The 140,984-nt window shown below is 34.8% G+C and overlaps 15 protein-coding genes, 1 long non-coding RNA gene and 1 other non-coding gene across 34 annotated transcripts; 10 read left to right on the forward strand and 7 right to left on the reverse strand.

Moving 5' to 3' along the window:
* Positions 1-1,868: 1,868 nt before the first annotated feature.
* On the forward strand, positions 1,869-8,678 carry LOC131674082 (carbohydrate sulfotransferase 4). 8 transcript variants are annotated; one of them, XM_058952579.1, is made up of 12 exons: positions 1,916-2,005; positions 2,383-2,481; positions 2,570-2,628; positions 2,733-2,947; positions 3,240-3,284; positions 3,354-3,479; positions 4,445-4,522; positions 5,631-5,770; positions 6,104-6,339; positions 6,414-6,615; positions 6,686-6,865; positions 7,076-8,678. In XM_058952579.1, the coding sequence occupies exons 5-12, from the start codon at positions 3,279-3,281 to the stop codon at positions 7,404-7,406; spliced, it is 1,299 nt and encodes a 432-aa protein (XP_058808562.1). In that variant the 5' UTR covers positions 1,916-2,005; positions 2,383-2,481; positions 2,570-2,628; positions 2,733-2,947; positions 3,240-3,278; the 3' UTR covers positions 7,407-8,678. The 8 variants fall into 8 exon arrangements, with proteins under 8 accessions (XP_058808556.1, XP_058808563.1, XP_058808564.1 ...); XM_058952577.1 differs by lacking the exon at positions 2,570-2,628; XM_058952578.1 differs by lacking the exons at positions 1,916-2,005; positions 2,570-2,628 and adding an exon at positions 2,082-2,295.
* Positions 8,679-9,998: 1,320 nt separating this feature from the next.
* Positions 9,999-11,282, forward strand: LOC131674097 (carbohydrate sulfotransferase 1-like). The gene is made up of 5 exons (XM_058952606.1): positions 9,999-10,042; positions 10,110-10,345; positions 10,410-10,611; positions 10,672-10,851; positions 10,911-11,282. Exons 1-5 carry the CDS (start codon positions 9,999-10,001, stop codon positions 11,245-11,247), a joined length of 999 nt encoding a protein of 332 aa, XP_058808589.1. The 3' UTR covers positions 11,248-11,282.
* An 854-nt stretch (positions 11,283-12,136) lies between these two features.
* LOC131674096 (uncharacterized) lies at positions 12,137-14,618 on the reverse strand. Its single transcript, XR_009302781.1, has 7 exons — positions 14,347-14,618; positions 13,667-13,767; positions 13,291-13,365; positions 13,044-13,099; positions 12,770-12,865; positions 12,482-12,577; positions 12,137-12,286 (listed from the first exon to the last, which is right to left on the reverse strand). It is a non-coding gene; the product is annotated as an uncharacterized LOC131674096 (long non-coding RNA).
* Positions 13,432-13,497, reverse strand: LOC131674102 (small nucleolar RNA SNORD31). The gene has a single exon (XR_009302782.1). It is a non-coding gene; the product is annotated as a small nucleolar RNA SNORD31 (small nucleolar RNA).
* Positions 14,619-16,163: 1,545 nt separating the features above from the next.
* Positions 16,164-26,766, forward strand: LOC131674084 (5'-3' exoribonuclease 1-like). The gene is made up of 18 exons (XM_058952586.1): positions 16,164-16,446; positions 17,017-17,457; positions 17,523-17,970; positions 18,045-18,289; positions 18,353-18,471; positions 18,551-18,933; positions 19,009-19,301; positions 19,383-19,678; positions 19,761-20,037; positions 20,297-20,575; positions 20,646-20,815; positions 20,892-21,280; positions 21,365-22,017; positions 22,234-22,320; positions 22,984-23,220; positions 23,590-23,814; positions 24,143-24,679; positions 24,759-26,766. The coding sequence occupies exons 1-18, from the start codon at positions 16,372-16,374 to the stop codon at positions 24,924-24,926; spliced, it is 5,322 nt and encodes a 1,773-aa protein (XP_058808569.1). The 5' UTR covers positions 16,164-16,371; the 3' UTR covers positions 24,927-26,766.
* A 250-nt stretch (positions 26,767-27,016) lies between these two features.
* Positions 27,017-32,950, reverse strand: LOC131674085 (importin-13). The gene is made up of 11 exons (XM_058952587.1): positions 32,716-32,950; positions 32,370-32,573; positions 32,140-32,304; positions 31,898-32,071; positions 31,575-31,828; positions 30,975-31,505; positions 30,665-30,905; positions 30,101-30,601; positions 29,626-30,034; positions 28,015-28,161; positions 27,017-27,908 (listed from the first exon to the last, which is right to left on the reverse strand). The coding sequence occupies exons 2-11, from the start codon at positions 32,508-32,510 to the stop codon at positions 27,667-27,669; spliced, it is 2,805 nt and encodes a 934-aa protein (XP_058808570.1). The 5' UTR covers positions 32,511-32,573; positions 32,716-32,950; the 3' UTR covers positions 27,017-27,666.
* Positions 28,206-29,100, reverse strand: LOC131674086 (dynein regulatory complex subunit 4). The gene has a single exon (XM_058952588.1). The coding sequence runs from the start codon at positions 29,089-29,091 to the stop codon at positions 28,342-28,344; it is 750 nt and encodes a 249-aa protein (XP_058808571.1). The 5' UTR covers positions 29,092-29,100; the 3' UTR covers positions 28,206-28,341.
* A 110-nt stretch (positions 32,951-33,060) lies between the features above and the next one.
* Positions 33,061-34,576, forward strand: LOC131674092 (uncharacterized protein C1orf50 homolog). The gene is made up of 4 exons (XM_058952598.1): positions 33,061-33,397; positions 33,587-33,699; positions 33,790-34,008; positions 34,113-34,576. The coding sequence occupies exons 1-4, from the start codon at positions 33,325-33,327 to the stop codon at positions 34,305-34,307; spliced, it is 600 nt and encodes a 199-aa protein (XP_058808581.1). The 5' UTR covers positions 33,061-33,324; the 3' UTR covers positions 34,308-34,576.
* A 110-nt stretch (positions 34,577-34,686) lies between these two features.
* LOC131674089 (dnaJ homolog subfamily C member 11) lies at positions 34,687-39,040 on the reverse strand. Of its 3 annotated transcripts, XR_009302780.1 has the most exons (10): positions 38,686-39,040; positions 37,670-37,799; positions 37,343-37,601; positions 37,096-37,113; positions 36,703-37,016; positions 36,422-36,629; positions 35,776-36,343; positions 35,577-35,706; positions 35,141-35,504; positions 34,687-35,055 (listed from the first exon to the last, which is right to left on the reverse strand). XR_009302780.1 is itself a non-coding variant. In XM_058952593.1 (9 exons), the coding sequence occupies exons 1-9, from the start codon at positions 38,770-38,772 to the stop codon at positions 35,482-35,484; spliced, it is 1,737 nt and encodes a 578-aa protein (XP_058808576.1). In that variant the 5' UTR covers positions 38,773-39,040; the 3' UTR covers positions 34,687-35,481. The 3 variants fall into 3 exon arrangements, 2 of the variants coding, with proteins under 2 accessions (XP_058808576.1, XP_058808577.1); XM_058952593.1 differs by having other exon boundaries at positions 34,687-35,504; XM_058952594.1 differs by lacking the exon at positions 37,096-37,113 and having other exon boundaries at positions 34,689-35,504.
* Positions 39,041-47,278: 8,238 nt separating this feature from the next.
* On the forward strand, positions 47,279-68,616 carry LOC131674090 (forkhead box protein unc-130-like). Of its 3 annotated transcripts, none has more exons than XM_058952595.1 (10): positions 47,279-47,542; positions 50,738-51,176; positions 55,428-55,557; positions 64,608-64,834; positions 64,893-65,379; positions 65,452-65,662; positions 65,744-65,792; positions 66,187-66,262; positions 66,338-66,517; positions 66,696-68,616. In XM_058952595.1, the coding sequence occupies exons 2-10, from the start codon at positions 51,033-51,035 to the stop codon at positions 66,848-66,850; spliced, it is 1,659 nt and encodes a 552-aa protein (XP_058808578.1). In that variant the 5' UTR covers positions 47,279-47,542; positions 50,738-51,032; the 3' UTR covers positions 66,851-68,616. The 3 variants fall into 3 exon arrangements, with proteins under 3 accessions (XP_058808578.1, XP_058808579.1, XP_058808580.1); XM_058952596.1 differs by having other exon boundaries at positions 66,347-66,517; XM_058952597.1 differs by having other exon boundaries at positions 66,368-66,517.
* Positions 68,617-70,791: 2,175 nt separating this feature from the next.
* LOC131674098 (speckle-type POZ protein-like) lies at positions 70,792-71,844 on the forward strand. The gene has a single exon (XM_058952607.1). The coding sequence runs from the start codon at positions 70,792-70,794 to the stop codon at positions 71,842-71,844; it is 1,053 nt and encodes a 350-aa protein (XP_058808590.1).
* A 9,537-nt stretch (positions 71,845-81,381) lies between these two features.
* On the forward strand, positions 81,382-85,781 carry LOC131674088 (sentrin-specific protease 6-like). 3 transcript variants are annotated; one of them, XM_058952590.1, is made up of 12 exons: positions 81,382-81,505; positions 81,580-81,927; positions 82,340-82,387; positions 82,480-82,655; positions 82,825-82,920; positions 82,986-83,058; positions 83,565-83,614; positions 83,686-84,018; positions 84,086-84,163; positions 84,232-84,451; positions 84,514-85,437; positions 85,528-85,781. In XM_058952590.1, exons 2-12 carry the CDS (start codon positions 81,691-81,693, stop codon positions 85,642-85,644), a joined length of 2,352 nt encoding a protein of 783 aa, XP_058808573.1. In that variant the 5' UTR covers positions 81,382-81,505; positions 81,580-81,690; the 3' UTR covers positions 85,645-85,781. The 3 variants fall into 3 exon arrangements, with proteins under 3 accessions (XP_058808573.1, XP_058808575.1, XP_058808574.1); XM_058952592.1 differs by lacking the exon at positions 85,528-85,781 and having other exon boundaries at positions 84,232-84,429; positions 84,514-84,685; XM_058952591.1 differs by lacking the exon at positions 81,382-81,505 and having other exon boundaries at positions 81,562-81,927.
* Positions 85,782-89,341: 3,560 nt separating this feature from the next.
* Positions 89,342-96,930, reverse strand: LOC131674083 (coatomer subunit beta'). Of its 2 annotated transcripts, XM_058952585.1 has the most exons (12): positions 96,805-96,930; positions 95,588-95,849; positions 94,888-95,239; positions 94,163-94,741; positions 93,728-94,087; positions 93,402-93,637; positions 93,001-93,339; positions 92,668-92,929; positions 92,244-92,581; positions 91,685-91,969; positions 91,264-91,286; positions 89,342-90,130 (listed from the first exon to the last, which is right to left on the reverse strand). In XM_058952585.1, the coding sequence occupies exons 2-11, from the start codon at positions 95,588-95,590 to the stop codon at positions 91,266-91,268; spliced, it is 2,775 nt and encodes a 924-aa protein (XP_058808568.1). In that variant the 5' UTR covers positions 95,591-95,849; positions 96,805-96,930; the 3' UTR covers positions 89,342-90,130; positions 91,264-91,265. The 2 variants fall into 2 exon arrangements, with proteins under 2 accessions (XP_058808568.1, XP_058808567.1); XM_058952584.1 differs by lacking the exon at positions 91,264-91,286 and having other exon boundaries at positions 89,343-90,130.
* A 1,315-nt stretch (positions 96,931-98,245) lies between these two features.
* Positions 98,246-103,428, forward strand: LOC131674093 (histone acetyltransferase KAT2A). Of its 3 annotated transcripts, XM_058952600.1 has the most exons (8): positions 98,246-98,346; positions 98,425-98,469; positions 98,553-98,591; positions 98,883-99,852; positions 99,938-100,501; positions 100,575-100,854; positions 100,951-101,395; positions 101,502-103,428. In XM_058952600.1, the coding sequence occupies exons 4-8, from the start codon at positions 98,894-98,896 to the stop codon at positions 101,693-101,695; spliced, it is 2,442 nt and encodes an 813-aa protein (XP_058808583.1). In that variant the 5' UTR covers positions 98,246-98,346; positions 98,425-98,469; positions 98,553-98,591; positions 98,883-98,893; the 3' UTR covers positions 101,696-103,428. The 3 variants fall into 3 exon arrangements, with proteins under 3 accessions (XP_058808583.1, XP_058808582.1, XP_058808585.1); XM_058952599.1 differs by lacking the exon at positions 98,246-98,346 and having other exon boundaries at positions 98,443-98,591; XM_058952602.1 differs by lacking the exon at positions 98,246-98,346 and having other exon boundaries at positions 98,443-98,591; positions 98,894-99,852.
* A 2,981-nt stretch (positions 103,429-106,409) lies between these two features.
* Positions 106,410-116,845, forward strand: LOC131674094 (actin-3-like). Of its 2 annotated transcripts, XM_058952604.1 has the most exons (5): positions 106,410-106,505; positions 106,594-106,733; positions 107,132-107,510; positions 115,897-116,132; positions 116,326-116,845. In XM_058952604.1, the coding sequence occupies exons 2-5, from the start codon at positions 106,608-106,610 to the stop codon at positions 116,713-116,715; spliced, it is 1,131 nt and encodes a 376-aa protein (XP_058808587.1). In that variant the 5' UTR covers positions 106,410-106,505; positions 106,594-106,607; the 3' UTR covers positions 116,716-116,845. The 2 variants fall into 2 exon arrangements, with proteins under 2 accessions (XP_058808587.1, XP_058808586.1); XM_058952603.1 differs by lacking the exons at positions 106,410-106,505; positions 106,594-106,733; positions 107,132-107,510 and adding an exon at positions 112,864-113,769.
* On the reverse strand, positions 108,049-109,691 carry LOC131674095 (pre-mRNA-splicing factor 18). The gene is made up of 4 exons (XM_058952605.1): positions 109,476-109,691; positions 109,129-109,404; positions 108,614-109,039; positions 108,049-108,530 (listed from the first exon to the last, which is right to left on the reverse strand). Exons 1-4 carry the CDS (start codon positions 109,539-109,541, stop codon positions 108,294-108,296), a joined length of 1,005 nt encoding a protein of 334 aa, XP_058808588.1. The 5' UTR covers positions 109,542-109,691; the 3' UTR covers positions 108,049-108,293.
* Positions 116,846-128,250: 11,405 nt separating the features above from the next.
* Positions 128,251-129,359, forward strand: LOC131674099 (uncharacterized). Its single transcript, XM_058952608.1, has 4 exons — positions 128,251-128,303; positions 128,363-128,505; positions 128,577-128,930; positions 129,310-129,359. The coding sequence occupies exons 1-4, from the start codon at positions 128,251-128,253 to the stop codon at positions 129,357-129,359; spliced, it is 600 nt and encodes a 199-aa protein (XP_058808591.1).
* Positions 129,360-140,984: the final 11,625 nt, after the last annotated feature.

Consider the following 140,984-nt stretch of genomic DNA (forward strand, 5'->3'; position numbering starts at 1 on the left):
TCAAATATGTTATTTACATGATGTCATCATAAGCCGGTAGGTAATGTTTACATATTCGGATATCGCTAGTCAGTTGGATGATGATTATATGGCGAAGCAAATCACATGATCACGTATTAATAATATATCGAATATAATATAATCGGCAAATATCAGCAACAACAAAGAAGAATTACTGGAATCGAATTCCGATTGTAACTCGCTGCGAATTTATATAAAAAGTGTTTACCTGCCGTGCGTGCATGCATGGAGGAAGGTCTGATCAGTCCCAGTAGATCGCACCTGCAGATTAAAATACAATCCGATTCTCTCTCCATTGAATAAGAATTATTGTTACGTATTAACGATAAATAAAGAAATGTCGAGGTACAGCCAGGAGACGACAACGATCTTCTTCGTGATTCACCTACAGTAGTAATTACCTTTTTTCCTCAGTTTCTCGTATTTTATTTTTAATTTCTTACGATACCACTACAACCAGCATGGAAAGTCTATTGATTAAAATCTATACCATTTGAGTGTTGTAAGCGGTATTTCCTTGAGTCAAGTCGGTTATCATTTATCGAGTAATTTCTAGAAGAACATTTCTAAGAGTCTTATTTTTAATTTAACGTAACTGCTTGTAAAACTATAAAAATTTGAATTTTCCTTCGTCATTCGAATCCAACAAACACATATCAGAAATTAAACTTACTAGCAGAGGTTGATAAAATAGGGTTCTGCTGCAGTTCAAAATTTGCCGCTAATAAATAAACATTCGAACGTGCAACCGCACCCTCGCGATAGCCTTCAAGTCTAATTACTTCCTCATTAAACTCTTTTACATTCGATCAATATTAATTTTAGCATGGTGGTTTAGCTTCGTAGAATTATCGCATCAATAAGGGCGTTTACCACCGACCCTCCGAATCGACAAAACATACGAATCCACCCGACTTGAAGTTAGACGCGACCTACATGACGACCATTAGAAAAATCACATCCGCAAGTACCGGTTCATAGTCAAGTAAAAATAGGTCTAAAATAATTGTTTCGCGGAAATGGATGCATTTTGGATATTGGTAAATCGAGGTCGAAAAAACCAATTCTAAAATCGGTTGTACTCTGTGTCCGTGAATTTTATGCAAAAATAATATTTGCAAGTTATTTTAGTTCTCGCAAATGACTTGACCGATGCTAAAATAACCTACGCCAATAGAAAGGTGATTACATTTTCATAAGATACTATGTTTTGTACGGTTTTGATAAGTGCAATGTTTCCAGAAAAAAATTAAAAAAGAAAATATTGTGTAACATATATAGTATTGCACCGGGATGGGAAAGTACAATGCGCAAACGGAGTGGCTGACTCTCCAGACTATCTCTCCTCGCTCTCCCCTCTTTGCTCACGAATCGTGGCAGTTGCAGTTGCATTTCATTACAATTCCTTTTTTAATTTTTATCTCGAAATCCCACAAAATATTGTTACTTATGCAAAATGTACTGGTCTTTGTATCGGTGTAGGTTACTTTATCGTCAGTTATTCTCCTTGCGAGATATTAGTAAAAATAATTTTCAAATGTTATTTTCGCGTAAAGCACGTAGACATAGATTGCTGTTAATTTCAGAATTGGTGCTTTCAACCTTGACTTACTTAATATTCAAAATGCATCCACTTCCATAAAATAATTATTTCAAACTTATTTTTACTTTACAGTAAAATAAAAATTTCACGGAAACCGGAAAATCATCAGCTACGAGAAAGCTCCGTTAACCCAGTGACCTTGCGAGAGGCTATAGTATTGCTTCGTCCCTTCTAAAGCTGTTATTTAGTAGTAGTAGTAAAGTGAGGGGGAAAGAGAGAGAGAGAGAGAGAGAGAGAGAGATAGATGCGTCGATGTAGCAATGCGGCGTTGATCGACACATGTGCTGTTAGCCCCAGTCGCCCCAGTGTACCGCTGCCATCGTTCCTATTCGTCGCACTCGTGCGCGAACCAACTCTAACCTCAACAACTCAATATCCAAGGTACGTCCCTGCTCTTTTTCTGTATTGTCCTCTCTCTCTCTCTCTCTCTCTCTCTAACTCTCTCACTCTCACATGTGTGTGCATAGCAGACAACCTTTAATGCAGCAGTTGTGAGAGTGTCAGATAAGAGAGAGGGAGACACATTTTAACAATTTGTGGGATTATACGTGTGGGAACTCATTGATCGCCGTAGAGGGCTAAAGTGTTATTAGTGTCGCAGAGAGTAGCCCCAGTTATTTACACGTTGATCGTTGCAGATGATGATGCATTTGCGTGAAAATATTCCGAGCGTGCGCGCGTGTTTATTATTAGATTTTACAAACACGTTTTTAGAAGTGCTTTTTTTAAAAATGTAGGTTTTCTATCTGCTGTTTCAGATCGAGTGACAACACTTTTGTAGTGCTGCTGACTCTCCCTTCGTATAATACGCAGCGCTCTCGGATTTTCTTATTGATTTTTAAAGCCGCTTTCTGCGCGTATGTATACGTTTTGCAGATGTGCTTATATACACGCTTGAATAACAGCTGTGTGTAAAATTATTATCCGTGGTTTACACTGTTTTAGTTTGCTATGATTTAGTTCTAAATCTCGCGATTACTCTTTACTTGGAAAGAGAATGAACGGTACTTTCTTGCTGCCTTAGCAATTATGAGTAGAGCGTTGCTTTTTCATAGTGCGATGTTGATTATCATTTTTTAAGAGTGAATTTTTTAAAATCGTGTTACAGAAGGGAATGGAGTCTGTAAAAAACCAATGTTGCTTCGAAAAATGTTTTACACCACATAATCCAGCCGAAATGAGTACACCAGGTTATTTGAAAATGTAAAAACTATGAATTATTTTCAAAGAAACTGCAACTAACTACAGATCTCGTAAAATGGATACGATAGGAAAGCTGACGACTATAAGGAAAACTAGAAGAAAAATTAAGTAAATTGTAAGGTAAGTCACGTACGCAATTATCAAGCTATCAAAAAAAGCTCGCGATAGCAACAGATATTTTTTTTTGTTAAACGTCGTTGTCTGTCAAGCTACATCTCGCAAAAAACTTGTTATTTCAAAACAATATTCAAAGATAAGCTGCCCTGAATTAAAAATTACAATATTAAAAAAAAAGACATGTACATAAAAATGTCCTCAAGATAAAATCCGGATGACTGAAAAAAAGTTCCTGCCACATAATGCAGATTTTTAAATAAAAACGCCTCATTTTCCATTTTTTTCCACTTTTCAGATGCCATATCGAGAAGTTAAGCATCAGTATATTTGACAAATGTCCGTGAGTACATTTAATAGTTAATAACCGTGAGAAAAGAATATAAATTGACCCCGTGACAACACGTTATAGGCAAAAATGTCACGACGTACGAGCTTTTACTGTTTAATTCTGCTGGCGACGTTGTGCGTATTTTTCATCGCACTCAATCAGCGTTATAGCAGTTACATCGAGTATCGCCTTCAACCCATTCTTTCGGTAAAATATATATATCCTATATCTAATAAAAACTTTACCGCACAATTCAATGTCGTATCCACACTTAAATGTTTCGCCATTATACATAAAAACGATATTTTACTTTAATTAGTTTACATAAGAGTAAAAAAAATAAGCACGCGTTGCATGGTTCCCGCGGTAATTCATTGTTGCCGCGCTTGAATGGCCATTCCGGAGCAATTCGATTAGGAAAATATATGTTTAATCACTCGCTCGTTTTGTCAGCATATGAGATACAGTGAACACACGTATAACCCTGATTAATATAATTTGGTACACGCAGAGTATATAAGAGTTATTGACCTTATTATACGATGGAAGAGGAAAAAAAACTAAAGGGTGATAAACAGAACCAAAATAGATGTACCGTTTATCGTATAGTATTTTGAAAGTCGGAAATGGGATAGACTCGGATTGGTGAAAGTCCGCGTGACGATGATTATTTTTCCGTTGACTAGGTCCATTATGAAGATTATTTTTCACTGTTACCGACGGCATATGAACTGTAATCACGGAAGTTATTATCAGATCATTATTAAAGCTTCATTAAAGTTGAACATTATTATTCTACCGTTAATTATGCTTTATTGATTGAATAATCGACGAAGCTTTTGATTACTGCAGCGATTATAAGCAATATATCGTAATTGTGCGACTTTAACATTAAACAGACAACAAGGCGTATGATGGAAAAAAGAGTCAAACGATAAAATATTCGCGTGATCGAATGATTCGGGATTTTCACGCGCATACGTTCGAAATAATGTTTATCGTGTTTGAATTATCAATTTGGAAATCTTTAATATTTTAATTATTTGTTCGAGTAATTAAAATCTATATTTTAAATAAAATTCTCATAAAACATCGAATACCTTGACAAGCGAGCTTGGCCTTTAATGTTCCCCTAAATCAATGCACACATCATTTTCTTTGTTCTTCATTAGGAAGCGGAATTAAGGTCTCGATTGAAATATCAAGAGCCGTTTTTGGTACCAACAGTCAAATATGATGATCCATTTTTGGTAAGTCACTGAATATTAAATAAAAAGGTGCTATGAGTATAATATCACAATAGCATGCTTTTAATGAAATGAGACTTTGAAGGGTATAAGCTTGCTTGAAATATTGCAGTCGAGTGTTTTGATTAATGGGTGCGTTGAAAACTCAATCAACGTTTTATCGAAGGTGTGAGGTAATAAAAACTGAAAGGGTTGCACTTTAATGGCTTTGTGTGTTTCGCTTGCTCTATGCACAAACTTCTTTCTTTTTCGTAGATTATTTTTGCGCTTTGTGTTTTTTAACTCACTGATTATATTTTTCGAATCAATCCTTGTTTATTCATCGATTGATTCATATAAAATAGCGCTAAGCGATTGAAAAACGGTTGTAGCGGGAATAAAATGTAAATCCTAGTAATGATTCAATGATTCAATCGATACTATTTTTTTTAGTTAGCCTCGAAATTTCTCGAGACTTTCGAAGGCCTGCAATTATAGGCACTTGGTCAGGTGTCATTGGAATGTAAAGTCCGTATATACTTGGATTCTTTAGGTATGAGCAGTGGTTCAATATTTGATATAATGACTTGCGTTTGAAGTATTTAACTCGTGTACTATAAGAGGCAGTTTAGAGCCTCGAAATTATTCGAAAACGCTTATGGCATTGAATCGATTTTTCTGAAGTGTGATCATAGCATTTATATTAGACTTGTTCGTGACTGGATTAACATGTATAAACAATTGCATTCTTGTGCGCATAATTGATATTCCTATTTAACAATTAAAATAATCGGTGGATGACGATCTTATCAAATTATTTGTTTGAATTTGAAAATTGAACAATGGATGAACACTTTCCGATCGTCATTCGTGCGTTAATCTTATCTCGTGCTTGTCATTTGAAATATACTTCAAGCGGAGTTTTTTTCTATCGCGCGCAGCGTTCGCGCGCGAGGAAGTCGATCACGCGAAGTAAAATGAAAAAAAAAAAAAAAAAAAAAAAAAAAAAAACTACTTGAATATTTGAACGATCGAGCGACGACAGCGTCGGCGGTCGCCAGAAGGCCCGAGCCGACGTTAGCATTATATTTTTCTTCATTCTGATCGATCTGCGCGCTTGGCTTATTTGCAGAGCTACATGAGGGCGAGCTATAGTATCGAGAACATGACGCTTTTGGAGATCGCAGAGGTAGTCGAGCAGCAGCGCCGTGCGATCGAGAAGGAAATGGAGGATTATGTTTATCCGAATGGCAAATACGGCGTTTATGCCAAGTGAGATGTGTCTCCTTTTTCTGTCTTTTTGTTCGCCGCTTGTTTGGCAAGGGTGAAGCTCTTGTGAAGGCTGTCGGCATAATTTTGATGACACTGTTGAATTAATGTATTTAAATTGAGATTCAGAGAAAATTGTGCTAATGTCTGATTTAGTAGGCTAAAGTTTATGTAAATTTCTTAGATTACGGATTATGTTCAATTCCGAACAATAGCTTTGAACGTTTTCTAAAGCCGATTAAATCATAAATTTACGAATTTTTATTAGAATGAGATTTCGCTTATTTGATTTTTGAAAACTCTTTAATTTATTAAAAGCATATATATGACTTACAGTAAGTTGGAGGATTTGGTAATGGAGAAAAATGGAAATCCAGTTCGTAGCGTAATAGTGACAACTTGGCGAAGTGGCAGTACGTTTCTCGGTGATATCCTCAATTCTCATCCAGCGAATTTTTACCATTATGAACCACTTTTGCACTTTGGTATAATACAGATAAGAGAATCGCCGCTATCCGACGAAGCCTTAGACGATTTAGATTCAATGTTTAAATGTGATTATTCAACTCTAGGTAATTGTTCGTTCATCTTGGTTTAACAATTTCGTCGTTGAATAATTTTAATTGATTGTCATTTTTTTTGATAGAACGATACTTGAGCTTTGGCAAGAATTCTCATCCGTGGGTATTCAATCACAATACGCATCTGTGGAAACAGTGCCAACTTCACAAAAGGATTTGTTGGGATCACAGATTTGTATCCAAGTTTTGTAAACTATTTCCATTTCAGTCGATGAAAATTGTTAGAATTAGGCTGAAGCCTATGGAAAGGTTTCTAGAACAGAACGAGTAAGTTAATTTCACAATTGATCCTGAAATATCAAGAAATAAAGTTTTATTAATATTCTACGGTTTGTAGATTAGGTATAAGAATGGTACTTTTAATACGAGATCCGCGAGGAGTTTTGCAATCTCGGAAACACCGACAATGGTGTCCTACTGAACCAGACTGCTTTGACCCTGCGGCGCTTTGCTCCGACATGGTCGCTGATTATCACGCAGCAGTCACTTTTTCGAAATTATATCCGGACTCATTTAGGTCAGTTACATTATGTAATCTATCGCTGTTTTATTTGACTGGTGCTCTTTACGTTTTTCTTTTGTATGTAACTTAGTAAATTAGTTTTTTTTTCGTGCCGTATATTTTTTTATCTAAAAAATGATCAACTTTTCAAATAGATTAGATTACTTTTTTTAAATAAAATATATAAAAAGCCTCGTTAAAATTACACCTTTGTAATATTTTCAGAGTAATTCGCTACGAGGACCTCTCCGTGGAACCGTACGTCAACACTCAGAAGTTGTTTGAATTTTATGGTTTAAATTTCCACGATAACGTGCGTGAATTTCTGGATAGCCACACAAAGATTGATATTGGAGGGCTCTCGTCAACCTTTCGTAATTCGAAAACTGCTCCATTTCATTGGCGCGCTCAATTGGATTACGAGGAAGTCGAGGAGATTCAACAAGAGTGCAATTTGGCGATGCGTTTGTGGGGTTACGCGTTTGCTCACAACGCTAGTCATCAGCGATACTTCGATCCAGTTATCGACTTTAAGCTTCGTAAAAATGATGTATGACCGCCGTTGATGATGATAATTATCAGTCTCCATTTTGGTGATAGTTTGGTACTTAACGTCGCCGAGGATGTTGGCATACCTTTGATGTACAGACTTCATTTTTATTATCTCGCATTCACGTACCTGTAAAATGACACTATTCCGTTAGCACGTACTTATAACATGTAGGTTCAGCATAAAGTACCAAAATATTCATTTCAGCTATCATGATTATACACACTTACTTCATTTGCTCTCTATTTAAGGAATTTGTCTTATATTTCTAACTTTTTGTATGAAAAGTCAATACGTAATTTTGACATGTATAATAAGATATTTAGATAGCACTTTTATCGTTCGATTTGATAATACAAAGAAATGTTTATTTAATGCGAATTTTATAATATATATGATGAATCATATCGCTTCTGTATCAGACGCGTAGATTTTTTAATTGTATTGGTGTAAATTTGTACTTTTATTAAGATGAATTGTAGACAGGATTGTGCCTGATCATCAACTGATAGGTAATACTTATTTATAGGTAAAATATTCGTACGTAATACATGAGAGTATCTATGACAAACGCTTGCTTTAGAAAGATAATACATATATTTTCTTCAAGTATACTTTGTTCGTAATCTATTTTATTAATTAGAATCAAAATGATCTAAGTCAATATTTTAAAACAAATGATCTGCTAATAATACTTTTTTAACATTTTTATTCGTTCATTCTTAATGTCAATAGTAGAATGTTAACTAATGTTTGTGTCATCTTCGATTTATTTTACAATCTTAAGAATTTTAAATATTCCAAACAGTATTTGTATCGTTAAGCATACCAAATTTTATTAAATTCCTTTCTTGCATAATAACGCTTCGTCTCAAAGAATAAAAAAATATCGAATCATATTATTGTAGAAGTCGATTATATGCAAGAGACTGTAAGTATTTATGAAAAATATGTAGTTAGACAATTTTATTTATTAAAATATTTTATCGGAAGAATAAAATCTGATAAAATATACTCTTAGCACAAAGTTAAATTAAGCAAATAATTGATTCCCATTAAATGTTCTTATAAATATTGCCACTGTTTTTTACATATAAAACTGAAAACTTTGTATGCAAGGTGCAACATGAAACGATCAATTCAATTGTAGTATCGTATTTTTAACTATCAAATCATATTTGTACACACATGTGACGATTAATTCGATATAAAATATTGTATAATTTGTTTACATACCTAAAATCAGATGAAATATTTTGTTAAATACAAAACTTTGAATTCTTATTACTGGAAATTTTTTTTTCTGTACTTCCTATATTTATTGCTTGTAAGCATTTACGAAAACTTTTCGAGAGTATTTATTTCCTTCAAATAGAATTCATTCATAGTTGAGAATTATTATTTCACACCTGCAGATCTTTCTTCATGAATAATCATTTTCCTTTACAAATGAGCCATATCGAATCCATACATTGGTCTGAAAGGTTTTGAAATTTAAATTTCGACCTGTAAAATCTACGTTTGTCTTTTTCTCGTTCTCATAATTCTCCACCGAGAATACGAATAAATAATCCATAAGTGCTGTGATAATGATATGAAATCTGATGATCCAATTATCAACGATAGTTTAATATTGTGAAAATAACTATAGTTAAATAATAATTTCAGTATCGCGTTTTATCTACAATCTTGCTACTGGCAATGACATAATTTCTCAATAAACGGTTACGAGTTGAAGAATTATCTTCGTATATACAATAATAGTTTTAGAAGCCAAATAATACGCAATGATAAAATAAATCTTGACATGCTATCTTTACATGTCAAAAAATGGTGAGCTGCACCGTCTCTCTGCGACAAACGCTACAATGTACATTCAAACTAATCTGCGAGTTGCTTAGCTTATTTTATCGCTGGCATTTTTGCATTTTCAAATTGGGTTTCATTATCACATCCAGATGCATTGGAGAGCAGAAAAAACAATGCAACAGACGTCAACATTCGTTCTCTTAGAGATCGCATCAAAGATGCCTCATGCACATTATTCAAAGACCAGATCCAATATTGTCGGCATACCTCATCGATTATTGTCGGAGTTGACGCGAAACATAGCGAAGATGATTGTAAACTTCTTGTAAGTATTGGGCGTTCAAGAAAAGCTTTTTCAATTGATTTTAAAAGAAGCTTGAGTTTAGAATTTTTGTTATTGAACCGGTAACGTATGTCAATCCGAATTATATATCTACTAATTAATTTGTTAATTAGGAAAGTCTCTCGACGACGTAGCCTCTACTGTATGCTGTTTGCAGGAATAGTATGCCTGCTTGTATTTGTGATGAGCGATTACAACGGGTCTTCTGTCCAATACATATCCTCGGTCAGTACTTGCGAATCACGATTATTTCAAATGTATTTAAAGGTGAAATTCTTTACCGAGATATTTGATATTGTGTGGTTGCCACATGGCACACGTGCCACGGGCTAAAACATCCGAAAAACGTAATAAAAAGATGCTAAAAAACATAATGCAAGCTAGGTTGATTTCAGCAGGAGTTGGAGGAGATTTTGCGCGAGCAAAGATTAGAGATAGAGACGGAAATGGACGGCTATCCTTACAGCGATTTATCAGGAAGAAACGTTAGGTACGTGAGTCGAATGCGCACGTATGCTCGGTTGAAAAGAAGTAATTGCTGTATTATTGGCAATCAGAGAACTATCGGATCTAGTTATGGAAAGTGAAGGAAAGCCTTTGAGGAGCGTGATCGTATCCACTTGGCGAAGTGGAAGTTCCTTTCTTGGCGATCTAGTCGACGCTCATCCCGCAAGCTATTATTACTTCGAACCGCTGCTGTATCTTGGTATAGTCCAGTTCAGGCGGCCGTTGCCGTCGCCGGAACCTTTCAATACTCTGAGATCGCTGTTCAATTGCGATTTCTCCAATCTCGGTATTTTGGCACAAGTACTTATTTATAGCTTGCCGTTGGAATTGAGTATTCGTTAATGTTTAAGGTAATTTCTTGAAGTATCGAAGCACCGACAAGTGGCACAGCGACGACTACAATAGGTATTTGAGGAAACAATGTCGTCGGAACAAGAACACCTGCCATGATCCAGTATTTTCCACCAAATTCTGTAGTTTATTTCCCTTTCAAGTGGCCAAAATTGTGGGTCTCGATCTCGCTCTCATGGATAGCTTCCTAGAAGATAACGAGTAAGTTAATGCATTGTTATTAATCAGAGTCCGTCGTTCTTATATTCGTTCCTGCTGCAGTTTAGGCATCAAGATTGTGTTTTTGATCCGTGATCCAAGAGGCGTCTTGCATTCGCGAAAGAGCCTGGACTGGTGCAGGAATACTCCCAATTGTCTGAATCCAGTCTCGCTGTGCACCAACATGCTGCTGGATTACGCCACTGCGATGGACTTCTCGACAAGATTCCCGGAAAGCTTCAAGTAAGCTCGCACACACTTATTTCGCCGATCTGTTAATTAGCCTCTAACTAACTGTCAAGAGTTCTGCGATACGAGGACTTAGTCGGCAACCCCCAGAGGATCAGCCGGGAAATTTACTCCTTTTACGGTATGGCGTTCCACAATGTTGCGAGAGAATTCGTAAATACTCATACCAGAGTATCGCGCGGTGACGAGTACAGTACATTTCGAAACTCCAGCGCAGTGAGCTTTCAATGGAAAGAGAAGCTGGCTTTTGACGAAGTTAACGTCATTCAAGAGAATTGCTACGAAGCTATACAAATTTGGGGCTATAATTTAGCCTTCAACGGCAGCCACCAAAAGAATTTCGATCCGCTGCGACCTTTAACCACAAGGAATTTCAATTACTTCCGATAATATCTTGTAATGATCATGTTATATATATTCGATAAATAAAGAATACACGAAGCATTTGATTGTTAAAGTTAAATAATTTTACAATACCAGTTCTGCGCAAATCTTTCACATTCCAACATATGACCGCGTAAGTTGTCCCTTCTTTGCAAGCGATAGTCCGACGCTTGGCTAGCCTAATCGTTATTACCCACATTTATAATACAGATCAGTTATCCTTGCGTTGCTGCAGCGTGGTAAGAACAAAAATGCAGAATCGTTCATGATGCTACAATGTTTTATTCATAGTAGGTCAATTTTTTCTAAGGACGATTGCAATAATCGCAACGTTTCTATGACTTTCCTACACAACCAGTTGCGAAACCAGTTGACCCAACATCTTTGTCATTTACGTGTTCAAGCTCGGCTATTTTCCGTCTAAGTACTCTTTTTGTCTGCCTCATTTGGTTTAATAAACAAGAAATTGATGAGGTAAGCAGACATATCCTAGTTAAAAATATAAATATTAAAACATAGCTGTTTGATATTTTTAGTAAAACCCTTTGAAGTATATAGGAACAAGAACTATCTCAACTGAGCAAAGAGCACGTAGTAAAATATTCAAATAACTACAAAAGTAATACTGTAAACTAGCAAGAAAGCTAAATAAATTGCGTGTAACTGTAGCATGTGCATCAAGAATTTTAATCTGAGTATTTTGACAGAACATAAATTGAAGTAAAATATTTTAAATATTTATTAAAGAATAAAAAATTTTATTTTAGGAATTGAAAATTTCAAAATTTAATTATTACCAATTATTTATTATACGCAATTTACATAAATATGTAGTAAGATCTTCATGAATTATGGTTTCAAGGTTTGAAAGAAAGTAATCGAAATGTCATTTGCATTATGAAAAATAGTTTATTTGCATAATACCAAACACACAATAGTCACTCAGTGACAATAATTATAAAATGGCATTTTCTATTGGGATTGCTTCTGTTCTTACAGCAGGGCAAAACAACAGTGTAGTAGGACTCATTGCACAAACTGCCATCTGTAATATTAATTTGGTAATAAGAATTTATACAACTGTACCTGTTATTTATAAAAAAAATTATCAATATTTCAGTGAGGGCAAGTACTAATCATAAACATATCATATTAGCGTATATTATGTTTACTCATCATATTCAATAAAATATTTATTTATCAATCTATCAAGAATTTAGAAAGTCATGATGATACTTACATAATATATCTTTCTTTCATTAATACTGATTCACTTGCCTAGTGATGCGCCAATATAATTCCAAAGTCAATTAAACCAATGAAACTATTGCCATTTCTGTAAAAAAATATACTTCTTTCAAAAAACATGTTAAGAAAGACAAAATAAATTTATGTTGATCATATATAATCAGTAAAAGTATGACATCAAAAGTTTTCAGTCATATGCTTGTCAAATAAAATCATCATTTAAAACAAACCTTCTGTTAAGTTTTGTTTATAAAAATAATTTACTGTATAATATGTTTACCTGCATTTCTGTCAGCCTAAAATATCGTGAATTGCAAGATAATAAATATTGATCAGTTGATCACTTTCTTCATGTTTTAGTTAATTCAGCGGATATCTAAAAAATGAAAACAACAAATTAAAATATATTCAATTATTAGATGTAATCAATTATTTTCATTATGGGAAATGTCAGGATGCTTTTATCACCACATTTTTGTAAGACAGGGATAACTATAAATTCATCATTCAATACTTGTACAACAATAATATTAGATCATTGATGCAATACTTACATTACTTTAGATATCTATATCAGTACTTAAAAAAATCTTCAAGATGAATTTGATTCCTGTAATTCAAACAATGTCATAAGTATTGAAATAATAAGAATCTTATACGAAATTAAAAATTTTAAAATTAATCAGGAATCAACATTCGTCACTGATCATTCTGTTTGACTAGGGCGTAAATTTTAATCATCATAAAAGTAACAGAATTTCTATTCAATTACATCATTATGCTAAAAGAAAAGTTATATACCTTATTTCTCTGATTACCGTTGAAGTCATCTTGTATGACTAATAAAGTCCAACGTCAATTGTAATATTGATTCACCTTTAAAAATGAATTTTATTATTAATAATACGAACTTCACATTAAATTCATTCTGAACATTTGCATTATAAATCAGGAATCCGAATCAGTCATAGAACTCAGACTGGGGCGGTAAAGATATCATCATATAAATTATTATTAATAGAATATTTTTATTATTAAGTTTTAATTGTAGCATGTAATAAATAAAATTGAATAACAATCATTCAATTACTTTCTTTTTAAAAGTAATTTCTAGTAATAGAACTCATTATGTATTTAAAATTTCATTGAGAATTAGTATACTTATTAATTTGCTTACATTTTTATTCTGTTAAGATCCAACTCAGCTAACATTAAAACACCTACTATAAGCTTCGACATCCACGTGTTCTGAAAACTGCACTTCGTTGTGACTTGCATCTGCAAACATAACAAATTTATAGTTATTCCTTTTTTTAATTTTACTAAAATTATATTTTGCTAAAAATATATCAGTAATAGATAATGTTATAATCACTAGTATCATACGAACGAGACTATTAGTTTCATCATTTCGTTATTTTGAATTTCTTTTGATATATAAATCTTGTATCTATGATATACAATTTAGTACTTAAAATAAATGAAACATTTAACTTATGTAACATATACTCAATAAATTTGTTTGAAGTAACAATAAGACTAAAAATTAACCACGTGTTTACGCTACTATAAAATATATAGTAACCGAATTTTGACGTATATTAATTAATTTGCTAACAAAGCACAACAATATTTTTAGATAAAAACATAAAAGTCTTTAGAAGCTCTACATACAAAAATATGATAGCTCATTTCAAAGTAAACGTTTTTAAATAGTTACTTAAAAAAAATGAAAAATATCTTGATAAAAATAATTAGTAAGCTATTATAAATAGTAATACTAAGTTGACCGTAAATAAAATATTATTTAAAGATAGATGTCTTCAGATTTAATATTAGTAAAGAAAAAAGAATTACCGCAGCTATCATCCAACATGACTGAAACTTCTTAAAAGAAGCAACCGTACACCTCAAGAGTTAGTAACAAAATGGCAGAGAAGTGGAGCGTCCATCAAAGTTCAATTGTTCCGAGCTCTCGGAATAAGAGTAGGAGTACCACATCCACGAAATTCCTGCAGCGTTGCCGCTGGAAATTTTTTTATCAGGGTCCCTAGAAATTATTCCATTTAACATAATGCAATAATTTCTAAGGACCTTGAGAAAAATTTTTGAAGTGGCAACGCCGATCTCTGCAATAATCAATGCTACCACTATTGAAACTTTCAACGAATAAAATGTTTTTATACTGTGATTTTAAAAAGGAGTATGTGGCTTGTAAAAGTGAGCGTATATAATTTTTTTTACTTATTAAGGCAAGGCTGGTGGTGTATTTTGTTTTAGGAAATAAATATTTTTTCTATCAGTTTCCCACTTTATCATCCGAGTAATCAGCTGTTTTTGCGGATGTAGGAGTTTAAGAACACACGTTAACTTAGGACTTTGTATATTAACATGTCTAATTAAATTTTAGAGTTTAAAAATTACAATAAAACTATTTTCAGTTGGTAAAATTTAAGGTAAAGCTAGAAATATATTTTTTTCTTAAGAAATAAAAGATTGTCCTGTAAAATTTATCAGTATTACAATCGCACAAAAAACATTGTATTATTCAAATTCTACAAGGATACAAATTAGTTTTATGTATTTTTTAGATGGTACAAATTAAGAAGAAGGCATTCATATATATATTTTTTTAAATCGTATATTTTTCTGCTGGAAGATAGATTTTCCGACGCGCACGCGCAGTAATATGTTAATTTGAATTGCTAATCTACCCTACGAAAATCTTTTTTTTTCTCTATTTTTAGAGAGGGTACAAATTTCAAAAAAGCATTTTTCTGATGGTACATATTAAAATGAAACTAGTGGTATTTTTTTCTTTTAAGATATCTATCATTTTTCTGCCAGGAGTATGAGTTTTCCGAAATATCGTTTTTTTCGCTTTTTCTTAACATTTTGGGGGGTTACAAATTCCAAAAAAGCAATTTTCGAGTGGTACAAATTAAGACGAAGCTAATGGTATATTTTTTTTTTTTAATCAATCATTTTTCTGCCAGGGTCGTCTCGATCAGAAGATCGAAGTTTTGTTTCACAGCTGATCACTCAAATGTATGCAGGGTTGCCAATTTAAATTATTGCAATTTTGAACGCACTATAATTCAAATATTATAGTAATTTATAACAGTTTAGTAAAAAAGATGATGTAAATTTTAATAATTTAGTATGAACCTTGTAGATTATAATTAATAATTGCGTATTGCGCTTTTTTTATTTTCTGATTCTAAATTCAATATTTATGGTAATGGCAACATTGAGTGTGGTTCAAACTACACAAAGAAAGAATGGCGGCAAACTCTGCACAATAAAAAATTCCATACCCTAAATGTGATGAATAAACTTTCTTGCATTTCTAATTAAATCACTATGTTTTTAATATTGATAGTTTTGTATTGGGGTTTCAACAACTGTCATTAAATTTCTGTCAACAAACCTTACAATTCAATAAATAACAAATCAAAAAATACCAAACATTCTTGCGAACTACTTCGTTTGATCTGTGAGACAACTACCGAGCACTTCAGGTGGTATGTTGGTTGTTCCCCTTCTCACGACTAGCGAACCGCAAGAACAATATATATGTATGTATATATATATATATATATATGTATATATATATATATATACATATACGAGTAGCTGTAGTATACTTTTTATTTTGTGAGAGAAGTTGAGAACAAGGAGAGGACAGTATTTGCGCGGTGATGCCGCGGAATTTTTATTTTACTAACAAATAGTTCTATTCTCGTTAGTGAAAACGCCGTGTAACAACGTTATTATTTATTTTAACACCACACATTTTATCCGAAAAACAGTCCAGTGCGAGATAGAAAGTCAAAGATAGCATTCAACGGACTTTAGATTTGCAATTGTTGACGCGGAAAAATGGGAGTACCAAAGTTTTTCAGATATATTAGCGAAAGGTATCCTTGCCTTAGCGAGAAACTTAAGGAATATCAGGTAAATTGCTTCGTTTATCGCCTGTTACTCTAATTTTTCTATTCCTTCAAATTTTCTATGTCAATGAAATGCTGATAATTTTGTTGAAAAATGGTAGAACAATGACTTCATTTACTTTCTTTAGTTGATATTACACTGTTACAATTAATCTCTTAAAATAACTTTTACTTCTAGAATATATTTCAAACAAATGTGTTCATTGTATAATTATACTATGTTTATGATATAAACCTTGTAATTAGTTATATCAAGACAGTATCTCATACGTATATGTTTAGTTCTTTGCACATTAATTGTACTGTTTACCATTTAACATACATTATTTTCTTTTGTTATATTTTCCCTTTATGCAAAGGGTTTTTTTTGTATTGCGTGTCTATTTTCATCAATAAAAGGTTGCATATTTCATTTTTGTATGCATCTTTTATAGAATTACATTAAAATCTAAGACCTTATGACATCATATTCTATATTATGCAATTAAAATATCTATAATTTTTTTGGTACATATATTTTATTTAATACAGTTTAATTATTTTGAAATTAAAAATATTATATATTTTGTTTCAGATTCCTGAATTTGATAATTTATATTTAGATATGAATGGCATTATACACAACTGCTCTCATCCAAATGATACAGATGTTTCCTTTCGTATAACAGAAGAAACTATATTTAAGAACATATTTCACTATATAGAAATATTATTTCGTATAATACAGCCACAAAAACTATTTTTTCTGGCTGTAGATGGTGTGGCACCACGTGCCAAGATTAATCAGCAGAGAGGTCGCCGTTTTCGGGCTGCTAAAGATGTTGAAGTACAAGAAGCTAAAGCAAGAGCCAAGGGTCAAGAAATCCCTAAAGAAGCTAGATTTGATTCTAATTGCATTACTCCTGGAACAGTATTTATGTCAAAGCTGAATGAACAATTAAAATATTTTATTACATACAAAATTTCTACTGATAAATTGTGGCAAAAGTGTAAAGTTATTCTTAGTGGATCAGAGGTAATTCTAATTATTTATTTTGAAAATATTTTCAAATAATTTTATTAATTTGAAATATTTTATAGGTACCTGGTGAAGGAGAACATAAAATAATGGATTATATTAGGTACATAAAATCTCAACCGAAATATGAAGGAAATACCCGCCATTGTTTATATGGATTGGATGCAGATCTCATAATGTTAGGTTTATGCTCACATGAACCTCATTTCTCTTTACTTCGTGAAGAAGTAAAATTTGGCAAACAGCAAAAGAAAATTTTAACTCCTGAAGAAACAAACTTTTGTCTTTTACATTTGTCTTTAATGAGAGAATATCTTGAGCATGAATTTTCCCCAGTTAAAGATAAACTTAACTTCAAGTTCGATATAGAAAAAATTATAGATGATTGGATCCTTATGGGATTTTTAGTAGGAAATGATTTTATTCCACATTTACCAAATTTGCATATTGAAAATGGTGCACTGCCAATTTTATATAACGCTTATATGGAAGCACTACCGACTTTAAATGGTAAGTTATTTTTGAAAAATAAATTAAATATTCTTACATTTTTATAGTTATTTAATTAAAACATTTTTTTTTAGGTTACATAAATGAAGCGGGAATCCTGAATTTAGAACGTTTTGAAAAGTTTATGGCAAAACTTAGTAGTTACGATATACAACAATTTGATGAAATATATGCAGATCTAAAGTACTTTGAGGGAAAAACAGGAAGAAGGATGAATGAAAGTGATAGAAATTATAAGTGTTCTGTAGATGAAAATGCCTCTCCGAAAAGAACTAACAATAAGGCTTTAAATGCTTTGATAATGGCTACTGAAGACGAGGTATTTTCCATTAATCATTAATCACTGCTTATTGATTTTATTTTAATCATTTATTTAAAATAGTTGGGAGAGTCTGATGACGATGAGGATGATTCTGAAGAGGACAGAAACATGCAATTAGAATTTACACAGCACAAGCGTGAATACTACATGAATAAGATGGAATATGAAAAAGTTGATGCGTATGTATTTTAAAAGAATGTGAAACTAAACATCTAACAATCATTTTAACTTTTCAATTATAAATAAATTTTTTTGTAGAGAAATAATGCGTTCTCAAGCAGAAGGTTATATTAGAGCGATTCAATGGAACCTTCATTACTATTACAACGGATGTTGTAGTTGGTCGTGGTATTATCCACATCACTATGCCCCATTTATCTCAGACATAAAAAATTTTAAGGATTTGAAATTGGAATTTGATATGGGAACACCATTTTTACCATTTGAGCAATTGTTAGCTGTTCTGCCAGCTGCCAGCAAAACTTTGTTGCCAGATGCTTATCATGGACTCATGACAGAGGAAAATTCTCCAATAATTAAATACTACCCATTGGACTTTAAAACCGATTTGAATGGAAAAAGGCAAGAATGGGAAGCTGTTGTTTTAATTCCACTTATCGACGAAAAAAGCTTACTAGAAGGTTGGCACATTTATAAATATGATATAAATTTATTCAATATATTTTACTCTTTAATAATTATTATTTTCTACGTAGCAATGGAGCCATGTAATGCAAAACTAACAGATGAAGAAAGAAAAAGGAATAGTCATGGACCAATGTGCGTATTTGTATATACTGAAATTGACAAAGGACTGTATGAAGCCCCACAGTATTTCCCAAGCATTCGAAGTCATGCAGATGTGAAATTAATGAGAAGAGAAGAAATTCTGGTACCTCAAGTTAAGCTTGTTAAGGGTTTATGCAAAGGAATTCAACTAAATGTTTATTACCCTGGATTCCCAACATTGCAACACATTCCTCATTCTTCTGCATTAGAAAAAGCAAAGGTACATCTTTATTTTGAAAATGCACATTAAATCTATTTTTAGGAATTTTATTTAATAAAAATGTTTTATTTCTCTCTGTAGGTGAAAGTATTTGAACAGGTTTCTAGAAAAGAAAGTATGATTCTTACTGTACTGCCAAAAGAAGTACCAGATATTGATGAATTAGCTAAGAAATGGTTGGGTAAAACAGTATTTGTCAGCTGGCCTCATCTAATCGAAGCATTCGTTATTGGAATTTGCAATTCGAAAAAAAAAATTAGTATTCCACATCCATCTTCGAAACAATTCTCTGATAATTCTCGCAATTTTGTTACTGAAACAATGACCGATCCCCTCCTGGTTGGGTTGAATATTTACAGAAAAAGTATCACGGAAACGTACATATTTTTCTTATCACCTAAAATCCATTTACCATCAAATTTCTAAATTAATGACTAATATTTCTTACTGAAATTTTAGTTACAAATCACGTTTTGGAATCGATGTTGGCAAGATAGACATAGTGGTACATGCATGCCCAATCGTCGGCAGACAATATGTATACAGCGCTCAAGGTAAAATGACACTCGAAAAACAGTGGAACGACAACCCCGTCGGTTACGCATATCAAGTTATTTTGCGTGACATTACCGTACATAACCCAGAGTTCATTCAATTCACATCCATCACGGAGGTGTTTAAACCTAAATCAATTTGCTTTATGCTTGGTCATCCTTACTATGGCGCCAGAGGCGAGGTTCGTTTAACTTTTTAAAATAATTTATTTCTATACTAGCGTGAGAAAGTGATTTATAAGCCTCATGTGGGCGTTTGCGCCCGAGCGAAACGAGGGTGAAATCACTGTCTCGCATACATCTCCAACTTTATTTGTCGATACGACGTATGCGTGACGAGATTTGAAGCACTCTTGCTTGGGACTGTCGAAAAAAAATCGTTTAGTATTTCGCATCGCTATCATTTTGATGTGCAAATAATTATTTCAAATTCAATTTTAGGTTGTCGAGCCTGCCGTAGATTTGAAAACAAGTCGAATAAAAGTGGCTATGAATGTATCCCTAGAGCCAAACTTTGACAGAGTTCGCCGATTGCAGACGGAAACAAGACTGAGATACATGCCTGGTAATATAGCTGCCCAGCGATTGGGTATAAGTAGTCACCTTCTTAGTAGGATTACTGGAACAATTCTTGTGATAAGCGGCGATGCGTTAGATCCTGTCAATTCCAGCAAGCATAATTTAGGATTAAATCTCAAGTACAATAAAAAGAACGAAGAGGTCATTTATCTTTGTTCTTATATTCTTAAGAAAGTGGACTTTTCTTATCTAACTTGTATATTAATTGTAGGTTGCTGGATTCACTAAGAAAGACCATAACAACGTGTGGTTGTATAGTACAAAAACTATAGACTTCGTACGCTCGTACATGGCTAAATTTCCCGAATTATTCGAACGATTGGAACAGTTTCTTGTAACATCTGATATGTTTCAAAAAGACGATCTGTTTCCAAAAGACACGTAATTTAATTTATTTTTATTAATCTCAAACATACTGCCATCAACGCTATTTACATTTTGGATCTGGTCATTACAGAGCCGACGAAGCAGATGCAGTAGCGACGTGGTTGAAAGAACAGCAAAAAGCGTTGAATACGACGACACGAGCATGCGGTTATGATTCATTGGAGACTGATGTCGTAAAGGGTATCGAGAAAGATATCGATGAGTACCTAAATACTCAAGAACAAAATAGCAAAACTGTTATCATGCATGTGAAGCCTCATTTACTTTACAAACCTGGCTTGAATTCGGGTAATATACCACCAGACCCGAAGGCGCAGCATCGATTGTTCGACAGGATCATCTGCGTGAGAGAGAATTTTACTGTTCCATTGGGGTACAAGGGTACGATCGTTGGAGTTCAGAAAGGAGACAATCCGTTGCTGAACATGTATGAAGTGCTGTTTGACAAAGCTTTCGTAGGTAAGAAAATAAAGACCTACGATGATCATTATTTTGTTGTTATAATTCCGTTTCAATACTATTCATTCGAACCATCGATTGCAGGAGGTATTGTGATACACGAATGTTCGCCAAACCGTAGCTGCCGACTCGCGCCAAGTGACTTTATCAACATAAGCTACGGTATCCAAGCCGAGAACAAAAACAACGTGAACAAGGTGAACGTGCCTTTTCCTACTAATAACTGGCGACAACAGCAACAATTTCAACAAATCCAACAAAATACTAATCGTTTCCCTAACCAAACTGATCAACGAACGTCTCGGAGACAATCTCAACAATCTCAACAACCTCAAACTCAGCCACCAGATCCATCAGCTCTCAATAGTTTCTATCCTGCTTTCGCAAAGAATGGACAGAGACAACATCAAAATCCTGGTAGTAGAAATCAGCAGAACAAGATTGGTTTGAACGAATCGCCGACTCATCAGAGACGTCAACAGAATCAATTCCCTCAGCCACCTGTTGTTTTGCAAAAAGCTTCAGATGCACCTAAAAAGGCTAATCAGTCTTCTCCTCAGCAACAGCAGCAGCAACAACAACTACAATCACAGCCACAGTCACAACCACAACCACAATCACAACCACAACCACAACCACAACCACAACAACAACCACAACAGCAACGGGAAGGGCCGCAGATTGTGCAAGGGATCTCAGAGTTCCAAGCGTTGTGGAATGAACTAAATATGATGCAGGTAGTGTAGTCTTTTCAAATTGTTATCTGATTTAAAAAAAAAAGCCAATTCAGATAAAACAACGATGCAGAGATAGAGCTGTTAAAAGTTATTTTTATAATGAAACTGTCATTATCAGGCTGCTAGCAAACATTTATATAATAGCTTTAATATTGACTTGAACAATAACTACTCCCTATTATCGACTTAAATCTGTATATGTTTTCTTTATCACAGAAGCCAGCAGATTCACCGATAACACAAGTGTCACCTTCTCAAGCAAGTGACAAACCAAACCCACCGTCGAGCGCCGTGAAAGATTCGGTAGGTTTTATGTTTTCCAGTTTTTACCTTTATGTTTGAGTACCTCTGTATCCCCACTACAATACGTTTCTTAACGAACCGATCGTTTTTAGACATTGCCCTGTGGATGAAATGTAGTCATGTAGTAACAAAATTTAATACTCCACTTTACATGTTAATAGTTAATAAAATCTGCATCCAACGTTTGCACTAATAATTCTCTCTCTCTCTCTCACTCTCTCTCTCTCACTCTCTCTCTCTCACTCTCTCTCTCACTCTCTCTCTCTCTCACTCTCTCTCTCTCACTCTCTCTCTCTCTCACTCTCTCTCTCTCTCTCACTCTCTCTCTCTCTCTCTCTCTCTCTCTCATTCTCATACAAAAGCAACCGTGGAAAAATCAAACTTGGGTAAATAAATTCTAGCCATATACTGCGTTATATATCGCAATATGTATATATATTCTTCGCTCATACTTCGTTCCTTTAATTTCACATATCCGGTGCTTGTTCCTTTGAAGATATTGCTTTAATTTTTTTTATCTCTACTCGTAGTTTACCAATTCAGTTTCTTTTATTTTCGAATTTGGTAGAACTGAACATTTGTAGTAGACTTTGCTGCCTGATAATTGTTGCATTTTTAATCAATCGAAAACACAGTGAAATCTCATTGGCCATTGTCTCACAGCCTCAAGACCCGAGTGCTTTTTTGAAAGCAATGTTGAAAATACCGGACGAAAGTGCGCACAGCAGCAGGAGCAAACCGGTGACGACCTTGGCGTCAGCAGCTTCAAATGCTGTTGTCAAGTCGCTACCTGCACATCAGCAGCAATGTGCACCGCTGCCAAGTAAACCCGTTGCCTTCCCATCGCAAACTACTAAAACCACCACCGATACTCCACCTTTGGTACAACAGTTGTTCGCTGTACGTTCTACTCGCTCACTTTCCCATTTGTTACGTTGTTTTTTCTCGAATCATACGTCTGCTAAAGTTTGTTCCTTAAAACGATATGATCTTATCAGAAATTGAATTAGAATTTTCTTTTTTTTTATTTTAAATTTACTCAATTAATAGTGAAATGTATAATTAATATCACTTCTATTTCTGCGGTGTAGTGTGCTAATAGAAAGATGAAAGGGTTTCTAAATCATTGCATCGTGAATTTAATTTTTTCCCTGGAAAATAATCTGGTTTTTCAAAATTTTCAATCACGACGGCTTATTAAAACATTCTTACAAAACATATATTACAAAACATTCTTATGAATCATTTCAAAAACAAAAAATATTGCAGCAAGCACGTCAAGCCGAAAAAAGTGGCAAAAACATTTGGTACTGTTCGCAATTGTTGTCGCACTTTCAATTATTGGAAATTGGATTTCCACGATACGTCTATTGCGCAAGCAAGGATGGCACGGTTTGTGCTCAGATAATACTACCAGACATGCGAACATTTTACGGTGAATTCTGCCGTACGTCCGCTGAAGCTGCCGAAAGTGCCGCTAAAAAAGTCTATGAGGTAATTTCATTCACTCTATGTCATATGTCATTGATAAGTCAACATGCTGATAAACAATAATGGTCTCGTATTTTTTTTTATGGATAGCGAAAATTTGGTATCAGTTCAATCATAGAACCCATACTGAAAATAAATTTACTATAGGCTTACGCGTTTGATACAAGTTTTGATTCATCGTGAATTTATTTACACAAATTAAATAACAAAATTACTGTTCGTCTCAATGAACTAAAATAAAAAAGTATCTGATTAAAATTTTTAATCAAATACTTCTTAAGATTACTTATTATTAACCTATTGCTGATAAAAAATTATTTCTTGAATATAGGAACTAGGATTAGGAAAAGTTCCACCGACGAATGTACGATCAAATCCCTTACGTCCTCCACCACAACAATGGTTCAACCCCCGAATAGGTCCAAATATACGCCAACCGCCACCACCGCAACAAGCCAACATTAAACCAATGTTACCAGCTGCCTTCCCACAAGTTCCCATGCAAGCTCCAATGATGCATGGTCCAATGGTACCACCCATGCCTAAATGGTCACCGATGATTCCTCAAAATCCGAATTTCCCAGTCGGACCTCAACCGCCGGCGATCAATCAGAACATATTACCTCATCAACAGCAGCAACAGCAAATCCAAAACAATCAGCAGCAACACGATAACAGAATAAATAAACCAGAGCTTTTGAAGAACACCAATTTCGTGCCACTGCAGGCACAGAAGAAGACGAGAAATGTGAAAAGGCAACCTGCTGATGAGAAACAGCAGTCATCGCCGCCAAAACACCAGCAGGAAACAAAGGAGGTTGCACAGCAATACAAGGTTGAACAAAAGCCTAAAGACTATACGCTTAAGGTAATTTATTTTTTTCAATTTCGATTGACTATTCGTTTACATTAATCAATAAGAACCTAATGTTACATTTATGTCGTAGGATATAAAGCAAGAAAAAAGCAGTCCCAATAAATCTACCGATGTTGCCAATCCAAACAATCAGGTACAGAATACGCAACAGAAGAGTCAGAAAATTGTTAAGCCGAAGAAATCAAGAGTTGCTGCAAAATTTCTTTCGGAACCAATAGCAAATGGTGATCGCCAGTAAATACATGATTGTTGACCATAAACGGAAAAAAAACTTGTGTTATGTGTGTAACCGTAATGAAAGATGTTTTCCCCTGTTAATAAATATTTCTTAAGGATCTATCCTCAAGGAATATTTACTAGATCACAATCATTTATATAGATGAATACAGTTTGTTTTTACTGCTTTAGTCCGTTAGTGCGATAAATCATTTCTATAAGTAGTGTTTCACTCATTTTCTGTCGAGTGTTGTTTGAGATTAATCGTATTTAGGAAAAGAGTATAATATATGTAACTTAATTTACACATTCTTGGCAATCAAGAGAAGAAAATGAGGATAAAGATAAGATGACTTTTATTTTTGTAAAAATGATCTATTTAACGTACTGTAAATCATTGAGTGCTTTTTATACAGAGAAATGTGAAAGCGATCGTTTGTACAGCAAATAATCAATTATAGTGTTTAATTAACTTTTAATGCTCTGTAACAATTCTTTTTTTTTTTGTTTAAAATCAACGCATCAGACTGGTTTACAATAATAATTTTACAAGGATAAAAAACTATACGTGTTATCACTTTTTAGCAATTGATTTTTTTGTTAAAAACATGCAAGGAAATAACACATTTAATATAATAGAAATTATTGTCTATTGATTTACATGAAGAAATAACTATTACAGATAAAAGTATAAGGCTTTTGAAGTTTTATTCAATTTCCAGATGACCAGAAAATACAGTTCATCTGTGATTGAAAAAATGTAAGTTACATATAGTAATTTAAATATTCGAATTTATAGATTTAATGCAAGCACTACAATTTATACCAATTTTACTTTCCTTTCATTTTTACTATTAGTTTGTAAAGTGGCTTCTAATAATAAAAAGAGAATTAATAAAATCTTATTTTCTACTTGATTCAATCCTACAAAATTTCTTATACCACTTTCAATGGATTGGGTCATTAAAGTTGATAGTTTGCTCCCGTTCACTGTGCAATAACGATAGCTTCACACAATCTATATGTAGATGGCTTCTATAATATTTATTATGCCACTGATTCTCAATCTACTTAAAAATCTACTTGAAAATTGAGAAAAAATGGCCTTGTGCTGGTACCTTTTTTTGAATGTATCATCATTCTTTTATTTGCCCAGTCCTTGTTTTTGTTTCGTTGTGTTCCTTCTAACTATACAAAAATTCAATTACCCTCTATTGTAGTATGCAATGCATCTCATAATTTGATTTAACGGTAATAACATGTAACTTTTAGTTGGCCGACGTTTTCTTCAGTTATGAATTTTATTAAATATCTTTGGAGTTTTGTTTGTAAACTGCATGCTAATAATAAGCGATATAATTCTGTTTAGCCGCTGATAAATGTAGTTCTGCAAGTATGGCGTGAAATTAAATTGGAAACACAATAAATTAATTGTCACATGTAGTTCCACTTTTAAATTTATTAAAAGGAAAGGAAGATAGTTATGACAAAAACGAATTAAAATTTGAATCGTTCAAATAAATAAAATTTATACTTTGAGTGTAGTTGAATTCATATTATTTTAAAAATAACTAATGTACATCTTGAATGAAATTAATCATGTCCTGAAATAATCAAAAAATTATGTCTCCATAGTTACGACAATGCACAATTGGCTATGGTTTATAATTTTGTTTAAATAAATTTTTCAAACAACTATTTTTATAGCTTATTATACCTTAACACAAACGAATTTTAAGACAATTATGAATTCGTAAGATAAAATAAAAGATTTATCGAATTTTCATATTACTTTATCAAATATAATCTACTTGTACCACATGCAGATATATGTTTCTATAATTGTAAGACGCATTGAATGCACTGAAAGTCCGCTAAAAATCTTTCGTCTTTATTAAGTATCAATATGGCGTAGTAAAATTTTATATATAGAAATATTTTTGTTTCTAAATTAAACCCATTACAATAAAAATGATTTTAGTTTTAAAAAAATTTCAAATTTTAAAATACAAGTTCAAATCAGTGTTAGACAACTGAAAGTAAGAAAAAAAAGGACAAATTAACTTTTACTTTTTTTTTAAATGATCTGTTTATCATATTACATATTATTAACTGCATTTTATACAGAAAAATGTGGAAGCGATTGTTTGTACAGCGCATAATAATCAATTATAATGTTTATTTAATTTTTAATGCTCTGTAAAAATTCTTATATTTTTTGATAAAAATCATTGCATCACTCTGGCTTACAATAATACTTTTACAGGAACAAGAAAATATGTTAACTGTTCATGGCTGACTATGTTACAATTCATTAATTAATTTCTTTTATTTCATTATTATACATATTGTGGTCTTTTTGACTCATGGTTACTCGTCTGTTTTCGCTTGCGACATGTAAAAAATCAGAAATCGCGATGACTGAAATGTTGAAATAACAATTGAAATGACTAAAGAATTACAGTGGATTGCTTCTGAGAATTGGCCAAATAAGTGTATTCAATATATAGCATACAGCTAAATTATAACGAAGAGCAAAGCAATCGAAAAAAATTCAGTCTTAGCCAAGAAGAATTGAAATTCGCCGAAAAGGTCATAAAGTTTAAAAACACTTGTTCTAGCACTATAGCTCTAAACGTTAGTAGGTACTACTCATTAATCTATAATATCTGTTGAAACATCCTCGGGAATGTTAGCAAAACCTTTTGCCCACTTGGATTGATTGAATCGAACTTGCTTGCGGATTACTCTGCAACTTGGATTCAGAGCGCTTGACGACAGTGAAGACTAAACTCGCGCAATCTTTCAAAGATCAGCCGCTTATTCGTGCGCTCGCGTAAAATATCTCGGGTGAAACTATCAATTTTTTCCTGTGGCACCAGCGGCGCACTGCTGTCTGCCAGTGCATTTCGCAGCCATTGAGCCGTCCAGTCGAGGCACGTTTTGTTCAGCGCGAGCAACACTTCTGCGTGCGGCTCCAAGTTGTTTCGCGGCACTGCGCCGGCTGCAAAATAAAGTTACTATTCAGCATGAGCACTCCGAGAAATTATCAGCTTTTATTAACAGCATACTGATCGACAGCTGCTGTCATTTTGATTTGCGATGCTTACCCACGCATTGCAGAATTACGCAAACTAAATCCTGCCCGATCGGTTGAATGAACGTCTGCAGATGCGGGCTTTGAGTGATTGCGTGAGTTAAAAAACTGCCGGCTGCTCTTATAGCTCCAGCTTCTGGCAAACACAAACAGGCTATTCCTAGAAACATTAAAAATCAATTTTAAGTTATTGAGATGCGCGAGTTGCACTGGAAGACCATTATTTTTCGCTCATTTACGTTATCCGATTATTCAACAAGTTCGAGTGATCGTGTACCTTATTTACACGTTTTACACCAAGTCTATAAAAAATTGACAATATCCTATTTGTGCGCGACACTTAAGTCTTCAAATCTTTCAACTGGCCAATCATCTTCATTTCATTTTTCTTGACCAAGCTGAATTTTTTTTTCAAATTATCAATAACCGACAGATTGTTAAGAAGAATATTGTTATAGAAAGACTTCAATTCTTCGAAAGCCCTCTCATGTTCTTTTATCAACGTGCTCGCGTGTTCGTTCTTGCGCTCTTCAACCTCCATTATCTCCATGTTATGCCTCAGCGAAAACTGCTCTCGGTACGCCATCAGCTTGTCGTCGTACTTTCTCTGAATGTCGACGACATCCTGCTTGAACTCGTCCTTCATTTTTTCCAGAGTTTTGCGATGCTGCAGCTTGATCGCCTGACACTGATTCAAGCTCGCAAGATTCATTTCGTTTAGCAGCTTGACATTCTCGTTGTTCTGCCTGACGATCTCGGCTTTCTTTTGAAGAAACTGATTTTGAAATTTTTTCAATGACACCATGTTCTCGATATTAATGTTCGCCGTTTCATTTTGATACGTGTGCACCAGGTGCGTCAGCTTTTTCCGCGTTTGCAAGGACTCTTGCTCGAATTTTTTGGAGAAGTCTTGCGCTTCCTTTCTCAAAATTCTGTTGGTCGTTCGTGACTCGTTCAGCTGCTGCTTCGAGATATCCCAAAAGGTTTGAATTTTGTCACGCTCGATCTGGAAAAAGTTTCTCTCCTCTCTCTCACGCTCCATTTCCTCGAGCAATTTTGCCGAGTACACTTCCAGCTGCTCCTTAGTCATTTTCGTTATGTCTATGTTGTTTTGCTTATTCGCAGACGACCCACCCGGTTTGTTTGACATTTTTTATTATTTTTTAGTTTAATTTATTTTAAAATTTAGATTGGCTTCGTAGAGTTCACTGCGCAACGTAGTGTGGCGTACTGACGCTGCTAATTTACCGAATGACTTTGTACGCTTGACGACGCCTACCGCCGTTGCTTAGTTACCGAATCAACAAAATCGAGTGAATCACTCAGTTTCTCATAATTACCATGAAGCCGTAAGAGTCACTGACATTAATAAAATCGGTTTGAAGTTTTTATTTTTAGTAAAGGATAGGATTATTCACGTTTAATTATTTGTCTCTAAAGATTTTTTCTAGGCTTACGGTAGATAAAAAATATTATATTTAACTGCTGCGCATTGTATTACATTTGTTATTTTGGCTTTACATTTCGACTATTCATCGATAACTGCGGACACGTTTTAATATTCCAATAAAGATTTTTATTGTCGGATAATGTCAAAACTATCGATCTTAAAATGCACTCTTACCGCAATTCAACATCTCAGGCACTTGATCAGGCACCTGCAGTAGCAATCTTGCATTCTTTTTGCAAACCTGCGCCAGCAGATTCATATAGGTCTCCAATAGATCTGACAATTCGGACAAGTTACCGCTGATTTGTCGACAGGCAGCAACACCACCGAGTGTCAAAGCACTAATCTCGCTGAAAAGAGGTCCGATGACGTTGTTCGGATCGCGACCATAAACTAAAACTAATTGTTTGAGGAAGCTTAATGCTGCTGGATGTGGTCGAATTTTGTAAGATGCACTGAGAATCGCCAAGAGGGGCAGAGCTTCGCTCTCAGGATTAACAAGAGAGGTAATTGATTTTTGAGCGCAAGTGTGCATCGCTTCCAACGTCATGTCGTTCCTACTCCACTCTGGATGGTTTACAATCTAATGAAAACAAGTCATTTAATGTTATCTAAATTAAAATAATAAGCCACGTACGAAACCACGTACCCCTTCAAAAATCGGCAGCAATGCTTTCAACACGGCGTTACCAATGTTCCCTTCGAGTGTTGTAAAAAACATAGTAATCATTTTCAGTTGATTAGCCACGGCAACTTGCACCTCGTTAACTGGCAACTGTAGCAGATGTCTCAACCTCATCACGCACAATCCCAGTGTAGTCTCCAAATATGACAACTGTTCTTCAGTCGTTCTCAACGAATTCAACAACTTGCCAGCCGCATACATCAATCTCAAACCTTCTCCACCGCCAGGTGTAACGTTGGGTAAAGTTCGACCAATCGTTTCGAGAATTGAAGGTGCTAATGGAGCGAGAAACTGATTACATTCGCGGGCTATATCCTTAAGAGCCATACTAGCTGCCGGTGCCGTTATAGGACCATTTGTTAAACCAATTGCTACCAAACGAAGCGAACGTTCGAGCCATGGATCTGGATGGGCTCCTATCCATTCAGCATAATTGCCTACCGCTGAACATGCGCATGCTAGCACCTATTTGTCAAACAGATGCATGTTAGAATTGCTTGAATAGAATGGATGATGAAATGTACTCACTTCTCTTGGATATATTTCATAGGGTACGTGTGAGAGCATCAAATCCATAATTCCAGCGACGTAATTTGATTGCTGTGGGCCCGCGCTATCGCAAATAGCCTTAAAGGCATGAATCGTCGACTCGACTTCGGTCCACTTGGACACATCGTTATGAGTCTGGCTCAACCTCTGACCAAGTAATATCATCAGATCTTTGTGGAGTACATTGAAGCAGTAGATTAGAGAATCTGCGGCATCTTGCCTACAAAATTATATAATATTATAAGATGAAACACTTTAATTATACCAATTGAGATGACTTTTTCATTACCTGTAACACCTGAGTAACTCGCGCTCATCTGGTGTACCAGCTTCACTTGGCGACGAAGGCAACGTAGCTTTTTTCAACAAAGCTTGCGCTAATCGCATGTAAATAGGCTTCAGAGAAATAACTGCCTGTTTCTCGACCTCCGGCTCGTCCAGAGTTGTAATATCATCCTGCAAAGCATACCAAAAGCCGAAAGGTATGCAACTTGACTTCTCATCGACAGGATATCGTCCATCCTGCTCGGAGCATTGTAATAAGAATTCCGTTAGTTGTTGAGAAGTCCATTTATGCTGTTCTCTCGTAGGATCATTGGAGGCTAATGCTAACAGAATCGTTCGGCTATGAGCTTCGCCCAAAGCGGTTAAAAGTTCGTAGTAATACTTGGCACCGTGCTCCTTAACAATACAGATCAATGTCTTGGTCCATTCCCAGAATAGTTGGGGGCGCTTGTACAGCTCAGTATGGGTAACCACCATCTTCAAACAGTCTTGTACCACTTCCCAGCCACGAGCTGCGTAATCGTCGGTGTCGTCCCTGACAGGCGAAAAATCCTTTTATTAATATTGCTTAGATTAGAATGCAATGTGTATAAGTTTGTTACACCTGTTAGGTAAGTAGCGAGTTGCTGCAATGAGTAAATGGGGAAACAACTGTCCAATTATATCTAAGGGAAATTGTCCAAGTTTCATCCACGAAAGTACACACTCAACACCAGATAGATATAATGCACGACTATTGTCGTCGTTCATTTGACTGCAAGATATAAAGATCTGTTGAAGGATCCAGACTGTCTTTGAAAAATTAACGATGATGCTGTCTCTTATTTTGAATTGTTTGATGTTTTCTCGCTTCGCAATCTGCAAGATGAAAACATATTGCTGTTTATTGTTAAACTTTAGTTAAAAATTATACTATTATTAAATTACCGTTTGAGTCAGAGTATAGTTATTCATTTCTTTTGGAACTGCCTCCAGCACTCGTACAAGTAAGTTTACAGTGGTAGGTATATTGTAAGGTAAAATTTCATTCAGCCCCTCCACTAAATATTTGTCTTTATTTTCACTATGTAACATTATATAATGACACATAAAAGCAGCTAACTGGAAGTTTGAAAAATATTAGTTAAAAAATATGAATTCAAAGTATTTTTTAAAATTAATTTACTCACTGCTTGACACAGCTTTTCTAATACCAATTTAGAAGTCCCAGAATTCTTGAGAACTTCTAATATTTTTGCTTGTAAAGCTAAATACTCTGTTTTTGGCACTTCACTCCATTGTTTTGAAATTTTTAAATGTAGTGTATTAGCAGCGAAAAATTGTATCTCTGCTGACTGTAACAATATATATATGTATAAGTATTTTCATTGTATTGTTCACTTCAAGCTGTATTTCTTGCCTTTGATGAATCCAACAATTGCCATAGAAAAGACCAGGCCTCTGGCGAATTTTGAACCTGTAGTAGCCAAGTGTGAGCTTCATTGTCACCTGAGGCATAAAATCTTTTTACTGCATTTTCTACTGCTGTTGCATTATCCATTACCACGTATTTGTTGAAACTCTTTTTAGTAAATAACAACTCCCTTGCATTAAAATCTAATATCTGAAAAAAGGGTATGTGATTAAAATACCTTTGATTACTTTCTATTGTCAATAGAAGAAAGTAAATTTTATGAACTTTTATTGATTTGAGCAACAATGTATGGTAGTGGTAATATTAAATAATAAATTATGCAAGGACTTACCAGAAATTAGTAAAAGTTTGCACAATTCATGCATAACATAATTCTTTTTACACGTTTAACAAATGGAAAAATATTTATACAAATTAATATTCTTTAATCATTCCTAACACCTTATATGTCACTTTTTTAGTCCCACATGCACACCAATTTGATAGATCAAATATCAAAGCGGAAATCTTGAAAAAGTTCTTAAAAATTCCACAAATATACTTTTCAGAACTACTTTTCCATTGGCGCTTAGAGTGTTCGCTCGATTATCTATGTAGATGGCGCATCCAGATTTTCAGGTTAAGCCGATCATCTGGATTTGGAATGTGATGCATGCTGTATGTATGTAGTACATGCAATACTTTCGGCATTGCAGTACAATGTCAAGTGTTAGTAGATTGTTAAAATCAGCTTTCTTTTGATGATTTTTGCAGACTTTCCAACAATTTAATAGCATCCCTTAGAATATTACATCATTCGCCAACACACGTCATAAATTTTTACATAATTGATCAGAAGTATCGATACAAAGTAATAGGACATTAACGTCTAAAATTTCAGATGTATTCTTATTTTTATTTTCATTTCAATCATACGTCGTTAACATAAGAGATTTTATCAATGGTATTCAACACCTTAAAACGTTCTCTGAACACATCTGCAATGGACCCTATTGAATCTATTCCAAATAAAGGTTTGTTGGTGTTAATGACATTTTATTTAAAATAACATGAAAAATTAATAATTGTGTAATTTTCTTTGTATTCATTAGTGTGATGATTTATTTTATTTAAAATGTAATAATTTAGTAAATTATTGTATTAACCTACATTTTTATTTGATTTACAAGAAAGTAGTAACCATTGACTATATCTTATTCTAGTTGCCCTTGTGGAGAGAAATATTGCACCCCAAGGTATGAAACTTGTTGATGCAAAAGCTGTGGCTAAAAGAGCTCCTAATGATTTAGTAGAATTAGCAATGGAAATTCAAATGGTATATTTTTTATTTATTTATTTTCTTTTATAAATCCATCGTATTATTCCACTTAATCACATTAATTAACATTTTTTATCATTTCTACAGGCTGATAATTATGTAAAAGCAAATGCATGTAGCAAACTACAAATGATTGCAGAACAAATGCGATTTTTGCAACAACAAGCTGAACGAGTTTTACTTGAAGCTAAACAAGAAAAAACACTTCATCATGCAGCTTGCAACTTTGTCAAACACCCAGGAAAAATTTATCACCTTTATCAGCGAGAGTCTGGTCAAATCTATTTTTCTATGCTTAGTCCAGAGGTAATTTTACTAATACTTCTCATGTAGAAAATATGATGATATAAAAACTTGTATATTTTAGATAATTTTATTTGATTATGGTATCATATGTGATATTGTTACAGGAATGGGGTAACTCTGCTCCACAACAGACTTACAAAGGCTCATACAGACTAGAACATGATTATTCATGGACTCCACTTTCTAAAATTGATATTAAAAATAAAGACCTTGAAATACTAAACAAGCTTTACCAAAGTGCTGAGAATTCAACAAATCCAACTTTAATAGAATATATGAGTATAGATTATAGTAGTTGATGCTAAAAAATATTTAGATACTTTTTTAAGAAATGACAAATGACCTTTCGATAAGAAACGTTTATCTGTGAATTACTAAATTAAATTAGTTGAATAGGTACTTAATTGTTAATTATATATTAGACAATAAAAACGATAGATATATTTGGCACTTGATTCAATTTAAAAATGTAAAATATGTATAGACATGATTTTCTTCAATCAAGATTATGTAATATAATGATATCTTATATCTTAGAATAAAATATATCAAAGAGAGAAGTGACAAAGCGTTTTTATGTTTACATTTTGTAGATATAATAACATACTTCATGTGTAATTTGTCAATAAACTTGTCAAATTATTTTTTAAAGAAAATTTATTTTTTTTTCTATTAATAACAAAGCTATAAATCATACTCCAGCATGATATAACAGAGACTATAGTTCACTTGAGTAGTTTGGTCTGCTTTTAACAGCAGAAACAAATTAATGTACATGAGTCTGTATGATATTCTATTCTCTGTACAGTCTAGATTGTGATTTTTACATGTAATAAAGCCAAGTATAGTGAAAATAATGCCATCTTTTTTTATCTATAATCATTTTATAAAATCAAGAATGATTTTTGAAAATATATTATACAGTATTTTCAATGTTTCATTATTTTCTTATTTATGATTGTTATATCTATCTTCATCCTTTTTTTCATTAATTTTGAATGACAGGTAATTTCAGAAAAACAATTATCATCTGTTTAATCAGTCAGGCTGAAAAGTTTGAAATTGTAAGTATATTATATAGGTTTTTCATGCATTTCAAAAATATATTTTGCTCATCAACAGATAAAATAACCTTCTCAACTTTCACAACAATCCAAATTCACTATTATGATCTTTTAACATAACACCAGTCTATTTTTGAAAAAATAATCAGATTAAAAATTATATACAATTATTTTGGCAGTATAGAGGATTATGCTTTAATTCATAAAGTGTCATATATAGTTTTTTTCTGCCATCAAGTATTGTATATACAAATAACGCGTCTAATGAATAACCAACTTTCATTAACAATTGCTTCTTTCGTAAATAAGTCACACTTGGAAAAGGCATCAATTTTCATTAATTCCTTTTCCATGGTATGTAAACCAAGCTGTCAGGGCGGCCTTTGAGTTCTCGAACAGGTCGTCTATGTCATGTGGTATTTACACGATGAGCTAGAAACAAAAACAGTTTTATTTGTAAAACAAAAAATGTTACACCTACAAGAAGATTATTGTAATACTAACATGATTTCGGTATCCTTAGAGGTTCATTGTCTTTCAATAAACATTCATGCGTTTGCATGTGGAATAGATATTGTAATAATAATTGTTTATCTTCACCAGGACATGGGTCGTAAAAGCCAGGTAGCTGACTCTGAAAATATATACAAAATATATTAAAAATGAAATATTATGGTACATTTTTCTCGTGAAAGCTATTAACCTTAGACGCGTTATGCAGAACGAGTTTTGAGTCTTTGACCAGACATTGTAGAGGTATAGTCACATCAATGATTTCATCTTTATGACCATCTACAGTATCTTCACTAACATTTCCCCTATCCTGCGGATAAACGAAACGTCCATACATCGCCTTGGTAATAATCAATCCTCTCTTAGCTTCTTCCTCAGCTCTAATCCTACTAAATGTAGCCTTCATCAACTCTACTGCTGCTTTGGCTTCCTTCTGTTTCTCCTGCTTAATTCTTTTGTTTGCCTCTCTCTGTTTCTCTTTATCGCGTTGCTTACGTTCTCTTTTTATCGGGTCAACAATAAAGTTCTTTAATAAAACCCAACTAATAAGAGGTGCGACTGTCGCGTAAAATACCGGGGCAGGGAAAAGTTCATCGCTCAAACGGATAGGGAAGGTGTATGATTGATAGGCACGCTTCAGTTTCATACGTAAATATACACCGGTCGGAGCTCCCAAATGCACCATCGCAGAAACCGTTGTATGCTGTGAAAGCTTCTTCTCAGCGCCGTACTCTGCGAACCAGCCGAAAGTACTGAACCTGCAATTATGAAACGCAAGAAATTATTATTTATTGTGCTTTATTGAATGGTAGACTTCAAGTTAACATAGTATTTACTTGAGATAGCCCTTAAGCTCCATTTGCCGTTCTTCTAGTCTGTGTGTGTAACTCAAACTAATGTATGATTGCATGAGAGAAAATTCTATTGTGCAGGCAGTGTTTGATTCTGGAGTATTTCTTACAACAGTTGTACTCATTCCACTTTGAATTCCTAATTTGTATGTAAGATGACCAACAGTATGTGTATCCAGTTGCATTGTCAAAGCTAAATCATAGAAATTATTAGTTTTGAACAAATTTAACTTTAATTTAATGAAAATAAAAATGGAATCACTCACTCCCGATCAATCCAGGCCTTATTTCATTAGAGTTGAAATGTAACACAGTGCCACCAGTAAAAAATATCCTTTTAGTTAACGTTCTGTAGCCTCTAAAAGCTAATGTTGGACCACTGCCTGCACCAACTTCAACTTCAAACCAACCTCTAGGTGACACAAGATGTCTAACTGAAAAATTGACTGAACCAGAGCCTACACCATTTTTCAAATTTAATTCTCCTCCAAGCACTGCAGTATCTTTTAGTGTTAAAGGGGCTTCTATAGATTGTGAGAATGCCATTCCACTAACTTCAACAGAACTGAATATGCTAGGCCTATAAATGATTTGATATTAATTATATACATTAGAAAATTTAAATTGTAATCTAATACTAAAAATAATAAGAGTCAAACCTAGCAGTTGCTATCCTACTGTAGGTATGCAACAAGAAACATTTATTATCAACATTTTGAATAATTTTAACCCTTATAAAATATATTAATTAGTATTTATAGTGAATTCAAAATGTAGCATTTAGAAATTTTAAGAAAATTAGTTTTTCTAACAATAACAAAATTTCAAAATAAAATGGAATGACTTGACTTTAAATTCTTTTACTGAATTAATCAGATCTTGAAGTTTAATATTAAAAATACAAACCTAAGGGATCCATAAATTTCATCGTATTCATCTGTGTATCTATTAAATAATTCTGTAGCATCAATTCTAACTGTAAGATTTCCTCTTGGATTAGTACGCATTAAAAGCCTCTTTTCTTCCTCCTCTTTCGCAAGCCTCTCATATTCTTCTCGTAACTCTTGAGGTGTTTTTGTGCGCAATGCAATCTCCCATCCTTCTGTATCCAATCCCTTGACACCCAGGGAATCATATATAGCTCTTTTATGAGGATCATTGAGTACTAAAATAATGAAAGTCATTAATTACTTCATAATTTAATTATTTTATAACATAAAACTTATTAAATACCTTCATAAGCTTTGTTTGTTCGATTAAACAGAATTTCAGCATCCTTTTTTAGTGCAGGGTCACTGTGTTTGTCAGGGTGATACAACTTACTTAGCCTTCTGTATGCATTACTAATTTCTTCAGGTGTTGCCTGTAAAGCCAATATTGTATTGTTAATAAAAATTGTGATGAAAAACGATTAATAAATTAATATTTTTATAACTTAATAAAATTGTTCCAAAATATGTAAGATTTTGAAATATTTACATCATTTATTTAAATAAAATTTGATCACTTTTTATTTAGAGTACTTTGTAATTTATGTAAAAATATATCTAAAAATTTTTTGACTCAAAAAGATTTGTAAAGAAGAGCTACAAGTATAATTTACTTGATTTAAAATAAAATTTTGATCAACTGTTAATTTTAATTATAGTAATTACTACGATTTTATTAATTATACTAAAAAGTAATGTAATAATTAAGAATAAGATTCATGGCGAATTGACAACTGATTGAAGGAAAAATGTTTATCTAACGAAAAATAAGTAAATGACTGAAAAAGAAAATTTTTTATCGGCGATAGGAATAATAGCACTGATATGCGATGTACAGGTCAGATAAACATGGAAGAATAACTAAAAATTATTTTAAAGAACATAACAAATCAAATAGAAAGTTATTGTCGACTAAAAAATTAGAACAACAAAAGTGAAAGAAAAAAATACAAGCCGGCAATGCGGACAGTGAATGAGGATAGGCGTTGTTACGTCAGCAGCTGCCGCCACCACGAAAGGGACATTAGCAAAAACGGATCACTTATATGGAGAGCGTAGTCACGTGGAACTACAGCAAAAGCACAGCAAAGAGATCGATGATGATGGAGAAGATGCCGACGATTGACCTTCTGTCACATATCTTTCAAAAATTAATATAGTCAACGTCAAGATACATCGATCAATTGCGAAAACGATGTACAAATGAACAATTTTCAGTCACGAATAAAAACTCAATAGTCATCAAGCTTTTTCACTCACATTTCTCGGAATGTTGAGGAAAGTGTAGTAATCCTCCTCAAAGCCTCTTTCACTATCCTCTTCGTCCATGGCCTCGTGTTCGGCCATACGTAATCAATCCCCCACAAAAAAACTCGCACACCCGGTGAACACACTCCTGGAGATGACGTTCAAATGAAACTACCTATTTCAACCCTTTTAGTCACTCTCTCGTTTAAGTAGATTACTGAGAACTTTAAAGACGGATAAATCAGAAATGAAAGGCAGCTGGATCTATGACAACCTCTTCCTCGTCGGGAGCAGGACCATGAAGTTCTTCTGCTCCGCGCGCGCTCTACTTGGATCACCAACACTTCACACACATGCATGCGCCGCAGAAAACCGTATCTGTTTCGTTTTTACAGGTTACGTTACGAAAATGAGCAAGACGATTTAGTACTCCTTTTTGCCGAATGATGGCAGTAATTGTATTTACGGAAAGCTTTTTTATGTGGAATTAGAATGAAGGTGAAGCTATGCAGGGGAAATTTCATCCGTTATATTTATAATTTAGAATTAATATTAATAAAATAAACCAATATTAGAATGAAAAATTAAAAGTAATTATCAATAGTCTGAACATGTTTTTATTAAATGTAGCCTAAAGACAATTTTGGATTTAACGGTCTTTTTTTGCACTATGCAGTTCTATAATTTACAATATCATTTTCATCAGTTCTGAGAAAGGGATTGCATTTTCGGCCAGATCGTTCTAGTATTTTAGAAAATCTATTTGAAAGAAAGTTACACGAAATTTGTCGAGGTAAGTTATTCAATATCACAATTACATTATCGCGCAGTAAAAGAAGTTATGCAATGTTACGAACAGAAATAGTAAATAATTATTTTAATATGTATAATCGAAATATCATGGTTAAATAAAATGTTATTACAAAAGAATTACTCGTAGTTGTAATGCAGACTTCATATACTTCAAATTAAGTGCTACTCATTTGCAATTAGATGAAAATGAAAGAGCACATTCAATAATTAACAACATTTCACAAAATTTTCAATATTTTCGAAGATAAATTACAGATTGACAAGTACAATATATATAGTATTTAAAAAATCTTTATTAGCTATAACAAAAATTGTTTTCGGTACAGATGGTTAACATTGATTATCTTCAATTCCGGAAAAATAAAGTCCGACAGCCGATACAATATGCTTGGTGTGCAGCAACAACGAGAAATTTTCTAGGAATTAACACCAACAAAATTTCAAGGACGGAAATCGTAAATCTAGATATTGGTTCATTATGGTATAAGACTTTTTCCACTCTTGATTTGATTGATTTGCACTAATAATGACAAACTTCGATGTCAAATTATTTTTCGATAATGTTAGCGACGATATCATGTCAGCTATGTCGGACTCACAAGAAGGAATGCGATGTACTCTGTATTTATCAAGTATGCTGACTTCCGGTGCTATAAAACTTTTTCAGGATCAAACTACTTTTTTTTTAGGTATCTTCATTTTAGTACCTTGTTTGAGTACCGAATGATGTAATTATTAGTTTTTTTCAATACTACCAATTGTGATTTCTAATATTACAGAGGATTGTGAAAAACTTATGCTAAATTTAATAGGAGGACAAAATCCTACTACACAGAAAAAAAAGAAAAAAACAAAAGAACAGTATATACCTGAGTAAGTCGCAAATGAGCATAACGAATGGCATTCTTCAACTTATTTTGACATTTTTTCAGAGTACCTTTTGAAAAGTATGTCAGTTTGACTCCATTGTCAACGCCAAAGTTTGATCCTATGAAAACATTTGGCAAAAAAAATGTTGAAGATCGTAACCTTTTGTCTGAAATAGATTTTATTGACATTCCAGAGGTAATTTTCAAAGCATTACCTCTTTTTGAGATACTGTAAAGTAGTATTATAACTAATAATTAGGAATTTTTCTATTGTTTTACAAAGCCTGATAAATCTTTTGGCTTCAATCCAAATGAGAGAGAATTGACTGATCGAGACATTGCTGAATTCTACAGAGAAATGATAGGGTAAATGTTAATTAGTACATTACGATACAAGTGCGGAAAAGTAGATTCTAGTCTCGTGTAGCGTTTACGCCCGAGCAAAGCGAAGATGGAAAAGTACACGAGACGAGAAACTCTTTTCTGAACATGTGCCGTACCGTATTTTTTGATACGACGTGTGGAAAGTGCGATTTTCAACGCACGTTTTCTGCCGAGTGTGCGGGAAAAACGCACTTTGCACACGGAATGTTGAAATAGATTTTTCAACACGCTGTGCGGAAAATACCATTTTTCCGCACGCTCGGATTATATGTATATTTATTTATGTTAATAGAGAAGAACCGCAGCCATTACTTACAGAAAACGTGTCACAAAATGACGAAACTTTCAAAAGTAACGACGAGCCGATGCATCAAGGTTGGTCGATATTCGTGTTTTATTTGCTGTTGATATTATTTTAGCATACATTATCACGGTAAATTACAATGTTATTTGCATCTACATTATCGTAGAACCATTGAATTCGATTGTAAATCAACTACCTTCAAATCACGTCCCTCAACTAAAACCGGAAATAATGAAAACTCCAAAGAGACCTACACGCTCTGTAAGTATTCTAACACTGCAGTTAATTAAAAAGCGTTTATAAATCAAATCTAATATTCCATTTTTATTATTATTGTTGCACGGAAAGCTAAAACAAAAGCCTTCGATTTTATCCGAATCTGCAAAGATAGCCTATTCTCCTCCGAAAAAACGTTCAAGAATTGCAACTTATAGGTCTTACGATGACAATAACGATGATATAATGATGGCGGCGGAGCCCACAAGAGAAGCCTCTTTACCAAGCGAAGTACCGCTTGACGCGGATTGTATTGAATCTCCTATATTCGACTTCAGAAAGAAAATTATAAGTCGTGATATTTCTTTGAGGGATCTTCATCACATTAAAAGTAAAGCTAAGGAAGTAGCTGTGATATTTGATGAGCCCATGTTGGACGCGTCTTATGTGCAGCATGAATCACCGCCTCACATTGATCTAGTCAAAGATGCAAACGTCGATTTGCCAGAAGTCTCGTTTCACGGTGTGTCTTTTATTATTATGTGAATTATATTCACTAAAATAGTTTGATGTAATAGTTGAAGTAACGCGTTTTTTTTTTTTTTCATTAAAATAATGTCTTATAGAACTTAAGCATTATATATTTATTATTTGTTATTTATAATTATACCATTTTTTCTTCATTCAGAGTCGTCACCTGCAACTATAGAGCAAAAAGATAATGCACCAACTCATTCTCCAAATGTACCTTTTCATGGCATGTATACTATACTGCAATTTTTATTACATTTGAAAAACTTGTTTACACGACGTATTTTTGCTTAGTATCACCTATGGTAGCAGCACAACCAAATACAAGTGATTCAGCGCGTATATTTCCAAAGTCGTCAAGTAAGTAACCTTACTATTATTTATTTGGTATTTATTAAAATTATTTATTGTAAGTTCAGTTTAAGTACTTTAAATCATTTTTTTCATGTATCTTAGAAATATCTGTTACTGATTTAACCCTGGGATCACTTCACAGTTTTGAGGAAAATTATCGAAAGAAATACATCAAACGAGGTAAAAAAATTTTTGCTGACAGAATCAGACAAATTGAAATTGAAGCTCGTTCACCCGAATTCATGACTTTGGTAAGTATTTCAGGTATTTCTTTATCGACAATTCAGTTTACTGCAAATTTGAATCTTTTATAGACTCGTGATGAGATGCTGTTCACTTATGCATTAACAAAACAATTAGTTGATTCGCTGTTTAATTATCCATCTACTTTGAAACGGGAAATATTCCTTCCTGACTATAGACATTGGTCAGATAAATTATTACGCAGTTATAACAAGGCAATTTGTACGGCTTTGACACTTGCAGTTACACGTTAGTATTTGAGTCATACGAAAAAAATTGTTGTCAGTAATATCATTGTACATGTTAAAAACAATAAGTTGTCATTTTTATTTTTTTCAGCTAAAAAAACAGCTTCAGCACAAAAAAGGAAGAAAAAAAGAGATGGGAATCGTGAAAGTAGCCATAAAAATAGAGATACATCTATTGAAAATATGAAACTCGTTCAAGAGGAAGGTCAGTCCTTATCATCTAAAAATATTGAAATGAATAAACACTCAGTTATCGAGATACCTGAAACTTTTGTAACAACTTTAAATGTAGCTCCTGTTGATATACAAACTGAAAATCCAAACAACCAGATTATGAGTGATATTATTCATGATGCAGTACATGAGTTTGAACCACCACCAATTTTGTATCCAGTCGTTGAAAAGCCTCTATTACAAGAGGTTACCGATCAGGTTGAAAATATGATGTCTCCGAAAAAGAAATTCAAGAATAAGGACGATCGACAATTACAGTATGTATAATTCCTTTGTAATGTTTTATTACTTTTAATATTTTTAGTGGTGTATAAAATTATATTTTTTATTTCTGAAATGGTATTATTTATATTTTGTTCAATATTTGTATCAAATTTTATTTTACTACAATATTCCAAATTTTATTATAACCATATAAAGTTACTTGTAAAGCTATCAACTTATTACTCTTAACAAGCGCGGTCATTGATAAAATTAGTTTTCTAAAATTTCATTTGATTGCAGGAACATGGAAATACATTCAAAAATGAACTTAACGATTAATAAACTGTTCGAAATTATACAGTCCTTTTGGAATAAATGTACAAAGAGGGATATTGAACAACTTGGATTCGTAAGTGTAGAATTTGAAAAAGTTATAAGACCTGGTTATTATAACGTGGTGGAAGTCGGTAGATACTTGTATTATTGTTTCCGTAAGTTTTAATTGCTTTTTCTAAAATAATTTTGCTAACTAAATTTTTCAACCTGAATAGAATTTATTTATTTTAGTTTTGGAAAATAAGAAGAAGTTATACTTACAGCAAAAAATACCTTATGATACCATATACTTGATAAAATGGTAATCAATTTCTTTTAAAGAAGACTAGCGAAGTAAGGAGAAAATGTACTCCAGATAAAATCAATCATCGGTAATCAAATATTGTTTTAATCATTATTTGATTTTCAATTCGCTGATTGCTGTTTTGTAATAAATTAAAATGATTTTTAATTCGTTAATTGTAATTGACTAATATTAAGTTCATAGGATGATAGAGGCAATTAGTTCGTTAAAAAAGTTATATATTAATTGTAACTAAGTATTTTTATCTGTAGCCTTTAAAGATTAAAAGTTCTAAATTTTATGTAAAAATACATTTCCATCCATTAAAAATTGTTTAAAATTTTATCATCAATAGTCTGATTCATATTTGTAAAAAAATATTATTATCGTAATTACATAAAAATACGATATGTCTACGTAAAGTTTCTACAGCTATTTAGATTTATGGCTTTGGTTGACGCGTCCCTTAGATATTTTTATAAGCTCTAATTTTTTACGAGGGACGAGATGATCGAAAATTAAAGTTCAACGCTGGAAACAAGAGGCACAATTCGACTGATATTCGCTGAAGAATTCCGGAAGAAGCATTTTGCTTCTTAATTTAATGCTAAAAACCAAATGCTAAGGATTCAGTACAATTTGAAAGCATCCATATTGTTAAATTAGAATTCATATTGAATCGTAAAAATATTATCTTTCAACACTGTCTTCTCGATCATATTCGATTGCAAAAAATGAAGCATTCTTTAAGAATAGAAAGTAAAAGATTCAATAAACATGAGTTTCAAAACTTTGTCACTTGTAGTCTCTAAGACATTTTTTTATCCGTTATAATTCACATTACAATGAAAGCGCAGCACACGTCATTTAATATCCTGTGTGGACTTCAGGGTCACGAAGTAATTCGAGAATTGGCTACGCCACGTTTTTCTTTTGCTTCAATATCGCACACACTGAAAAAAAAAAATAAAATCGCACTCGGCGATCGGTCAAAACGATAACGTTGTACATACTTGATAAGAAAAAAGGAACTGGAGTCCAGCACGTAGAATTTTGCTAGTGCAAGGGAGCGATTCCAAGAAATTATTTTACGACTCTTTCTCTTCTCAGCTGTGCTGCTTTGCCAAGAGAACTCCGGAAATCGATATATTCGTGCGGCTTGAGTTGGCTTCCAAACGCTTTTTTGAAATTTAATTGCGTATATACAGCTCGCCGCAGTCGACTGCCGCTTAGAGAGAAAGAGAGAGAGAAATTGAATAGAACAGTTATGCGCTGGGATTGTGAATTATTAATATTTTGGATTTGTATTACCCTGCGATATCTGTTTGCGTCATTTTTGTTAATGAGTTTTTTTCATTTATATAGTATGGATCTATTAGTTGGCCATAGTAAATATAAAAATTATTTAGACTATCCATATAATGTTCATAATAATATTTTATGTTAAAAAATGTGTTCAATTTGGAGTGAATCTTAATTGTTCGATACTTTTACAAGTGCGAGAATATATGCGAGAAAAATAATCGAGATAAATGATTAAAAGGCAAATAGAATATCAAACTAAAACAATAATGAATCAAGCCATTTTAAAAAGTTACATTTATTTACCTGCTTCATTTTCAAATCAAATTGTGTTTGTAAATATTTACCAGCCAAATATTGATACGTATTATTTGAAAGTTTTGTAGATATCGAAGCATTATGTGAAATACGCAAATATTGTAGTTGCAATTGGCGTTATTTTTAGTTGCTAATAGCGTTATTGGTAAATTTTTCAATTATCCTTTAAAATATTTAGTTTTTGCTGTGGTAGTATAATGTATTTTGATGATATTCTAAAATATTGTGATGAAATGATAGGTTGATTTAAACGGTATGTATGTCCTTTTTTTTCAATTTTTTTTGTGCTATCTCATGATCGTTTTTAATTAGTGAGATTGTGATCAATAATCAACATCTTATACAGATCCTGCTGTTCGTGCAAAATTCAACACAGTTATTGAAAATTCAGTTTTATTAAAAAATGGCATGAGAACGATAACTATCAAAGAATATATAGATTTCGACCATCTACGGTAATGCATAAAAAATGTATGACTGCTCACGTACTCGGGAGATATCGTTCTTATCGCTTCAAATTAAATTCTTCTAAATTAAACTACATGAAGTCTTTTACTTACAGTGACTTTTAATTTCTCCACGTTTCGATTAACATTGTAAATAGATACAAATTCTGCGTCCACTAATTCGTGGCATTACAATAGTTCAATAAATCGAGAAACATATATCGAAGAGAAAGAAAAATACGCACGGAGATCTGGTTGAAAGGATGAGAGAGATAGGAATAGAGAGTGCAGTCGTTGATTCGAGCGAATCCCTGTACGATAATCCTGGCGCACCAATCCGCTATAGCCAGTAGAGAGAAAGAGGGACCCGATTACGCCCATCATAGTCATGGCGACGAGCAACGTTGTTTCGTTCTCGCTCTTCTGACTCCTTCGCTTATACTGGGTTTGATACTTTGTCGCAAATTAATTATGCAAACAAACACGTTATTTTATACATAACGTGAAGTGCTATAATATGAAAAAAGACGTTCGAAAATTTTTCAATTAAAATGTAGAGTGCATTCAATCAGTAGTCTATCTTGAATTTATACGAAAACAACGTGAAATTTTCAGTCTTATGCATAGTTGTTTACCAAAAGCGACGAAAAAGAGCCGAAAATACTCGCGCATTATCGACCGCTCTTTCTTTCTCTCTCGCCCGCGCACTCGCATATTGTTGTCAAAATAAATCGTCCACTGCGCTACTGCTTCCGAAAGCGGAGTTCTTGTACCCTCTACATATCCTCACGTGTATGTCACAAGGACTTTTCGAGCGAGAGAAAAAGCAAAAAACACACAAGCGTGGCGCATGTATTTCCCTTTGGCGACCTCGATTTCTGATGAATTGCGCATCTTTGCAGAGAAAGAGACCTCGTCCGCGCGGCGGCATGTCATAACGCGCCGACGATGATTACTCAATGCCGCTGGACTCCAGAATGCAATGCAAGCGATCTTTTTCATTCATTCGACATATAGGTGTGTTGCACAAAAAAGACTGGTAGTAGGTTTTCAAGTCACTGTGTTAATAATGTAGATCATTTAAAGTATATTGATGTGTTATTTAGGCAATCGATGATATGAAATGCGTTTGTTACTTTCATAAAATTTGTTTTTTTTAACATCACATAAAATAATAAAATAAAACAATCAAATTAAAAAATAACCTACAAAGATTCAAATTCAAAATTACCTGACAAATATCATCTTGTTCTTATAGTACCGAATATCCAAAAAAATATTCACGTATAAAAAAAATAATCTCAGATAATCCGAATCCACGAATACACGCAGCTACATATAATCTCGATCGAAGGCGTTTCATAGTTGCTCCGCCCCCTTTAGCTTTGCGTCGTCGTTGTGGAGGAGAAGGACAAAGCGTGTGTGCAGTGTGTATGTGTGTGGCGGGCGTGTGAGAGAGAAAGAGAGAGAGAGAGAGAGAGGTGACGAAAGAGAACGCCAGTCGGCACACTCTGCTCGTAGCCAGCAACTCGCGCGCCAACGTACCACCGTCGCTGCAAACAGACAACAATCTCGTCGACTGTTTCGAAGAATCGCGTGAAGTTTTTTCAAAATTCCGGGAAACGATCATTACTCTTATAACCATTTTTTATAATGTGGTTTTTGTGCGAAACAATTTTTTGATTGTTAATAATCGATGCTGTTACATAGGTGAAGAAGATAAAAAGTGTGATGTAAAGAATATATGTGGCACAGTGTGAACTGCAAGTATATTAGACTTCGAGGTGAGTTTTTTTCACTATGGGTTTTGATGTTTTTCTTTGTTGTGCAGAGGAGAGGTTACGTGACAAGGCGTTGAGTCTGTAGGACGCTAGAATTTTTTTGTTTGCGTACTTTTGTGTTCGAAATTTGATATTTTGTTTAACAAAGGTGTGTTTAAAACATTTGTGAAATAGAAAATCAGTATTACTTTCTCAATGACTAGTTGCAGGAAAGCCTAATGTTTTGCTAGATCAATATTTTCACTTTTTCCGCTCAGCGCTAATCGAGATACTCGATAAAGTAACTTTTTGCCTTCTTTGATTTCCGGCGTATTATATATTATTTGAAGTCGATTTGTGACGTTCGTCATGCTGATATAAAGCGATGCTCATAAAAAAGTTGGGTTCGTTATAATAATAAAAATAAACTTAATTCAATAAACGTAACTTTTCAACAAAAATCTTTTCATATTCAAATGTACTTCAAAACGTTTATGTTACCCTTGACACTGATTATTCCATTAACAGATACGTCACCCAAAAAATTCTCATCTCAGCAAAAAAAAATCGAAAAATAGGCTATCCCAAAAATGTGTCCGAGCGTTGTTGCCCCACTTGTCGCGCACAGCAAGTGAATCATCATCCGTCGCATACCATAACGACACGGAAGAGAAAAAACTCGCGCAGCCGTCGCTCAAATTTATAAACTTGTTCGGTGATTCGCCGAACAAAATGCATCGCGATGCATAATAATCGATGATAAATATCTGTTCTTAATGATGAGCACTTAACTCCAAGGGGATCCCTTCCGAAGATACATACGTCAAATGCCAAGCGAACCGTTTTATCGCTTGCCGAGATAAACTGTCCGCGCGCGTCTTATTTGTTTGTGTGTATCTGCTTCGTTCATGGTGTTTGACAGATGTGTCTTATTCTGCTTTTGATTTGATCGGTGGATTCACATCGTTTGTAATTGTCGTTGAATTCACGTGCCACTTTTACGTTTTATTTGTAACAATGATTTTACTGTACGCTGATTCGTTTTTTATTTGCAAGCTGAACTCTAGTAAATACTATTTTTTCTTAAATTCAATTTTACTAGTTTCATTTTTTCTTAAATTCAATTTTACTAGTTTCAATATACTTTCAATATACTTTCTTTCTTTATCATTTAAAAACCGTACACTATACTTGATATTCTTAGTGAATACTTGATGTGTTATGAAAATTTAAATTATTTTCTAAGAATTATTGTGATAAATTAAAGAATTAGTTATATGAAAAATTGGCACATATTTAAATGTTGCATCCGATGAATCTTGAACAAAGAAGACGAAAAAATGTAGTTTGGCTAAAAGCCCTATAATTGCCCCGCAATAATTCAACATCAAACTAGCTAGTTTTTACACCAAGCCTCCTTAGCGACAAAAAGATAGTATGAGAAAAAAAGAAAGGAGGATGAATTAATTGCCGGCGTCCGGACAAATTTACGATTTTCTTACTCAAACGTTCCGCCGGATGTCCTGATGAGTCCCGTGGGGTACACGTTTTTGAAGAGTCCGATGCTCGCCTTAATACGACATATAAAAGTGCGTATGTTAGCGCCGGCTGTTTTGAAAAGATGCGGCCATTTAAATTTAAAAGTGTCTTCGAAAGCAAGGACATGCTAACATAAGGGGGTTTTTGAACTTTCTTCTGGGGTGCAAGTATCACATTCGGCATTATACGAAAGTTTGATTCGAGCTTTAATAACATTAATAAATAGAAGTAATATTCAGCTTAAAAAGTTTTGTTACAGTTACAGAATTTTCAATTTTACGTCAATAATTTAAATTTAGTACCTATAATTTAGTAATTTGGATACTTTTTTGTTCCATCTCCTAATGTTTACTTTTATTTGTTTTCCCTTTAAAACAAATGACGCACTCGTATACGTTAATACGCCCAAACATTCACATATACCCCGTAATTTTTTTTCTCTACGCCCAACGATTCAGAATCCTCAAATAAATTAAAATATGAAGCAAGAATGTGGCGCTTTGTGGCTGCACACAAAAAAAGACTGAAACGAAGGCACGTGGGTCTCTCTCCCTCACGGCATATTAGTGTATAAATCGAGCGCGAATGCATCGCACATTTCACGCCACTTTGCTGGAGTCTTTTCTTTTTTGGGGGACTCTTTAGCAGCCCCAGCTTGAATTAGCTGATTTTTACGAGCGCGACACTTCTTTATTACTCTCTGGCGGAGTCGCTGCTGAGGTAATAAAATCCCGAGTTAAGTTATTGAAAAATGCACTCTTGACGAACGGGGGGTTTAGTTCTTTGATCGTTGTGCCTGGATTTTTTCTTGAGAGTTAATTTTGAGAGTAAATAATTGTGTGTTTTGTTTCCGAATCGTTTTAACAAGCGATTATAGTTCGTTCACTCTTAAATTTTTAAGAAGCACAAGCAGTTCAGTTAGAACTCCTTCGTTTAGATAAACATTGAAAATATTACAGATACTGGTTGTAAACGTTGAAATCCTCGCGAAGCCCATTTTTAATTTCAGGATTTTTTTTCAACGGCACGAGCCATGTTTCACACATGGTACAAATGTTTCGTGCTCGACAGGCATTTAATTCGAGTTTGCAGTATTAATCGACGTGCGAAACGATTCTTCTACACATAACAAATAAAAAAGCGCTGCTGCCACTAGGAATGCGACGGCGATGGCTAAATCCTGAAAAAGTGTAAGTGGCCGATCGCAGCAGCGGCGCAGCTGTCGGGAACTTGTCACAAGGCGTCGCTAGTCGTTTTTTTTCTCATTTCCACTCGTGTCTCGCGTTACTATTCTTTGATTTTTTTCCCATCACCTTCTCAAAATAAACACAGCCGTGTGATTTCGTCGCGACTCGGCGTTCGCAATCAAATGGAAAAAGTATATGGATTGTGAAAGAATTAATGGCTATTTAAAAATTTTCCATGTCCGTCGCATTGTCTATTTTTATTTTTTTCCCCGAAGAGTCTTGTAGTCGCGACTGTTACTTTAACCGTGACTATATGGGCGGTTTGTCGTACAACTCATTCGCTCCTTGTACGACGAAGGAGCCTTCTTCTTTGTTTGTTTTCAACACGCTCGCTGTTGCGGTGCTGTTACTCGATTTCAGAAAGGTCTCCGTCGTTCCGTGCTTCCACTGTTCGCAAAAATATTTTTAACGAGTAATCTCTTTGCAATTACAGACACAGAACAGGCGAAAACGATGTCGACATCGTAAATCTGCCATCATCGCCCCAGCAGCCAGTTTTAGTTTCGCGCAGCGAAAATTACCACGAGAAAGTGCTGCAGTGCAGTGATTAGGACAAACAGTCTTGTCAACCCGGCACGTAGACAAAAGTACGGGTAAAAGTGGAGGGCACGTCGGCCTCGCTACTGGAGGAGCTGATTGCGGGCCAGCACCATCAGCAGCAAGAGCAGCAGTACGAGCAGCAGCAGCAGCAGCAGCATCAGCAACGCGCCAATGCCGTGGCGGCCTTTATGAACAATTATCCGGCAGTCGCTGCAGCTGCTGCTACTGACAGGAACAGCAGAATGGTTTCGCACGTTATCCCTGTGTCAGCTGGAGTTAGCTCCTCCTTCTCGTCGCCGCTCAACATGCACTCCGATCTTTATCACCATTATGTGAGTCGTCCTTTCTTAATCGATTATTTTTTCGATACACGTGGTCTTTCAAACATTTTTCTCTCAAATGCGTTCCGACTGCCGGCTAATGATTTGGTTTGCAGTGGCGATTAACTTATGAATGTGTGTTCTTCCGATTTAATTGTTTGTATAATTTATAATGCCGGCAGAGATAAGATAAAGTCGAAATATTGGTAAACATTGAATTAATTTTTGATTGAGATAATTGTTGTATCGTGCTATGTTTATCAACAATTTGCGTGTTCGGACGTTTAAACAATTGCACAAATTTCATCGTTGATGTCGACGCACTGACGTTATTTATTATTTACTCTTTAGTGTTTGTTGAAGCGTAATGACGGCATTCAATTAATTATCAGTAAGACTAGTGAAGTGTCTGCATCTGTAATATTGCAACATCGAAATGCATACTAATAAGTATCGATAACAAGCGTGCATTTTTTGTTCGTTGAGCTCTAGAAAGACAAATTCTATTCTCTCGGACTATCGAGCGTTAATTGCGTCATTGACAAGTGCTTGCCGCACATCTTTATCGACTATTTTTTTTCGTTTAAATGGGAGATAAGTTCTGCTCGCGCGTGCGCGCGAAAAACCGAGAAATCAGCGAAGATATATATGAAGAAGGCGGCAGTCGCACTGCCGATTTGCCGAGGTCGCGCCCTCCCCGAGAATTTCGCAATTGGTGAACTTATAATACTACGTCGTCGAATTATATATTTTTATATTTGCTCATGTCTCAGACGAGGAGAAAAAATGAATTGCTGATATTATGGTGGTTCTATTATTTTGGTGTTGAGTAGAAAAAAGCTAAGGTATTAATGTAATCTCGAAAGCTGTCATTGTTGGATGCTATTTGTCTGTTAAACAAATAATCTTCATTTATTAAAAGACTTAAAAATGTAAAGTTTTCAAAGGTAGGACATAACAATTTATAGTATTTACAAAGAGATTGTAACAAAATGTTTTAATAATAAATGTTAATTTTTAAAAATAGAAATTAATTGCAAGCAATTCAAAGACTGCGTATAACTTAATTTTTCAAGCGAATGTAGTTATTATTTAATGTGAAAAAAATCTAAATCATGCGTATGCCTAAATTCCAATTAATATTGTATTATACGGCTGAATCTTCCGTAAAGCGTTATAATCTCGTGTTACTTGTATGTGTTGAAACTAATATAAGAGGCTCGACAAAAGATCTGGTTTTGTCAACTGATAATCGAAGAACCATCATTATATAAATAGGTCGAAAACTTGACGATGATAAATTAAGGAACAACAACGGCATCGTTAGCTATATTTTGCTTTTACGTGCGCGCAGCATTAAGAATGTCAAACCAATTCGTGAAACACTATTTTTTTCTTGGTCGTCAGTTGAAGATTATACAATATTGTTTAAAGTTTCTTTGCCATAATCAAGCATTACTTTGCTATTAATTAAAAGTGTCTTGTAACGCGTATGTATCTTTTCAGGTAACTATAATCCTTTTTTCAAACTTGTAGTAAACCAAACTACCAGTCGAATGGAATTCATAAAGTAAATTTGAATGATAAACAAAAATTGTTACAATGGCTTACCGAACGCTCCGAACTCGAACCTCGACTCGAATTATCGATTATTACGCTTGAAAATATACGACGAATTAGCCGCGCAATCCTAGATAAAATATAGCCTCATACGATAGAGAAGTAAAAAGAAGTAGAAGTGTTTTTCAGCGATAAACATGAAATTAAGTTGAGAGTTTCCATTCGCAGAGAAGCATTCGAGCATCAGTCAGTTGTCATTTATCTGATAATGCAAGTCCGTAGGGTTGTGCTTTTTTTTTTCTTTAATGAAAACTGATAAGTGGGTTATCGTTAGCCCAAGGTCACGTGTTAATGAACGCCAACTCGCTTACTTTTTTCTTAACTCTCGTTACGTATAACAACACTCATATAGGTCGATAGGAAATCAATGTCAGGCTCGCATTGCAGCTTTTGATTTCTGAGTATAGAACTGAATCAGCAACTCGATTCTATCTTTAATCATGAATTACATTTATTTTGAAACGACTTTTTTCTCCTAGAAATTATTCAATTTTTACATGAAAAAATCGAAAGTCATCATGTTTTACATAAAATGACACCTAGTTGTATCACAAATATAGATAGAGGAAAATAAATACTATCATTACTACATCATCTACATGGATGAAGATTTATTTTAAAAATTGAATAATTTAATAATTTTATATTTGAGATACTGATCCTGCACAATTTGATTCGAGGTGAATTGTTTTATTTGTTTTATTCAAAGTGATGCATTTTTTATTCAACGCAAAAGATAAAGTCATTTTATTAGAAAATAAAATACCATTGAACATATAAACATTTTACAGAAAAATGAATTGAAAATGAATTGGTACAAGATATTTTATTTAAATAATTGAATATTTTAAAGAATTATATATTTACGATATTCGTTATTATTAAAAATTGCATGCTTTTATCTTATAGAATAGTTCATGCCAATTAATTTTTAATTCAATACGCTGTAAAATTGTAAAATATCTAATAATATTTCGTTGGTTTAACAAAACAATATCTTATTATTAGTTAGGCTTTTGTAAAGGCTCAATTCAGCTCGGAACCGGCTCAAGGTTTTCGGGTTTCGAGCTTTCGAGCTCTGGGGGTATTTCAACCGACCTATAAAAACTTTTTTAATTGTTCGTTTATTTAAATTGTGCGATCTATTTGATTTTGCAAGCTTATTCGACCGTTGTAGATACTCGTTTGTTATTTCCTACAAAAGGTCGAGCTCCAAATGTTCGTGTTCTATAAAGAAAAGCATTGTGTTGAATCAAATAAATTGAGAAGACAGTATCTGTATACAAAAAAAGGGCCCTGCCAATTTCAAAATCCAATGACGTCTAACATTAAAAGAAGCAAATCAAACTTGCATCTTGACACAACGCATGAATTTTTTTTCTTTCGATGCCTCTGCAAGCTTTGATCGTCGCACATTCGCGCTCGCACACAATTCATTCTCTCTACGGATCGCCACTTATCTTCCTCTTTCCCCGCGCAAAATAAAAGACGGAGTTTGTAATTGAACCGCTCGTTAACAAAGTAACACCGGGAGGCATAATATAGAGGCAGAGGAAGCCTCTTTTCTGAAAATACACTATCATCAATATTGTCGTCGAGAGCTAGCCGCCTGCGCTATATACACGCGCCTCGCGCGAAGTCACTAATCGCACGGGCCGATTTCTCAGCGAGCTCATCACTTTCAAAACGGGCGCACGCGGCGAGATACGACGATGACGACCGAGCCTCCGCGCCGCGCATTTCTCAACGTCTCTAAAAACGACTGATGCACACGCCTGCTAAACTCATCTCTAAATCTCTCTTTCCAGTTTATATGTGCGATGTGTGCTTAGCTGTCACGAACTATTTATTTTTTATTTTGTTCGAGGGAGAATGGGATCAGGCGACGACGACACTGTCGCGCTGGCTTTGTCGCTGAAATTTGTTGAGAATGCAAAACTACAACGACGTATAAGTTATACACAATGTACCTAGCTCCCAATTAAATTTGATTGCTCTGTAAGATGTCGATTACCGTAGTCATTATATTCTGTTGATTCGTTCGGTTGAAGACGAACGTTATTATGATGAACAAATTTTACCTTTAGGATTCTTGGTTTATAAATCAATCGGCAAACTTTGGAACGCGATATCTATCTTGTGTCTATACTTTCGTGGCTGTTATTTGAAGATTTCGTTGAAACTCGAATGGATTCACCTACCATTGACAAACAAAAGTCAGCTAGTTATTTTACAGTAAAACTGAAAACATATCTCTTCAACTAAAATATAGATAAAGCTTTGCCAAAATAGGATGAGAGAATGAGAGAGAAAGATCGCAAATTAACGATCTAGCAAGATCGTAAGTTTAGCTGGGCATAATACGGATGTCACAACAGTCGACCTGTGTTTATAAGCTTCCTGCGACGAGACTTCAAACAATCTTTCTCTCTCTTTCTCTTTCGCTCTCTTTCTCTCTCTCTTTCTCTCTCTCTCTCTCTAAAGGTCCTCAGCGCTATTATGTTAGGCTTTTCATGAGCATTTCCCTTTATTTGCTTTCAGCGCGCACAAGTCAAAACTCGATGCTCCTCGCGTATACATTCGTTCTAATTGCCCAGTCGAAGATGAAAATGACGTTTTGTTTCTTTTTTCTTTGTCGCACAGGAACTTCAACAGGGTAATGGCGGACTTGGTAGTACAGGACTCCAGGAGACGGTGCACGGCTTGAAGATCAAGCAAGAGCCGACGAGCTATCAGTTACCCACTACTTCGACCCTTCCATCGATGCATCAAGGTTCGTCGAAATTTATTTGGTTTGCAATGCCGATTGTTTGACAAGGAAAATTATACATGCCATTAGAACGCGTTTCGTCTATTATGAAAGCGATTTTTTTTTTTTTTTTTTTTTTTTTTTTTCGAGAACGAATAATCCCACGCGTGAGTTTTCAACAGCCGCATCACAGATCAACAAACACGCTCGTCGGGCAAATACGAGGGCGAAAAGAACGATCAAACATCAATAATTTTTTTTTTTTTTTTTTTTTTATTTTTCACGAAACAAGAGGTAGACGAACCTGTATCTTTATTTCTCTAATGTGAAAATATCTGATTTTAAGAGCGTACCCGCCCATTTATAAATTTCGATATTTTCAACAGCAAGCATTTGATTTCCAAACTCTCTTTTACTAAAAATGCCAAATTTACGACTGTTTTCCACGACCTCTATAATTTTGCCTCCGTCTCTCGCGTGAAAAAAAAAAAATTGTTTAAAATAGCTTGTTCAAAGTTCAGCGGCGCTCAAAAATGCTCCGTCGTCAATCAAACGGAAAGAAAGAAGGGCTTTCGCAACGAATAGAGAGGATAATCTTCGTCGCCATGCGCGCGCGTTTCTAATAATACGGAAGAGCGACGACGCCGACGACGTGGAGTTTAAAGGCGTTACAAACAAATGAGCGAGGCGTGCATACACACGCACGCTCGAGTCGTGTGATATACCGAGCGACGCCTGTGTCCTCGCGCTCGTTCCCCCCGCATGCTCTTTACTCACCGATTGCCCGCGATGGATCTTCTGTTGCGTGCCTTTACGAGGAAACATGCCGTGTGTACCAGGCAATTAATTTAATCGTCGCACATTGTTTTATCGTTACTTTTTCGAGCGAGTTTCATTGGGGCTCGGCGACGACAGTGCTTTCTCTACGATCATTTTTATTCATTTTTTAAGTGACGTAAAATGAAGCATTCCATTCCTGCGTACAAGAATTTGCGGTTGAACATTGAAAGTCACCCGCGGAAAGAATTTTTAGATTGGCTGAAACTTTCTAGCCTCGGATTTATTTCAAACTAAATTGCCCGCGAATCGTTATAAATTACATCGTGAAACGTCAAAATAAATCCTTCGCACTTTTATTTTTATTCACATTACAACGGTATTTATATAATAATCGTCTAAAAAAAAAAAGAATTTGCCGCGCAATCGGTATAAAATAAATCCGATAGGAGAATAATAAATATTTATTGTTGGTTGAATAATTGGCAAAGCTTTTATTTTAAAAACTTTTATCATCTTATTAGTAAATATTATACACGCGTAGCAAACAATTAGTAGTAGTTGATACGCGCTTGGTGGGGAATCGTGTGATGCCGTCGAAACGAGACTCACGAGACTTTATCATCTGTTTTATTACGAATTTTAAACATTGACACAGCAACCACAACAAACCTCATAAAAGCATGCAAAACAGACACAACGTAAACCGTTAATATTTACTACCTCTTTCATTTAGAAATTTAGATGTCCCTTTGAAATATTAACTTTCGCAAGCTCATTAGTCGGCGTTATCAGAAAATTGTTGTAATTTCTCAGGTACGGATCTTTTATCTGAAATGCCGACTCACGACACGCAACGAGTCTCGCCTTTCTCCACACGCGCGGTTTAATCGCAAAACCTTCCTCGCTACAACTTATACGGAACGCTGATCTCGTATAATCGCGCGTGCAAGTTCAACTATTTTCCTTTTCGCCTCTTCTTTTTCCCTTTTTGCATTGCTCTGCGTCGCGCCGTTTCACTGCTCAACGATTACAAATGCGCGCGCCTTTACCAGCCGACGTTTACGCATAGCTGTACGCGCGTTAAGCTCATTTTCACTTATTAGTGACTTTCTTTATGAGTGATTTTGGGCGTCGTCGAGGATATCACAAGTTCAGTTCGCGACAAAGAATCGAGCAACGATAGGCCATAAATCCAAGTCGAGTTGATGAAATACCATCTGGAATCATAAAAAGCCGCGTTCGAGTGCTCGTGAGCTTTCGATGATTTTCCAAATAGAGCGATTTAGAGGACGTCGTTGCGTCAAAACAGTCTCTCGCAGGCTCTGCGCGACCCTACGACTATTTGAAAAAACAAATTCTTTTCCCCTTCCCGGTACATGCTCAAGGGACGGGAAATTGAATTAAGCTGGAAGACTCGTAAATTTTCGGAGAGCACTTTTCCGATAATTTATCGACGTGCCAAGTCGACACCTGACCGAGCTCAATCATCCAAGCGTGCTCACGCCTGGGAAAATAATCTCCGAGTAAGAGTTTTTCATTTAGTTTGTTTTGCTTCGAAATGACGATTAATCTTCCATTTATTTATACGTGCATTCTGCTTTCCATAAAACGGCGAAGATGTGCGCGTTAATAAAAAGAGAAAAGGCGGAATACGAATAAATTTTGAGTTACGATCGGTTCGTTCGTTTCTCCAAAAAACGAACTTCGCCGACGTTGCTATCAAAGGAAAAGAAACTTTTTACACGATATTCAATGACATTGTATACATAATACGCGCATATATTTATAGTGCTGCTATCATGCCGAGTGATAAATCATTTGACGCGTTAACAATTTTGTGCAAGTATGTTTCGCGGTAAAGTGGTGGTCATCATACACCTTTTCATAGGAGGGAGGAGGGATTTGTGTCGCGCGACAGATGTCTTCGCGCTTTATCTGCGCAGAGGGGGAAAAAGACGATGAGTTTATACAGTTTCGAGTTGCGCTTTTAAAGCCAGAGATGCGATAGTTGACTTTTTAATCTCTACCGTCAAAACGCTCTTTTTCCTTCACTGCTTGATTTAGGATTTCGCTTTGGTCGACAGTATTTTCAAAATGGCACGTGATTTATGCAAATAAAAACTGGTTATTCGAAAAAGCGAAAGATCCTTTATCTTTTCTGTGGTTACTTTTGCCGGAGTACATTCTAAAAATACACCTAAAAATCCCACGAGATCTCGCACATCCACATTCAAAATATCTACGACGACGCGAAGCTTAAGTGCACATCTTGATCCACGCGTAAGCAACAAGTACCAAAAAGAGAGAAAAAAAGAACGTCGACAAAAAGTTACGCGCACTTAACTCATACATAAGAGCGGGACGGGAGGGGGGGGGCTTATATTAGGGTGTTTAGTGCGCGGGTGAGTTACGATTGTCGCTAATCCTGGAATCGCCTCTTGATTTATCGTCGCTCTCGAGCTTTCTTCTCTCTCGGTCAAACTTTCTTTTTTCGTTCTGACTGTCGGGTAAGAGAGGCCGGATAGGCGACGACGATTATAATTATATTGCTTCGTTCTCTCTCTCTCTCTCTCTCTCTCTCTCTCTCTCTCTCTCTCTCTCTCTCTCTCTCTCTCTCTCTCTCTCTCTCTCTCTCTCTGACGCTCCTTAGGTTTATTTCGGAATGAACTTGGAGAAGAGAGGGCCCTCGTCGTTTTTCGTCTGGGCGGCCAACATGCGAAATGACGTTTTACACGCTTCATCGATTTCATCCGCGCGCGGTTGATATGAGATTTGCTAGGCTAAATTATGATTCTCCGGAGCGCCGCGCGACCGGATTACGGCGACATGCTTTCGCCCGTAGAAATAGGACGTCCAGACGCACTGTATTTTCAGCGGATTAATATGAACTATGAATATACATACTGCATTTATAGCGAGATTCGGTTTGGGTTATTTGTATTTCTTAGTTATTGTTAGGTACGCTCGTTTGTTTGATTGATAAAAACGAAAATGCACGCACAATCGAATCGACGTACACAATTATTGCTTCGTTTTCGAAATTGTGCTTTGTTCAAGCTGAAATGTCAAGAATGTATTTTTAAACGACTATTTATCTGCGGCAATTTCCTTTTGTACACTTCATTGAAAGTTCAATAGATCTATTTGGTTCATAAAAATAACTTTTTTTACGTACTTCGACCCGTATTGACGCATAAAATTGTAAATCGAGAAAAAAATGTGCAATGAAAATCGGAAAGGGTTGTACGCGTGCTATCTCGTTTATTTATTTGAAATCGGACTTTCCCTTGTAATCTTTTGCGAGAGAGCATTTTGACGTAGCGCGCATCTTTTATTAATAGACTCGTAGTAAACAAGAGAGGCAACGAGATGCCGTAGCGTAAAGTATATAAGCGGCATGGATCTTCTCTTTCAATTAAGTATTGTCTTGACATTTGCCAAGTGCGTGTAATAAAAGAATATACTCTATAGTGACTGAGTAACAAAAAATGAAAAAAGCTTTTCTGGTCGTTTCCCAGTGTCGCTGCTATTTTAAGAATTATTAATGATGTTTGATAACGGAATTGTTAGTTGAATGTCAATTGTATTGATCGAGTTTTACAATTCAATTTAGGTTTAGAATCAAATACTTATAAGAGAATTTTTGATCGATCATTCTGGTATTTGCGAGATATTGATACTGAAAAATGTCGAAAATTATTCAGATATACCCAGCATCGTAATTTTTCGATAAGATGACGACGGAAAAAAGTAACCATATTGATATTAAAAATACTATATAACTGATATATCTTCGCATCTGCTGTACTTCTAATATTATCAAAAGAATTACGCAATTAATGAAACGATCAAGAGTCTCGTGTTCAGTTGCGTGACTTGTAATCTTTGACAGCGACGCACAACGAATTAACAAAAGAAGAAAAAAAGATATCGAGCATCGACGAGAAATAAAACAGAAAAAATTTATCGAATGCGTCGCAGGAAATCCTACATGGTCAACGAACTTGCAAAAATCGTACGACTATAACACCCAAGTTCTTGTCAAGCGGATATCGTGTGCTTTTGATAGAAATAAGTGCAAACCTATTATTGCTCTCCGTACGAGCAAAATAAAATAAAAATCTTGTAATTGCGGAATGCGCTACGTCGAATTGAAAAAATCCGATTGATAAAACGTCCGACGAGAATCGCGTGCGAACGAAGATGAGAGAGAGAGAGAGAGAGAAACAGCCTCGAGATACGTTATTATCAGCGAGAGGGAAAATCGAGCAAGACGTCGGTGAGAAGCGGCTAACAACAGAATGAATCAAACGAAAGCGCAAAACTCATTGTAGTACACACGCGGGGATGATCGGCAGCAGTTTATTCGCTTTACGCGCGGGTGGCCGTGAATCTTCCCTCGGCGTGATCGCCACGCCTTTTGTTTTGTTTTGTTTTCTCTTTCTGGCAGGAACGACAGAAAACACGAGCGCGTGGCCGAACGAAATTCAGCTGCGCCTTCGAGGAGCATAAAAAAAGTTCAGCATTAATACATGCAGGGCCGAGGCGACTTGGCTCACATTCTCCCGGGCGTGCGGGCGTCGTATTACCGTATAGCGAGGCAGTAAATCACCGGCGAGTTCCGAGAGAGGCCTCTTACTCACCGACCGTATCGGCCGCCGGCCGTCCTCTGCGCGCGCGTGTGCGCCCCGAGGGCGCTAATTGTGCGCGAAGCCCCCCCCCCCCCCCTTTCGCGCCATTTTAACAAATCGCTTCGTTTCTATTGCCGTGCCTCCATTCAATTTCGGCGGAGATGAACGGCGCGCGTATCGCGATCGCGCACGTTTGGCAAATTCGAGCGTAATTTCGTGGAAGCGGCAAGCTCTGCCTCCTTCGAACACGATCCCTCGCAGCTGAGCGCACGCGCCAGAGCGGAAAATCACCGTCGGTGCCGTACGCCTCGTTGGGGCCCGGTTGAGCAACGCCCAGCTAATTATTCCACTTTTAGCGGCTCTCTGTCCTCCCGCGACGATGCGCCGACTGCTCGGCGTAGCAACTATTATTCCCTTGAATGTTGCACGTAAAAAGAAGAAAAATGTCATTCTTATCGAATCGAGCGGGACGCGCGTAAATGTGTCATCGTTCGGCGTCTATGTACTTGGAAACACGCGTCGCGCGCTGAAGATACGAGAAATTGCTCCGAATCTCCAAAGCGCAGAGAGCAGAGTTGTCCGTGTGCACGTGCCCTCGATAATTTCATTAATTGCACGGCACGCGGATCGTTGTCGAACGTGCTTACGATCGAAAACTATAATATACGCGCTCTCGGCACACCTGACTGCCGCTGCAATTGGAGATCGAGAGACGCGACACTTTGAGCCACGTGACGTCTGTATATATAGACAGCGAGAAGGATGGACTCGTTTCTCTTGATGTCGCTTCGGTTTTCACGGCAAGATCGTGAGTCATCTCTGTTTAGGAGCCGCGGAGTCGGCTTTCCAAACCCGGAGATCCGCGCGTTCGACGGCGGTAAACGCGCGCGAACAGCCGAAAAGTCAATTGGTCTTCCAAGGTCGACGCGTTCCGGACGGAAAAGCTCGGCCCGGCGAGAAGTGGATCGCGCGAGCGTTTTCAATGCGCGCGTTGCGACACGGCAATTGCGCGCGCGCGCGCGCGTGCACACAGGCGGGAGAGATTTCCCAACGGATCGCGGACAACCTTGCTGGTCAGCGGAATCGAAGGACGACGGATTTTCGCAACGCTCCTGCCAGGGGCGGGGAGGGGGGGGGGCTATTACGCAAGGCCCGCGCAGCTCTCGCTGCTCGCGTATCATCGCAGGCCAGCAGCGACGCAGACGCGTTTTCGAAGGCGCGCCCGACGTATCGATTCGTCATGGACTGACGACTCGTCGGCTCGTTTTGCCGAAAGAGAGACTTGGCGCGCGCGCGTCTTGGGGCTGCGACTGATGATGATGTCACGTCGGCGGGCGTCGTATTTCGCTTATCAGGCCGCGCTGAAAAATAAGCGAGAGCGAGAGAGAGAGCGAGAGAGAGAGAGAGAGTTGATCCCGCGTTCGTGCTGCAGCTTTTCTGGAATGCGACGGATACGCTTTTTCCTCGGTCGCCCACGCTCACACGTACGACCCAGCGCGCTTCCCGGCTGCTGACCTTTCCTTTATTCTTTTCGACGCCGAGGGAGAAACGGCGTTGGCGTATGATCATGAGAATCACTATTCGGCGCGCCAACGACGTTCCCGTCGAAGTCGATTATCGAGGAAAAGTGCACTCGAACGCGCCGTCATTGTCCGTCGAACAGCAGCGCGAGTGAGCGAGCGATTTCACCGTGAAATGCAACGACAGAGCAAATACGCTCCGCAAATTAAGGGCTGCACGATAGGAAGGCATATACTGTCTTCCGCATCATCGCATTGCCGCGGCCGCAAACATCCGCCGGTCTATTATGACAATGTACGAGCGTCTAATTTGTAAAGCAATTGTGCTGCACTATACGCGCGATATTTTCATAACACACCCGGGCCTCAGCTAGCCGTCGCACTTGTAAACTTCGATTGAAGAAATCGAACACTCGCGCTCGATAATGCTGCGAGCTTCCAATTGCAACTGCTACTTTCATGAATGAATCTATATTTTCTTTTCGAGCGAAGTGTGCCTCGTTCTGTCCGCAGTGGTATTATTATTATCACCTGGATGCTAAAGAGAAAACAGTTTACTATTACAGCTGTGTTGTTTGTAGTTGGTAATTCGATGAGATAAAAAATATATTAGACTCGCGAGCGCTGCGACGCACCGAGGCTTCTCTCTGCCAATTTTCGTAGGATCGATCGAGTCCGCGCGTGTGCTGTTTTCGTCGCTTTGTTGTCGACGAAGCGCGGAAACGAAGGCAGGGTTATCGCGTTCTACGCAAAACTCATCGCGTGCCTGCCGTGTGCGCGGCGAGGCGCGCGTCTTCGTTGCATCGGGTAATTTCGGATATAATTTTTCTTCCACACCGGTGTAACAGTATTGCTCCTTCGACGCACGCACGCCCACGACATTTCACGAATTTCGCTCCCTCCAACGAAGATACTTTTCCCGGCCGCGCTCGAAGGACTAGCTCGCGACTCGCGTACAACGGCGCGTGCACGCGCGAGGGAGCCCGAAGGACAATGACACTATAAAATTGAAGATAAGCGGTAAACGGAATCTGCCAAAGAGAAAAGATACGCTCTTGAAATACGAGAAGATCAATTTGTACAACGTTATCGTCGCCGCTGATAAACGAAAACTTATACCGTTTCAACAGAGCACTGCGATGACGAAAATATGTCCGAAGCGAGACAGAAGGTAGCGAGGCATGCAGCGTTCGAGAAGAAAGCAGGGCAGCAACTTTGCCAAGAGAGAGAGAGAGAGAGAGAGAGAGTGAGTGAGTGAGTGAGTGAGTGAGTGAGTGAGTGTCACGTGTGCACAAGAGCGCGTAATACGCACGATCGCTGCACTCCCCTCCCGCCTCGAGGGCAGTACGTATCGGCGTCGAATTACCGCGCATACACGACAGAGAAAGCTCGCGTTACACGCCCCGCGGGCGTTACTTTTATTTCCGAGTAAAAACGCGTGCTTTTACGCGCGAGCACGCGCGCCGCGTGGCACGGACAGCTTTTTTTCAAACCTCTCGCGCGCGCGCGTCGCCAATGGCTGCGATACTTTGCCGAGAGAGAGCGAAGGAAAAAAACACAGGAGCGCGAGCGAGCGAGCTGGATCAGACGGAAATGTCGCTCCGCGACGACGGCAGGCTCGGCCGCGATAGGCGGCAATCTCAAAGAAGACGAGCGCGAGCGCGCGATTTGCTCTTCCAATGCGCTTTATCGGAGCTCGATGCCGGCGCGTGCTCTTCGCGTGGAAATTCAATCGCCCCCCGCTGGACTCCCCGGGAATCCGTCGGGGCGGAGGGGGAAACGAGCCCGAAGATTCGATGCGTTTTCGCGCTCGCCATCGCCGAAAATCGATCGGGAACGTGACCAGATCGTAAATAGTCATCCTCCCCTCGTCGGCGCGCGACGCGCACAGGAACGCGGAGCAACGGCGGCTGCCACCTATGTCCGCTCCGCGAACGCGTGCAAATATAAAATCGACAGCTTATACGTGCAATCACGTCGATTACGCGGAAAAGTCGGAGCGCCGCCGCGGCGATTCGTTTTTCACGGCGCGCATTGTTCCATTGTTGTACGCTGCGCTTGTTGATCGTTTCGCCGCGTCGCCTGTATCGATCGGAGCCTCGAACAAGACAAATAAAAGGCTTTTCAATTTTCTGATTGGCAGTGAGCAATTTCGTGACGGATCAATTGGCGAGTGGCTGCATGAGCAGTCCAAAGGACCTGAACGTTGGCAGCTTGTCGCACGATTCCTCGGTCGTCGTCTCGTCGAGCTTGCTCGACCATCATCATCATCACACTACGCTACACCACAGTCCCGATTCTGCCGTGTCATTGCCGTCGAGCAGCAATGTACCCTTGCTCAGCTCCGCGCATCCACTTCACACTCGCTCGGTAGGTACAACTTGGCGCAAGCGTTTACTCGTGATTTCACGACGGTCGCTATTAACAGCTGTCGGGGGCGACGAAGCGCAAAGCCGAAATTTCCTTGAGCGACCAAGAGGACGAGGAAAACGACGACGACGGCAGCAACGCCAACACAAGTACGCCAACGCAAAAACACATCAAGCCGCGCTCGTCGCGCGGGACCGTCAGACCATCGTCGTCTAACGACCCGAGCAGCAGCGCTTCGACCAAGACCAAGGCGAATAGCGAGACCAACAGCACCACGCAATCGGCCGATGGAACAAGCGAGTCGAGCGATGCCAAGCCACCGTACAGTTACGTGGCCCTCATCACCATGGCCATCAAGAGCAGCGAGCACGAGAGGTGCACTCTCAGCGAGATATACACATTCATCGAAACCAATTTCTCCTACTACAAGAAGAACAAGAAGGGGTGGCAAAATTCCATCAGGCACAATCTAAGTCTCAATGAGTGCTTTGTCAAGGTGCCGCGCGACGGCGGTGCCGACAGGAAGGGCAATCATTGGACTATACGTGAGTTTTCCTGACGTTTGTAGATCGTCGCGTTACATTGACAAATGTCATTGTCCGATTCTTAATTCGCAGATCCCGATGCCGGCGACATGTTCGAGCACGGCAATTGGCGACGACGCAAGCGTATGAAGCGCAATTACCGTAACACTCCTTACACGAACAATCGTTTGTACGGCGATCCTTTCCAGTCGACTCACATGCATCATTTGGGTGCCACAAGGAATATCTTTGCGCATTCCCCACCTGCATACTCAGCTGCTACTTATCCTCGTTATGACACGAGGTTAATATATGCGCATCGCCTTTTTTCCAGCTTTTGTTAGCGAATTCAACTACTTTTATGATATTACTTGTTTCTTTTCAGTGCGTGGACTTTGCAGCAACAGCCTCTTTCGACTTACGGTCACTGCCAAGTAAGTTTTATGCAATCTCTTATATGTATATATTCCTTTTTGTTAGTTTGAGTCTTAGATATTTTTATTAACAGTACTGAAAACACTCGACACTTAAGTTCAACATGTTAAGAACGATGTAAATCGTACTTTTTGTTTATTTTATATTTTATAAAATATTCAGTGTTGAGCGTAAAAACTACTTTAAAAATTTTGAAAAAAAATTTAAAAAAAGTATTTTGTCTGTATGAGTCTTATTCTCACCAAATAGAACGTAATAAATTGATGAATTTGTAAAATATATTACCGCTTGTAACATGGTAAAAATGGTACCGTTAAAATTTAATTCATGTAGTCTCTAACAGAACTGACTTGAAAATGGTCAAGCAAAAAAAAAGTCGAGTTTCCATTTCAGCTGCAGCAACAGTTGCCGATGCAATCGATGCAGATTCCAACGATGAATGGTTACAGTCAAATCAGTTCGTCATTAGGTGAGTTCTAAAATTCCTGTTCTCCAGTCCAACTTCCAAGTCGTTCCGAGACCTGCGTCGAATTTTCGGCAAAAGCCTTTCCAGGCAATTACCTCGATGTTACAGGCGGTACTAGCGCTGCCACCGCCACAAGTATGAGTAGCAACAGTTTCGCCGGTGGATTTACTGCTGCTTGCACTAGAAGACATGACGTTAGCGCTGCTGCTGCTGCCATGTCTGTCAGCGATGCTGTATCGCGTTGCTACTGGCCTGAAAGTGAGTTTTGCATCTTGTTTTTTCTTCTGTTTCATAATAAACTTTACAAAAGTTTATAATACCAAGAGTCCTTTAATCTTTTAAGAATTTATAATAATTTTAATATTTTTGTTTTACTTCAACATTATCTATCACCTCCAAAAAAATAATTATGTAATTTCGATAATTAATTTTTCAGTGATGAAAGAAGAGCCAGGCAACACGTCAGTCTCGCCAAGTAGCGTAAGCACAGTCGGTGTCGCTTCCAACGTTTACGGCTCGACGACACCGTCAAGTGTTTCATCCATTGGTTACTCGCCCGACTTTCAGACACGCTCTAAGTGTTACATGTGAAAATGATCAATTGACAAATTTTCCTTAGCCATGCCGTTCGATCGATATATAAATAGAAATGCCTTTTCTCTTTGATTTTATTCTTCATTCTCAAAATTTTATTCGTTTTCATTATTTGCGATTTGGGAAAGGAATCTTCAAAATCGTACATTTACTATTGCAATTTTTATAGTATTTTAATCGACGCTTTTTTCGGCGTTCGATAGTACAAGAAACTTATATAATTATTTTAGGAGTTCTATTTTTATGATGGTTTTCTGAGAATTTTAAATTTATTCTCAAGATATTTTAATTCTATGGTGTATAAAAAGTACAATTTTCAGACTTTCTTTATATATGGAATAAGCAATGGAAAGAAAATATTATTTTAAGTTAACTTTGCAAAGATATTTCATTTTAAAAATATAAAATCATTCATGCTTTTTTTGATACGTACTTTTAAGTTCAGATTTTATAGTGTTTTGTTAACCAACACTTCATTTAAATTGACACATTGAATTTGTCATTCATTTTGCGTATCTCTTACGTTTGTAAAGAAAAAACAATTTGACTTCTTTTATTAATTAGATTAAATTAATAATTCTTTGTCTTTTTAAAAGCACTATTAAGTGGTTGTTGGACAGTATTTTACGCGCTCATGACGATATATTTTTATGATATTCTTAATTACGTTGCTACAACTTTTAATGAAATTTTAAAAAATTCATTCCAATGCTTTTATTCTGTTAATAAAATTATTAGTATCATTTTAGCCTTCGAGTAAACAAACGAAACCCAGCGTCAATGGGCGTGTGTTTGTAAATAATTTTATAGAAAGTAATATGTTAAGAATTTGTTATTTGAAAAAGTACATGTAAAAGACGAATTTCACATAACGATGTTTTTAGTTTTGTTATCAGATAAAAAGAAAAATGTTAGTTAATCATTTATTATCAATAATACGACATATTGAGCTATAATATAATGACATAAATTATGATTAAAAGTGATGTATGTTGTGCTTCGATCATTATACGTTGTAAGATCGTGAATACCTGTAAATTTTTTTTATTCAGAAAAAATTTGTACCTTAATATGTACAAGCGCCGTAGGAAGTCTATGACTATCTGTCTGTTAAAGAGAGTATCATGGAAAGTACTTTTTTCGTTGGCAAAACTGAAATTTTCAGAACAAAACAAAAAATGTGCTATTTACGATCAAATTTATCTCTTGAAATGCTTCACTTTGACAGCGACAAACTGATGTTGAAGTCAAGATCTCGCTCTATTGTTAGATATTAAGTAAAAAAAATAAATACTGGGTTGCGTTATATATGTTGATAATCGACAAATTTTATTTTAATCTTTGAGAAGCGAAAGGGAACCAAATAAAACTTACTTATTTATCTTGAAAACACACTGTCTAATCATTGGCTATCTTCCTACAGAAGTATATCTGGTCTGAGTGTAGCACCTATGTAACGCATGCGCGGAAAAGGAGCAAAATCATAGGTAAACGGGAGAAGAGGAGGCGACCGCGAAGCCCCGCCCTGGCTGAAACATAGAGGAAGGGCCACCGCAAAGTCCGCTATTCAACCTGATGGAAGACCAATGGCGCATTTATGTATACGAATTTCACTGGAAGTGGAGGGGCTTTAACTTTGCTGCGGGAATTCATATGAAGGTATAAACGCAGCTGCAGTAATTAGACTAATTTTTACTTCGACGCAAAGTAGACGTAATATCCATGAGTAGATATTTATGGCTATCAGTGCATTTGTTTACGCAATTTTGTTCATCGTACATAGTATATAGAATACGCTGTTAGGAATTTTTGAACTCTTTATTTTTATTTTCATTGTTGAAAAACACTTCTAAATAATTAGTTTCTAAAAGAGAAAAAGGCTTCATAAATTGTGAAAAATTTTCGAACAGCATCAAGTTTTATTTTTATTTTTCCCGATGGTGAACAAGGCGATGCACTCGCGACAAGTCTATAAATCCCGGGATTTTCTTGGTTAAATTTGCTGGAGCACGCCCTAATTTAAGTAGTAAATGACTCAACGTTTATTATTAACTTTCTTTGAACGTTTGTACATTATTTTTATTGTCATGAGTATCAATAAATTGTTAAATAAACGACTGAATCTGTTGTGCAAATTTTGTTATTCTTTTATAGACGTTGTATTTCACTTACAATATTGTTTGTGTCGATTGTCATATCACTCACATAACTTATTTTAGCGGTTATCGAACGTTATGGAAAACTGAATTTGGGGTGACTGCACTATCAGAAAGTCGACGCGTTGATCAACTTCCCCCATAGCAATTTTTTTTCTCAGACGCGGAGGTTTCTTTGACATTCTATTGTAAGCTCCTAGCAATCTATTTGTCAAATTGTGATTTGTGCCAAGCAGCACGAGGAAACTTTGAAACAGAAAACTAAAACTTTGTTGAGTTGAAATTATACGACTTTTCCGAGTAGCACGAATTTCGCCCGTCGTTCGCGCTGACTATATTGAGGTATACAAGTACGGAAGTAGAGTAATTGCTGCGCTAAAACGTGCAAAGTAAGACGAGCCTTTCTCAAAAACACTGTGTATATGCGACTGGCTAAGCTTATTCATCGGTGGGCGATTTACGACTTCCGTTCTGTATATTGCAAAAGGAAAGGAGTTAGCTTCTGGGAAGATTGCTCTACGATTCGGAAGAATGAAAAGCGCGATGATGGATTTCGATAGCGGCGTGCGGGTGAAATGATTCGAGCCTCGGCTCGCACGGGGCTCAAATCACTTTGCTCCCGCTGCTATCTAAACACATCATTCGAAGAGAAAAGGCCTTTGAACGACTCTCAAATGGCTCGCTGCTCATTAATGCAGCAGCGTGACGCTGAAAATTCGTTAATATGTAGCCCACGACGGAAAAATAAAAGAACACGCTCGAATTTCACTTGACACTCGAGACACGCTGCATTTTGTTCTAACGCTGGAATTTACGTCGTGCGAGAGAGAGACTTCGCGGCGCGCAGGCGTTCCCTCGAAGCCTCGTAAAATCGACGTGTAAATAACGCTCGGGACGCCAATGTGGGTCGATGCGTCTTTTGTATTCTCTCACCATTTTTTTTTTGTTTTTGCTCCCTTACGGTTTTTACGACTCGGACCCACTTTTTACGAGAGGAAACAGATTTCGTTGCCTGCGTTCTTGAATTAGGCGCGCGTGCCAGTTCTCTGCTGTCAATACGCGATCGATCAATTTCATGCACATCCGGTGGCTCGCGTTGCCGAAATTACGATTCGAAGGACGAGAATGGCGAGATCGATCGATACGTCGAACGCTAATAGTATTAGGGAATAAAAACAACGACACTTCGTCACTTGTACAGGTCCATGGATATTACGGTTGAAACGTCAAAATCTGTTAAACAAACAATGCGAAATCTTGATCATTATACAGTTACGAAACAAAAGCAGTTCGCCTTTTATCTCTCTTTCTTTCTAAATACGCAGACACTGAACAGACTTCCAGCCTACATTATGCGGTTCAAGCGGCTGTAGGTTTTTAGGTATACGTCGTAAATGGACAAGCCGTATTCTATTTAGTCTTCGAGCGAGGGTGTTCTCGTAAGGACGCATTTTTTTTTCACGCTCTCAGAGTTATACTTGTTTCAGTGTCAATTTACTTCTGCTGTGGGATTTCCCGATATCTGCGCCGTTTCCTACGCTAACAAAGCTGCAATATTTTTCGCTCTCACAAGTATACATATTGGTAAGTGAGGCTGATTCGTGCGTATTTTGTACGGTTGACTATGGAATGTCGAATAGTGTTGTAGAAGCCAAGGGGAAGCTGCTACAGCGTAAAATGCACTTGGGAGGAGGCTGTTGCCCTCAGCGGCCAGGAAAACCCCCCTTGGCTCGCTCGATTAAAATTCGTCGAAATTGACTTTCAGCTGGCGGCACAATCGTTATGTTAATCGAGGCGGGAGACGTACTATTGGCACAAGTGAAGCACCTGTGGACGATCGCAAACTTCTCGAAAGTCTATCGCGAGTCCAAGTATATCTATTTGCCGTCATTTGCAGTGACGCTGAACAGCGCCGAATGGAGGTTTGCATTGCTCATGAGGCAGCACAACAGGGGCAAACAACAGTACGTTAACGTCTTCATCGTTCGTGTGACAGACGGGAACGCGGAACGCGATAACGAATTGAACGTCGACATTGAGTTCGCTGTGCTCGGCGACCGCGATCAAGTGGTTTACGAGCACAAAGTCGCGCAAAACTATTCGGGTAGCAGGGTCCTGGTGGATTTGGCAATCGAGGAGGCGATAATATTCGCGAACGAGCGACGCCTCCGTAAGAACGAGCTGAGGCTCGTTTGGACGATCACGAGCGACGGCTACGCGGCCGCGGCGACTCGAGCGAGAGCCGATTGGAACGGTCGGATCGCGAGGCTGCGCGAGTTCGATCAGTTCGGCCAGCTGTTGAACAGCGAGCAATTCAGCGACGTCACCCTGCGCGTCGACGGCGCAGACATACGCGCGCACAAGAACATCCTGGCCTGCCGAAGTCCTGTGTTCAGAGCGATGTTCACTCACCCGATGAAAGAGGCGCGATCCAATCAAGTTCAAATTACGGACGTCGACTACGGGACCATGCGCGAATTGTTGCGCTACATTTACACGGGCGAGCTTGGCGGCGACAGGGACGACGGCGACGACGCGTTCACCAAGTACTCGAGCGTGCTGATGGCGGCCGTCAAGTATTGCGTGCAGAGCTTGAAAGCAAGGTGCGAACGGAAGCTCTCGCTGGTCTTGAGCGCTGACAACGTGCTCGACTGTCTCGTCTTAGCCGATATGCACGACGCCGTCGATTTGAAGAGAAAAGCTATCGACTTTATCGTTGCAAAGGCCGAGCAAATCGTCGGCTTGCCGTCGTACGAGGATTTCATTGCATTGCACGCTGATGTTTCCATCGACGTCAAGCGTGCCCTAGACGCTAAGAAGCGAAGAATTAATTGACTGGAATTGCCGGTCGATCAACTTGCTATTTTTACACAATTGACGCGCGCGAGATTTTTTCGCAGACGCATCTCTTTATTCCAGTATTTTTGCGATACGCTGCGGATAGTTTTTTTTCCAAAGATGTATTACTCTGAAAGATGTATTACTCTTCCATAAGCTTGAATGAACTCCACAATAGAAATCATGAATTATTCCTTGCATGATACTCATAAGATAAAATAAGTAAGTTATATGCAAGTATTTTTAATTTGTAATAGCATATGTTTTTTTATTGATTAATCGATCTGATTTTATACTGCTGTAGAAGTTTAAATTATTTCATTTAATATCTAAATATTAATTGCTGATACGAGCTTGTATATGACTATTTATCTACGAGGCATTCTTACCAAAAAACACTTCTTTTTCTAATTATTTTTATTATCAACGCATCAAAACTATAATCGAACTTCGTGAATAAAAAATATAAGTTTTAAAAGTAAAATGTTACTGTACAATTTTATTTTTACACTATAATATTGTTCAACGTAAATTTAACTTGAATACTCTCCGAGAGATGTTTTATACTTAGGTTTCATTAATTTTAATATAATTTACGTTCAGAATGTTGTGCACGTGTTATTGTATGCGTGAAAAAAAAACACGCTGCCAACTGCGTTGCATGAGTGCTTCCTTGAAACGTTAAAACTAATTTTTCTCTCTCGATCGCAATCTCTATTATCTGATTTAAAATTTGTTGTAAAATTAATTTAATAAGCGTCTTATTTATTTTTGGAAAGAATGCTCACATCTACGTGGACGTATTATACGTAAGTAAATAAAGTCACACAGCCACGACCAATGTATCATGAAAATTAATTAGTCTTGATATTCTCTTAGAGACGTTAGTGGCAACTGAACATTTTACTTGATAAAATTATAAGCTTTATCCAATTTCGATTACAAAGTAAAACGTTGATATATCAGTGTACAGATCGTTGCGCACAGCGCACTACAATCGTCGAAATGCTCTCTTGGTTTTGCGCGTGACGTGCCGTAAATTTATTGTTTGTACGGAGCAAACTTGTCTGGTACCAATTTGGGAAGCGTTCAAGCATCGCTAACTCAAAATCGCGCGTCTTTTCAATCGCCGTCGATATCGACGATACGAAGAGTCGCGTTCACTTTGCACTGGCAAGTGGACGCATTTAGCATCGCGTATTGCGCTGGCTTAAGCCCATGCGATCTGCATTCGACTCCAGTAATAGCCGAGTGCTATTTGCGGCGATTCGATTTATGCGGTTAAATGTATCGCCACCAACGCTCTCGGCGTCAGCGCTCGATTGTCCTTTACACGCGGATTTTCAATTATTTGGATTTGCAAAGAGAATCGGCATTACATCAAATTTAAACTTTAGCTTTATCTGCGCGTCGACGTAGCGTTGCTGCAAACACACTTGTAGCGCATCTGCCTGCTGATTAAATTATCTATTTTATGAGCAGCGGGTAATTATGGTTAAATTGTTATATATAGTATAACGAATTGAAAGACGAGTCAGATGATCGAATCAGATGATATTTGTAAAAGTGAACTTTTAGGTTGAATCGCACGACTGGATCGCTCGAGTATTTGAACATTTTCGAAGATAAAAGCTGTGGTTTTTAGTCTGCTGCAACTTTTGAGTAGTTGCACGATATAGTTATAACAAAATTGCCTCGGGTCACACATCCTCTTCGCTAGTTAATCTGTAGAATGCGCTCGGCGTAGTTGGACCAAATGTTGGCATTCGTATACATCGAAACTCCTATTGCTTCCAAGTGGTTGGGAGGAGCTTTTGTACGTTCAAAAAAATTTCTATTAGTACGACCATAATCGGATTCGACCAAATAACATGACCAATCCCATATTGCTATATTTTGCTGCCAAATGTGTAGCATTGACATTTCATCACTATCGATTTAGTTTTATTTTGTTCCTATCTGCTACGAGCTTTACTGTCACAAGTTACTTCGGCGCTATTTGAATCAGTCTGCTAGATATGCTTGATACACGGGCGTCCTTATAATAGCGCTTGCTTTGAGCTTTATTCAACGAAATGTCATAAAGCAAAATCTGCAGGTATTTTTGAAATATCCTGTAAACGAATTTGTAATGTGTGTCGTTTGCGTTCAACTCAAAATGCTAAGTATATGTACGAAATATGGTACGTATAAAATTACAGGACATCGTTCTGGCAAATTAGCAAATTTTATTCATAAAAATTCTGGGTGAAATTGATTTACGGCATCTCGTCGAAGTAAAATATTTAATAAACAAAAGCATAAACAAAAGCATACACAAAAAAGCGCAAAAAGGAAAATCTTTTTGAAAAACCAATATTGGCATAAAAAAATGTCAAAGCGCACTTCGCGGTCTCATCTCTCATTAGTAATCAGTAATATTTAGTTTCATCAAATTAATCAAATTCAAATTATTATAGGCGAAATACAAAAAAAAACTAAAACATACTACATACCTAAAACAATTCTATAGGTACGCTTACTATAGGTCGATATTAATTGGTAAATAAAAATCCAATCACGTTGATATTTGTCGATTTAGCAATAATTTCAAATTTCATAAAGTAACAAATTTTTAGGTGTTTAGTAACATAGGTATAATTGGTAACGCACCGAATTAGTTTCTGTTTGTCTTTTTTAAATAAATAGAACCATCTGCTACGTTTATCGATTTAATTTTCTTTATTTTTTAACATATTGGTCTATGATTTAAAGCTTTTCATAGGATATGTCTATATTCACATCAAGACATGTTATTTTAATTGTTTTTCAACTGTTAATCCATGACCATTTGGAAAGAACTTTCTTTGTTGTTAATGATATTTATTCAAAGTTAAACTTTACAATAAAGATATTTAACGAATTTAATATACTATAAATAAATTTAATTGCAGTGCATTAAAATTAGTTTATCGTATTATTTTAAGGTTAGACAGATGGGAGAATGTAGGCGTTATTATCTTTTCAATTTCGACAAATTGTCTTACTTATTTCAATTCATTTAATTAATTTAGTATAAATTGATGTAGAATGCCTCGGTCTGTTATTAGCGCCGATTTGATTATAACAGTGACTCATGCGATTACATTCGGTCAATCAGATCACAAATATAATGACTTCACTCAGCAGGCCATTAATTTTTTGTAAAGGAAAAAACAATAATTTAAAATCGTACATAAACATACACGCTTATTTTTCACCACATAACAGTATATCACCTGACCATAACTCAGCCAATCAGATCACACATAAAATGCCTCAACATAGCATCCATCCCTTTTTTATAAAGAGAAAAGGGATACAGAGATAGCCTCCTATAGCAAGAGTGTCAGCTGAAAAGAACAAGTCTTTGTATAGTTGCTGGGGTGGAAAAATAACACATTAATACTCTTCTTCATAAACATTTTAGAATTACGGAAAATGTCCTCTAATTTTAGCCAACCTATCAGCAATGAATTGAACTAAAAGTACTCGTGCAATATAGTGTCACTGAAATCCTACACATCCTCAATACTACCTTTTTTCACTATCTTTGTCGCTCGATTTCACTTGAGAATTCGCAGGTGAATATCAATAATTAACCAGAAACGTTGTGCAGAAATAATACAGGATGGACACTGTCGGGAATAACATTAATAATCCTAGCAAGAAATTGATAACCAAAATGAATAACAAATGAAAATATCAATAAGGTAAGAATCAATCATACAATAATTTATTATAGTCGTACCACTTCCCTATAGTAGCAAGACATCATCCGCCACGTAAGTTAATTAAACTATTTCTTTATTTTTTTGTTCAATTCCGAATGTGACAAACATTTCGTGAGTCACTGTCAACTTTTTAGAACGAAAGTAACGAACTGATAAAGAGTTAGGTTAAGTGAGGATATTTTACTTATGATTGCACCGTTATAAAAATTTGCAGTTACAGCTATATATGAATTATCACCAAATTTATAATAATTTTTTTATTTTCATATTACCATTGAGATTCTATACGTCCATGTATGCGTATTTCAAGAAGTCTTAGCAAAAACTTTATTTACTCAATAACAAATATTCATTTGTCATGAAATAAATTTTCCCTGAATTTCTTTTTTTTTTACATATGCACTTACATATTTCTGGACTGATTCAATCAGAGATTAGTTTCTGGAATGTTTCGATCAGTGATAAGTTGCGGTAGAGGGAGATTTGCTCCTATTAGAGGGTGGACCGTTTCATCATCATTTTCATTGAAGCATAAGTTTGCGAGTAATTCCTAGTACTAGCATGCCAAGTAGTTATATACAATTTCTAAAAACAATAATTTTAATTTATTTTCTATTCAAAGTTGAAAAATGCGCTTTTATTCCACAATAAATGTCAAAGTTGAATATTTCAATTTCAAGTGTTACATTTGTAAATGATTTCATTAGATAAATATATTTATTATTTCAAAAATAGGCGTTGACTGTAATTTTTTTAATGCATGGAATGCTGAAGAACGATGCTAGATGTAGACTCGTAAGCATACTGCATTGATCTATGTGATACATTCCGTATTGTAGTAATTCTGTTTATATCATTCTTGAGTCGGAATTCTTGACGTTTCCTTAGGTTAGCGGTAATACAAAGCGGAGAATAATACTGATGTTCGACGTTAATTTTATACTAAATATTCAGTATCTAGTATGCATTGAATCGCCCAAAATAAGTCTCTCAAAGTTGGTCAACTTTAATAAATTGGTTAACAATGATTAACAGCGATGTGACATTGCGACTGGGTGGTAGAGATATTTATGCGCATTAAAATATTTTGGCGATTCAAAGTCCAGTCTTCGAAGCAATGTTTATACACAAAACGAACGAATTAGAAACCAAGTTGAAATCAAAGACATTAGTTACGATGCTATGTTCGATTTCTTGCGTTATAATTACTCAGGAAAAATTATAAATCATGGTCATGATTGTTAGGAAGATAATGAGTTTGATAAATATTCGAATCTCTTGATGGTAGCTAACAAATATTGTGTAGATTGTTTGAAAGTAAGATGCGAGTAGAAGCTTTCGGTATTTTTAAGTAACCAAAATGTACTCGACTGCTTCCTCCTAGCTGATATGCATAATTTTATATATTTGAAATAGGAAACTCTTAATTATATTGTTGAAAACGCTAAAGAAATCATTGATTTACCGCCATACAAAGATTTTCTTGTGCACGCTGATCTTTTTGTAGAAATTGTACGTGTTTTACTAGATAAAAGAAGATAATTTGTGTTTCTTAAAAGATTAAAAAAGATTGAGTTTTGAAATATAATTTCATACGAATTATTACGAGCATATTAAATAACAATATTTTTTAACGAAAAATATACTCTAATTTGATATTGATGCTTTTTCATTTGAAAATCATAAGCATTCCACTCATAAGGAAACGCCCCACCCTCCCAACCCGACCTTACCGATTTCAATAATCTTTTGATTTGTTATAGTTCCTGAAAAAATAAGACAAGTGTCTTTTTTTATGGACGGAAAAACACTTTGAGGGAATGAAAAATGCCCTCAAAGTTCACCTTAAAAATGAATTTTCCAATTGTATCTTAATTTTTTTTTTTGTATTTTATATATGGTAATATTTTTTCTAATTTTTCGACCTTCCGTGCGGGAAACATATATATTCCGCATACTCAGCCAACAACGTGCGTTGAAAGTCGTACTTTCCATACGTCGCGTCGTATCAAAATATACTGTACGACACACATGTTCGAGAAAGAGTTTCTCGTCTCGTGTGCCTGTCCACCCCCACTTCGCTCGGGCGTAAACGCCACACGAGACAAGAATCTACTTTCCCGCACTTGTATAGTAATGTACTATTATTGGCTTATTTTGACTTTTTTTCATAAAAATAAGCATGACAAAGTTAAAATCTTAATTAAAAAAAGGGGGCACACGCCTTATGGTCGGAATTGCATGCGTTAGTTTTGTATTCACAAGAGAAGTGATATGAAATTTGTTTCATCGTAAAATATCAATTAGAATCTGAGATACGTTGGAAAATCCATTTTTATCCATTGTGAGGGCGGTTTTCATCCCTTCAGTGTTTTTTCGCCGATAAAAAAACGCGTATGTCTTATTTTTTCATGAGATATAACATATCAAAAGATTATTGAAATCGATGAGGTTGGGTTGAGGGGGTTTCCTTGTGGTTGGCATTTCAATTTAGAGTTAATGTACTTGAGTCAAGAGGTATATATTCGTAGCTATCTTAACTACATACCCAGTCTAACATACCTTATCTAATATACCTAATGATCAGCTTGCACATAAAGTGATCTCTTAAGAATTACAATTGTTGGACCACAGAGAAGATTTTAAATATTAATTCGGTGAATGTTCCAGCGCTTCAAATATTATAAAAAAGAAAGTCATCTCTTATTACATGTCGCGAATAGAAATGATGAACTTGAACTGATTTTAATATGTTCCTCTGAATCTTTCGGTAAGTTTATATAAGATATCCTCTCTTTTTCTTAAAAAAAGTGATGGTCTGGAAAGTAAAGACAGTTTATTTGTTATTAAATTGGCCGAAGGACTATCACGTGATCAGCTGTTATGTGCTAGTGGATGTGTGGCTGTATGTTGTGTACGCACATAAAAGATTACTGCAGATTTTCGTAGATGATTAAACGTGCGAAAAGCGTATCGGTTTAAGTATTGGGCATGAATCTAATAGGAATAGATTTATTTATTTATACTAACCTCAAAATAAAAACCAACTGAAATATCTAGATAGAGAAATTAATTGAACTTCGCACAAACAAAGTAGGCAATAATAGATACAAACCGTAGATTATCACAATAAAATATTGTTCAGAGATTTCGGCTTTATTCAGTTATGTAAAATATCAGAGAATTTTGATGAAAATGCATTAGTTACAATCGTGAACATTTACCAAAGTAATTGTCATTTACATTGCGAAGGATATGGTTATACAAAACTATGTTTTTAAAGTTTATTTAACGTTTTTTGTGATTTTTTTTGAAACTTTTTGATGTTTTTTCATCACAGAAGTTCGGATAATAAAATCTTAAACTTCATTGATCGCATTTGTTAATAATGAGTATCATTGAAACCGAATATTTCTTTACCAACCTCATATAAAATCATAGGAACATTTAATGCACATTTAATTTTTGAATGTTCTATTTCGCTAAGAAAAGTTTTGATCTATATTCGTGCATTAAAGTGAATGTGAAAAAAGACGAAAGAGATAAGATGAGCGCGCTTTACGCGTTAAACATCATTGGTATAGATAAAAGTAAAAATATCTGCTTATTTCGTAATGATTCAAAAAAGTGATAATTGGATTTTGCGTCGTACGTTTAAGTTTTTTTTAAGTTGTTGAAGTTGGTTTAAAGTATGTATAAGTGTTCAATGAGCTCTATCAATATAGTCGTATATCTCGTTTAGGATAAGCAGTTTTGAAAGTTGTGTATTAAGATTATAGTTAAAAAACTTGTCATTATGCGACCTAAGAGAAAACCACAAGAGAACATCGAGAAGGAGTACGTCAGTAACTGAAAACGATAATCCTATTATTCCGATGCCGCTGTTGTCAACTCATTGAATTCAGGAAATAATTATCAAGGATCTCAGTATTTCTGACCAAAGATATAGAAACTAAAAGAAAAGTTGTACATTCAACTTTAAAATCTATTTTAAATATTTCATATATTATATAGATTTTTTCAATTAATCCAACGCATTATATATCGACAGATGCTTTGGGACATAAGCTAATAAATGAAGCTTATTTTTTGCTATACGAAATTGCATGTTATTCATTGCTTTTATCGTCATTGGTTAAAAATTTTTAACTTATTCTTGACCTATATTCCAGGTTGATGATTCCTCCTAGAGAAGAATAGCACAAATTGATGTTCTTGATTCTAAACACGAATATCAGTATAAAATTCAACGTCGGTTATCACTTGATTTCCTTTTACCTCATTCGCACAATGCTATCAATCAAAAATAGCAAAATATGAATTACGTTGTTAAGCTTATATATTTTATTATACATTTTTATTATTTATGGATGATATTCATACTTATTTTATCATTTTTATAAAATAAAAATGAACAGTTTCGGAATAAAGTAGATGAAACAACCTTATTGAGGATTCCAACAAATATTTATGAAATTTGTTATAAGGCTACCCGTTAACATGCAATAACGAGTGCGCAAAGCGCCAAGAGTTGAATCTCAGTACCTCAAATTCTATCCAACATTTTTTAATTCTGAAAAATCAGTGCATACGTTAATAGTTAGCGAATGCACGGTACATTTTCGAATATTTTCGCTGAAACGATTAATAAATTTCTATGATTATTTAAACTTTTAATTTGTTTATAACTAATTACCAGTGCATTTTCGAATAAACTACCATCAAAATTCGTGTTCAATTTATCAAAATATATAAAAATCGTATTATAACCATTGTGAAGTAATTATATAATTTATTATTAACAAATCAATTGTTTAAATAGTTATAAAAGTGTATTAAACACAGCGACATCATAAAAATATCGGTGTATTTGTTATATTATTTAAAGAGAAAAATATAGATTCTTAAAAAATCGAAAAATCTAAAGTATAACGTAAGATGATCAGAAATTTTTGTTTTATAACAATGCATATATAATTAAACAAATCCTAAGAAATAATCTTATTTTATTTTATAAAATATTATAGCCATATTATATAAAATATTTTAGCCATTCATACGGTTTTTATGTATTTTAAACACATAAAAAGACGAATTCGTCCTCTGAACACGAATTTCGATGAAGGCTATTCTAAAAATGTCCCGGTAATTCGTTATAAAAAAATAAAATATTTAAATGACCACAAAAATGTATTAAATATATAAGCGGAATGCGGAATACGCTATGCATTTGCTATTTAATAGCGAGTATACCAGTTTTTTCGAAATCGAAAAATGTTGTATGGACGGTGAAGTGCGAAAAAGCAAGGCGAGCGATCGACGAAACGGTTCAACTAAAACTGAAATATTTTAAATTCTATTTAATATTTTTCGGATGCGAGAAAGTTTATGAAATTATTATGCAATGAGGAATATATGGCATTTTTCAAAACATTGGTAAGTTGATTGATAAACTAATTATAACCATTCAAATAATTAAATTGTTAATAACTAATTATGCGTTAGTTTTTTTAAAAAGCAAACGTTAAGATACGTGCTCAGCAGTTCAAAGTACATAAACAATGTATTTAGGTGAAGCACGTTACCACTATATCCGCTGAAACGAAATCATCGTTGATTCGCAGACTATATATATATATATATATATATATATATATATATATATATATATATATATATATATATAACTTCACGTGTCGGCTTCTTTCTTTCTCTCTCTTCCATTTTCATTCCTTCCTCGTATTGCGTCATTTTTCAGTTTCTTATCGTATGTCGCCACGATCTGAACGCTAGAGAAAAACAAAAACGCCGGTAGCGCCGCTGTCGCCGCACAAAGCAGTTAGCTATTTTTTACGTTCTTGTATCTGGAATTTATAGTCGAAGCACGTGTGTGCATCAGTACAAAGGTACCGTTTTCGTACATTTGCTCAAATCGATGTGAGCGATCAAGAAAGTTAATGATTTACACTTTTAATTTTAGGTTAATTTAGTCTTAGGTGTAAGTGTGAATATATCTAGTTTATTATTGGTGAATTCTCAGCGACGAAAAATAATTTAATAAGATAAAAGTAAAGCAACAGGAAGTCCAGTCATGCTGTCGAATGATAGTAGCATTAAAATCATTAATCGGAATAGCAATAGAGGTGAACCATCGAAGAAAATGAACAAGGACGAGGATCATAATGACAGCATCGAGATTTTGTATCAAACCACGAATGAGCAATGTGTCAGAGAACTTAAAGTACTTTTGTTTGTAGAGAGTGTCGCTGTAAGGATATACACCATGGATGTGTCGTATTTGTGCAACGAATATGACATTATTACCACAGTGAGTTATCTATAATCTCGTTACGTACTTTATAATTTGTCGTACGTAATCATTACCAACGTATACAATCTAGAACGTAGATTTGTTGGAATTACAGTGATTTCAAAAAATATGCGTTTATGTTTTTGTGAACATTTTTTATCGTTATCTCAGGACCTAATAAAAATATACAAAAATAATACAAACGTGGCTGCTCTACTGCCTGGTTTATGGATTTTTTGGAATCTATGCAGAAATATTTTCGTCTTATAGCGTGGATAAAAAAATTTCGCATACTACATATAAGTAATTTGTCAGAAAAATATTGATGTAGATTTTAACTAATTAGTAAATCGTGTTGTTTGATAGATTTTGCAAAATAAATTTTATGTAGTTCCCTATAAACAACTGATTTATATTTTGTGCCTATTAGATTTTCCCATTTTATGAGATCTACAAGGATGAGCTAGGCTATAGAGTTGTAAGTACAAACGTTGTTGCATTGATATGTATTACCTGGTTTGCGTATTCTTCAAAAGTCTGGAAATCTTTTTGGCGCGTATATATGTGTAGGTGGAGAATGGCACATTGAAAAGAATAGAACTGAATGCAGTTCGTGATCCTAAATGTTCTTATCAGTATATAATCAAAATTGAAACAGTATCAAAGGAACGGAAGCCGTTGAAATTCTTTGGTGATTTTTACGTTAGAGAGGAGGTTCAAACGAAACAACCATTTCAGTGTTTAACGTAAGATTTTTATGATTTTATCGATATTAAGTTATATTTAAAAAGATTTAAAATTGAAATACAAACGTCATATCTTATATTTCATATAATTCAGCAAACGGATATTGCCGAAACTTAAAATATATAATGAATCATGTATAATAAAATGTTAATTTTTACATGTTCCAAGGCCAAAATCGGTTGATTTACAAGAACCTTATTTTGAAGAAGAACAACTAGATCTACATAAGTCACGTGAGACTAAAACTACAAGGCTCTATCCGTCGTAAGTGACTTATTCGATTTTTTTTCATACGTACTTCCAACGATTGTTTTCTGTATATTTTTTAGAATAATCGAAAATAACGAACAGAAATCTTCAAGTCCGAGCCAGAAACCCGTCGAGCTGAGTGACAGTCCAATAGTAAGTTTCGTTTCTATTCGTATATTCGTATTACATGCAACACGGAAATTCGACAGTGCTTTACACAACCAATCCATTTTAATACGCCATTCAGTCGGTGTCTATTGTAAAGCGGTTGGCCATTCCGGTATAGTGACTGTCGAGAACATAAAACATCTGGTCGCATCCCTCTCTCTTTTCCCGATCTTTTGGCACCGTTCTCCGCTCGGTTGTCAATGGTTTCATCGTTATATGTATACACTTCGATAAGTTCACATGCGAAATTCGTAGTTTCTCGTTCGATTTTTTATTGCTGATTTGAAAATTGTTGTAACAGTGGTGACGAGTTCAAAAATATTATATGTATATGACATTAAAAAGGTATTTGTACTAAACGCATGGAAAATGTAATGAGACTTTGTTGTAAAAATACAAAATACAAATCTTTTATAAAACATTCTATTTCTTATAATTCACGATTTATTGATTTTATTGATGTTTCATTTTTACATTTTTCATTTGTACAGTTGACCAGAGACAATTTACCTATGCATTCAAAATCTTCAAAAGATACCATGTAAGATTTTATTACACTCCTTTTAATTACAATCACTTCCTACAATTATATTACATTTTTATCATTTACAGACTTGCTGTTTACCCGCCACCTCCAGAACGGGGCGGCATAACAATATACAAAGAAAACTACAAATGTCTAGGTGATAGTGAGTACCTGAATGACGTGGTAATTGACTTTTACCTCAAGTACTTGACGAACGAGATTCTTAAAAAAGAGGACAGAAACAGAACACACATATTTAGTTCTCAATTTTTCACGCGATTGTCGAAGCCTCCCGATACTAACAAAGATGCAAAAGTTGTTATACCGGAATCGGAAAGGAGACACATCGGCGTGCAGAGATGGACTAAGAACATTAACATTTTTGAAAAGGACTTTGTCATTATTCCTATTAATGAGCAGTAAGTGACTTTTCTATCAGTACAAAAAATATTTTTTAATTTTCAAATAACATTGATCACTTTTTAGTTTTCACTGGTATTTGGCTATAATTTGCTATGCTCACTTGGTTGATGTGATCAACAATTACTCTCAAACTCTGATTAGGTACATCATTTCATTTATTATTAGTTAGACTCAAAACAGTGAACTAGTGTAATTTTAATATGCTTCAGGCCATGCATCCTATTTTTTGACTCACTTTCAAATAAAAATAAAGATAGAATAGCAGCAATACTAAGAGGGTACCTGTCTCAAGAATATCTTGCTAAAATGGGCAAACAGAAAAACTTCTCTTCAAATACTCTGAAAATAATATATCCTAGAATACCAAAACAATCAAATGCTACTGATTGTGGATTGTATGTATTGCAGTATGTCGAACAATTTTTCAAGGTAAACTACAATGATCATCATATTTTTAGTTCTGTCAAATGTTCGTTTTAATCTTCCTTTAGGATCCAATCATGGATTTTACTGAGCCTCTAGACTTATCACAATGGTTCAAATGCAATATTATAAAAAGGAAAAGAGCACAAATTGCTAGCTTAATTGCTGAATTATCAAAAATATATAATTCTAATAAAACAGTTTCGATGCCTCTTTTGTACTTTCCATCTGATAGTATATTTTCTGATGAAGAAAAAAATGATGATTTGTATTATCGTCCAATTAAACGGAAAAAGCCTCTTTACAAAGACAATTATGAGGGTTTCACTACAGATAACAAAACTAATAGTGTTAGTATGAAATGTTCTTCAGTTGTGTTAAAGAAGAAAAATAATAAGCAAAGTGATTTTGATAAGTCAATTGATAGTGTTCGAGATAAACTTTCACCAAACGATGAGCTTGATTTATCGATAGAATTTTGCAATTTTTCGAATAATAAAACCTCCGAAAATCAGGTTAATAGGAACGATTATTTGATAAACTCTGAAGAGGATAATGTTATAATTGAAGAGCAAAATATTCCTGTTGAAATTGATGATAAGTCACTAGAAATTATATCAGATGTTCAATTATCCAAAGACTCTTTCTCTTTATTAAAATCTATAGATCACAACTACCTCTATAAGCATAAAAAAATTAGTTTAACTCAAGAAAATTTTTCAGATTCAGAAAATTACGTATTTCAGAAAACAAATATTCTTTCTGATAAAATTGGAGAACAATCTTCTAATGGTATACATCCGAAACATTACTGTCATATAAAAGAGAGGTCAAAAAAAATGGTGGAATTAGTGAATAAATTTCAAGAACAGAAAATAAATAAATTGAAGATGAAAAAATATGGAAATGAAGAACACAAGAAATCAAACAAATGGATAGATACGTTTGATTTCAATTCTAGCAAACCTAATTCATTATATAATGTTGATGAGGTCAGTTATTTATATGTATGCACTGAAAAAAAATGTGAATTAATTTTTATTGGATTGACAAATCTCAATACTAATTATACTTCATTTTAGGAACGAGGAATTCCACCATCAATAAGTTATGCTACATTTAAAATTCAAAAAAAACAATCAGAGGCATTAAAACAGCTACTTTCTACAAAAATGGCAGATGACAGTATAGATTGTTAAAATTTGAACTGATGTGTTCTAAATCTACAAGCTATCATAGTGATACAAATAATAAAAATTTTATACTATTTACTGTTAGTTTAAAATTATATAGTTGTTCCAGTATTTTATAGTATTATTAAATATTATAAGTTTATACGCGCTTTACCTGCTTAAAAGTATTTCAATTATTGTAATTTATGTAAACTTAAATTTATCAAAAGAATTACAATTTAAAACTTCTATAATTGATTAATTATTATTTAATTTTTAGCATTTCTATCTAAATAATGTATTTATCAAAATATTAAGTAGAATTAATTTTCTAACATAATAAAGTCAATATATTAAGGTACAACTTTTGCTTATAAAACGTTTAATATCCATATATTTCTGATTTGATCTAATTGATTAATTTTTTATCAGCTTTCTAACAAGGTAATCATGAACATTTATTAACAATTCATTGCGGAAGGAGATGTGAATTGCTTGTTGACTTCATATGTTTTAAATTTTTTAAAATTTTTAATGAAGCATTAATATGTAAAGTTCAAAAAATAAGGTTTTTGTAGAAAATTTAAAAGTATTTTCAGGGAGAAGCTTTTATTGGTAGGAAACGTTTCGTACAGGTATCCATTCTACATGCTTTGATTTAACACGAATGTTTTTATTTGATTAATTTAATATAATGCTAGTGAATTTAAGCATTAAATTCTATTTTCTTAAAATTGAAATATATTTAACATGATATTTTTCTACAGAAAAATTAATAACCAATTAATTGGCATAAAATATTCTGCACGATATAATCTTACATTGACGATTTTTTAATAATGTATAGAATCTTAAACATACGATTCTTTCACTTATTAATTTGTTCCTAACAGCAATATTTTATGTGGAATAATTTAGGCCAAATATCTTTCAAAGAATTTTTTATTAAAAGTTGATAAGATCGATATTACCTTTGTTTCTAACAAATATTATTTTATATTTTATATTGAATTAAAAAAGCAATATGTTAAAAAAGTTTAAATTCATGTAAAATCGTGTACAATTAGTACATCAATATGCAACGAATCCAACCTTTTTGCTGTAATTTTTTTCAAAAATAAATCAATCTCATTAAGTAAAGTACGTGTTATAACAAAATTTAAAAAAAATTATAGTATTTTCATACGTAAATTTCATAAGCACGAACAAGCAAAATGGATTAGAAATCAAGAATTAAGTTTGCCTTTACAATCATTAGACAATTGGTTTCACGTTGACATTATCAACGACGAAAGGGAATAGTTGAAAGAATAGAACAAGTGATCGATCTGACAGTTGATCAGATATAGTTATCGCGTTCTTTTTGTAATATTACATTACTATTGTCGAAGATAAGATTTGAATGTTATTGAACTTTGCTTGAAAATTCTAAATTAGCGGATACTGACGATAAATATTATTTACATGTTTTTAATGTGCGTGGACTGAATTCCTACCTAAAATATATTCTTTCGGAATTAAGTTGAGTATTGTATTCCTTATTTCATCATTAAAAATAATATATTTATTTAAACTTACACGAATGGCCAATGAACGTGACATATTATTGCATTTAGATAACAAAATTTAATAGAAAACGCAAATGATCTTCTACAGTTATATGTAACGGAATTAACAAGCATGGTTCAAACTATTGCATAGAAAGTTTAACAAAAGTTCTAAGTTATCTTCGCAAGCTGCTAACAAACTTATTTATCTCATCAACCTATCGATTAGATCAAACTACATACATTAAACATTGTATCGCAATAAATATTGCATAAATAATCACAAACGCTTTTCATGATCGTCTCCTCGAAAAAAGAACCAAACTTCCTGCGAATTGCCCATTCATATAGTTTTTTCTTCGAAAACAAGAAACCACGACAAGAGAAAAAAAAAGAAAGGGTGATTAGTGTGCGAGGCGGTGCAAAAACAAGTTAACATGAGTCTTAAAAAAAGTTTAACGCGAGCACGCATATCTATTCGCGTCGCAGCAGTAGCGATTTTGTTGAGCGAGGAATGAAAAAAAGTGTCGCGCATGCGAGAGAGAGAGAGAGAGAGAGAGAGAGAGAGAGAGAGAGAGAGAGAGAGAGAATGACGCGGCCAATCTGTTGCCGGGTGTTACACGCTTAATGGGGGCGTTTCTATTTTTGCGTGGCGCCGCTAACGTGAGCGCGACCTTACTTTCTATTTTTCTATTTTTTTTCTTTTTAGGGAGAAGGAGAGACGAAAGTGGATTGCGAAGGCAGATGTTAGCGATTTTCGGGTATGTCGATTGAGATTAAAATATTCGGTTTTTTTTTAAGTGTAAACGGAAAAAATATTGTTTCTGAATTATTGACATCATGATTTTACAAATATTTTACATATGAGTGATTCTACAATTTTTAATGAAATACAAAACACAATTTTATACTTCGCTTGAACGTATCACTTATGCGAAAAATGTAGCATTTTGTAACATTGGTTTTGCTGCATACGTAATCATAGCATCATTTGTGAATCTCTTCGGGTCAATTTCACAACTCAAATCACCACACAAAGCGAATATTTATTAATTTACTTAACAAAGTTTGTTGAACGTGAGTCTGTCTACTTATAAATTTCGCTTTCATTTTTCTTTGTATATTTTTGCGCGTAGCAGCGATAGTTCGTGTATTTTGCTTTTCGTCACGTATTATAGCTCCTCAGGTTAAATGTCTGGTTTTCTCAAATACAGACCAGACCATGCGTCACGATACATAGTCCTCAAGAGCTTGAATTATTGTGTAGATGTTAAACTATAATTCGATGACGATGATTATTAAATGATTTTAACTAACCCACCAGCTCCTACGTTATCTCTTTTTCGGATGCGCAGTTTACTTCGACTAAGTAGCAGCATCATTTGTACTTTAATGTAGGTAAAATAAACTCTTTGTTACTTTTTTTATATTAATGTATCTGTAAATTTAAACCAAAAGAACAAAAATAAAATTCGATAAAAGCGCTAATAATACTCTAGAAATTGATTTGTAAAATGGTTCAATTAATGAGACACTTTAACTTGAGCTGATGACCCATTTACTAATTAATAATAACTTTGCAAAACTTTGTTAAACAAGTGTTGATACGTAATAGTAATTTGTACTTATAATTATAAATTCAATTACCTAATACAAAATGATTATAACTTTGATTTATAGCATTTTAGTGTATCTTATGCGGAAAAAGTTATTAAAGAAATTTCGTATTTTATAAAATTATGATTTTTAATTTTTGTAACTTTTTGAAAATAACAAAGTCTAATTAAAGCACTACTGTATCCGATTGCACTTAGGAAAATTGAAATCTTTATTGTAGGATTTTTATTATAGAATGTGTATTATTTATCAAGAAATCAATAAAACGTTAACGTGTTGCAAAGTCACGTTTAAAACAAAAAGCCATAAATTTTTATAGTTTAGTGTATATCTTATTACATGAAAAAAATTATTACAGAAGTTTTATTCTTTCCTCTACGAATAATGCACATCCTTTTTACCTCTAAATTGTTTTGTTAAAATTCTAATACAAAATTTTTAAGGAAAATATTAAAAATTGTTAAAAAGATTTTGAAAATTTTGGAAAACAATAATGACAAAAAATGAAACGAAAATAATAATACATTGAAAATTTTATTAAAATAACAAGAATATGATTGATAAAAATCACTATAGTCTACTATGTTCTACATTTTTGAAAATCAAATATCCAAACAAAAATAATATTATCCTATAATTACACATACAATGGTATAGAAAATCGCATCAAATATTACTACAGTACACTAAGAAGAAAAATAAAAGAAAGCTATAGAATTGAGAAATAAGTAGATTAAAAAGCAATAGTGCAGGACAGTAGTGTGTATGTGTTTATCTGACATCATGGAATGAAAAACTTGTTCTTTTTTTCTCATGGCGGATGGCCTCAAGAAAAAATAAGTCTCGAACACCCCCATTTATAATAATAATAATAATAATAATAATAATAATAATAATAATAATAATAATAATACTAATAATAATATGCATATGACCATTATATTTATTCATTCATTTAAAGTAATAAATCTCGTGCTTGCAAAGTATTGTTTAGTCATATTTATCATGCATACTGTGCAACACTCTGAGGAATAGGTCAATTAAAAAAAGAAATTACGCAAGTATTGTGACACAAACACAAAAGTTCAAAGAGCATGAAGAAATAGTTTTACGATTTTTTCCATACATATTCAATAAAACAATATTTGCGATACTATTCTCGTATTATAGTGACGAGAATTATTCACCGCTTAAATCACTTTTCTTTCTTTAATGTCGTGTACTATACAAAACCATCCGCGCGATACAATACTCCACTTGTATCACAGGATGGGCAAGTAGTAGATTTTGGTGTGTATTAGTTCATCTGTTTATCATTCGTCCAGAAGATCATCATCAAAATTTACATCCTGAAAATTAAAATTAAAGATATTATTTATTTCCTTTACAAATTAGACATCTATTTAAAAGAGTTCGACAATTTGTCGAGAAAATTGTCAAACAAAAAGAGAGAGATTGTTTTCTAAATTGAACCAGAAATTTTTCAATAATATTTCAGCAAGCTCGTTGTGTTTACGGTTGACTTTAAAATTCGCACGAACGGGGAGAATGTTTGTAAATTGAAAAAATACCTTTTGAAAACTGGATACACAACTACTGAACTTGTCGAGTGATTTATGGCTTTTTGCTTTAAACGCGACTTCGTAACACGTTAATGTTTTATTGATTCTGCAATTTTAACAACTACAGTGCTGAATAATTAATTGAACAGTGCCATGGCATTTCTATAGGTATAAATATTAGTAATCTACTAGTTGATGAGAGGAATAAAATAAATATTAAATTGTTCAAAGTTTTGAGCCTGGAATGACTTTAGGTTACAACCCACGTTTAAAAAATACGAATTGTAAATATATATCTCACGAGAAATAAAAAAAAATCAAATGTTGAATTCAGCTTAACAGTTAATACAATTAATTATGAAAATAGAATAAATATTTCGAACGTACAGTAATGGTGAAATACTCTACGATATGATACATGCATCCCCTAAAATCAAGAGATGGTAACAAGATATCCGTATAGGATTTCCTATATTTGTATTTTGAAACTTAGAGCCATTAGCCAATTAATCCAACTCTTCTTTTAGCCTCAGGCCATTCATTCTCTCTGTGCATTATACGTTTCTCTCTGTATAATATTAATTTTTAGAAATACTCTTATTTACGCAATCAAGTTAATTGTCGATACAATATTAACTTTAATCATTTTTCGCGAATTTATCTACATTAAAGAATACCAACGTCATACTTTCGAACAAGGAAGAAAAAAATCTATTGAAACTAAAGGAGAGAGAAAGAGAAATCGAACGTGCGCTCGCAATTAGCTCTCGCTTCGCCTGTTTTGACGTCTCTCGTTACGCGTGCAACACTCTCGGAGCGCGCAAAAGTGCTCTTTCGTTTTCTCTCTCTTCTCTTATTTTGCGCTGAAGGCGGGTGCAACGTGCACGTGTGTGCTTTAATGCCTCGAGTTTCGGACTTACATTTAGCCGCTCCGTGGCACAGGCTGCAAAGCCAGCAAACATGCAACAATATAAAGTCATATCGATAGTCAGCCGAAAGTGATTCATGAGCCAGTTCTCGTATTATTTTGTCGCTTAAGCGCTTTTTATGCTTCAGTTTAGTGACAGATGTTTACTTTTATAGATAATGTGCGAATGATTAACATAATGTGATATTTTGCAAATGTTGTTAATTTGAGTGTGAGTTTATTACTAATTTTTTTTTTTCGATTTGACGATTCTTTTTAAAGCACACCATCTTTAATACAATTGAAATAGTAAATAATTTTATGAAACAAACGATTGTTCATTTTCTTTGAAAACAGACATCTTTTAAATTACCAACACACAAAACAGCTATCAACCACACGCGCAACAACAAATTCAACTATTAAATACTTACACTTGTATCTATATTTTCATCGATTTCTAAGTCGAGATCAAGGTCATCGTCATCGACTGTAAGTGGTCTCGAGGTACTCGTTTTTGTTGGCGCTACTGGTGCTGCTACTGGTGCTGCTACTGACGTTGACTTATTGATATCAACGTCATTTAGCGCCACCGATGACAAATCATCGTTTGATGCTGTTGGGTGCTCTGTAGATTGTAACACTTCAGCTTGACTGCTGGTACTTGCACCTCCCGTCGCTGCTAACCATTCTTCCTTAGCGTTTCGCTTAATATTTGGCTATAAATTTGAAGGGATTAAGTATTAAGAATATAACTTGAACCACATTTTACTTCCGATTTAGAATAAATATTATTTTTTAATAAATAATTAACAATCATATTAATGCGCTTTTTATCTTTCTCAATGGCAAAATCATAAAATTTCTCTTCATTGAAAAGTGGAAAATTCTATTTTTTTACAGATAATAAAGACAAATTTACATTTACCGATTCAAAATAAAAAGGCCAATTCATAAGATCTATGAAAAATGAAAATATAATAATAAATTTACTGTCAATGTAGGATATTCTGAAGCTGGAATCCTCTTCTTATTTTGCTCCCTCATGAACTTTTCAATTTCTAAAGATTCTCTGTATCCAGGGAATAAGTTCTCATATTTCTCGGGATCAGCTAAACTTTGACCTGCTTTTTCACTAACTGCCGATAGCTTTTCCTTCCATAATGCTACAATAGATGAAATCTTGCTAGGTGCATATGTTCTGGCAAAAAAGGCAGCCTCGGGTATACGATCGGTTTTTATCAAAATCTCCAGACACTTGTCGACGTCACCAAGTATGAAAAATGATAGAAAGGAAATGTTGTTCTTGCCTGACTGATCCGATGACAAGGCTAATTAAATTTTCATTGTGAAATTAGTTAAGAAGGAATTAAAAAATGTTTTCAAATATTCTATTACGTAATTTTCAGACAGATACCTAGTTTTTCAACCATATCAGCGTTTCCAGTACTAGTAGCAAGAAGCAGCAGACCGGCGTAGTCTTCAGCTTTGTGCAGACACTCTTGAGCGAGTTCGAGTTTACCTTGTTGCGTAGCTAAGGCAGCAAGCTGTCGCCATTTTTGTTGGCTACTTGCTTCCTTAGCCAGTTCATTAGCGATTTCAAGATCTCCAAGGGATAACGCCAATTCAAATCTATGCTCTGGATCGGTTGACACTGCAAGAGCTTGTTTTTTGAAACCCTAGGAAAATTCATGAATGTTAGTAGACATTGAATTGATTTTTTTTTGTTAATACGAAAGCTTTGTAATACCTGTTTCTCTAAGAAATGAGCAACTCGAGTCCGATGCTCTTTGGGAACAGTTGGCAAAACTTTGTTTGCCGTGTCAAAATCTTTGCGCATAACGGCCGTCTGATATTCTAATACCGATAGCAAAAGGGAATAAGATACTACAGACAACTCTTTGTCACATAGATACAATCTGTTATCTTTGGGTACGTATCCAAGCAAGTACATCGGTCTGTCCAAGTGCGAAACTGTTACGACCTCTCCCCCGACGAAATAATTTACACGATTGACGCTATTCGTGTAGATAAAACAGTCACCAACCCAAAGACCAGTTTTTACAACTTCGCTCATTTCGGCTATCATCTGAAAAATAATAATTATTGTAACGAATTGTAGGCGGGGTTTGGTTGAATTTTAGTAATTACCTCGAATGCGTCTTCAACATCCTCAGCATTTTCACCGGCATTCTGGATGGCCTCAGCCTGGTACTTCAGAATGAAATACTGGTCGGCTGTAGCTAATGCTAAAAGCGAGGCATTTTCAGCCCAGTAAACATGGGTCGGTTGAATATCGATGCGTCGCACTAATTTGAACGTATCCCAGTCGTAAAACGAAAGACCAGAGCTCGAGTAAATTCCAAGGAGATGGCCACCGAAAATACCTAAGAAGAAAGATCAATACATATTAGTGTAGTAGTATTAAATATGTTGATTCAGAAACTTAAAAAAACTACAATAATTCTGAAACTTACTATCGCATCCAAAATCAGGCCTGAAGCTCTTCTTCTCTTTGAAGTTTTTAAAAACTTTGACAGTGGTACCGCTTTCCCTGACAGCATACTGGCTTGAATCTGCAGCCCAAACAAACTCAAAAGCCTGTCCAAAAGCTTTGTTTCTCAAGGCCATAGATGTATAAATAATATATTCTCCATCACCACAAACTACCACGAATCTTCCATTAGGATTGTGCTGAATTGTTTGTGGATAGATCTCACAAGCACCCATATCTTTGACAGTTAATGGCAACTTTTCACCATCCTGAGCTTCTTCTCCAAGTGCTTTCAAGTTGACTTGCTGAATTTCACTGTGTTTTGCCCATACAATTTTACCACCTAAACAAAAAATTTTTTAATCATAATGATCTTTAGAGTGAAACACAAAGGTTATTGCATATAAGATGATTATACCAAGAGAATCCATAGACACAGCTGGTTCCTCACGACCAACTTTTACCATGACACTACCTTCATCATAACCAATAGCTACATTATTGGAACCTTTTGTAGATGTAATTGTCCAAACTCTTTCAAACCCATAGTTGAGACGAGTCTCAAGCCTATATGTACCAGCATGCCAAATCCTTACAGTGCCATCCTCTGATCCAGTCAGAACAATTGGCAATTCAGGATGAAAGCAGACAGCTGTAATATTTTCTGAGTGTCCTTCCAATGTCTGAACACATGTTTTGTTCTGATAATCCCAAATTTTAACGTAACGATCATCAGCACCAGAAATGAGATAAGGCTTGTCACCACCATGATAGTAATCAACGCAATTTACACCCTTCTCATGACCATCCAAGGTAAAATTTGCTGTTGAAGATCCCAATTGCCAGACTTTTAGGGTTCTATCTAGAGATGCACTTGCAAATGTGTTATTATCCTTGGGATTAAATACAATTTGCATGACGTAGTGAGTGTGGCCTTCGAAAACTTGTTGGCACAGCCAAGACTTTTCCCAATTCCAAAGTTTTATAAGCATATCATCTGTAATTAATTTTAAACATTAATTAAATCATTCAAGATATGATATTTGAATTATCAAAACTGCTTGTATCACTCTACCATTAATATAACAAAACAAATTTTTACTCTCCAATTTTTACTGTTATCAATAATATATAAATACATACCACTACTAGTTAAAATGAATGGTTGAGTCGGATGAACTATGATACATCTGATATAATCACTATGTGCTTCAAAAGAGTGAATTCGCTCTAGTGTATTATAATTGAAAATTCTGATCTGCATATCATCTGAACCAGAGACAACCCAGTTCTTCCTTGGAACAAATTTTGCAGATCTGACAGGAAGATCACAGACTTCAAAAGTCTTGACAAGTGTTTGTGTGTCATGATTCCAAATATTGACATTCCCTTGGTATAGAGAACATAGCATCCATGGCTCTGTTGGATGGAGGTCAACACATTTAACCCTATCTGAGCGAGCTGTGAGCTTACGCTTGATGTCTAGTCCCAGTGGCTGGAAAAAAAATAGTAAATCAATGATTGATTCTTTAAATTGTATAACTAAATTGTAAAGATTTGTATTTTAAATTCTATCAATAAAAACTATTTCATGTGTCAATAATTCAAGGTAGATCTTTTAATATATTCTCGCAACGTCACCAAATTCAAACAGCTGGAGAATTAATTTAATTCAGAAAAAAAGTAATGATAAATAATGAAGCAGAAGGTAGGACTTGCACATGATGTATAGGATAGTCAGGTATAATCACTTGTATATGTTAAGTTAAGATTCGCCGATTGTTGTAAAATGCATAATAAAATTTAAAAGCCGACTAACCCCTTGAACAAGCTACACGCTTACCATTTTGATGAGATTTTGTTTGACAGGATATCAGTAGTAGGTGGTTCACGTATATTAGTTGAGAGATTAGTACAAGAGCGGGGGATCTAAACGTGAAACCGCTGCCATCGATAGGAAAAAAGTTCTCTCAAGAAAGGTATACTGGCGTTGACGTGGAGACGTGGCGACCACCGATGAGTTGATCGTATCGAGAGATCTTTGCCCTTTCTTGCATGCTGTGTATGGCTAGTATTTCAATATGGCCGAAATGTGTGGCGCACAACTGCATATTTTTGAATGGAGTAAAACAATGAATTATGCTAATAGCGATGTAATAATTTATATATATATATAAGAATAAATAATTTTTTGTTGATATGTATTATCATTTCATGAATTTGTTATGAGACACGGAAGTCGGATAGTAAACATCTAACGTCTGCCGGGGTTATCAAAATAAAAAACTAATTGTTTGTTGATGTATCCTTGATTGCGCTGGATCCAAGCAATGATAAAAACATAAATTTACTATATTACCGTTATAACTACAATAAGATATTATGTTTTAATTTTTTTCACCATTGTACACGTCTGAATGGCCGTGATTTCTCTCCTTATTTCGCCTACGTATAGATGTCGGAGCTCCGAGGAAGACGAAAAATAGAAAATGTAAATAAGTACAACAATGTACCTAACTTTTTATTTTATATTATTTCCAAGAAAAAAAGTTATCAAATCAAGTCACAATTAATTAAGTAAATTTACTCTTTACTTGATTTGTTAAAAAAAAGATTCATATTTTGTACATAATTATTAATGATACATTTATGACTAATTTTTCTAAAAAGCTATGTAATTATCAAATAGTGTAAGCTTCAAATGTACGTTTTCTCATAGATTTATTATTAAACATTTCCATAAAAGTTATCGGACTATGTTATTTGGATATTGTAATTGTAGGTCAATAGTCGTTGAATTTTAGAAATGTTATAAGCTGTTTAAGGATCTATGGATGATTTTCAATTTAATTATTTTTTTTTATGGAAAATCATTAAATATATACTTTGCATTGCAAATCGCGCACGCCTAAAGGGAAAAGAAATCGCGTTCTATTTTCTGAATTAAATTAATGCGTGGTGGATGACATTTAATCATAAAAAAATTATACTAATGCATCAAAGCGTATCTTAAGTGAATACACGAAGATATCATAAAAACAAGAAAAATTTCTTTCTTACCATCAAAATATAAGGTAAAAACAAACAAAAAAAAGGAGAGCAAACAGCGATATGAGTATTCGCAGTCACCCATCCCAAACTTCTTTTTCTCCTATTCGTAACGCATCTAGGTGTGTTGTACACTTGTGGCTATTCTATCATTATACCGTGTCCGAATTCCGCGTTTCAAATTAGTTTTGTTGTAAAGAGGGAAAATAAGAAAATTTTCAATTATACAATATATATAACTATTGTTTGGTCATCAGCATATTAAATTGATGTTAGCCTCGGGAAGTACTGATTATATATTTTCAAGTACAATTCGATATGTAGCCTAGTAGTAAAAGTAAAAATCCAAAAAAAGAGGTATTGTAATAAATATAATTTATATTTTCATACTATTTTTTGAAGAATTAAGAAAAATGTAAACTATGTCATAAATTGTCAAATCCTAATTAGTTTATTCTTATTTGAGCTCTGTAAGTCCATAGGTCATATGGTAAATTTAGTAAATTATAATTCTTGTTTGAATCATTTTAAATTCTTTATTATATAGAATTTATATTTATTATATAGAATAGCTAGAACAGCTGACAATAAATGAGTCAATAAATATAAGATAATTATATCTAGAGCCTAATATCAAATTGAAATTTCCAGAGCAAATTGAACAGAATGTAAAGAGTTGACTTCGGTCCAAACAGAGTCTAACACTGAAAATGTTGACAGTAATTGTGAAACAGTGTCAAAGTATGTTTAATTATTAAAATTTTTTAAATGTTTTACATTACAAATGTAACATATATATAAGTTGTAAATAAATAAACTAAACTAAACTATTAAAATTTTTTAGATTGATATTTATTGTTTTTAATTCTTTTTTAATATAGATATTACAGGTCTGAACCAAATGCTGAACTGTAAAAATTTACTGCTGACGATAACAATGACAACGTCAACTCTTTATATTCTGTTCAATTTGCTCTAGAAATTTTAATTCAGCATTACGCTTTATACATTGTCTAGCTATAATTAAAGAATTTAAAATTATTCAAACAAGAATTATAATTTATTAAATTTACCATATGACCTATGGACTTACAGAGCTCAAATAAGAATAAACAATAATTAAGATAAAATAAATAATAATTAAGATTTGACAATTTATGACGACATGTTTACATATTTTTCTTAATTCTTCAAAAAATAGTATGAAAATATAAATTATATTTATTACAATACCTCTTTCTTTGGACTTTTACTTTTACTACTGGGCTACATATCGAATTGTACTTGAAAATATATAATCAGTACTTCCCGAGGCTAACATCAATTTAATATGCTGATGACCAAACAATAGCTATATATATTGTATAATTGAGAATTTTCTTATTTTCCCTCTTTGTAACAAAACTAATTTGAAACGCGGAATTCGGACACGGTATAATGATAGAACAGCCACAAGTGTACAACAGACCTAGATGCGTTACGAATAGGAGAAAAAGAAGTTTGGGATGGGTGACCGAATGCTCATCGCTGCTGAGCAACAAATGCATACATATTGTATGTATACATTACACGCTACTCTTGGGTACACTGAGTCTATCTTAATTTTCTATATTCATTGGTTTGGTTGATAAGTTTAAGTTTATGGTTCTGGGCAGATTCGGCTTATGCGCAGAGAAGGTTGATATTGATTGTTGATCATCATTTATTGTAGTTATTTATACAACTATCAAGCGTATGTAACTGAATTAAAGTTTTATTAGTCAAATAAAAGGTTAAAATCAGTTTTCATGTAATTAGAGGTATGTTATCTTTTCTTTTATAATAATGCTTAACTTTTTCATTTTAATTATAACCTTTTTTAAAGTTTTCCTGTAATGCATGAATAAGTCTTATTCTTACAATTAGTTTTTTCATTGATAATTACATTTTTATGACTATTGTTATGATTATATTTTTCAAGATGCTTGTGTAGAACTTGACAATTTAGTGTAATATTAGTACGGCCTATTTGCATTTTGTAAACTTTTTAGGTATTGTGATCCTAATATTGTATAATAATTACTTTAGATTATTTACATAATTAATTTTAGAAATTGTTAAGATGTCGGGAGAAGAACCTGTTTCAAATGTCTCAACAGAAAATACAGGACAACCAATAACAAACTCAATGCAAGGAACAAGTAATAATGTAGAAACAAATAACACTCCAAGACCAGATCAAGCCAGCAGGCAAAATAATCTTCAACGAATTCAACAGCGGAAACAGCAAGTTTTCAATTTATCACAACTAAAAAAATTACTGAAACTGGCTAACTACAGTCAGTGCCAGGAAAAAGATTGCAAGTGTAGTGGTTGGAAAAGTACCCAAACACTAGCTAAATCTCCCAAAAGTGAAGCACAACCAATTGCTACATTTAGTGATCCATGTAGAAGTTGTGATCATACCTTGGAGAATCATATTTCTCATTTGATGTCTTTAAGTGAAGACACTATAAATAATTTATTAGGAATGGTGGTAGATGTTGATAACATTTTTATGGGTATGCACAGAGAAGAGGATCCAGATACAAAAAGAGTGTATTATTATCTGTTTAAGCTGTTGAGAAAAAGTATATTAGGTATGACAAAGCCATCAGTGGAAGGACCATTAGGACAACCACCTTTTGAGAAGCCTAGTATATCAAAAGCAGTGACAAACTTTGTCGTTCACAAATTTACACATCTGGGTCAACGAGAATGGCAATCAATGTATGATCTGGCAAAAATGTTTCTACATTGTTTGAATCATTGGAATTTTGAAAGTCCAAGTGCTCGAAAAATACTTGTTAGTCAAGATGAAGCAGCTGCTTATAAGATCAATTATACTAGATGGCTGGTATTCTGCCATGTCCCTGCATTTTGTGATTCATTGCCTCACTTTGACACAACACTTGTGTTTGGCAGAACTTTATTACAAGCAGTTTTCAAATCAGTATGCAAGCAGCTTATGGACAAATGTCACAATGAAAAAGAAAGAATGTCAGCTGAAAAGAGGGTTCTGGTGTTAAACCACTTTCCCAAGTATGTACATAATTTAATATTTCATACAATAAAAAATATTTGATATTTAATATTGTTCAATTAATGTATATATAACATATTTTAGATTTCTTTCAATGCTTGAAGTTGAAATTTATACAGAAAGTTCTCCTATTTGGGATCCAGAATACAAGCATATTCTTCCTCCACATTTGCAAACATCTGTAGAAACGAAAATGAATCAGAATCGCCGAACAGGAGGTGAATTCGAAAAAGTTACAGTCATGCCAAATGATAGAGACAATTTTACAACGATTAATCTTAGTCCAGGTATGAAGAAATTGCAGGGTAAAAGAGTACACACGGAAATGCGAAACGACGCGAAACGAAGAAAGACCGAAGAAGTTTTTGAGGACCTGTCAGAAGAGACTGTAACGAAAATTATAGCAACTATCAAAGATCCTAACTACATGTTTGGATTGGACGCGATATTTCCACCTAATGCACCAAGAGATGAAACTCCAAAAATGGAGGAAGCTCGTGGAATTATCGAGTTCCACATTATTGGCAATAGTTTGACACAACCAGTGTCAAAACAAACGATGCTTTGGCTGATAGGTCTTCATAATGTTTTTAGTCATCAGCTCACCAGAATGCCAATGGAGTACATTTCACAACTAGTCTTTGATCCGTACATATTACTTTTAAATTAATTTATCTCCACATTGCTTCAAACTAAAAAAAATAATATACTTATTTTACAGAAAACACAAAACTCTTGCTTTGATCAAAGACGGCAGACCTATTGGTGGCATTTGCTTCCGTATGTTCGGTTGCCAGGGTTTCACCGAAATCGTATTCTGCGCCATGACGTCCGAGCAGCAGGTCAAAGGATACGGCACTCATCTGATGAATATGCTCAAAGATTATCATATTAAACATAACATTCTGCACTTTCTCACGTTTGCCGATCAATTTGCTATTGGCTACTTCAAGAAGCAAGGCTTTAGCAAAGAAATTAAGTTACCGCGTACAACGTATCAGGTGAAAATTCTGATCTACGGAATCTTTGATATTTTATAAAATATTTGGAATTTAAATGGAATTTATAATAGTTGGATTTAATATTCAATCACTCAGGGTTATATTAAGGACTACGAGGGTGCAATGCTGATGCACTGCGAGTTAAATCCAAAGATAGTCTACACGGAATTCACTACAGTAGTACGCAAGCAACGCGAAATCGTTAAGCAGTTGATCTACCAACGTCAGCAAGAAATTCAAAAAGTTCATCCTGGTCTGACGTGTTTTAAAGAAGGCGTACGTGGTATTCCTGTGGAGGCGATTCCCGGAATTCGTGAAACTGGCTGGAAGAATTATGCTCAGACGAGGACGAGAGGTGTCGCAAAAGGATCGCAAAGTTCGGAACCTATGGAGGCATGTCTTGATGTTACTGATTCGCTGCACAATGCGTTAAAGAGCGTTTTAACTAGCGTGAAGAATCATGGTACTGCCTGGCCATTTTTGAAGCCTGTTGATAAGAATGAAGTGCCTGATTATTATGACCACATTAAGTATCCAATGGGTGAGTTTATTACCACTATAACATATTCATTAATAATATAATAAGTATACATCGTTTAAATGCAATGAATTACTAATAAAACGTATAATAATCAATATTATTCCAGATCTCAAAACAATGACAGAGCGCCTAAAGTCACGATATTACGTCACGCGTCGTTTGTTCATTGCCGACATGACGCGAATCTTTACCAATTGTCGATTGTATAACGGACCAGATACAGAGTATTACTCGTGTGCCAACTCGCTAGAGAAGTACTTCCAGACGAAGATGAAGGAAATCGGCCTTTGGGACAAATAGTCGAGAGCAGTGGGGCCGCTGATAAGCGACTGCCTTCACCCGACCTCATCCTCGTCCTCATCCTCAACGTCATCCTCTGAGTCCGTACTTTTCGAGGATATACCTTGTATTGAGATTGATGATTGAACAGTGATATACTTGGTTTTTGAATACTGAAATGGGTATTGAATGAAATCGGTATCGAAAAATTGATTCAAATTGAATGATTCTGCATTTACATCGCTTGGATAAAAAAAATCAATTTGATTTACGTGTGAATATGGGCATGTTGAATATATGACTTAGATTTAGTTATATTATAAATAAATATGACAAAAATACTAGGCTTAAAGAAGAAGAGAGAAAACAAATGTTGGCAGGACGCTTACCAGTTCCAACAAATTAGACTGAAATGGTGTGAATTAAGTATATTCAAATGTACTTTAAAACTAATATCGACGCACAAAAATTTAAAAGTAAAAGAGCATAAATGTATTTTATTGTTCATCTGTCAGAAAAAATACCGATTCGGGATTGATTTGTCTTTTTAAAGTTTTTCACTTTTATCAATTTTTTAATATTTGTTGTACTATACAACAATCGATTTGCATGGCGTTTCATCGAATTTGAATGAAATTTCATACATTGAATTAATGTATTGATTTTTTGTGTGATTTGTTGACTGCCAAAAGAATGTGTAAAGAACACGATGAAGATCGGAAGAATTATGTTATGTAGATGCCGCGGCGGTTAGTTTCACAGTCTAATTAATGTCATTAAACAGGCAGTTAATTAAGGAATTTAATACGCCAAGGAGCGGACTTGATAGTGTGCTCATGGCTATGGAACGTTGAACGTTCCCTCGGCTCGGCTCTTTTTTACCTTATAAGGCGAGATCGCTCCCGGAAAAATTCCGACTGATCCGCACTCTTTTCGAACGCTGTACGCGTATAGATTTTTTTTCCTTACCATCACAGCGTGACAAACGCTTTTCACCTTGAAAATGGGATGAAAAAAATTTTGATTATACTTATATTTATCATGAATAGTATCACGGATAGAAAGCACATTATTTCTGATTGACTATGGGAATGTACTTAGAAAATTATTGGTGTTAGAATTTTATGATTGAGCAAATTGACGGATACACAACCCGTAATAAAATAAGTGCGATTAACCCATCCAAAATCTAAATAAACCAGTAATTAGTTGCATAGTTCTTATAAGAAATGAGTTTTTAGTATAAGTAATAAAAAGAGAATTGTGCTTTGTGAAACGTTAAAAGATAGATTTTTGTAGATATTCTCTCTGATGTATGATAAAAACATTTATTTCCAATACATAAAACGTTTGCTTGAAAAAGATATTTTTTTATCGATTTTTATTTCCTTTTTATCAAAATAATTTTTCTGATTAATTTTCCATCATAGCGGATTTAAATCACAAAACATTTGAAAAAAATATTTTTTTCAGCTTATATTTTTCTATTATCAAAATAATTTATTTTATTTAATTTTACATCGCAGTTAACGGATATTCAAATCGAAGTGAAAGTTAAAAATCGCTGAATATCACGAGAGCATGAAATAGTTCTCGTTGTGAACTACAAACGTTGTAAATAAATTATTCGGCAAGGTGTGAAAAGCGGAAGTTCGCATATACATTACAAACACTGATGAGCTTGCGTTTAAACGATAGATACGTAGATTAATATTGTATAAAGCCTTCTGATGGTTTTGATTACAACAAATTTTCGCAATACACAAATTAAAAATGTTTTCTTTTTTAACTGACCCACCTTTTCCAATACAATCACAAAGAGTCGACAAACCATTTGGATATTCAGATTAGAACGTAACAATGTGCGAAAGAATTAATATTGAAAGCTGTGCACATGGATGCGTGCAATAAATTTATGCCACTAAGTAATTGTAACTAATTAGTGTGCATGCGAGATACCTCACAATGAATAGGCAATCAGAGCAATTGAGAAAATTTATTCTTACAGTGGATTTGATTTTCTCCACTCTTGCATATTCTAGTTCATCTTAACATTTTATTTAAAAAGAAAAAAAAAGGAAACCTATTTCGAGATCTAATTCTCAACAGTCAATAATTTGTTCTCGATCCATTGATCTGAAATTGTAATTTCGTAACCTACAGATGAATAAACTACACGAATCAGTTAATTATCGAAGGTCTTTTACTCTCATTTAATTACAATTTAGGCTGATTGTTTCCAATTGGTCCGTCCGTGAAACATTGTCACACTTCAACGTTTTTGTCAAAAAACTCGGTCGATGAAACACACAATTCCTCGTTGAAAGCATTAAACTAGAATCAGACATACAAGGATAGCTTTTTTTAGGTGCAAAATTTTTGAAGTAAATTTAGTCCGACTAATTACGTTTAGTTTAGTACACGTTTGTCACCAATGCATCACTTTGATCAAGAATTATCTTCTTCGTAACCTAGGCAAGTTTCAAGCCTTGTATGAGTAATTTGGATAAAAATATCAAAGTCTTGCGGTATTGCAAAAATAACACGTCTAACTTCTTTCGAAAAGGAAAAGAATCACGTTGAAAATAGAAAATAGCTATCCACTCATATAGTTAAACAAACAACTTGCGCTTTCATTTTTGCATTCAATTAATTTTCTATCTCGTTCATAAACGTCTGAATTGGTAGATCTTCGTGGAAAGTGCTCTGTCCATCACAATGATGAATGGTTCGTTCGTTCCACACGCGCAAAGCAAAGAAGTTTTATATTTTTCTTCTACCAAAAGCAAATATATCAAAATTAAATAATCTATTAGATGATATTTATTTCGCTGTACGTTGCATTATCTCGCTATTTCATTGACAGCGCAATAGTTTTTAAAGGATTATTCATTATCTATATATCAAGCACGCTAATTTGTTATTTCCACTTTGCAAAATGAAACGTTTATTTTGCTTTTGGTCAATAATTGTCTGATTATTATCAAACGATTACAAAGTCGCTCAGCCGATTTAGAAAATTATTTATGATTACTAAGATGTTGCATTATTTGGCGTTTTTATGGTTGAATGCATATCGACAGTAAAAATTCACTACTAAAAGTTTTTAATAAAAAAAATTGAATTTCTTGCGTGGAAATATAAATATACTAGAAATTTTTGATCAATTTGACTAGATTGATAGATAAGCTAGATAACGAGTTTTCAATGCAAGCAAAAACTATGTCACTTCATGGCTCAATAACGTCAGAAAGTGCCACTTAATAGGTTCTAAATTCAAGCTCATAAAATCCCCTTTTTTAGTCGAAACGATAACGCTCGAATTATTTTACAAGATTTTCATTAGTATTGTAAGGAAAATAATCGCCAACTCGGGCACCGAAACGAAACGTCAGTTTGCAAAGCCACTAATTTCACCGATAAAATTTCTGTCGGACGCGCAATGAATGCACATTCGTTGTAACTGTAAACACTCGTACGCGAGGAACAATCGCATCGATCGTCAATCAAAGAGGCAAAAAAAGAAATCCTCGCTTTTCTCCTCGCGCACCCGCGCGCATTCCTACGATTTTCGAGAGAAAACTAACATCTCGAGCGACTTTCATCGCGAGGCAAAAAAAAAAAGGAAAAAAAGAGGCGGAGATTCCGATTCGCCTGGCAGCCAATTTGCAGCGCGAGCTTACTACGCTCTGTTTCTACGCTGTTATATAAATATTATTATAGGAAATAACTGAGCAGACAGGTTGGCAGGCCCAGCTTGGTTTGGCTGTTGATATCGCGGTGATAGCGTAGCACACGCAATTGCAACCAATTAGGCTGATTCAATCGAAAGAAAATGTAGCGTTGCTAAACGCTTAAAATTAACGAGTCGCGTTATTTATCATCCGCTTAATGGGCAGTGCATCGCGCGAAGGGGAGTCGAGTAGAAAGCGATTACACTATGCGCAGCTGGAAATGAATAAAAGAAACACATAGCGCTGCAAGTTTGGGAGTGACCAATTCGCGGCGTTAGTTGTTCGTGCCCTGTTTGCGCTGCACATATATTGACGTATCCCGAAGGCGCGATAAAAAGCGGACGCGCGCTTTTCGACACGCTCCCTCGTACGTACTTAGTGCGATGTGGTTTGTAGTTTAGCAATCGTCACGACCATCGAATCTGTCGTATTACATGAACGAAAAGTACGCGATCGGATTTTTGTACGTAAATAGATGTATGTAGATGGATAACGAGAGCGAAGTCGTTCAAGTATATATATTTTGGAGCAACCCGTTCGGTACGATGATGATTCATTTGCTCCTGCCCCGATATTAACGTCAGTGAGTCCTTGCGTATAAGGATAAACTTTAACCAACGTTGGCCGTTTATGCCTAGGCGTAGTTGCTCAACGTGGCAGGTTCGTTCAATTTTCATCGACATTACCATCTGTGCGTCCGAAAGAAGAAAATCAGGGAAAATCGACGTGAAACGAAAGCCCCGTAAAGAAAGACTCTCGGCGAGCGTCGAGCAAGGCTCGGAGAGAATTGGTCGGACCCATCGTCCCAAAGGTGGCAAAGTCAGTCGTCCCACTTTTACAGCCAAGATCGCTCGCTGCAGTGTGTCAAGGCCGCGAGGAAGTGACGATCCGAGCGAGTGCAGTCCGGAAGAGCCGCGCGAAAAATCGGCCGAGTCTCGCGGGGGGCAAGGAAGGGGAGACGATATAAAGTCGGCCGAGCGAAGACTCGGCGCGCTTCTAATCCCGCAAGAGCCGCAAAGTGTTTGTGCTGTACTGTTGAGCCTTCGGTGTTCGTTGCTCTTGCTCTCTAGTCATTTGTGTCACCATAAGGAATATCCGTAAGTCGCTGATCGGTGTCAGTTCTCATTATCGCTTCGTTGTACCAAGCAATCGAGTGAAGTCTGTTCTGCGCGATTGGGATTTTAGTTTTGACGGCCAGCATGTGCGACGACGACGTAGCTGCTCTTGTGGTTGACAATGGATCTGGCATGTGCAAGGCCGGATTTGCTGGCGACGATGCACCTCGGGCTGTTTTTCCGTCTATCGTCGGCAGGCCTCGTTATCAGGTGATTTCATTTTTATTTTATCCTCTTGTAACATATTAAAAGAAAGATTTCCCAAACTGCTTATGGCAAGATGTTATCTTTGTGTTTGGTTTTCTCATCGCCATTGAAAATATTTTTCCGATAATTTTGGTCATCTTCAATTTTTCTTTGTTACGTCCATTTTCAATACGCAAATCATATTATTTGATTATCATTCTACGCAACACGAACGTTCCCTCCAGCACTCGGCGCTTGCAATGAATTGAGCGATCCTATTACAACACCCATTCGATACAACTGAATTATTACTTGTCAACGTTAAAAGAGCTGTGGGCTTGAAATTTTTAATTTAGAATGGCATTTGCTACGTTGCAAACGAAAGTGTCCGTGAACGGCAAAACTGAGAGATTATGGTTTAGGGTATCATGGTCGGCATGGGCCAAAAGGACTCGTACGTGGGCGACGAAGCCCAATCGAAGCGCGGAGTGCTGACGGTGAAATATCCGATCGAGCACGGCATCGTGACCAACTGGGACGACATGGAGAAGATTTGGCATCACACGTTTTATAACGAGCTGCGCATCGCACCCGAGGAGCATCCCGTTCTGCTCACCGAGGCGCCGCTCAATCCAAAGGCGAACAGGGAAAAGATGACTCAGATTATGTTCGAGACTTTCAACTCGCCAGCCATGTACGTCGCTATTCAAGCTGTCCTCTCGCTTTACGCGTCGGGCAGGACCACTGGAATTGTCCTCGACAGTGGTGACGGGGTTTCTCACACTGTACCCATCTACGAGGGTGAGTTCCTTGATTATCTCGGCCTTTTTACCGATAACGATTTTTTTCTTTGCCACTACAAGTCCTTCCGCGTATAACGTCGTTATTGCTACTCTCTCAATTGAATCAAACGGCTGCTTCTTTTCACGCTCTGGATCGCCTCCTCGTAATGCCTAATTTATGCTGTGCCTCGCGAACAGAATGTTTACTTTAATTGGCAATTAATTTTTTTTAAATAAAATGCGTTAACTAGGTAGGCGTTTCAACTTGAATTATGACAATTTAAAGAAAGCCGTTTTAAGATCAAGGTCGCGGTCGTTTCGCCTTTGCCCTTTTTCGGTTAATTGCACTCAAGGATCTCTCGATCAATTAAGCCCAAGTGATACAGAAATAATCAATGTATATGCCTTTAATTGACTAGAGACATCGTTGATTTGCCAAATAGGAAATTGAAAATTAGTAGGTAATGATTCATTATAAAACTTATTAAATGGCTTAACTCTATTTTTTGTAAGAAATAGGGACGTCTTTATAAATAAGAGTAGTTTTGATATTGTTATTATCGAATTTACATTCGTCCATGTAAACTGAGTTATTTTATTAGATTTGTACATGATAATCGGATAAATGCAGTAGAGATTTGAAATATGATTTCATAACTACTTACATTTTCTTTTTTTTGGTTCAATTTTAATTGTTTCCAGAACAAACTTACAGAACAAATTTATCTTACATTTTTCAAATTAATTATTTACACGTCAACACTTTATAAAATAAATTATTGGTCATTGAATACCAAATATATTACGGTTTCATATATTCGACACACCGCGATGGATCCGTAGGATAGTATTCTTGACACTTTGTCATAAGTCTTTTGAGAGCTTGAATGTATTTCCGTTGTGTCTCGTCGTTCATCACATGTGCCACATTTTTCGAGAAAATTTTTTCTCTTCCCGTACGCGCATGGATACCAACCATAGTTACTCCAATAGGCCAAGGTGAGTTTCCAATTGCCATTTGGAGATAAGCATCACTTGCCTAAAATTATACGCACATATTTTTGGCTTGGTAAAAATTCTATTAACAAGATATATTTTGTATTATATAATGCAGGAACTTACCAAAATATAATTTCTTTCTAGTAAATGTTTAACAATTTCTGTTAAGCTATCTGTAATGTCTTCCGGCAATGACTTGTTCTTCAATTTCCTGAGAAGAGGTTTCAAATATTCTTTAGTTTGAGCAAAAACAGCACCTTCCATTTTACCCCTTGTACCCATTTTTTCTACTCCTGATCGACTGTTTAAATGCTCACCCCAGGTTTTCACTAGAAACTGTAAGAACGTAGTGATAATGTGCATATCAGTTTCTCTGCCTCTTTTCTCGAGATCAGCTGCCATCATCTGTATATCCTCGTATGTAATTTCTTGTTCTAACTTATATACATCTTTCTTCTGTTGCTCTTGGGGTTTAGACGATTCAAGAAGTTCATTCAAGTAAGCTTGATCTACTTTGTCCATAGCTTCTTGGAAATCATTACGTAAGCCCTATATAACAATTAGTAATATACTTTATTCGTAGTTTATAACTTATATAGTGCAATGCAATCATTAGGAATTACAATATTGACACATACCTTGTTAACTTCTGGTTCAAGTATCTCAACCCTTCTCAATCTCTTGAAAGAGTCAATTTCAGATTCTCCAAAAAGTAGAATCGGCTGACTTCTTTCTCTTAACTTTCGAATCACTTCTACTCTTGACAAAGTTTGTGCACTATCGATCATTGATTTTTCAGCATCCATAGATCCTCTATTTCCATCTGTGTTTGTACTTCCACTATTTGTTTCACTTGATTCACTGGATTCTTTTTCTAATAATTCAGCTCTTTTGAAATACTTTTTCTTTTCTTGCTGTATTAAAAATGAAAAACAATTAGAAATACTCTCGCTACTATATCTTATGATTCTGTATTTACACTTACGATTAAATGTTTGTCCACAAGTTCTTTCCTCTTCTTCGCTATTATATCTTTCAACACTGCGTTCATCTTGCTAGAGTAATAGTATCTTTATAGGTCAAATATCAATCAACGAACAGCATAAAAAAGTTGTTCTGCCTATCTGAAATGTGATTTTGTTGTTAAATAAAGGTTATACTCGTCGATCCAACGCAACTCTGCAGCGACTGTCAGATTTGACTTCGATTTACAAACTAACCAATAAGCACTTAAGGTGCCTTTCCAATCAGACGTAAATCACACGCAGCAAGCGTAAAACTAAGAAATTCTGAGTGCTGCCAACTTCGAAATTCAAAATGAATAAAAAAGACATAATTCCTATTGTACGTAGCCTTAAAAAATTATAAATGTAAACATGAAGCCAATTGACAAATTGTTGTATGGATATGGGATGGACAAATCGTTATAACATAAGAGACATCTCATATAATCCCATATAACCATTTTGTTATAACAATTCGTCAATCGGCTTCATGTTTACATTTACAATTTTTTGAGGCTGCGTACAACGTGGATTGAATCGCGACCCCCCCAGTTAGGTTGGTATGAGAATTCCGTCGTTGCATCGGAACGAAGAAACCGCGGGAAAATTCAAAAATGAAAATAAGTTTTAAGATACGATAAAAAGCTAAAACGTTACTAATTTGTTTTTAGGTTTAAAATTAATTGTTTGCCGAACAATGAATTTAGATGCATGATTATTTGATTTTAGGTTTTAATTATATAATTTAAGAACGAGCGTTATACTATGGCCGATCTGAAAACCACCGTTACGGACTTAAAGTAGCAGGGCAATTCTTGGCTATTTCAAACAGTTTAAAACTTCAAATCACCAATTTTGTTCAAAGTTGGTAGACTTTTTATCTATACAGAGGTCAACATCTGTGCAGAGTTTTAGATCAAAATATTGATAAGGGGCCGACTTATCAACTGTTGAAAAAATATTGGACTTTTTTTTATTAATTCGATTTCTCGGAGACTAATAAAGATATGGACATGATTCTTTTTTTAAAAGACGCGGAAAGAGTTTCACTTTTAAAATGTAAATAATAAAATACCAAATAATTTATTTATGCCATTGTTATAAACAATTTTTTCAAAAAATCGACGATATCTCAAAAAACGATATTTTTTTTCTTTTAATTTTTGCACCATCGTGTTCCTTGTCATTTTTTACATAAGAAACCGGTGAGAAAATCGAGTGCCCGCTATTAGGATTAAGATAGCACTAAAATGAAACGAATCGCGCGCTAGCCGCTCGGCCGTCTGCTACTCGTGCGGTACCAACGTTGCTTGCTGCAATTGCCTTCTTTAAAGAATAAATAATTTCATATTCTAACAGTTTATATGTATTTATTTAAATAATAGATAAATTAATTAATTAAATAAGTAATTAAATTTAAATTAAATTTTGATGACTTATTTACTTATTATAACGTAATATAAAGTAATATAAGTAAAGTAATATAAGTAATATAAATCTGAAACAACATTGAATGAAACATTTGCTCTGTGCGTTAGATCGGGCGTGAGAATGACGTATATGCAAAAATATATGGTAGAAAATATAAACATCAATTTGTAATAGCTTCTAGAAGTCTTTAAAAGTCTTTGAATTTCTTACGAAAAAGAATTTATGCTAAATATCAAAAAAATTTAATTGAATTCGTCAAAAATACATTTCAAAATACTGTAAAAAAAATTATTTATGTTAGTGATGTTGCCGGAAGCCAATATAAAAATAGAATGAATTTTCTAAACTTAGTTCGATATTACGGCATTTATTCTATTTAGAGCAGGGTGTCATTTTTTTGCAAGTTATCATGTTAAAAGTCCATGTGATGGAATTGGTGGAGGTATAAAAAGATTAGCTCGACGAGAAAGCTTGCTCGGTAAAATCATAAGTAATTCTGCAGAATTTTACAAATGGGCGAAGCAAGTTATGCCTAAAATAACGTTTATTTACTGTAGTCAAGAAGAATATGAAATTTTTGAAAGTAGCATGTATAGTCAATTAAAAGATGCTCTTACTATACAAGGAACACAATCACTGCATGCATTCATTCCAGTTAGTGATGACAATACAACGGAAATTAAAGTAAAAAAAACTTCATACTCTTCTGAATTTGAAATAAGACGCATAATTTAAAGGGTTTTTTTTTGTAAAATTACTTGTAAATAACTTATTAAGAGTATTATGGTGTAGGTCCCATAAAAAAACATTTTTAATGCGGCCGCATCCTAAATATGCGTCGGTCTCAAGCCCGCTCAAACGCAGAGAGCGAATGTTTAATTTCAATATTATATCAGATTGTATAAAAAAATAGTTCATTTACATTACTTACTTAATTAATACATCTATATATTATTTAAATAAATACATATAGACTGTTAGAATATGAAATTATTTATTCTTTAAAGAAGGCAATTGCAGCAAGCAACGTTGGAACCGCACGAGTAGCAGACGGCCGAGCGGCTAGCGCGCGGTTCGTTTCATTTTAGTGCTATCTTAATCCTAATAGCGGGCACTCGATTTTCTCAACGGTTTCTTATGTAAAAAATGACAAGGAACACGATGGTACAAAAATTAAAAAAAAAAAAATATCGTTTTTTGAGATATCGTCGATTTTTTGAAAAAATTGTTTATAACAGTGGCATAAATAAATTATTTGGTATTTTATTATTTACATTTTAAAAGTGAAACTCTTTCCGCGTCTTTTAAAAAAAGAATCATGTCCATATCTTTATTAGTCTCCGAGAAATCGAATTAATAAAAAAAAGTCCAATATTTTTTCAACAGTTGATAAGTCGGCCCCTTATCAATATTTTGATCTAAAACTCTGCACAGATGTTGACCTCTGTATAGGTAACAAGTCTACCAACTTTGAACAAAATTGGTGATTTGAAGTTTTAAACTGTTTGAAATAGCCAAGAATTGCCCAGCAGTCAAAATCAAAGCTCGAATAGCAGACCTGAAAAAGTCTGTTTACACGTGTATATGTCTATTTTAAATGTTTCTTCCGAGTTTCTTATGCTTTTACCTGCTTTTGCTTCAGCAAGGATTTATCGTTATGCTGGCATTTAGATAAGTTATTATTTATTTATTTATTTACTATCTACAATAGAATTTTCCCGCGGTTTCTTCGTTCCGATGCAACGATGGAATTCTCATACCAACCTAACTGGGGGGGTCGCGATTCAATCCACGTTGGGTGTACAATAGGAATTATGTCTTCAATTAATTTTGAATTTTGAAGTTGGCAGCACTTAGAATTTCTTGGTTTTACGCTTGCTGCGTGCGATTTACATCTGTATTGGAAAAGCACCCTTACCAAAGTCAACAGCCAAAGATAAGCAAAGACGCGTGTAGCATTGCAACGTCAACGTGTACAATTTATAGGGTCCCGCTAATAGTTTAACAAATTGCCATTATTCACGCAACTGTAAACATTAGTAACGTTTGTCGTTTGAGGAAAAGTGTTGAGTGTTGAAGCCCGAAAACCACGTGAAAGAAGTAGGCGATACGTGCAAGTTGATTGGATTTGTCGAGCGTAGAAGTGTTATCTGTGTTTTTGAGTTATCAGCTTTAACCGAAACGAATTGAAAAATCTTATCTGCAAAGCTACTTCGAAAAGAATTCGCAGTGTTCACTGCACGTATAAAAAAAGAGCTTTAATCGAGTGCGATAAAAAGCTATTAAAGTACACGTCGTCGATAAGCATGTCAGTGGTGGAGGATTATGAAATTCGCGTAGCCAATAAACACGAGATCCCGTTAATAAACGCACTGTTGGAGAAATATTTTCATCCCGAGGAGACGCTGCTAAAGTGCATGTTGTCGAGCCAAGAGTGCAGCGCGGAACAATTAGCTGAAATTGACGTCGATCAACGCAGGATAAACGAGGCGATGATCGTTAACTTCCCGTGTCTGCTGGCGGTTCACGCGTCCAGCGCGGAAATCGTGGGTGTGAACGTGATGATCGCTAGCGAGAACCCGAAATTGGTCGACGGCGATCGCCGATCGATCGACGTCTACGAGGCGCACCGACCCAAGTCCGCGTTGCTCGCCGATTACTTTCGCCGCATGAACGAGATGATCGACCAGGCCGAGTTGTTCGTCAAGTTCCCGGCGGCCGAGCGGGCCTTGGAGTTTTACGCCGTGGCCGTCGGCGAGCAGCATCGACGCAGAGGCTTAGCCACGAGACTGATGAAGGAGGGCTTGGAGCTCGCCAAGGGGACCGGCGTCAATTTGGTGTTCGGTCTGTTCACCTCGCCGCACTCGAGACGATCCGCCGAGAAGGTCGGGCTGGCGAGCGTCGCGGAGCTCGACCTGCTCGAGTACCGCGACGACGCGGGATCGCGGATATTCGCCGGCGCCGAGCCGCGTCACAGCGTCGCTACGGTGATGGCCGCGTCGGTCTGAGGCGCGGGGCGAGAGGAGCGCGCGGACTCGTCGCGCTCATCCCCGAGCAGAAGTCGCCGCGTCGATCGCTCGCGGAAAAGCGCGACGGGCGCGCGCCGGCATTATCGCGGCGCAGTCGTCAGTGTTTCGCGGCCGCGAGATGAGCGCGCATCGGCGGGACGCGGAGTACGTGGCGCGGGCCGCGAGCACTCGCGACCTCGACGAGGCGATCGGCTTCATGAAGAGGCACTTCTATCCGGAGGAGACGATATTCAAGAGCCTGCTGCTGAAGCACCGGCCGTCCGTTGACGAGCTGAGGATCATCGACGAGGACCAGGCGAACATCGTCAGGTGCATGCTGCTGAACTCGCCCTGCATCGCCATCGTCCACGAGCCGAGCCAAACTATCGTCGCGATGAGCATGATGATCGGCAGCGCCAAGGCCAACGGCCAGAGCCACTACAACGTGTACGCGGAGTATCAGGCCAGGTCCCGATTCGTGGCGGACTACGTGAGTGGTGTCGCGAGGATGATCGAGAGCGCGCAGCTCTGCAGGAGCTATCCGGGCGCGCGGAGCGCGCTCGAGCTCGACATGATGGCCGTGGATCGCGAGCACGGCAGGCGCGGACTGGCGGTCAGGCTGCTGGAGGCGAGCCTGGACTACGCGAGGGCCAACGGCTTCGACCTCGTGGACGGGCTCTTCACCTCGGACTACGCCAGGCGGGCCGCCGAGAAGGTCGGCATGACCAGTCTCATGGATTACCAGCTCGAGCACTGGTGCGGACTTAGCGGCGCTGGGGACCTGCTGCCTTACAAGACTGCCAGTCTCATGGTCGTACATACCGGCGGCTGCGACGCCGATTGAGCTCCAAGCAGACAATCCGTGGGCTCTTTTTGGCACTATGCGCGTTGCGAAGTTGTTGCGCCATTGTTATCTGACGTAAACGTCGATTGCTGCTTCTCTCTCTCTCTCTCTCTCTCTCTCTCTCTCCCTCCCTCTCACGCATTCTCTTTGTGTTCCGGCTGCGGCGGTATCGCACCTCTCTCGAGTCCCACCCGGCGCGCCCGTCGACGACCGTGCACTTTCCAGAGCGAGAGCGGGACGCTCGCCGAACGCGCTCACGAGAACCAGAGGATCTTCGTATTTTTGTCAACTGCGCCCCCGCACGACGTGGCTTTTTATAACGAGCGCATTTCTGAAAATACTTGTCATTCTGACCTTGTAACACAGAAAATATATGCGGCAAAACGTACACACCTTTTTTTTTTTATCTCTATTATTGATGATAATGCTGCGATATTCGCGATGCCTTATTTCACCGATAATATTAGAAGTGCGTTTGGCTCGCTGCCACCGGTACTCTGTCGCTTTTCACGCTCTCACCGAAAATAGCTCACCATGAAAATTTTTTCGCGTCAACTTTCACTATAGCTCGGTCTCGCGAAGAATAAAATCCACGAAGAAAGCATCTCTCTTGTTTTTTTGTTTTTTTTTCTTTCTCGTAGCAGAGGTTCCTCATTAGAGCGACGATCCTTCCGTTCCGCGTATGATACATGGTTTCCTCGCTCTCTTTTATCCAAGCCAGCTCGTCTCTTCGTTTCAAGGTTTTTCCGGCGAATCCGCTCGCGACAGATATAGAAAAGCCGATAAGCGCTCCGCCAACAGAGCGTCTGGCATTGACAATCGTGGCACTGTCCACGGCGAGCGCGATAAAAAGAAAGAAGGCGCAACAGACATCGATTTCAGAGTACAATAAGCTTCTCGATTCTTTCGAAATAATCGCACGCGAAAACAGCGGCGAGTATCGTGCTTGCGCTTCGTGCAACCTGAATTATCCGACTGCTCGAGAATAAAACGGCGCGGCGCGATTTGCAATTGAGATTCGGCGCATAATTCTTCGAGAGCCCCGTCTTCGGCAACAAGTATCGCGCGCTTCCTCGAGAAATCGAGCGGAAAGAGAAGATGAGCGCTTTTCGATTGCAGGATACGCGCTGCCGCACGCGATACTGCGCCTGGATCTGGCAGGTCGCGATTTGACCGACTACCTAATGAAGATCCTCACCGAGCGCGGCTACTCGTTCACGACGACAGCCGAGCGCGAGATCGTGCGCGACATCAAGGAGAAACTGTGCTACGTCGCTCTTGACTTCCAGCAGGAGATGTCGACTGCTGCCGGTTCCAGCGCCCTCGAGAAGAGCTACGAGCTTCCCGACGGACAGGTTTGCTTCTGCTTGACGTGTGCGAGGGCGTGTACGCTCGAAGGTGTCGTGCAATTAGCTTTGAGTTCGAGCATTAGCAGTAGGCTGAATTGCTCGATCGACACCTCCTATTGCACACCCCCTTGAGTCAGCCAAGATCGGGAAACGAACGCGTAGGCAAACTGTGGCGATACTCACGCGTGTTCTTCCTCAGGTGATAACGATCGGCAATGAGCGTTTCCGCTGTCCGGAGGCGATGTTCCAGCCGTCGTTCTTGGGCATGGAATCGAGCGGCATCCACGAGACGACCTACAACTCGATCATGAAGTGCGACGTCGACATTCGCAAAGATTTGTACGCGAATTCCGTGTTGTCCGGCGGCACCACCATGTATCCTGGGATCGCGGACAGGATGCAAAAGGAAATCACCGCCCTGGCGCCGTCCACCATGAAGATCAAGATCATTGCGCCCCCCGAGCGCAAATATTCGGTCTGGATTGGAGGATCGATCTTGGCTTCTCTGTCTACCTTCCAGCAGATGTGGATCTCCAAGCAGGAGTACGACGAGTCTGGCCCTTCTATTGTTCATCGAAAATGCTTTTAAGCGCACGCTTTACGTTTCGCGCGATACCGTCTTGTATTTCCAGTGTTCACCCTATGATCCTTCGTTTCCCTCTAGGCTATGTATTTACTCATCGTGTTAATGTATATACTTTTCCTTTTTAATTTATTCGTCTCGCATATTGAATCTAAATCTTGAACTCTTTATGTTATGTCCTGAAGGTAAATCTCTTAAAATCACTACACCGATAGCTCGTAAGACTTTTATTTCAAGTTTAATATAATGCAATTCACATTTTATTTTACATTACTTTTTGCTACTAAAATAAAGAACAAAATGGTTTGCGTTCTAAAAATAAATAAATAGCTTAAAAATGTATTAGTGTAGGTGTAATTTGTACGGGAATGAGATATTTAGTATCGTAGTCTAGTCTTCTTATATCAACTAAATAAATATTATTGACCTAGGCTCAATTGATTAATATATAAATTCAACTTGATTACGTGAAGTTGTTTTTTCGTACTGAAATGCATAAAATATAAGTAGATACAAATGTGACGGAGAAACTTTAATTATTTGATAGTTTGGTCTAAAGCTGAACATAGTTTTGAACTCGTAAAAGTATAATGATATAATTAAATACTACAAATAAAATATTTCGGGTCATGTCAATGTGTTAAGCATGATGAATCCCATGTTCAATAGACTATCATTACGTAATGATCAAAGTCGGTAAAATACTATGGAACAATATCAAATAATGAATATACGATAGCTTACCTGAACTCGAATATATGCTTTTGTGTCTCAACGTATAAACCAAAAGATTGAATACTTCAATAAAGTATCTTTTACTCAGATTGTTTTTGACACATTTGCGGTTATAATAGATGAATTGCTAGCTTACTATTTTCCATTTCATAGTGTATTACGCTACTAGGGAGTACAATAGGCAAAGTACGCACAGTATGATATTTGCCTATATACTCCCGTGTTGCGTATACTCATTTTCCGCACACCCCCATAAAGGGGTGATATTGCTCCCTACTAAGAGGCTGCACAGTTACGCACAGTTATGCACTTCACGCGCAGTGTGGAGAAAGGGATATTGTATACTACTAAATTACGGGTGTGCCAAATTCATGTCTAATTCAATTTCAAACCAATTTTGTCCTACTTTTGTAAGTCGTATGTTTTATATCGACAATGCAGTATTGCAAGATTCGCAAAACCACTCGCAAATGCAGATATTGCTGTTGAAAAACCTGATATCATACTATAAGGCGTGATAATTCATTGGCATTTCGTCTACTCGGCGTTCGAAACGTATCAAAGTACACGCTTTGATAAAATTAGTTCTGAGAGAATATGAAGAAATAACGAGTCGCCGCCTTTCATCATATTGCAATGATAATAAAAACTTGAATTAATCTAAAAGTATCCAAAAAAATAACGCATATTGCGCGTATCACAAGCCTTTGCGTAGGTTTCCATTGAGATAGTGAAAAACCTCCCACCAGTTATTATACATGGTCTGGAAATTCACATCATCACTATCAATAATAATCTCCTCATTTTCGGAGAAGCGAGATACCATTTGACGTTGTAACTGAGATTACGCAGTTGGATGAAATCATGAGTTCTGAGGCTACAGAGTTATGAATTGACCAAGCATCGAACACAGATGAATTAGAATCAATAATTATTTGGCCATTTAAGAATACGATCACAAAATGTAAAATTAACGCATTAATAAATTTGCCATATCTAAGAATATCTATTAGACACTCACTATTCAACAAAACCTAAAAGAAAACAATTAACGTTAATGTACGTTTAATTATAACCCATGAGTTTAAAACCATTTGACTAGATGTAGTCCAACACTAAACACAGACATTAAGTTTAAATAGTACTTGTAGTAGTAGTATCCAAGTGAAGCTGTAAATTTTTTCAATAATTAATGTCATTTTATAAAAAAAAGATCAGGATAAAACATATCAAAATGAATATTATATTATTATGAATAACACACTTAAATATTTCGCTGTAAAAATGAACAGCTTGCACCATGGCTTTGTAGGCTTTGTTATCCGTAGTTGTAAAATCCACCATATTATACTCGTATTCCTCTAAAAATCTAGAATTTGTAAACGTATCCTAAGGTTGATGAACATACAAAAATTAACACGTATCAAATCTGTTGTGAAAACTCGGTGAACAAGTATTCGAAAAATCACAACGGATTATGGATAGTTTAAACAAAAAGGTTTTATTCAATCTCTTGTACATTCTAGCCTGGAACGTATGAAAGACTATGTTGGAACACTGGCAATCGCCGAACACCTCAGCAGTGAATGGGAACTAGGGAGTGATGTCGACTTGGCATAAAAGAGGTCGCCGTCAGATATTTTACAAAATTAATCGACAACGTACAAGATAAATAATGTTTACATAATGTCCACTAAATGTGATTGAATGGAAAATTGAAATGATTCACTGAAAGAATGTATAATTACTGAACGATTTCGAAAATGACACACAGGTGTCTCACATTTATTGTGAAAGAATAGTCATACGCGATAATCATTTAACTCCAGTAAATAAACACAAAGATCGTCTTAAACATTATAAGGAAATAATGTTTGTCTGTGTCCACCAAGAAACTATAGTCGGTATTGTATGAATTAATCTTTTTAACTTTAGTGTTGTTGATCCCAAGAATCCACAACTGCTTTAACTTTATTTAGAGTGAAAAAGATTATACAGGATATAAAAACATATACTAAAAAAAGCAGAATATGAGGTAATTCAAACTGTTCAATCAGTTGTTCACGTATTGAATGAAAAATTTCAGGTCCTCGGCAGACACATGTGTAATAAATGAGCATATTGTACTTCGGTAAGTATTCTGTGGTGAATATTTACTTACTTATCAACCGTTAGCCTTTGCAATAGCAAAGATAATTTAAGTTGCATTATTCCTCACAAAAATAAAATATTCCATTCGTTTACCTCTCTCATGTGAATTCGAGACAAAGCAATCTTTACTACTATGCCTATCATTGTCAATTGCATCACAAATTTTTCCACGGCAAATGTAGATTTCACCCCGAATTCTTTTTAGAATAGAAACTTCTTAACAATGTCATGTTGATCATTATTATTTCTTTTTTTCTAAAATATTTGTTTAATAATATGTCATAAAAGATGTGCGAAAATAAACATTACCACCGGTATTGTCGTTATGATTGTACATATAATAAAGAATACAAGGGAAACATAGTTCAAACTAGTTGTCGACTGACTCTGAAGCGACCAAAGACAACAATAAATTTCCAATTTCTCAATTTTCTGCCAAATTAGGTGTGAAAAAAAAGCTATTGGAAATGAATAAGTAAACGACTTAACAAACGTGAACGTAGACAGTTTTATTAAATCAAAACATAAACGAGAACACAGAGACTGACATAAGATTTGTTAAAACAAATGATAAATTAATCATATTGATGAACAACCTCATCAAAAGAACATAAATTTGAATGTTTTGTTCTAACAAAACCTTTTATTTTATTGTAAGTAAATATAGATGTTGTTTTCTCTGAAATGTGTAACAGTATTCGCAAGTCGATAGTAACATGAAACTAAAGTCAAAGCAAACAAAATTCAGTATTTACTATTCAATAATTCAGCATTTCTTATAGATCCGTTGGTTAGAATTTCATTTTATAGAGTGTCAGAAGTCTTCGTGCCTTGCTGCTTGAAAATTTTAATCAGACGGACACATCCATAGGAAAGCCTGAAGACTTGTATACCTACCTTCTGTTTATTATCCAAGCCGGAAACTTTTAATTCGTATTAGTTCAAGATTTTCAAAAAGATAAAACTTCTAGCCCGCTCGTAAATAGAAAATAATTGAATGTGTTGCACTGTACGCAATCGTATACTAAAAATATATTTTGAAATTCATTAGGTCCAGCTGCACCAGGGGGCCTATTCTGAAAAAAAATTTTAGCACAATATCACATCTAAAGTGATTAATTCTGTGGTAAACTGAAGTGACAAACTGCTGATTTACCACAAAATTTTTTTTCAGAATAGGCCCCCAGATATACTGATGTGAACGGGCGTAACGAATACTAAATAATGGTTTAAAGCGGTTTATCTCGTATTTATCATGTATCATTTTGTTAAAATTCCTCTTTTTTTTACATATCTCTTTATTAATATTCTTGAGTTATCGAAAGCTATTGTAATTTTTTTTTGGATTTTCCTGCGAAATATGCCGATCTGCAATTGCACAAGACTCATGTAACTTCTCATAATGGAACACAAAGTCTTTTCTAGAAAAATAAATAATTTGAAATATACTTGTTTTAGCACTTGTATACATTCACTCTTGCTCCTTCATCATCGAGCTGCGAGTATGTGAATATTTCAGTGGATTTGTATATTTATTACGAGACTAAGTTACCGTGATAAACAAAACTCAGAAATGAATTTGAAATATTTAAGCAACGTCTAAAATTAGAGAGAAATATAAATTTAATTAAATGCGACGCAACCGCGTTGAGCAAAACCCGAAGCTACTGACACAGCATTTATTTCATTGATCGTATCAAACATGGCTTAACAATTATCTCGTGTGTTTCATTTTTATTTTATTTGTCGCCTCAGGATTTAGACTAATAGTAATAAGCGGTAATTTTCCAGGTAAATTATAACATTGTATTGATCTTTTTATCAAACTTAAAGAGCAAAGAGATTGATCAGCACAATGCTCTTTAGGGTTTCAAGTCGCTCATAATAGGGCATTTGCAATCCTCTACTGCTTATATCTATAGTGGAAACGTTTAATCCACATTTGTTAAACATTAGTGAGCTTGGAAAGACGATGCTACGATACACAGATTACAATTTCATTTTTCATGAACAAATATAATGTCCTTATGTTGTTTTGAATACACAAGTGACTTCCTTTTTGAAAATGAATGACATGTTATTTCAAAAAGTTTATTTCACAAAAAGTGAAATACGGAAACCCCTAACTCCAGCCCACAAAGTGTAGCGGGTATACAACTGCGCCTACTGAATTTCTCTATTGATTTACACAATAGAGTACATAAAATCGCTTAAAAATATTTTTAAAATCATTTCAGTTCGTTCTACTTAATTCCCGCAGAGTGATATCGATAGTAAAGGACGATATATAAAGGACGGAATATTGTTTAGTGGCGGATTGTGCACGGTAAGAATGTTACTAAATAGTCATAGCCACGTTAGCACCTTAATGTGGATCATTTTCTTCATTTATTCTATCTCTTTAAATCCTCCAGTTCCATGGAGTTTTCGGTGCTTCGTAAAATCTAACTTTAAGGTAGATCGATATTATAAATTGCTTAAAATTACATTGACCACATTATTTTATGAAATAGTAGTTCACTTTCTCGAAGATCAGAAGAATCACGATGATGTCACATAAATTCAAATCGATGAAATAAATTATGAAGGAGTAGGAGTACTGTGTTGATAGGAATGTTCTATTTATTTATTTATTATTTGTTGTTATTTCAGCATTTCTAAGCTGATTTAATTTTTTAGGGCGAGTAGAAAATGATAAAATCTAGCTTTTCATATCTCAGCATATTCACTCAAGGGATGCCCTTAATTAATAAGTAGATTACCAGTTTGCCAAACAATGAGAAGATTTTCCATTTCACAAGGAGAAATAAATTAGGCAAAATAGATAATTTTGTGTCTGAAAGTATCATTATATATAATTTTTACCAAAGAAAAGCGTACTTTAAATTAATTTTTATAATAACTGGCAAAGTTATTATTGAATCATGCCAAGATTACAATTGAATCAAGTCACCAACATATTTTTTCACACGAGTCGACTCAAAAATCGGTTGAACCATTCCGAATATATATGTATATACACACACGAACTCTCTCTCTCTCTCTCACACACACGCGCGCGCGCACACACACATAAAATGTATATTGGTGTGTATATATATACACCAATTTACATTAAGATGTTTATGTCTACAATTTCAAGCTGTATATACTGTATAAAGATACATCCACTTAAAGAACTTGTTCTCTTTGCGTAGAAATTAATACGACGTACAATGCAACACATTTTATATAGGTATTTACCAGCGGACTTAAGAGGTTATATTTTTTAAACATTAAATCAATATGACGCAGCAAAAAGTTTACAGTGCTGGCAGAGGTCTTTACATTTTCCAACGGATATAGTCGTTTAATTAAAATATTTCTAACGCTGTATAACATGAAATTTTAACCAACGGATCTATAACAAGTAATGAATTAATTAACAGTAAATACTAAATTTTATTTGCTTTAATTTTAGTTTTACGTTACTACTCAACTTGCGAATACTGTCACACATTTTAGAGAGAACAATAGCTATTTACTTATAACAAAATAAACGTGAAATGGCTTTCTTTTCCAATGGCTCTTGGCAAATAATTGAGAAATTAGAAATTTATTGTTGTTTTTGGCCATTTCAGAGTCAGCTGAAAAATTATGTTTCTGTTGTCTTCTTTATTGTATTCACAATTATAACGACGATACCGGTGGTAATGTTCATATCACTATTCTCGCACATATTCTATGACATATATTAACCTTTTCGCTTGGGGAATGGTCCACATATGGACCAATAAGAAAAGCGAACGTAATAGATGTTTATAAGGTTAATTTAATGCACTAAATTTAGGAAAAATATTGAAAAAAATCCTGGTTACTTCTTTGACCTTCAAAATTAACTTTGAAGGTCAAACAATGAAAATGCGTATTTGCGCTTGAAAATTGGTATACCTACGTTTTATGAGTCGCTGAATGCGATAAAATTAGTAAAAAAAATTCTAGTGACATCTTTGACCTTGAACTTTGAAGGTCAAACAAAGTTTAAGATCAAAGAGGTGACTAGAACTTTTTTTTTACTATTTTCATCGTATTTAGCGGTTCATAAAACGTAGGTATAGCAATTTTCCAGCGCAAATACGTATTTTCATTATTTGACCTTCAAAGTTCAAGGTCAAATATAAATCTGACATTTTTTTCACTATTTTGATTGAAATCAGTACATCAAAAAACATTGAAAGGCGCTCTTAAATCTACACTTATAATTTTTTACATTAGCCTTAACTTTCTCTCCTGGAGTGGTCCGTTTATGGACTAGCACTCCGTATGGAGACTTGTCATAAGTAGTTCATTCACTTAAGTCATGAAATTCAGCTGAAATGCGAGGTTCATTTTAAAGGAAAAATCTCCGGAGCGAAAAGGTTAAATAAATATTTTAGAAAAAAACAAACTAATAATAACCGACGCTATATTTAGATGATTCGATTCTGGTTAGAATTAGGAGTAAGTTCTGGTATTACTATGGAAAATTTTTTCATGCTATTAATAATGGTAGGTATAGTATTGAAGATTGTTTCATTTCAAATTCATATTAAAGAGGTAACTGAATATAATATTCTGCTTTCGTTAAGCAATAATCCGACTTTAATTATCTTTCATATTGCAGAAGCAAAAAATTTATGAACAAGTAAATATTCAGCACAGAACGCTTACCGAAGTACAATATGCCTACATATTAAACAAGTCTGCTAAGAAGGGCCTGAATTATTTCATTAAATATATAAGTGAGAGAATGATATTTCTGAAGTACTTCATATTCTGCTTTTTTCTATTATCATTAATAATATCAATTTAATTTTTCCAGTTTATTTTTCTATAGTCCTTATAACTTTTTTCATTTTAAATCTAGTTGAAATGGTTTCCGATTCTTGGATCAACAACACTAACTTTAAGAAAGTATTTCCATACAAGGCTGATTATAGTTACTTAATGGATGAGGACAAATATTATTTCCTTATAATATTTACTATGATCTTTGGGGTTATTTATTATAGTATGATTATTGTGGCACATGATGCTTCTTTCATGATGGAAGTGAGACACATCTGCGTCATTTTTAAAGCCGTTAAGTAAGCTTACGTTATTCTATTGACCCACTTCAATTTTCATTCGATCACATTCGGTGGACATTTTGTAAAATTTAGCATTGTCAGTTATTGATTGATATGATGCTTATTCATTTATCTATGTTTATCCTTAGGATAGGCTTACAAGAAGCTTCTGGGTTTTTGAAGGAATACGAGTGGGATATGCTGGATTTTACAAGTGCGGATAAGAAAGCCTACCAGGCCATAGTGCGAGCTATTCATTTACATAACGAAGCATTTGAGTGTGTATAAAAAATCCTAACATAATATTTATTTTACTAACGTTTTGATATGTTTGTCCTAATGTTCTTATAGAATGATATCAACTATTGAAAAGTTTTACAGCATCACTTTGCTTGTAATACTTGTGCTTAATACGTCTGTGTTTAGTATTGGATTATGTATGGTTAGACAGTTTTAAATTCATGGATTGTAACTTGACGTGTATTAACATTAATTGTTCCCTTTTAGGTTCTGTTGAATAGCGAGCATTTAATAGATATTATTAGATATGGTACATTTGTCAGTGCGTTTATTTTACATTTTTTTATCGTATTCTTACACGGTCAAATGATTATCAACTCTAATTCGTCTGTGTTCGATGCTTGGTAAGTTGACAATATGGTAATTCTATACCCATAGAGTTCACAAGAGATTTACATCAAACTGCGTTATCTTAGTTGCAACGTCAAATGGTATCTCGCTTCCCCGAAGACGAGGAGATTGTTATTGATAATGATGATGCGAAGTTCCAGACCATGTGTAATAACTGGTGGGGGCTTCTTTATTCTATCAATGGAAACCTGCGCAAAGGTTTGTGTAATTGGCATTATTTCTCAGAATTCTTTAGATTCGTGTAAAGTTTTAATTATCATTGCAAGATGATGAAAGGCGGGTACTCGTATTTCTCCGTAATCTCTCGGAACTAACTCTATCGAAGTCTGGTTTCGAACGTCGAGCTGACGAAATGACGATGGATATATCATCGATTTTTGGTATCAAGTTCACTTTTAACAGCTGAACATGCTGTTATGACTGGTTTATTGAATTTTGAAATATTGTGTTTTTGATACCTAATTGTAATACGAAACAACATATTTATGCGGTAATTCAATTCCATACTTAGTTGTAGACAGCAGTAGTAACAAATATTAATGTAAATGTTTCTAATTTTCACATGTCTACTTTCGTAATATATATAGAAAAGAACTCAAGAAAAAGTATGTTAAATATGTTGATCACTTAAGAAGTATACCATAAGATTATTGACTCTAGTTACTGTAGTAACAAAAGAACATAATTAACATCACATTGTTTCTGCACTTTTGATTTTATTTGAAATGGAATTGGTCATCAACTTACTACGACTCGTAATTCACTAGTAAGATATGCTGAAATGGTGAATATAAAATTGGTAGACGTAAATTATAAACACAAGGGTGACAGAATCAATTTTGCATGATTTTTCAATTATATTTAACTTTCAGTCTATTCTACATTATTTTTCAAATATTGATTTCTATACAATGATAAGCTATTCGATACAAAATAATCGTCCACAATTCGATACAAATACACTGAGAACAAAAGTTAATTGAATTGATTATGATTTGACTGATTCTACAAAATCGGTGTCATCCTTCATTGCTTAATTGAGAAAACAAAATCGCTTCTTTGATTCATGCAACATTTAATAGACGAAAGCAACAATTTAATTGAAAAAATTGCGAATTAAATATTTAATTGAGTCAGTAAATAATCATTCGCTTCTATTCAATAAGATTATATGATTAATAAAATAGCTTTCATAATATATGCGAAATATGAACAACTAAATCCCTCATGGAACTGACAAAATATTTAATTAACTTTATAAAATTATTCGATCATTTCATTGAAATTCTGAAACCTACGATATACATTATATAAGTGATAACATGATTCATTGTTTCTAATAATAATAACACTGACCGATACAGAACATTTTTTCAAACTAGACACATTATATTATTATTGAAATGATCATATTACTGTAATGAAATATTTTATTGAAATTACTTAAAATTACATTATAATGATTCAATTAAGTCAATATGACCATTTAATACTGTGGAAAAAAATATTTAATAGATTCAGTGCTAAATCAATTAAAACATTTATCTAATTTCTTTGACAAATCTATCATGAAACTGATTTCAACCATTCAATCAAATATTTCATTCAAAGAAATATTTGATTGAATGGTTGAAATATATATACTTTAAGCGGCAAGTGTCTGCCGGTTCCCCCTCCTCTTTTTCGTGGTTCTCGTCTAGATGCATTTCGCAAGTGTCGTTCTTTTGGACTCGGAAGCTCGAAAGAGTAGCACCTCCGCAAACAGGACGTTGAATTGTTCAAAATGTTGTGTTACTTGTGATTTCAAATAAAAATCTACTAATAATGGGCGACGAGAATGTGAACAATCTCTTACAATCCTGGGGTTTAGAGGACTACATCGGTGTGTTTGCAGGTAGGTGCAAATTCCTATTAAATTATTTTTAATAAAAAAGAGAAAGAGGGCATGAAAAATAAAAGTTATTATATTTATATTAAATATAAATTGTCATTATATTTTTGGTGCTCTGCTCTATTCGTGTCTCAAAAATAAGCCATTGGCTTTGTTAGACATTCTCAGAAACATCAATGTCATCCTAACCGCGCAAATGTTTACGATCGATTGCCGCGTTATTTTCTTTTGTTGCGCATTCTTGGAATGACGACTCGTAAGAATGTTCATTTTTGAAATAAAATTTTGTTAAACAGAAAACCGGATCACTATTGATGTTATCCATGCATTGGACAGCGTCAGCATAGCAACATTAATTCCACTTGTCGGAGATCAATTAAAATTCAAAATCAACTACGAGCAACACTTTGCCAAAAAGGAAAATTCAAATGAGACGTTAAATCGGAAAAGAAAACTAGTAAGTTGACTTGACTTACTATTTAATTGAGATGGTTAAATCATTATTCGGCTGTACAAGTGAATTGATTGAAACAACAAAATTATTTAATAAGAAAGATATCATAATTTTTTATGAAATGATTAAATGCTTAGTTATTCTAGTTCTTGATAAATAGAATTTATAGGTGATTCAATGATTCATTATCATTAATATTTTTTTGATCTTTTAGAATGATGAGGTGGTAGCAAGTATCCAGAAGAGGCCCCCTTTATGCGAGCAATCATCAAATGAGATCAAGGATGACAGCGTTGGACAGCGACAGGAGGTGGACCACAGCATTATTTTATTAAAAATGAGTGATATCCAATCCATTTTGAACAAATCAGAAGTGGGTCAATTAATTATTCATCAACACAAGAAAAAAAAGCAATTATTTTCGCAAGCTAGAAACAAGCTCGTTGAAATCATAATTCACGAATTACGTACTCTGACAAAAAGGTATAGTACCGCAAGTTATATATCCTCATCATTTGAATTTTCAAATTACGTATTTTTGAATTTTTTAACTTTTTTTTTTAGCGCTACAAATGATTTATTCCATAAAATTGGACAGTTCATTGTCGAGCGTTTTCCGACCGAAGTACTCTCTACATATTACATTCCACCTATTCGAAAAAAGGATTCCAACTTAAAGGGCAGATCAATACCTTCTAAAGGCAAGTTGCCTATTAAGTGGAGGAACACCCAGTCATCAAAACTAGCTTCAATTGATAGCAGCGATGAAGACGTTCAGGACGTAGCATGTCACGTGGATGAGCAATTTGAAAATGTCGATGAACCTGGTATGTTATATTTTTCATATTTATGAAATGTACAAACACTTATATATACATATATTTTTTCTTATTATTAGATGAAGCTGTTAAAGAAAGCTTGGATTGGCTAGCTGCCAATGATTGTGCACCAATCAATGATGTCATGTTGGAGCACTGGAGGGTTACTGCTAATCACAGAATACATTCGATCTACAAAAAACCTAATCAAACTGTCACCAATTTGTTTGATGAATATCCCATACTCAAACAAGCCGGTGCTTATCCGCTAATCGAACAAGATTTTCATCATATGGAATTAACCAATCTTACTTTAAACGACAATTCTTGGCAGAAAATGTTCACTCAAATTTCTAAGCTTAAACTTATTCGGTCTAAAGATAGTACTGCAAAATGTTTAAAAATGAAGCTCAATGACGAAAACTTGAATAGTAGTAAGTATTCTAAATTTTTTGCATTTATTGATATTTATTTCAGTTCTTGATAAATAAAATTCATAGGCATCTGCAATTATTAATTATTCTTACTTTTTTTTATTTTAGATTGTGAATTGATTTAAATAACATAATGATTCAATAAGAAAAACATTACAATTGTTAAAAATAATTAAATCCTTAGTTGTCCCAGTTTTTAATAAATAGAATTTATAGGCATCTGCAATTATTCGTTAACCTTTTTTTTTATTTCAAATTATCAATTGATTTAAACAACATGATTTTATAAGAAAAAAATCATATCATCAAATAAATTACTTGTCTTATTTTATTATTGATTTATTATATCTATTTAACTAATTATTATGTTCATGTTTAGATGGTCGAATGACTATTCAATTGCAGTTACTAGCTCACTTAACCCATTAACGTCCAAAATGTCAAAATTTCTTGCACGTTTTCAAAGTGATTTTTTCCTATGTAATTGGCGTTGAAAAAATTCTTGAACCACATATTCTGATGTAAAATTGCATGCTCTTTCAGAATCCGTTGCCAGAATCATGATAAAACTCACAGGAAAAGAGATATGCTCGATTGAAACATAAAAAACACCTAAATTTTCGAAAAAAAAAATTTTTAGGATTTTTTTTCGAAGTGTTACGGTGAAGATATCACCTTGCGACCGTGATCAAAGGTGATCATGGGATTTGAAGTTTAACAGGGAATTTTTTTGTTTACCTTGAAACATCGCTTCTTTACAAAATGGCGGAAAAAACGAATTTTTTTTTTTCAATCTTCATCAACTTTTTTCTCAAAATCTATGATCTTTAGAAAAAAATTCATAAAAACAAAAATGCCTTAAAATCGCTCGAGGAACATTCTCAAATTTTTTCAGAATTTTTTGAGACAATTTTTGATTTTCCGGGAAACTTGGGAAATAGAATTTTCAAAAATGTCTCCAAAAATTCTGAAAAAATTTCAGGATGTTTCTTGAGTGATTCTAAGACATTTTTGTTCTTATGAATTTTTTTCTAAAGTCCATAGATTTCGAGAAAAAAATTGATAAAGTTGAAATAATAAAAATTCGTTTCGGCCGCTATGTTCACTTTATCAATTTTTTTCTCGAAATCTATGGACTTTAGAAAAAAATTCATAAGAACAAAAATGTCTTAGAATTACTCGAGAAACATCCTAAAATTTTTTCAGAATTTTTGGAGACATTTTTGAAAATTCCATTTCCCAAATTTCCCGGAAAATCAAAAATTGTCACAAAAAATTCTGAAAAAATTTGAGAATGTTCCTCGAGCGGTTCTAAGGCATTTTTGTTTTTATGAATTTTTTTCTAAAGACCATAGATTTTGAGAAAAAAGTTGATGAAGATTGAAAAAAAAAAAATTCGTTTTTTCCGCCATTTTGTAAAGAAGCGATGGTTCAAGGTAAACAAAAAAATTCCCTGTTAAACTTCAAATCCCATGATCACCTTTGATCACGGTCGCAAGGTGATATCTTCACCGTAACACTTCGAAAAAAAATCCTAAAAATTTTTTTTTTCGAAAATTTAGGTGTTTTTTATGTTTCAATCGAGCATATCTCTTTTCCTGTGAGTTTTATCATGATTCTGGCAACGGATTCTGAAAGAGCATGCAATTTTACATCAGAATATGTGGTTCAAGAATTTTTTCAACGCCAATTACATAGGAAAAAATCACTTTGAAAACGTGCAAGAAATTTTGACATTTTGGACGTTAATGGGTTAATTCCATCTACTGCTGTAGTTAAAGTAAACAAAAGTACCTGGAAGGTTTCAATTGGCGATTGTAAACACAGCATGATTCAATATGTAACCGTTAGTATGCCATGTCCTTATCAAATACGGTTTTTTTATCATTTATTAGAAACTTTTAAATAATTATTTTGTGTGTGTATATAGATGGATGGCGACGTAGCAGCCGTGAAAAAAGAAAGAACGGATTTCGCAGCTAATCACAAGCAGACACTACAGCCGTACTTAATTGCTGTTGGTGAAACCATCGAACACATCAACCATTGTTACGTGTGTATCGACAAAGTAATTTATAATTTCGAATCTGTGCTAGATGCATTTAATGTTTGCTTTAAAAGCTTTCATGTATTTAACTTGAAATACCCTATCGAAAGTGAGCATATATATCTTATGATTCAAAAGTGTTTAGCAATACAAACCCAATGGGACAAAACTTATTCTCATACGGAACATATCATTAATACGTTGCAAAAAAGCGATTTATTTGAAATAAATGAACAGGTAGATCGTCAAAGTAATAGTTCAGAAAATGACAATTTGTCAGATATTTAAAATTAAAATAAATGAAATTGTTTTGAAATTGATAATTTTTGCAGTAATTTTAGTTTTTGTACTTGTCATTATCATCTATAATAATGATCATTTGCCCGTTTTGCGAAAAGCAAAAATCGCAATCAGATTTTTTGCCTCATATAAAAACGAAACATAAATCCCAAATAAATAGTGAAGTTCAATGTCCACACATTAGTTGTAAGCAAAAATTTTGCCACATATATGCGTATAAAAAACATGCGATTAGAAAACATAATGACACTAAAAATAACATTGATGTTAATACATCTCTTATATTAGATGACCTTCAAGATGTAGCGGAACCAACTAGTGTAAGCGAGATTGAGTTAATACAAAAAGATGTAGCTTCAATTATAGATAGCGTAACAGAGCCAGTTTTGAGTCTTGAAGAGTTTTCTCGATCAATCGCTAGAAAATCTGCTTTATTGGTAGCAAAATATTTTGCTAAACCCTCAATGAACCGCAAAAATATTTTAGAAATAATTAATTCTTTTTCGCAATTTTATAAAATATCCTTATTATATTTAGAAAATAAATATAAAGCAATGCCAGAACTAAGCGTTGAGCTTTCCTTAATTCGCAATGCTTTTAGTATGTTCAAATCTGAACACCTTGTAATTAAATATTTTATTGATCAAAAAACTTTAATTATGCCTAAAGCTGTGCCGATAACTACTTATCTAAAATGTAAAGTTATGAAAGGCCATTATAAAAACGAGCGTGTACACGATCACGTACAAATCGTGCCTATCAAAGCTTTATTAACACAGTTTTTGCAATTACCTGGCGTATTTAGTTCTATATTGTCAAATATAAAAATATGTAAAAAAAGTGACACATTTGATTCTTTGTTTACTGGCAGATTGTACCAAAAGATACAGATGACTTTCGTAGATGAGATTATAATACCACTTATGATTTATAGCGACGATTTTGAAATAAATAATGTTATTGGTTCACGTAAAGTTCTCCGAAAAATCGGAGCAGTCTACTTTAGTATTCTCGGTATGTCTTGCGAATATTCCAGTCAGCTAGAAAATATTTTTTTACTTCAATTGCATAAATATTTGAACCATAAAAACTTAGGCAACGAACCGGTTTTTCGGAGATGTATCGAAGAATTAAGTGAATTAGTTAAAGAGACTCTATTATTCGAAAATAAAAAAATTCGCTTTGTTATTTTCCAAGTAGTTAGCGACAATTTAGGTATAAACTCCATTTTAGGATTTACCAAATCATTTTTAGCGAATAATTGCTGCCGGATGTGTACTGCCGATAAAAATAACAGACAAAGTCAAACTAAAGCAGATCCTTCGCTTGTAAGAAATGTCCAAAACTATGAAAGAGATTCTCGCGCGAAGAGAAACGGAATTGAGGAAATTTGTATATTTCATAAGATACCTTTTTTTCATGTAATGGATAATTCCTGTGCGGACATCATGCATGATTTGTATGAAGGAGTTTGTCGGTATGATCTGGGGCAGATTCTTAATTATTTTGTTAATAACAAGTCTTACTTTACACTAGAGGTGTTAAATTGTAGAATAAATTGTTTGAACAAAATTTGTTTACAAGACAAAAACATTTTACCCGAAATACGAGAGAGCGTTTTAAGTAAAAAAATTTTTATTTGTTCGGCAAGCGAAATGGCGTTTATAATTGAATATTTTGGTATACTAGTAGGAGATTTAGTACCTAAAAAGGACAAGGTTTGGTATTTTTACTGTGTACTCAGAGAGATGTGTAACTTAATTAAAAGTCCTGTAGTAAGCGAACTATTATTGGAACGGCTTGAAAATGTCATTGACGAGCATCACTCACTTTTCATAAAATTATTTAAGAAAACACTCAAATTTAAATTTCATGTTCTTCTTCATTATCCAGAATTAATGAGGTCACTTGGACCTTTGATTCAATTTACAGTAATTCGTTTCGAAGGCAAACATAAAACATTTAAAGATATTGCAAATTCAATTACTTCACGGGTTAATCCCGAATACAGTCTTGCTCTGAAACACCAGCTTCAAGTCTCTTACCGTTTTTTATGTAAAACTGGGTTTGAAACGCGATTAGAAAAAGGTTCCATAGAGCTAACTCGAATAGAAATGTTAGTTGATTGTAAAAAATTCTGTTCAACATTGTCAAATTTACTCAATTGTTCTGAATATGAAATTGTTAAGTGGGCTCGAATTAATGGCACTCTGTACAAACAAGGCTCCGTCATATTTATAAACAATGATAACGTAATAATTAAACTAGGAAAAATTTATCATATAATAGTAACCTTGCGAGACGAAGTAGTATTCGTCTATAAAAAACTACTTAACGTTTCTAATAATACGCACATAAATGCTTACGAAGTCGTAGAACGAAACGATTGGCACTGCATTTATTACAACGATCTTGCCGATTTCATACCTTCTTGCGATCATTTGATGAGTGATGGTAAACGTTATGTTCCTTCAAGAAATTAACATTCTCTTATAATAATTTGATATATTGTATAAGGATATATAAGACTTATTGTATTTTAGTTAAGTTACAGCATTATTCAATAAAAATATTTTAAAAAATAATTTTTTGTTGAATTATACATTTATGTATACGAAGTTCCAAATAATTACCAAATAGATAAAAATTACATTGATTAAACTTAACTGAATATTTAATCAAATATATGAAATAGTTTTGCTAAAGTGGGTTATGGATTCAATCAATTTAATTATGTTCTGTTAATGAAAAATTTAATAAGTTCAATAGAATTATTTTTTCATTTCTGTAGTTCAGCTCTCACGACTAGATGGCGCATTTAGTACTTGACTGCAAGCGGCTGATTATTATGTTGGTTAGTATATAAGACTGAAAAAGTTTAGGTTTATGAGCGTGCGTTTAGAATGTAAGGAAATATGTATTTGCGATCATTGTGCGATTATTTGTAATTAATATCTTGTCTCATCGATTTAATTCGACAATTGAACTAAGATAACTAAATATTAATTATTAATTGATATTAATATATAATATAATATAATATAGATAACATAATAACAAAACAAATTTCAGAAAAAAATAATGCCGCTTTATTCTGCAGTTGAATCATATCAATCATTTAAAATGCAAATTGGTTGTGATTAAATTAATGTAATGTGATACATTTAATTAATAAACAAAATTTATTTTATTATATGGAAGTTCTATTCAATTAAATATCTTTCTTACTTCACTGAAAAATTGTATTATATTTGTAAACAGAAAAATTAATCATATACGTGATTTAATTATTTCAATAAAAGAATCCATCAGTCGATGATATATAGACACAATCCAAACCAATACACTGTTATTTCATTGAACGAACTATTCGGTTCAATTCAATAATCAGTGTATTTGATAAAACAATCAATTGATTTTGAAGGAAAACAATTGCCTTGTATATCTGAATCTATTACTGCAATGATACAGGCTATCAATTTAGTTAGATATTAATCGAATTTAAAAATTCATGTCAGCATTTTCCCTAAACAGCCATGTAAATCAATATGGTAAATTAATATGGTTTACTACATATTTCATCAGATCGATCACTGAACAATCGCTTCACACACGTCACTTCGTCTTTCCTACTAAAGATTATATCACGCCAGTTACATGAAAGATCAATATAAATAAATATATTGATATTGTCATGAATCTGTCACTTGTTTTTATTAAATATTTAGTATACCTGATTAAACTTTTCATGAATTCAAGCAAATAGTAATCGTTTCATTTTTGTGATTTCGTCATTTCATTGAAATCATCCGATAAATAAATCAAATATTGAGTTTATTGAAAAGCATCTATGAGTAGATTCATGAACAGGATATTGGTTGTGACAACATATTATATTCACTCAATGAAATATTTCTTGGAACTAAATAAATTTTTAGTACAACGAATAATACTTTTTACTGCATCTATCAATTCATTTATCTTTATCAGTGTACAATAGACAAATTGATTGGATTAAATATTTAATGGATTGCCGGCGATTAAATAATTTTATTGAATCTATTCTATTTTTATTGAATCGACGAACTTTTTTTCTCAGTGCAAGTCTTGCTGATTAATGGTTTCGCGTCACGCTTTCTATTAATGTCGTTTCTAACACAAGCTCGTGGCCCTACAGCTTTAGTGGCCCAAGCTGTACTTGTAGACATCTAATTACACTATTAAACGATAAGTAACAACTATTCGCCTTCTTTCAATCGCTCTTCTCTTCGAATCTCCGGAACGCTCGAGAGCTGGTCGAGTGCGCATGGCGACCCTCAGCTAGGCTTGCCCCTCATCAAACTTGTAACCCGTATAGCCGTAACAGCGCTTATCCCGTATATAGTTTATAAATACCTATTATAATCTAAGGCCGTCAAAGTATTGACATTAAAAAATTATGAAGAGAATAAAATCGCTTCCCATTCAGGATTTTATATAGGTTCCTATATAGGATCGTATGTGAGATCCCTTGCGGAAATTCGATAGGAAATTTCACATGGAATCTCACATTAATTTTATATTCAACAATTAAATGAATAAAAATAAGTACTTAATATGGTGAATAATTTTAATGCTCTTAAATTACTTTTATTTTTAGAACATATAAATTTATTGAATATATATCTATCCGTTATAAAGTTTAGTTTCGAATAAACATTATTAAAGATAAAGAGAAACACAAATCGATAGATTGTTTTATAGATAAAATACCGTAAAGTAACTTCGGCTGATGTGATACAGAAATTTATTCAAAAAATTTTTTAAAATTAAACTTATAAATGTAAATATAACCTTAAAATTGATACGAATAAATAAGTAAAAAATAACAGTTATATTGCTCAATATGAAAATATTGAAATAGAATTTCTGAAAAAGACGTCTCCAAACAAGCAGAAATTTAAAAGAGAAAATATCTGCAGTTATGAAGAAATCCTACAAAAAGTTTTAAATCGTAGATAAACATATTAAAAAACAAAGAAAATTAAATTTTCATTCACAGTTATTAGGTATATAAAAATAGACGAAGCGGAAATTACTTGATACATAATTGCCTGTTATCTACGTGTAATTAGCTAATATTTGAAAATCACTATTATGTTTTGAAATTATAACTAAATCTGTGAATATAAACGTCATTCAATTTTTATTTACGAATTAAAGTTGATGGATGTTAAGCATATTAAGGCATAGGACTATTTTATGTATGAAGATCAATATGAATACAAACGAGAGATGAGTGCGAGATATGTGCTTAACAACACTAGTGCAATAAACAATTGATAAATAATTGAGCTGATAAAAGTCAACTTTTTGCTCGTGATAGTCAGTATCGGTTAACCCTTTTCCTCCCAAATAACACAAATTTTTTCTTAACTTTCATCCTCATATCTTTTAATGAAAACATCGTATGAAAAATTGATCAAGCATCACATCTTGTAGATTTTGACCTCCTCTTTCGAATGCCGTTGACAAAATTTACCTAAATTGTAAGCCGGAAATGTTATAGGCCGGTTTTCCGGAAAATTCACAAATTTTTTGCGTTTTTTTTTCTAAAAAAAGTATATTTTGAAATGGAAAAGCACACACCATTGGAAACACTGTTATCGGTGTTATAGATGTCTTTTCTTTCAAATGCCGTTGGATTTTTTCCGAAATTCAAAATGGCCAACACACAATGGCGTTCGAAAGGAAAAATTTTTTTTTTAAACTTGACGAATTTTTTTCTCCAAATCTATCAAGTTTAGTGAAAAATTTCTAGGAACAAAAATGTCTTAAAATTAGTCAAGAAATACTCTCAAATTTTTTTACAGCGAATTTGGAAATTTCTATTTTCCGATTTTCCACGAATTCGAAAATTAACTCTCTCGCCTAAGGTCCTATCGCGTCACGATCAGGAAAATCGACTTTTAGCGAGGGTAGCAAAAAAAATAATTGTTAGACTTGAAATTTTTTAAAATTTTGTGAAACCAATTTGAAAAAAATGTATACTAGGTATAAAATTGATTAATTTTTTACTCAAAAACTATTGACTCAATAAAAAAATTCATAATAACAAAAGAGTCTTAAAATTTACTAAGGAGTATTCTCAATTTTTTTCAGAATTTTCCGAGTTAATTTTCGAATTCGTGGAAAATCGGAAAATAGAAATTTCCAAATTCGCTGTAAAAAACTCTGAAAAAATTTGAGAGTATTTCTTGACTAATTTTAAGACATTTTTGTTCCTAGAAATTTTTCACTAAACTTGATAGATTTGGAGAAAAAAATTCGTCAAGTTTAAAAAAAAAATTTTTCCTTTCGAACGCCATTGTGTGTTGGCCATTTTGAATTTCGGAAAAAATCCAACGGCATTTGAAAGAAAAGACATCTATAACACCGATAACAGTGTTTCCAATGGTGTGTGCTTTTCCATTTCAAAATATACTTTTTTTAGAAAAAAAAACGCAAAAAATTTGTGAATTTTCCGGAAAACCGGCCTATAACATTTCCGGCTTACAATTTAGGTAAATTTTGTCAACGGCATTCGAAAGAGGAGGTCAAAATCTACAAGATGTGATGCTTGATAAATTTTTCATACGATTTTTTCATTAAAAGATATGAGGATGAAAGTTAAGAAAAAATTTGTGTTATTTGGGAGGAAAAGGGTTCAAACACCTTGCTTTCACGCTGGATTAATTCATCTAAATAAATACATTCACACTGAACTTTTTCTCGTACTTTATTTATCTCGAGCTGCAAGCTATATAGATATCTTGACATAAAGCTACAGACTTTATCTCTATAAAATATTAACTCAATACTAAATAAAAGTTTCTAATTCCAGCCAAGGTCTTCAAGTAATAAACAAAGGATATAGCTTTAAGCTTACCCATTAATATGGCCGTCTGTTTAAAATATTTAAGCAGCAAGACGAGGAGATTTTTGACGCTGCATAAAATTAAATTTCAATCAATCGAGCTAAACAATAATTAATAAAGAACAAAGTAATATTAAATTTTATTTGCTTTGACTTTAGTTTCATGGTACTACTCAACTTGCCAACGTTGTTACAAAATTCAGAGAAAAGTAACCAATTTACTTACAATAAAATAGAAGTGAAATGGCTTTCTTTTCCTATCGCTCTTGGCAGATAATTGAGAAATTAGAAATTTATTGTTGTCTCTGGCCGTTTCAAACTCAGCTAAAAAGCTATGTTTCTGTTGTCTTCGCTATTATACATGTAATCTTGTCGACGATACCGACGGTAACGTTAATTTTCGCACATATTTTATAACATGTATTGAATAGGTATTTTCGAAAAAACGAACTTATAATGACCGATACTATATTATTTAGATGATTCGATTATGGAAAGAATCAAGAGTAAATCTTAGTATTGCCATGGAAATTTTTTTGTCGCAATTAGCTATGATAGCCATAATATTGCAGAATTTCACGCTTATGATTCACGTGACAGAAGTATACAAGTGGAATATTTTGTTTTCTCCGAGGAAGAATCCGTCATAATTATTTCTCATATTGCAGATACAAAAGATTTATAAGCAAATAAATACTCACTACAGAACGCTTACCGAAGTACAATATGCCTACGTATTGAACAAGTCTGCTGAGAAGGGCCTGAAATATTTCATACAATGGGGAGGTGAGCTATTGATTTGTTTGAATCACTTCAATTTTTGCCCGTTTTTATTAATAATATCGATTGATCTCTCTCACCTTTTTAGCCTATGTTATGCCATGTTGTATAATCTTTTTCACTCTAAATATAGTTGAAGCAGTTGTTGATTCTTGGATCAACAACGCTAAAGTCGAAAAGATATTTCCGTACCACGCCGACTATAGTTTCTTGATAGACGAAGACAAGCATTATTTTTTTATAATATCTCAGATGACTTTTGTGCTTATTTACTCAGCTGTAATAGTTATCGTGCATGACTTGCTCTTCATAATGACTGTGAGACACATATGCGGAATTTTAAAAATCGTTCAGTAAGTATGTTATCTCAGTGAACTATTTCAATTTTACATTTTTATTAACAGCGTGGTTTTGAGAGGAAAGTGTAATGAATATGGCAAGTTAACAAACGAAACAATATATTGAAATAAAATTTGAGGTATGCTATGCGCAGATGTAAACTGTTGCGGAATGACGCGCACGTACTAGGTTGATGACTTCGTGATGAGGAGCAGACAATGCTCACTCGTCGAAATGTCGTGTCCATCTAACTGTTCGCGTAGGTACAACGAAACACCTCGCCTATGTTCTTCCTATCAGAGGACCTTTTGCCTAGTTCCGAGGAGAGAAGAAAAGGCGTAAAAGATAGAGAAAATACAAGATGGAATGAAACCTTTTTATTTAAACAATTAATTTTACATTGTGTTTTTTCATTTAGCAGATTTTCATAAAAGATTTGATGTATGTTCGACTTTAGGATACGTTTACAAGAAGCTTCTGGATTTTTAGAGGAATACGAATGGAATATGTTGGATTTTTTAACTGCGAATAAAAAAACTAACGAAGCTATGGTACGAGCTATTCAGTTACATAACGAAGCATTTGAGTGTGTATAAAAAGCCATAATATAATATTTATTTCAATATCGTTTTAATGTTTTATCCTGATGTTCTTATAGAATGATATCAACGATTGAAAAAATCTTTAGCTTTACTTGGCTCGTACTACTCATGTTTAATACGTGTATATTTAGTATTGGACTACATCTGGTTAGGCAGTTTTAAATTCGTGGCTTATAACACAATGTACATTTACGTTAATTGTTCCCTTTTAGGTTCTGTTGAATAGTGAGCGTCTAATAGATATTCTTAGATATGGTACAATTTTCAGTGTGTTCGCTTTAAATTTTCTGATAATATTTTTACATGGCCAAATGATTATCGACTCTAGTTCGTCTGTGTTCGAAGCTTGGTAAGTCGATAATGCGGTAACTCTATATACCTATAAAGTTCATGAGCGATTTACATCCAACTGCGTGATCTTAGTTGCAACGTCAAATGGTATCTCGCTTCCCCGAAGACGAGGAGATTGTTATTGATAATGATGATGCGAAGTTCCAGACCATGTGTAATAACTGGTGGGGGCTTCTTTATTCTATCAATGGAAACCTGCGCAAAGGTTTGTGTAATTGGCATTATTTCGCAGGATTCTTTAGATTCGTGTAAAGTTTTAATTATCATTGCAAGATGATGAAAGGCGGGTACTCGTATTTCTCCGTATTCTCTCGGAACTAACTCTATCGAAGTCTGGTTTCGAACGTCGAGCTGACGAAATGACGATGGATATATGCGATTTTTGGTATGAAGTTCACTTTTAACAGCCGAATGTACTGTTACGACGGGTTTATTGAATCTTGAAATATTGTGTTTTTGATACATAATTGTAATACGAAACAACATATTTATGCGGTAATTCAATTCCATACTTAGTTGTAGACAGCAGTAGTAACAAATATTAATGTAAATGTTTCTAATTTTCACATGTCTACTTTCGTAATATATATAGAAAAGAACTCAAAAAAAGTATGTTAAATATGTTGATCACTTAGGAAATATACCATAAGATTATTGACTCTAGTTACTGTAGTAACAAAAGAACATAATTCACATCACATTGTTTCTGCACTTTTGATTTTATTTGAAAGAGAATTGGT

The sequence above is a fragment of the Phymastichus coffea genome, unplaced genomic scaffold, assembly GCF_024137745.1.
Source record: "Phymastichus coffea isolate CEN01 unplaced genomic scaffold, Cenicafe_Pcof_1.1 PCOF00211, whole genome shotgun sequence".
Lineage (NCBI taxonomy): Eukaryota > Metazoa > Arthropoda > Insecta > Hymenoptera > Eulophidae > Phymastichus > Phymastichus coffea.

Bases quoted from the DNA above. Each gene is read 5' to 3' on its own strand.
- LOC131674082 (XM_058952573.1), top strand. The intron at 3,480-4,444 runs GTAAAATATATA...GTTCTTCATTAG, and splicing joins GCCTTCAACCCATTCTTTCG to GAAGCGGAATTAAGGTCTCG. The intron at 6,866-7,075 runs GTCAGTTACATT...TAATATTTTCAG, and splicing joins TTATATCCGGACTCATTTAG to AGTAATTCGCTACGAGGACC.
- LOC131674097 (XM_058952606.1), top strand. From the start codon at position 9,999: ATGGACGGCTATCCTTACAGCGATTTATCAGGAAGAAACGTTAG. The intron at 10,043-10,109 runs GTACGTGAGTCG...ATTGGCAATCAG, and splicing joins TTATCAGGAAGAAACGTTAG to AGAACTATCGGATCTAGTTA. The intron at 10,612-10,671 runs GTAAGTTAATGC...TTCCTGCTGCAG, and splicing joins AGCTTCCTAGAAGATAACGA to TTTAGGCATCAAGATTGTGT.
- LOC131674084 (XM_058952586.1), top strand. From the start codon at position 16,372: ATGGGAGTACCAAAGTTTTTCAGATATATTAGCGAAAGGTATCCTTGC. The intron at 19,302-19,382 runs GTACATCTTTAT...TTCTCTCTGTAG, and splicing joins CTGCATTAGAAAAAGCAAAG to GTGAAAGTATTTGAACAGGT. The intron at 23,221-23,589 runs GTACGTTCTACT...AAAATATTGCAG, and splicing joins TGGTACAACAGTTGTTCGCT to CAAGCACGTCAAGCCGAAAA.
- LOC131674086 (XM_058952588.1), bottom strand. From the start codon at position 29,091: ATGACTAAGGAGCAGCTGGAAGTGTACTCGGCAAAATTGCTCGAGGAA.
- LOC131674085 (XM_058952587.1), bottom strand. From the start codon at position 32,510: ATGGATAATGCAACAGCAGTAGAAAATGCAGTAAAAAGATTTTATGCC. The intron at 32,305-32,369 runs GCAAGAAATACA...ATATTGTTACAG, and splicing joins AATTGTTGGATTCATCAAAG to TCAGCAGAGATACAATTTTT. The intron at 30,906-30,974 runs GTAATGAAAAAG...ATAATTTTGTAG, and splicing joins GAGTTACTCAGGTGTTACAG to GCAAGATGCCGCAGATTCTC.
- LOC131674092 (XM_058952598.1), top strand. From the start codon at position 33,325: ATGGTATTCAACACCTTAAAACGTTCTCTGAACACATCTGCAATGGAC. The intron at 33,398-33,586 runs GTTTGTTGGTGT...ATCTTATTCTAG, and splicing joins TGAATCTATTCCAAATAAAG to TTGCCCTTGTGGAGAGAAAT. The intron at 34,009-34,112 runs GTAATTTTACTA...ATATTGTTACAG, and splicing joins TTTCTATGCTTAGTCCAGAG to GAATGGGGTAACTCTGCTCC.
- LOC131674089 (XM_058952593.1), bottom strand. From the start codon at position 38,772: ATGGCCGAACACGAGGCCATGGACGAAGAGGATAGTGAAAGAGGCTTT. The intron at 37,800-38,685 runs GTGAGTGAAAAA...TTGGCTTTACAG, and splicing joins TCCTCAACATTCCGAGAAAT to GCAACACCTGAAGAAATTAG. The intron at 35,505-35,576 runs GTTAGTATTACA...TTTTGTTTCTAG, and splicing joins TCTAAGGATACCGAAATCAT to CTCATCGTGTAAATACCACA.
- LOC131674090 (XM_058952595.1), top strand. From the start codon at position 51,033: ATGAACAATTATCCGGCAGTCGCTGCAGCTGCTGCTACTGACAGGAAC. The intron at 64,835-64,892 runs GTAGGTACAACT...CGCTATTAACAG, and splicing joins ATCCACTTCACACTCGCTCG to CTGTCGGGGGCGACGAAGCG. The intron at 66,518-66,695 runs GTGAGTTTTGCA...TTAATTTTTCAG, and splicing joins GCGTTGCTACTGGCCTGAAA to TGATGAAAGAAGAGCCAGGC.
- LOC131674098 (XM_058952607.1), top strand. From the start codon at position 70,792: ATGTTAATCGAGGCGGGAGACGTACTATTGGCACAAGTGAAGCACCTG.
- LOC131674088 (XM_058952590.1), top strand. From the start codon at position 81,691: ATGCTGTCGAATGATAGTAGCATTAAAATCATTAATCGGAATAGCAAT. The intron at 84,019-84,085 runs GTAAGTGACTTT...ATCACTTTTTAG, and splicing joins ATTATTCCTATTAATGAGCA to TTTTCACTGGTATTTGGCTA. The intron at 85,438-85,527 runs GTCAGTTATTTA...ACTTCATTTTAG, and splicing joins CATTATATAATGTTGATGAG to GAACGAGGAATTCCACCATC.
- LOC131674083 (XM_058952584.1), bottom strand. The intron at 93,638-93,727 runs GTAAGTTTCAGA...CTTTCTTCTTAG, and splicing joins GCCTGATTTTGGATGCGATA to GTATTTTCGGTGGCCATCTC. The intron at 92,930-93,000 runs GTATTACAAAGC...GAATTTTCCTAG, and splicing joins CTCATTTCTTAGAGAAACAG to GGTTTCAAAAAACAAGCTCT.
- LOC131674093 (XM_058952600.1), top strand. From the start codon at position 98,894: ATGTCGGGAGAAGAACCTGTTTCAAATGTCTCAACAGAAAATACAGGA. The intron at 100,502-100,574 runs GTACATATTACT...CTTATTTTACAG, and splicing joins TCACAACTAGTCTTTGATCC to AAAACACAAAACTCTTGCTT. The intron at 100,855-100,950 runs GTGAAAATTCTG...TCAATCACTCAG, and splicing joins TACCGCGTACAACGTATCAG to GGTTATATTAAGGACTACGA.
- LOC131674095 (XM_058952605.1), bottom strand. From the start codon at position 109,541: ATGAACGCAGTGTTGAAAGATATAATAGCGAAGAAGAGGAAAGAACTT. The intron at 109,405-109,475 runs GTAAGTGTAAAT...TTTTTAATACAG, and splicing joins TTGTGGACAAACATTTAATC to CAAGAAAAGAAAAAGTATTT. The intron at 109,040-109,128 runs GTATGTGTCAAT...ATTGTTATATAG, and splicing joins TTGAACCAGAAGTTAACAAG to GGCTTACGTAATGATTTCCA.
- LOC131674094 (XM_058952603.1), top strand. From the start codon at position 113,232: ATGTCAGTGGTGGAGGATTATGAAATTCGCGTAGCCAATAAACACGAG. The intron at 113,770-115,896 runs GTCTGTTCACCT...TTTCGATTGCAG, and splicing joins CGGCGTCAATTTGGTGTTCG to GATACGCGCTGCCGCACGCG. The intron at 116,133-116,325 runs GTTTGCTTCTGC...GTTCTTCCTCAG, and splicing joins ACGAGCTTCCCGACGGACAG to GTGATAACGATCGGCAATGA.
- LOC131674099 (XM_058952608.1), top strand. From the start codon at position 128,251: ATGATTTATTCCATAAAATTGGACAGTTCATTGTCGAGCGTTTTCCGA. The intron at 128,304-128,362 runs GTACTCTCTACA...CTTAAAGGGCAG, and splicing joins TCGAGCGTTTTCCGACCGAA to ATCAATACCTTCTAAAGGCA. The intron at 128,931-129,309 runs GTAAGTATTCTA...GTTCATGTTTAG, and splicing joins TGACGAAAACTTGAATAGTA to ATGGTCGAATGACTATTCAA.